Raw genomic sequence first — 119,344 nt, forward strand, 5'->3', positions numbered from 1 at the left:
TTGGCCTCATATTGAAAAAAAGCGAAATTAGAAGCACAGTTGAGACTTGTGTGCAAACTCCCCAACCTGGCCCAAATTGGTTAGGGCTAACTGAAAGTTCGGCCTTGGTTGTTATCACTAGGAAGCTGTCTCAGCCAATCAGAATCATTAAATGAAAGAAAGGAAAGGAGAAAGACTGGTTAGGGAGAGGAAGGAACGAAGGGTAGCTCTTAATCAAGAAGGAGTGGGGGTTGGTAGCTCTCATGTTGATTAATGGAGAACACCCTGGCGTTGGCTTTGTTCCTGAGGCAGTGCCTACAGAGACGGGGACTGGTGGGAAATGGGGGCCCCACTTAGCTACTAAGAGAAGTGCCTGGCTGAGCACTGAATGGCCGTTTGTCTCAGCTCATCCCCATGGAACTTCTCAAGGTAGGCATGTGCCCCCCACCTTACAGCTGAGGAAACTGAGTCTCAGAGGGACCCACAGCCAGTGAGAGGTGGAGCTTGGATGGAAACCCAGCTCTGCCTGACTCCGCCTGGAGCCTGGCTCCGCCTCACCGCACCATCAGATTTCGAACCCAGAAAGAGACAGCTTCTTTCTTCCCCCAGATGCTGTGTTGCTGACAGATCTGCAGGTTCTCCAGGTAGACTTCTTGAGACAGAAGAACACCTATTCTCACCACACATTGGCGTACCAAACGAACAAGGTTGTGCTCCGGCGAGGGCAAATGTTTCACCTGCGGCTGGTGCTGAACCAGCCCTTTCAATCCTCGGATAACCTGGAACTGCAGTTCAGCATGGGTGAAGCCTTGGGGCCTTCTCGTGGGGGGCGGGACCCAGTGGGTTCTGATCCTGGAGTGGCCCTTTCCAATTGGTCTGAGCCAGGAGTGCCTTTGCCTCCCTGACCTCAGTTTCCCTATCTGTGAAGTGGAAACAACAGGGGTCATGATGAGGATGGAATGGGAGGCTCAGGTGGGATCTGGTGTGTTGTGAGCCAAGCAGTGGAGATGGCTGGGGAGGGACCCTGCAGAGAGAGGTGACTCAGTGTGGCAGCTGCTCTGGAGGGGTCTGGAACACTTTCCAGAGATGAATCACAGGGCTGAGGTTTGCTGACACCATAGCTGTGTGGGTTGGAGGCAAGCCAGTAGTGGTAATTAAAAAGATCATACTTTGGATGCAAAGATAATAGGAAATGGCTCATCCACTGGTTATAGTTAGGTAAATATATGTGCATAAGTACCATTAGGGGTATAGAGAAAATGTGTTAGATTTTGTGACAGGTGGTGGGATAATGAGGGGATGTATTTCTTGCTTCTTTAATGTTGTTTTTAAGTTTTAAAAATAGATCACATAGATCAACTTTACAAGAGGATGTATGATGCCACTCCCCAGGAGAGAGCTCCTTTTGTTCCATCTCTGAGTAAAGAACAGGTGTAGGGTCTCCTCCAACCTGCTGGTGGAGATCACAGTCAGAACAGCCTCCATTCCCTTCAACCGAGATGAAATAAGCAGTGATTGCATGCCATGCCATGGGCTACCTGCTCAGCGCGGGGACCAGGACCTCACTTTCCCTTACTTCAGTGACTTTATAGTACCCCTGGGTACATTTGCACTCCCCACCAATGTTTACTGAGCACCTATGATGTGCCAGGTACTGCACTGAGACTACGTGTATGACCTTGTGTCATGCACTCCCTCACTCAGCAAGTATTTGTTTAATACCTACTTTGTGCAAGGAATCATCCCAAGCTCTGGGAATCCAGAGATAAAACAAGTCCCTGCCCTCCTAGACCTGACCCTTCTAGTAGAGAGAGATGGACAGTAAACAAATGAGAGGATAAGATCGTTTCAGACAGGGCCAGATACAATGAAGAAGTTAAAACCAGAGGTCCTCTGGCAGGAGAGCAGGCGATGGGTAGTAGGGGGTGCTGATTCATCTGGAGCTGGAGACGCTGCCCTGGGAGGTAACTCTGCTGAGACCCGCATTCCATGGGAGAGACACCGTGTGAAGAGCTGAGAGCAGGGCATTCCCGGCTGCGGGCACAGCGAGTGCAAAGACCCTGAGAAGACAGAGCACGTGGCCACATGGTGTGGTCATGTGCCAGCTCTCAAGGGACCAGAAACCCAGCAGTAGTGGGAGGAGGAGAGGAGGCTGGGGTGGGCTGGGAAGGCTCACTGAGGGCTGCCTGCGGGCCACGGAAAGGGGTTGGATTTGATTCCACTACTAGTCCCTGGAGCTCATGACATAACCTGACCGACGTTTTAAAAAAGGTCCTCTGACAGCTTGCAGGGGTGGCGGTGGTGTCTGCCTCTTCCAGATGAGAGTAACAGGTTAAGCAGTTGCTCTGGATCACCCAGAGTAAATAGGCGTGTCCATCTGAGGCACAAGCCCAGTGGGGGTCAAATAAACAGTAACACAAAGCAGATGGGGATGTGTGTGACAGAGGCCTGGACCCTGAGGATGATCAGGGAAGGTGTGGAGAGGAGGAGGCAGGGGAAGCTCAGCTGAACTGAGCAGAAAAAGTAAAACTGGACATTCGGGGCAGAGGGGGGCCTTGAGGCCCCAGGAAGGGGAGGAAAAGGCTGCAGATTGAGGGCTGGGCCCAGGGAGTCAGGACAAATGAGTTTGGGAAGGAGGGGTGGGGTCTCACTGAGTGGGGAGCTTCTGTTGGGGGTTGCCCGTGGCTGGGGCTAATATCAAGACTCTGTTCCTTTTGGGTGCCTATAGGACCGAATCCTAACGTCTCCAGACTCATCCTGGCAAAGCTCAATAAGGAGGCATCCTTAAGCAGTGATCACTGGCTGGCGACCCTTCACAGTTATTCTGGTACAGAGGTGAGGGCCCACGGGGTGTGGGCGGGCAGGCTGGCTGGCTTCTGGCTGATTCCTTGCCTAATCCAAGGAACCCCTATCCCCTTCCTTGCCTTCCAGTTGGTGAGGCTGCTTAAAACCATTTATGGCAGGTGATAGCAGAGACCATGTCTCCAAATGTCTCAATTTCCCCCTTGTCCTCCATAAAGCCCACAGTAGCTCTGACGGTGGCCAAACCTCCATTTCACCCCTTCCCTTTTTTTAATTTCAAAAGGAACAGTGCTCAGTGGAGGAAATGAGTAGAGAGAAGTAAATAAAAAATAACCCATTGTTCCACCAGTTAAGTTATCCATCCCTCCTGCCAGGTTTCTTTCTATGTAGTATTTAAATACAAAGATGGGGCAGTCTGTCTCTCACTTCGTTCACTTTACAACACATTGTGAGTGTTCCCTTTTTGTTCAATATTCTCCAGCAAAATAATTTCTTTTCTTTCTTTTTTTTTTTTAAAGATGACCGGTAAGGGGATCTTAACCCTTGACTTGGTGTTGTCAGCACCACGCTCACCCAGTGAGCGAACCGGCCATCCGTATATGGGATCCGAACCCGGGGCCTTGGTGTTATTAGCACCGCACTCTCCCGAGTGAGCCATGGGCCGGCCCAGCAAAATAATTTCTCTTGGTGGCTTCTGCTCATGTGTGTGGGCTTGGTGGCTTATTTGCCATCATTTGGGAGGTCTGGGGTTTTTACAGTAGTACCCAGTCTTCCCAGTGTTGTAATGAACCATCTCTCAGCCAAATCTTTGGACTAGCCTGTGGATATTTCCTTAAGATAAATCCCTAGAAGCTTAATTACTAGGTTAATTCCATGTTCTTAAAATGGCAATTATGCTGGACTTTTTAGAAGCAGAATTTGCAGCTGGGAGTGAGAGGAGCGATCCACCTGGAGCCAGCTCCTCTGGGCTCTTCCTTCCTCTGCCCTCATCCCAGACTCCCGAAACCAATTTTGCAGCATTCAGGTGTTTCTCAGGGTATCATGAAAGTCTCTCTAGGAGGAGGTCTTTGAATTCATTTTCCTCTCACCTGAAAGTCTTGGTTTTTTAAAGAGGTCTAGTGGGAAAGCCAGTTCCAGAGGAAAGAATGCGCTGGGGAGGGAGATGCTTTCTTCACTTAAAAAGCATTATTTTTCATTTTTTATTGATTTTTAATACATAAAGGATGCAAATTTTAAATACACAATGAATTTTTACATATGAATCCACCCGTGAGACCACCACCCAGGCCAAGGTGGATGACTTTTTCTCCACCCTTGAAGGCTGGTTCCCCTGCGCTTGAGCAATGATCAGCGGGCCTGTTCTGCGCTGAGAAAATGACGAGGAAGGGGCTGGTCTGCCCTGCTGGGCCAGGGTTCTGGTGACTGAGTATAGGGGAATGGAATAGTTGTCTCAGTCATCCTGCTGGTGACCAGGACCACCCCCTCATGGAGCACAGACCCTGGCCATGGTGGTCAGCCACCACATGGATTGGGGACAGGGGCACAAGCTCCTTCAATGTCCTGCAAGGGGCACAAGCTTCTTCCTCCTGCTGCAAGAGGAGCGTGGGGAGTTTGAGTGGAGGATTCTGGAATTGTATCACAGAGAGTTCTTTCACAGCTCTATCTCCTGGGCCACCTCTCTGGGCCTCAGTTTCCTCACCAGCAAAATAATGATAGTTAAGCATTTATACACACACACACACATATAAGCTCATCTAATTCTCACATGAAGAGGTGGTTTGGGGGACACTGTTATCATTCCAAGTTTTTCAACAATGAAACTGAGGCACAGGAGCAGTTAGGTAACCAGCAACCAACCAAGGTCATACAGTTAGTAAGAGGTAGAGCTGGGGTTTGACTAGGAGCCTGCTGCCCCTACAAGCTATCTTATAATAACAAGCATTTCATGGGTTTGGGAGGATCCAGGGCCACAAACATAAGTGCTTTGAGACAATGATTAAAATTGTTGTTATCAGGGCCATTGTGGCAGCAGCAACATCTCTCTATCCTAATTATCCATCCAGCCAATGTCTATCCTAAAAGGCTGAACAAAAGCTTGGGGCACCCTTGGCCTGATAGCCCTGTGGGGCTCAGGCTGCTTGTGCTCCAACAACTGAGAAAGGATTTGTTTGCTCCAAGAGACAGCTGGTATTTAACCTGCCCCCTGAAATTCCAGGAGCGAGGCCAGGCACTTATGTGTTGTCTATAGTGGCATCATCTCCAGGCTGCAGGGAAGGGACTAAAGCTCAGAGAGGTGAAAACACCTGCTGAGCTTTGAACCCTAATCTGTCTAGGGCCCTTGGTAGGACCTGCTGAGACCTCTTGCTCTGTGTGGCTGCTTTTCGGTCTCACATATCCTGCCCATGTGGGGACATTCCTAGCTGTCCTGGGCTCTCACCACTCCTGGTCTCTGGACTGGTTCTGGACGGGATGATTCATCAGGACTGATGGATTCTTCTGGGAGGCTTCCATAGGATTCAGGATCTGGCCAGAGGGGGAAGTGTCCATCATTTCTTGTATTTCACTCAGATCATAGTGGCTGTCACCAGCGCCCCCAAAGCCATGGTGGGCAAGTACTTCCTGAGTGTGAAAAGTGGAAACCACCTCTTTAAGCCTGAAGAAAACATCTTGTATCTTCTCTTCAACCCATGGTGTGAAGGTAATGGGAAACTCAGGTCTGCTGGGGAGTGTTGGGTACCCCTGGCAGGACTCATCTGACTAAACGAGAAGTGGCACCTACATATGTGATGCATAGTCTATGAGCTTTTGTTTGCTCTCAACGTGCTTGCAAACTAGGTGAATGGAACATTGGAGCATCCCCTTTGTGGCCAAGCCCCTTGGAAAAGAGGTCCTCGTTCGCCACTTGCATTTCCCTGCTACTGCCTTACCCCACCCCAGCCGACCTCTGCCTCCACCACTGGACAGAGGCTGCCCTTGGTGGGGTGGGGGAGTCGCCAATAACTTCTTCCCTGCCTGTTCCAGAAGCGAGGCCTGAGTTGTAAGTGGTGGTTCTTCCCTTCTGAATACTCTCTGCTCGTTCAAGCTTCTTCCCTTTTTCCCACTCTCTCATCTGCCCAACTCATTCCTTCCTGTGGCTGCACTGGAGCCTTGAAGCTATTTCTGCCACCACCAGCACAGCCTCTCTCTCTCAAGGAGGAGGGAATCTTACTGCAACCTCAGATGCAGCGTGATCTATACCAACGCTTTCCCACACCTGTCCTTCCTCCTGCAGCCTTCTGGATGTTAAAACCCATCAGGTGCCCAAGCTAGAAACCGGGGTGCTCTTTTTTCAATCTTTGTGTTTGGAAGAGATTTCAAGCTCACAGAAAAGTGGCAAAAATGGTATAAAGAACATCCATATACCCTTTATCCAGATTCACTTACTATTAACATTTTGTCCTGTTTGTTTCATCATTTTCCTTTCTCTCTGCTTCTCTCCCTTTACGTGCACGCGTGCACGCACACACACACACACACACACACACACACACACACACACAGACACTTACACTTTATCTTTGAACCATTTGGGAGTAAGTTACATAGAATGTGGCTCTTGACCCCTAAATACTTTAGTGTGTCTGTTCTAACTGCAGGGATATTCTCTTATATAACCACAGTGCAGTTATCAACTTCAGTAAATTAAATGTTGACTTTAATCTATAATCCGTATTCCAGTTTGGCCACTTGTTTAATCATGTTTATAACATTTTTCCCTTCAGTACAGGATCCAGGCCAGAGTCTCCTATTGCATTTAGTGATTATGTCTTTTTACCTTCTTTAATCTGGAACAGTTCCTCAGCCTTTTTAGTCTTTTTTGCCATTTACATTTTTGAGGAATAGATCTCCCCCCTTTTGAAATAGAACACTACTCATTTTGGGTTTTTCTGATGATTCATCATCTTTAGATTCAGGTGATGCAAACTTGGCTGGAATATTATGTAAGTGATGCCTCAGAAAATCACGTCTGGAGGCACATGAATGGGGATGTTAATTTTGATCATTTGGTTGAGGTGCTGTCCAGTTTCTCTGCTATGTAATTACTATTTTTCCTTTGTAACCAATAAGTAGTCTGAAGACACTTTAAGACCATGCAAATACCTGCTCCTCAACAAAATTCTCCAACTCTAGACGTTGTATCCATTGAACGTTTTCACCTGAACCAAAACCTTCACTATGGTGGTTGCACAGTGATTTTGCAACTCCAACTCTCCATTCATATCTACCTGCCGGCCCCTGGCATTCTCCTGTGAGAAGAGCCCTCCCTTCCTTCACCCTCATTCATCCATCCATCTGTCCATCCATCCATCCATCTATCCATCCATCCATCTATCTACTTATCTATTTATCCTCTGTATGGACTCATAGATTCTCTCTTTTTTCCAGTGGTTTACAATTCATACTTGTTCTTAATTATGTTTTTGTTCAAATTGTCCCAGATTTTCCCAGTGGAAGTCCCTTATGGCTGGCTCAGGAAGTTCTTTTTGATGCCTGCCTTGACCCTCTCCTCACCCACTTTGCTTCCCCCAACACTTGCTGTTCCAAATCCCTCATGAGACCTTGGAGATCCCCCAGCCCAGGCAGTCCACCATGGCACACCTGCCTCTGTCCCAGGGGGTGGACAATAACCCATATGTATGTGTGGTCTTGCTTCAGAGGACGTGGTTTTCATGCCTGATGAGAAGGAGCGAGCAGAGTACGTCCTCAATGACACAGGCTATGTTTATATGGGTTTTGCCGGAAATATCAGAGAAAAACCCTGGAACTTTGCTCAGGTAATGGACTTGTCATCTGTGGCTGGACCAGGCCCCTCTCTATAGACCACCTTCGTTTTAAGGTAGTAGCTTAGTCTTTAGTTAGGTAGTAGCTGGTAAAGGTTGTGGAGAAAGGTTTGTGAGTCTCAAGTCAAACCCTGGCCTCATACATGTGAAACTTGCCCAGAGAGCGGGTGACCTCCCCAGGCCGTGCGGCTGGGTGGGGGAATCCAAGCTGGAAACCCCTTCTCCAGAGCCCTGCCCAGGCCCTTCCTATCTTCCTCTGCTCTTTCCCACTCCCGACCTGCAGTGCATTTATCAAAGAACCAACCATTGACAATTATTTACAAGGAAGCAGGTTACTATCAGAATGTTGGCATTGACAAAGAGCCTCTAAGACGTAAGGGAGATTTTTTAGAAGACATTGGTGTGGAGTCCTCTGCTGAGTGGAAGGATGAATGTCTTCGTGCTGCCATGAGGCAGAGCAACCACGTGGAAAGAAGCCCATGATGGTGCTAAAGTTTAGGGTGTGAGGATTCATGGCACTAGAAACTTCCAACTTTCCTTCTCAGCAGATTTTGCAACAAAAAACTTCTGGAAAACGCCAAGCCCTACACAACTGCTTGAAGTTTCCCCTTCTCTCCCTGGGTCTGGACACCTGGGATAGGACAAAAGTGGGGACAAAGGAGGAGGGACTCCCAGTTAGTGAGGCCCACCGTGTGCACCATGCAAAGCGTGTCACGTATGTCCTCTCGTTTCACCTTCATGCCATCCCTGGAAGGACCCACCATTGCCACCTTACAGACAGGAGATGGGGAGAAGGAAGTGGGAGGAAGTGGTTGGCAAGGGAGAGGGGGTGGTCAACAGAGGAAGGAAACAGCCAAAATGGAGACCACAGGAGGGGCGGGGAAGAAGGAATCACCTGGGTTCTAGGTAGTTGCCCCTCTTAGAAAATCAAGGTGTGACTTTAAGGACCCCAAAGAATTATAACCACAAAACTCTCCCAGACTCTTTCTGGAGAATGAAGATTATTATCTATTCCTTTTGTTTTGATTGTTTTTTGCTCGGATTACAAAAGCAACACATATACTTCAACTCTGTAAATATACTCAAACCATTTAATTGTCCAGTTTAAATGGTAGATTTTGTGCAATGTAAATTATATCTGGATAGAGTGGTTTAAAATAAATGAATAAGATTTAAAAAGTCACACACATGCTCATCACAAAAGACTTAGAAGACAGAAAATACAGAAATGTGAAAATAAAATAAAATCATAATCTTCTCCCTCAGTGATAATGGCTTAATATTTTAGTGTATTTCACTATCTTTTTCTATTACTATTACTTACATTGTGAGGTAAAACTATCTATGTACAACCTTGTAGTCTGTTTCATTTATTTAACTTGACTACAAAGGAATTTTCCCCATGGTGTTAAAAAAAACTCTGCTTGTCCTTTTTTTTTTTTTTTTTTTTTGTCGCCTTTTTTTTTTTTCGTGACCGGCACTCAGCCAGTGAGTGCACTGGTCAGTCCTATATAGGATCCGAACCCGCGGCGGGAGTGTCGCCGCGCTGCCAGCGCAGCACTCTACCAAGTGCGCCACGGGCTCGGCCCTTGTCCTTCTTTTTAATGGCTGCACCCTATAGCTCTATGGATTTACTTTTCTGTTGACTATGACTAGACATTTAAATGGTTTCTAATTTTCAGTGCTGCAGCAGGGTTCTTTGTGAGACAGTAGGCAGGTTTCCTTGCCCTGGAGATGGGTTCCCCACAGGGAGGCTGTGAAGTGCCGATGAGATGGTATTAAGTTTCTGACAACAGGGCAAACTCTTGTGAACGGCCTCTTTCTTCATTTCCCAAAATAGTTTGAGAAAAACGTCCTGAACTGCTGCATTACCCTGCTGAGCCAGAGCTTCGTCAAGCCTGAGAACACGTGGGACCCCGTGCTGGTGGGCAGGGCCTTGACTGCTGTGGTAGGTGTGGGAGGCCAGGGCTCAACAGAAAAGATTCTGATAGTACCAAAGTCTGTAGAGAAATCTTGCTTCTGTTTTAAGCTGTCTGGTACTGTTTGCCAATGGCTCAACCGTTTTTAGGTTCTTCCCCCCAGCTGGACTATGAGCTCTTTGAACTACCCCACACCACCATGGCCAATCAACCAACCATTCAAAACTATCAAGAAATATACATTTGCCAAGGTCTGTTCTGTCTGCAGGTTTTCAAGTCAGACCTGAATTCAAAACCCCAGCTTTGCCACTTATGGGCTGACCTTAGACAAATGGCTTTGCCTCTCTGGGCCTCAGTTTCTCCACTTGTTAATACATAAGTTCCTCTTCCTACCTGCAAACTGGGCTCCAGTTAGGGTGAGCAAATTGTTCCAGTTCACTTGGGACTTTCCTTTTTTTTTTTTTTTTGGCATTAAGAATATTGTGTTCCAGGAAACCCCTCAGTCCTGGGTAGAGAGTATGGTTTATCACCCACCCGGCCGCTTAAAAGTCAGTTTTGCCCAGTGCAGCTGCTCTCAAACATTTTGGTCTCAGGACCCCTTTCTGCATTTAAAAATGATCTAGGATTCCAAATAGCTTGTGTTTATGTGGTTTATAATTACAGATATTTACTGTATTAGAAATTAAAACTGAGAAATTTAAACAATATTTATTCTAAAAGAATGATAATAAATCTATTACATGTTGACATAAATAATGCATTTCTGTGAAAAATACTGATACTGTTTGAAGCATAAAATATGCAGTGAGAAGAGTAGCATTGTTTTACATTTTTGCAAATCTCTTAATGTCTGGCTTGATAAAAGTCAGCTGGAATCTCATATCTGCTTCTGCACTTAATCTATTGAAGTACATTGTTTTAGTTGAAATATATGAAGACAATCTGGCCTCACACAGCTACTTGGATGAAAAGGGCAGAGATACTTTCGTAGCCTTTTCAGATAATGGTAGATATTCTTCTTTGATACCACACCTACACTCAACAGTGGTAGTTTCTTAAAGTTGGTTACAATGTGGAATATGAAACTACATCAATTTTTCATCCTCTGTATGAAATATGGGAGAATGAGAGTGAAAAAGGCAATATCTCCTTGGGATTCTTATGCAAATAGTTTTGATCACAGACCTTAGGACTCCCAGGGGTCTCCCAACTCCACTGAGAACCGCTCTCCAAAGGTCCAACAAGGCTTTAGCCAAGTGGCTGCTCTTGTCATCTGTGGGTGGCAGGCAGGCATATGTTCATCTCCAGGCAAGTCTGTGAGCTGAAAGTTCTTAAGTCAGGAGCTTTTGAAATGCCCTCGTTGCAGGGTAGCTGTGAGCATGTGCCAGCACTAGTGGGGTGCTTCATAAATGGCATGGCCTGCGTGGTGGTTCCGAGTTAGTGGCTGGTGGGATTACCATAGAGCCCTCACACTGACCCTCTGGGGCCCAGGCATGGAACCCACTATATCTGCTCTTTCTTCTTTACCCCCATGTTGGCACATTTATTCTCCAGCCCAGGAGTCAGCTGAGTGGATGGGCTGGACCCTCAGAAAAAATGAGTAAAGGAGACTGAGTCATTAGCAGACAGAGCTTATGTTGGAGGCTCTAGTTCTCGGTGGTGCAGGTGGATTTGTACACACCTGGCTGCTTCTCTCCTTTCGAGCTCTGTGATTCTGGTCAAGACTCTGAGCCTCTCTGGGCTTTTGTTATCTATCTCATGTTTGGAGTTATTACGAGGGCTCAATAACACATTAACAAGTACCCAGCCCAATGCCTGGCAGGCTGTGGGCCAATCTGTAGCCTATTCCCAGGTGATTGTTATAAGTGTTGGAGTTTGGGAAGCAGTGAGCTAAGCTGCAACTTGTTTCAGAGATGAGGAGGCCAGCCCAGAGAGAAGGGGCTGTTGGCCCAACACTGCACAGCAAGGTGGTGGCTGAGCCAGCTCTAGACTTCCTGTGCTCCTTTGTAACGCACTCCAAACCACCTCTTGAGGCCATGAGCCAAGCACGAGCACTGCAGAACTTCAAGAGGTTGCAGGAGTCACTTCCAAAATTAGGTTATCAAAGATTAGTTTCCATGTTTGGAAATCTCAGAACCCCAGCCACTTTGATGGCCCTCAGTTTTAGGCCTGATAACCTTCCCCTCGCAGGTCCCCTACTGCATCTTTATCCACAGAATATGTGGCCATGAATGGGCCTGTGTGATCTACTGCAAATTTCTGACCAGCAAGCAGAACTCTGCCAGGGCTGCCTAAAGACGGCTCCCACACCAGGCAAGGAAAAATGATGAGGCAGTTAGTGCATTCATTATCTATTGCTCTGTGACAAGTTAGCCCAAGACATGGTGGCTTCGACAACAAACATTTATTATCTCACATGTCTATGGGTCAGGAATCCAGATGCAGGTAGCTAGGTCCTCTGGCTCACAGTCTCTCACAGACTGCAGGCATCTCAAGGCTCAGCCAGGGAGGATCCACGTCCAGGCTCACTGTCCTGGCTGTGGGCAGCCTCAGGTGCTCACCACGTGGCCTTACCACAGGGCAGCTTACAGCCCGGAGCCAGCTCCCATCAGAGTGATCAAGTGAGACAGGAGCACGAGGGCGGGAGCCACGGCCTCTGGGCCTCCTCTCAGAAGGGACAGCCTGTCACTGGACTGTATTCTGTGGACCACCACTGTACGAGGTCTTGGAGAAGGGATTACCAGGGCCTTCTTAGAGGCTACCCACCACACCTGGGAAGAGGAGTGTGCTTTGTTCTACAGGGGAATAGAGCATGGTCCATGAGGAGTCTTGAGAGTCTGCACATCCTCTGAGTTGAATGTAGCTTCCTTTCTCCTCTCTTCTCCTCCGCCACATTGCTCTACAGGGCTTGGGTCCAGCAGGCACTGACTGGCTGGGGCCACTAGGTGAGGCAAGAGGATACCTGCAGCCCAGAGCAGAGAGGTGACTGGGTAATGGTTAAGATGGGGTGTATGTGTCCCTGCTTCAACCAGGACCCTGTGCCTGTCTCCCTTCCATCTGTCTTTATTCCTTTGATGGCTCTTAGGTGTGGGAGTGGCCTTTGCTCTCTCTGATTGTGATAAGTGAAGAAGCTTGTCCAGCCACTAGGTGGTGCTATGATCATCATTTTATAAGGGAGGAAACTGAGGCACAGAGCAGTGAGCATCTGCCCCAGGCTACAGGGCTAGTATGCTCCTTGACCTCTCTTGGTACCCTGCCTACCCCCTACCCTGGACAAACCTGTGCCCTCCAAGTGTTCTGAGATGCTCCGTGGTATCCACATTGGTGGCTGGGTGGCCAGGCTGGGCTGGCAACACCTTGTGCTGCTGAAGGGTGGACACTGACCCCACCCCTATATGTCTATGTGTGTATCAGATGAGCCCTCAGAATGGACAAGGCCTGCTCATCGGGAATTGGTCGGGGAACTACCAGGGTGGCACACCCCCGCACGTGTGGACGGGCAGTGCCCCCATACTGCAGCAGTACTATGCCACGCAGAAGCCAGTGTCCTTCGGCCAGTGCTGGGTGTTCTCTGGGGTCCTGACCACAGGTATGTGGGAGGCCAGGGACTGACGAGAGAAGTACCAGGGAGGGGCTCCCAGCCCCTGCAGTTGCTGACCACCGCTGCCCGGGATCATTTCAGTGCTGAGAGCATTGGGAATTCCAGCGCGCAGTGTGACCAACTTCAATTCAGCCCATGACACGGAAAAGAACCTCACGGTGGACATCTACCTGAATGAGATGGGCAAGAAAATTGTCAGTATGAGCAAAGACTCTGTCTGGTAGGGTCCCTCCTCTCACCCTGCCCTGCCTCCCCCGCTAGGAATTTTCTAGTCAAAGCCCAGTCTCCAGACCCTCCCAACCTAAAGACTCCACTGTATGGTGGGACCCCCTTAGTCTCTCTCAGAGACTGATTCAAGTTGTAGGCAGGTGCCCACTGCTCCTGAAATTTCGTATTTTTCAAAATTCGGCCTTGGATGTTCGTACCAGAATCACCTGGGATGCTTGTTAATGCAGCTTCCTGGACTGGAGCCTTTGCTCCTAAAGATGAAGGCCAGGAATCTGCATTTAATTTTAGCATTCAGCCCAGGAGATCTGGCTCATACTGCTGTGTGAGAACCTTTGATGTAACTGGTACCCATTGACCGCCATGAAGCAGTATTTCTTTTGTTCTCTGATCTAGAGCACATGAGCCCCTAGAAAGCTAAAAGTGACCACAGGAGGGATAAGGGAGAATGAGAAGTTTCAGAGGGAGTGGAAGAGGAGGGAAGGTCAGGGCATGATTATAAATATCCAAAGCGTTCCAGGTGAAGTTGGGGCCAGACAGGGAGGCCAGTTCTCATAGCTTTTATTCAGATGTTGCTGTGAAGTTCTAGTTCACATACCAAGATGAGAAAAAAAGAAAAAAAAAAAAGCTTCAAAACTATTGGAAAGGAGGCACTAAACTGTATTATTTGCAGATGATATAATTGTCCACCTAGAAAACCAAGAGAATCAACTTAAAAATATCAAGAATTAATATGAGAGTTCAGAGGTTGGCTAGTTACAAATTTACTCATCAACAAAACAGAATCCCAGGGAGTGGCAGTCTTCAACCCAGGAAAGGATTACAGCTGTTATTTCATTTATTCGTGTATTCAGCAAGTGTTTATTAGGTGTCTTTTATGCCTCAAACACTGAAGACATCAAGACAAATAAAATTTGGTCCTGCCTTGAGGAGTGGGAAAAGCTCTAGGCTCTTGAGGAATCATAGGCAGGATCAGAGTCTGATACTCCTCCCCAGTCCCACCCATTTGCCTCCAGCTCTGTGCCCTCTGAGGCTTTCCAGGTGGGGCAGGTGGCACTTAGCGATGACCCCTCCCTTGCCAATGTAGACAAAAATTCCTCAACCCCCAAGAATAACCTTGGTGGGTCCCTGGTAATGGAGAGGTCCCTGACAATTTTGGCATGTTTATCTCTGACTGTGTTTGGGGGTGGGCTGGGGTGTGGCCTGTTCCTAACCTGCTGCAGGAATTTCCATGTGTGGACAGAAGGCTGGATGAAGCGACAGGATCTGCCCAAGGGCTATGATGGCTGGCAGGCGATGGACGGCACGCCGCAGGAGCTTAGCGACGGTGAGCAGGGGGCTGGTGGAAGGTTCTCTGCATCTGTGCTGCTCTCCTGACCTGGCCCAGGGTTCTGTGGGTCTTGGGTGTACAGCCAAGCAGGTGGGGAAGTTTTCAATAAAAATTTCCTGAAACAGAAAGCATGCCCAATCACTCCTGCCATTCCTGCTGAGCAGGGTCTTCAGTTTCAGATTTTTAAAAAAATAAAGATAATGCTAATAATAATACTGATAAAGATAATGCTAATAATAATACTGATAATAGTAATGATATGGTAGCACTTAAGGGGTCCCTACCATGCGCCACATGTAATACCTACATGATCCATGTAACTCACAACTAACCTTTTGAAATAGGTTCTGTCATTATCCTCATTTTATAAGCGAGGAAACTGAGGCTCAGGGAGGTGAAGTGAGTTGCCTGAGATCACACAGCTCCAAGAGGCAGAACCAGGATTGCAGCACAAGTCGGACATAATGGGGATGATTATCTTATTTGGTTAGGGGTTACTGATTCCTGAGTAAGACAGTAAGTAGCCCTTTTAGGTGGAAGGGCCTTGGAGCATGTCTTTGTACAGATGGGGAAAGAGATGTATGGGGCTTGTCTGAGGTCACTTGGAAAATCTATGGAATCAAGTTGTCTTTATTTTAAATTTGAGTCCTAGTATTAAAAACAAAAACGTCTGCCCAATAAAGGGAAAATAGACTATAGTTTTCAAATGTTTTTTAAAAGCAGTCAAATCCTTCAGAAGGAAACTGCTTGTGAGACCTCATTATGTAAAAGCAGAACCGCTTTAGCTGAAGTGTGATGGGGACCAGCCTGCCCTGGCTTCCTGACATCCCTGCAGTCCCTCAGGTACTTCTGCTGCCACGGGACACTGGGCAGATCCCTGAAAGATCCTTCTAGGATTGAGACTCAGTTTCCCTGTGAAGCTCATCCCAGGGATAGCAAATTCACCTGCCCATGGGGCCGGAGAGTAAGCGGGGGTGTGCAACTGGGAAGGTGGAGACCCAGAGACACGAGCATGTAAGTCTCCAAAGGCATTCAAATTAGAGTTTAAAAGTACTCTGGTGGTCCCACACCCCTCAGTGTGGGACCTTTGATTCCTCCAGCTGTAGTGCGAGCCCATGTGGCCCTGAAGGCAAAGAGCTGTTAAAAGTGAAAAAAGCCTTCACGACTCTCCAGAGATCAGACATTGCCCTTATAATGGGAGATGAGGGTGGTGGGAGGGGTCCCCAGTGGTGGGAGGGGCTAGTGACACACCCATGCCCTCCTATACTCAGTGGAAGAGTCTCAGCAGGGCAGATCTCATGGGCTCTTCCCATCCAGAGAGTCCCAGTAGCATTGGGGGCGGGGAGCGGGGGCAGTAGCAATGGCAACCAGGCAGTAAGCAGCCTAGTGCTGCCCTGTTCGCTGGCCAGAAAGGGGCCTTAGAAGCCCACCTAAGCCACTCACTTTATAATAAGGCCAGAGAGGGAGAGTGGAGATGGCCAAAGTTAGTCAACAAGTTAGGGGCAGAACCAGCTTTAGGTTAGGAGTCCAGTTTTCCTGAGTCCTAGTCCTCACTACACTGAATTCAGAGGTCTGGCTGCTTTAAAGAGGCAAGGGAGAGGAGTTTCGTATGTTGAGGATTGAGTAAAATAACAGAAGTGGCAAGCGCAATGCCCAGAATACAAGGGAATGTAAAAACCAAAACTACTACTGAGTAATGGTGAGCCAAGAGACTAATTCCCACTGAGCTGTTAATGACTGATAAAGGGACCACTCTATTCACATTTAGAAGAGAGCTCTTCAAACGGAGATGTTTCTATGAGTCTGGGTCAATAGCAACAGCTTGCATTTGTTCCAGGCAGGATGCTAAGCACGTTACAAGCATTATTTCGTTTAATCCTCACAATAGCCTTATGAGGTGAGCACTGTTTTTTCCCCAGTTTTCTAGGAAGTGGAGGCACAGAGAGCTAAAGTGACTTGCTCAAAGTCACATAGCTCCAAGGTTTGAAGGCAGGAATCAGACCTAGATCATATAAATCTATACTCCACTGGGAGTATGCTAGGATGAGTTTAATAGGTGGTGTGACTTCCTATTAAAGTCAAAGCTGAGGGGCTGGCCCGTGGCTCACTCGGGAGAGTGTGGTGATGATAACACCAAGGCCCTGGGTTCGGATCCCATATAGGGATGGCCGGTTAGCTCACTGGGTGAGCATGGTGCTAACAACACCAAATCAAGGGTTAAGATCCCCTTACCGGTCATCTTTTAAAAAATAAAAATAAAAATAAAAAAAAAGGTCAAAGCTGAGATATGCCTCTCTTTTCAGAATAGTCAAGGATGGCCCAGGAAGTGAGCACCCAGATGCGTTTTGGGCAAAGCCTGCTTGTCGGTCCTGTTTGGGTTTGGGATCAGTTGCTGTCCCTTGACCTGGGCAGGGAGGGCTGGGGAGTCCAACTGAGAGTGCTCCTTCCTGGCTACCCTTCAGGAATCTACCGCTGCGGGCCATCGCCACTGACTGCTATCCGCAGAGGTGACATCTCCATGTGCTATGACACCAGGTTCCTCTTCTCAGAAGTGCATGCTAGCAAGTACGTCTGGATGGTGAAGGTGGTGAACGGGGAGAAGAAGTACACCGTCATCTCAGTGGAGACCACAGAGATTGGGAAACAAATCAGCACCAAGGCGGTGGGCCAGGACAGCCGGAATGACATCACCAATGAGTACAAGTTCCCAGAAGGTGGCCACAGGGCTTCCCTAACTCGGGTCCCCGAGTCACCAAGACCATGATAAGAGTCAGGATCACGGATCAGCAAACCTTTTCTGTAAAGGACCCAATAGTAAATATTCTAGGCTCTGAGGGCCATACAGTTTCTGGTGAAACTACTATACTCTGCTGTGGACAGCTCTAGGGCAGCCACATATAATCCATCAATGAATGGGCATGACTATGTTCCAGTTTAAACTTTATTTACACTTTATTTAAAAATAGGCAGTGGGCTAGGATCGGCTCGAAGGCTGTAGTTTGCTGACTCCCAGCCAAGATGATGATGATGATAAAGGTCAAGAACCACTACACTCATTTTTATAAATAGCTGTCATTTATCACCAACAACAGTAGCTACTATTATTATTAACCATTTATTGTTGTTAATAGTAACTATTATTAATCAATATTTATTGTACCAGCTAATAATGCTTGAGCATTTACGACATGCCAGTCTCAATACTAAGCACGTTATGTTCCTCACCTAACTTAGTCCTCACAGTAGCCTGTCAGGCTTGTACTTTAATTCACATTTTGAGGAGGCAAAATTGCGACTCAGAGAGCTCAAGTCATTTGCCCAAGCTCACACAGCTAATAAGTGGCCGTGCTAGGTTTTGAAGTTAGGCTTCTCTGCATGGTGGGGAAAGATGGGGCATATGTAGCTCCTGGGCAATAGGTATATTCCTTGGCTTTCTGGTTCCAATGGGTCATTTGATACATGGAGGTACCATTCGCTGTACCTGGGCACACAAAGGGGGTGGGGTAGGCAATCCTGAGAGGGAAGATGAGCCAGATTTCAAGGAGAATTCAGGGTGTCTGGGGAACAGCCAGGTAGAGATGTCCAGGGTGGGGTGCATTGAACTCAAGGGAGAGTGGGCAGGAGGCAAAGAGATGTGGCCACAGGTGCTGCCCAGGTGTTTCTGTCATCCTGAGACAGGCAGCTACTCCAGACACTGACCTCGTTCTCCTTTAGAACAGGCTGCTCAGTCCCCCTACTCACCCTGGTTAGGGTGCAGGGCCTGCCTGTGGATGGCCAGGTCCTCTTCCACGTCTGCAGACAGCCATCCTGTCCTCAGGCTTCCTCCCCTCCCGCTTCAGCCCCCAAGTCCTCAGCTGCAAGCATGTGGACCCTTCTCTTCCCATCCTGGCTGCCCTTCAGAGTGTGTTCTTGTTGGTTTTGTGTCAGTCTTTCTTCAAGTAGCGTTTCTAGGACTGGGGAGGGACAGGTACGGCTTGCACCTCTTTTTAAAAAATGTTCTAATTGAGGTCTTTGTTGTTTCACCTTGCTGAGAACTTCCGTGCTCACCAGGGCCTGCTGGATTCAATATTGGTTCCTCAGCCTGGCCTCCTGGGCCCTGCAGAGCAGCCTCCAGTGTCCTGCCTGAGTTTATTTCCCAGCCATGCTGCTCACTGTCCCCCGAAGTGGCTGTCTGGCTTTCCCCCTCCAGACCTCCGTTGATGCTTTCCCCACCTGGAACTTTCTCTTTTGCCATCCCTACTACCTACGGGCTCGGCTGCTCAAACTCTGCCTCCGTTCTTGATGTTCCTCAATCTGATGGGAGCTTGCTAGCTTCTGTGTCCCACTGGCCAGATGCTGAGGAAACAAAGGCAGCTCCATACAGCTTCCCCAGAGGGCTCTGAGTGTAGACAGGCAAACAGGCTATGGAATATGAGTAAGGGAGGGCAGGACATGCTAAGGGCTCGTAGAGAGCAAGTCGCGGTGTGTGGGAGGGGCGTGGCACGCAGGACATTGGGGCTTTCCCTCCCTTCATCACAGTGTGGCTAAGAGCAGGTCAGTTTGGACCCCCGAGATGATTGTGAGCTTGTACAGAACCTTGCACGATGTAGGCCATCAGTAAACGTTTCTTGAAATGAGTCAAGGAACAGCTACCAAGACAGCTCAGGGCCAGAGCTCAGGGTCAGAGTGGAGCTGTCCACTCTGAAGTCTCTTTGTGTTCAGAGTGAAAGTGGGCAGAGAGCTTTGTAATAAGTTTGGAAATCTCTTTCTTATGGATGAAATTGTATCCCCAAGTTTGTCTTCAAAAAATGGGCAAGTGACTAAAAAGGATCAGGCTAGGAGGAATCGAAAAAAAAAAGTCAGGGTGAGGGGAGCAGCAGGGAGGGAGGAAAGGATAGAGAGGAAGACAGACTGGTATCTGTGAACTGGTACATGTGATGGTGTCTCTCAGGTCTCTGAGGCTCTGCTCATTTTTTTCATTCTTTATCCTTTCTGTCTCTCAGACCGGAAAATCTCAGTTGACTTCTCTGCAAGTTTGCTGATTCTTTCTTCTACAAGCTCTCATCTACTATTATTATACTTTTCAACTCCTGAATTTCTATTTGGTTATCTTTTTAAAAAATAATTTAAATCTGTTTATTGATGCAGCAGTCTCCCCTGCCCCAAAGTTTTGCTTTCTACTGTTTCAGTTATTTGTGGTCAACCACAGTCTGAAAAGATTACATGGAAAATTCCAGAAATAAATAATTCATAAGTTTTAAATTGTGCACCGTTCTGAGTAGCATGATGAGGTCTCATTCCATCCTGCTCCCAGCCACCCAGCATGTGAGTCGTCCCTTTGTGTAGCGTGTCCTTGCCATCTACACTGCCCACCCTTAGGCACTTAGTAGTCATCTTGGTTAACAGATCCATGGTTGTGGTATTGCAGTGCTTGTGTTCAAGGAACCCTTATTCCACTTAATAATGACTCAAAAATGCAAGAGTACTGATGCCGGCAGCTTGGATATGCGAAAAAGAAGCTGCAAAGTGCTTCCTTTAAGTGAAGAGGTAAAGGTTCTTTACCTAATAAGGAAAGAAAAAAATGGTATGCTAAGGCTGCTAAGATCTACAATAAGAACGAATCTTCTACCCATGAAATTGGGGAGGAGAAAGGAATTTGTGCTAGTTTTGCTGTTGCACCTCAGACTTTATCATAGGTATGTATGTATAGGAAAAACATAGTATCTGTAGGATTTGTTACTATCCACGGTTTCAGGCATCCACTGGCAGTCTTGGAACGTGTCCCCTATGATAAGGTGGGACTATTATATTCTCTATTTGGCAAGCCACTATTCTCATACTTGTACATTCCTTTAGTTCTTTGAATATATTTAAGATAGCTAATTTAAAGTCTTTGTCTAGTATGTCCAATGTCTGGGTTCCCTCAGGGTCAGTTTCTGTTGACTGCTTTCCCCCTCTGTGTATGTGCCATACTTTCTTGTTTCTTTGCCTGTCTTTTGTTTGTTTGTTTGTTTGTGTTTTTGGTAGTAAGTTGGACATTTTATTTTATTTTATTTTTTCTTTTTTTCTTTTTTTTTTGTATATATTTCCTTTCTTTTTTTTTTCTTTTTGACATTTTAAAGAATATAATATAGTAATCAGAAATCAGATCCTGTCCCTCATCCCAGGTTTTTTGTTGTTTCTGTTTGTTATTGTTGCTATTTGTTTGTTTAGTGACTTCCCTGTTAGATATAATTCTGTGAAGTCTGTAATCTTTGTTGTGCATAAACACTGAAGTCTCTGCTCAGGTTGCTTTGTGATCAGCTAAAGACTGGCCAGAGGTTTCCATAAATGCCTTGGACCAGTAAGGTTCCTAGCATTTGCCAAGGAGCTCTGTGTACAAGTCAGCATACACATTTAATGCTTTGGCAGGCAGTTTATAACTCTGCCTTAGCCTTCACTTCCTGCTTGTGCAAAGCCTCAAGATCAGTTAGAGGTGAGAGTGTGTAGCCTTCTCAGGTCTTTCTCAAACCTTCTAAATTCCCAGGAATCTGTCTGAACTTTTCAAAGCCCTTATATACATGTTGTTCCTTAGCTTTTCCTTTTAAGTTTTTTGGTCAGCTTCTTTTTCCCTCAACTGTTATTGCTACCTTCAGCAATTGCAATGTTAAACAGTTGCTACTGGTTTTTGTTTGTTTTGACAGATGCCCCAAGGAGAAAAGGCTGTTTGTAATGAGTGAGTTCTTAGTTGGGTCAAATGAAGAGAAGTTCTGTGAATGGAGACTTCCAGGGAACTGCCATGTAGGTCAAATAATTACAATTCTCTGGTGGTGGAGCTTTTGGGGAGCTCCAAATTCATTCTTTCCCCTCCAAAGGTGGATAGGCTTCTGGTTTTCACTGTGATTGTGGTGCTGTTTGTTTTCAAGGCTACTGTGGATCTGGGAAGAATGGACAAGGATCAGAATGCCACATAACTTTGTTCTTACTGAAATTAAACTGCTTTTCTTGAATAATTGCTCCTCAGATTGTTGTAAGCCTTTGGTTAATTTTAAGAGTTCTGAAAAAGTTTATTTTGATCATTTTTACCAGTGTGCTCATTGCTACAATGGAGAAGAAGATATTTGGAGGTCTTTATTCTGCCTTTCTCACTGATATCAGAATGTGCTATTACTTAGGAATAGGGATTTGAACACTTCTTTGTGTGAATACACAGCTCTTGGGCTTCTGGCCATGTGGACAGGCTTTCTCTGCTCCTAGGGTTGGTTGGGACATTTGGTCCCTAAGGAAGCTGCTTTTGTGTCTCTTCCAGGATCCTCTGAGGAGAAGGAGGCCACGGAACATGCCTTCACCCTCCTCAATTATGAGAGGAAGTACAACCTCCCTGAAAAAAAGGACTTTCTTGAGATGTCTGTCCAGGCAGATCCTGTGCTGCTGGGAAACTCTGTTAATTTCACCCTGATTCTCAAAAGGACAACTGCTACCCAACAGAAGGTCAAAATTGCAAGCTCCTTTGACCTGCAGATGTACACTGGCAAGATGGTGGCAAACCTGGGTGTCTTCCATAAGACTGCACAGATCCAAGGTCAAGGTATCAGAAGCAGGAAGGGCCTTGGGCCCCAAGAGGGATCAGGGTCCCCACTATATGAGATTCTTCTCTTCTCTGTGGACTACTTCCATATACTAACAAAGTTTTGTGTGCAAGTAAACACAAACAAACATTTATTGAGAACATACCATTTGGTAGTCACAAGAAATCCAGGCATATAGGACTTTTAGTGGTCAATCAAAAAGAAACAAAACAAAAAAGAAATCCAGGCTCAGAGGAAATGTGGGCCAAAGATGGCACTGGAACAGGAGCCTAGGGTCTATCTCAGAGTCATAAATTAGGGGTGCTTCAAGTGTCATTAGAAGTCTCTTATGATGGCAGAGATTTTATCTCAAATGCCCGCTCTAATCAGTGGGTTGTGGTTGCCCAGGGCATAGTGTTGAGAATGCATGGGATGTCCTGATGACAACTGGTAGTGTTTGTCATGGGCTCAGGATGGGAGCCTGGAGAACTCAGCCAATTAATTCCTTCTCAAGCCCAACTTCTTGTTTTCTGAAGAGAGAATGGAACATGCCCAGGGTTACTCAGTTCTGTGCTTGAAGATGAAAACTCATACTGGAAGGCTATTATAAATTACCTCCTCTCCTCTCTGGATCTTTGACAGAATCCAAAGTGACTGTGACCTTGGACTGTCATGCCTACATGGGCAGCCTGGGTATGATTGATGATGAGCCCGTCATTAAAGGTTTCTTTGTTGCGGAAATTGTGGAGTCCAAGGAAATGATGACTTCTGAGACTTTCGTGTATTTCCAGTACCCTGAGTTCTCTATAGAGGTGAGCCGCCTGCAGGCTAGAAAAGGCTTCTGCCTGGAGCTTGGCCTTGGAGTGGTGTGGTGTCCTTAAGACTCCTGGGGATCCCTGGTTGGCATATTCTTCAAGCTAATTACATTCCTAAGAAAAATGGCCAGTACATTTGTATTCCTAAAATTACATTCCTAAGAAAAATACCTTTTCCAAACATGTATTTCAGGAGAAGCAATGGGTTAAGCATTTTCTTTTTTAGTTTTTGATCAACTGAATTTAAAAATTTTTATTTGTTTATTTTGTTGATTTGGTTTTTGTTGGCAGCTGGCAGGTATGGGGATACTGAACCCTTGACCTTGGTGTTATAACACCACACTCTAACCAACTGATTTAACTGGCCAGCCCAAATCTTAAAATTGTTAATTTTAATTTTTTGAATGAGTAATACTTGCACACAGTATGAAATTCTAAAGATGCAAAAGGTAAAATGGTGGGTGTCTGAAAAAGAGAATGCAACCAGGACCAGGGGGTGGAAGTAGGTACAATTGTCTTGAGTGCTCTGGCTCTGGACATGGTTAAGTGCGCACTTAGGGAGGAGGAACAGAGCCTGGCTGGGAAGACATCTTGGTATTTTGGGTCTTGTGAGGTAGCACTCATGTCCAGGGGTATGGAAGGGAGCCCTGGTACAGTGGGACAGGAGCCTGTGCTTGGCTCATGCGGAGCACATGCAAGTATTTAATCCTGGAGCCTGGGAAGGGCCTCCAGGGAGATCCTCCCTCACAAGCATCCCTTGCTTCAAGGCCCCATCTGGGAGGCCTCCTTGCACCCATCCTTCCTGCGGGTGGGTCTCAGAAACGCATGCTGCTGCTGGGGCTGCGCAGTGCGGGAAGGCCTCTTGTTTGGTCAAGGAGGATCCTGATTAGGGCCGAACGAAGCCAGGATGTGGGTCAAGCTAGGATCTCTGGCTGGCATAGTACTATATGTCTTAAATTCCTTTTAAAAAAAAGTCTGACAAATCACAAGATGCCAGGTTGTACAGACATATACATGATTACTGGCAACATCAGAAGCTAAAAGAAAGGCATGGAACATATTCTCCCCTAGAGCCCTCACAGGACAGCACGGGCCTGCTGACATCTTGATTGTGTGTGTGTGTGTGTGTGTGTGTGTGTGTGTGTGTGTGTGTGTGTGTGTGTGTGTGTGTGTGTGTGTGTGTGTGTGTGTGTTTTGAAATAACTCATCATTGTGGTTCTACTTCTCTGCTTTAGCCTATCCTGGAAACATGCACATAGCTCATGCGTACCTTCTCTCCCTCTCTCTCATCCCCACTTTACTACAGTTGCCTAACTCGGGCAAAGTTGGCCAGCCACTTACCTGCAGTTGTGTCTTCAAGAATACCCTGGCCATCCCTTTGACTAACATCTTAATCTTTATGGAAAGCCTGGGCATCTCCTCGCGGCAGACCTTTGACCAAGGGTGAGTCTGCCTGAGCTGTTCTTACAAACAGAAATAAACTCTCAGGACATATGTCTTGCACATGTGTATAAATAGTTTTGAGATGTGAATTCCCAGTACGGGGTTATAGGGTCAAAATGTAGGGTCAAAAGATTGCATTTTACTAGTGCCTAATTGCTTCCGGGAAAGATTGCACTGATTTATGCTCCAACAACGGATCTTTTTGATTCTTGCCAATCTAATGGTTAAGTAACCTTGTTTTAATTTCTATCTCTGATTATTTGTGAGACTACTTTTATGTTAACTGACTATTTATCTCCTGTTAATTGCCCATTCATATTCTTTCTCCATTTTTGTACTCTTATTTTTTCATATTAATTTGTGTGTAGTCTTTACATAGTAGAGTGTTATGCATTGCAAATCATTTATCAGTCTGTTTTTTAAACACTAAGATGTCTTTTACCATTAGAACTTTTAAATTTTGATGTAGTCAAACTTGTCAATCTTTTCCTTTATGGGTACTGAGTTTCATGTCACCCTAAGAATATAGAAATATTCTCCTATGCTTTTTCTAGAATTTCTAGCTTTATTGACACAATTAGGTTTATCTAGAGTTTAATTTTTGGGGTGTGAATGATGTAGAGCTACTACTTTGTTAAATGAGCTATCATTTTCCTAGTACTTTAAAGCACTACATTTATTACATTGTTAATTCCCATGTATATCTGGGAATCTGGACTCTAATTTGCTATTGCACTTTTCTTCTAATGCAGTATCATGTCATTTAAATTATTGTAGTTCTACAGTACTTATGGATACGAAGTAGGCAAATGTCCCTCTTCTCCTCTTTTTTCTTGTCCATAGAACTTTTAGAGTCATCTTGTCATATCATTTAAAAACTGTTGGGATTGGTATTGCACTGAATTTATCAATCTATTTGGGGGAGAATTTGTACCAAGTGACAATATAGAGTCTTACCATCTAGGAATGTGGGATATTTTACCATTTACTCAGGTCTTCTTTATGACCTTTAGAAAAGTTTTATTGTTTTCTTCATATATATCTTGTACATTCCTAGTTGGATTAATTCCAAGGTGTATAATAACTTTTGTTGCTTTCGTGAGGGGATGTTTTTCATTATATTTTCTAATTGTTTGCTGGACTGTATGGAAATGATTGACTTTGGTATGCAGGTATATTCAGCAAAGGACTTTACTGAACTCTAATGGTTGCTCCAGAGAGAAGGTTTCCTATGGTCTATGTCTTGCAGGTTGTCTGATTCTTCTAAGTAAAAACAAGTACACGCCTCCTTCCCTTAGATCAGGGTTTCTCAAACCTTAACATGCACACAAATTACCCGGGGAATATTATTAAAATGCAGATTTTGATTCAGCAATTCTGGGGTGGAGCCTTAGATTCTGTATTTCTAACAAGCTCCCAGATGATGCCAGTATTGCTGGTCCTGGACCAGCAATGAATTCCTTTCATGTGGATTCATCATAAAACAAATGTTCCTCTTGGATTTCATATAAGAGACAACTGTTGCTAATACCCATGAAACAGGAACATCTATAAACCCAAGCAGGTCTCCCAGGATGGTTTGTGAAATGTCAGAGCTGGAAGAGCCCCCGGAAACCAGCTAGTTAGATGATCTTGCTTTACACCTGAGAAAACTGACAGCATCCAGGGTGGAGGTCCACTGTGCTGTGCCCTGGAATGGCCAGGACTTCTCAGTGAGGCTGAGCTAAGACTGGGCCTCCTGGTTCATCGCCCAGCTCATCTCCCTCTCCCCATGGTAATCTCAGCTGATTGCATGTCGCTGTGTCTTTGAAATTTCCAGGACGGTGCATCCTGGTGAGATCATCCAGTTCTACATAAATTGTACTCCAGAGAAAACTGGACCCAGGAAATTTATCATCAAGTTCACTTCCGATCAAGTGAAAGAGATTTACGCTGAGAAGCTTGTTCTCATCACCAACTAGCCTCTGCCGGATGTTAGGGAAACACCGGCAGCAGCCCAGTGAGGCTTTACTGAGCATTTCAGCATTTCCTACTTTGCACTTAGCTTTCAGATCATGAATGATTAGTTTGATTACTCATATGATGGCAGATTCAAGAGCCAGCCAGGTAAAAGATAAGGAACTCAAAGGCCAAAACAAACCACAGGTAGCCGCACCCACGGGGCTGTCACAGGTCCAGTGAAATCACAGGGGGGTCACATCTTTTACAGCTAGAAACACCTAGCCTGGGCCACAGAACTCCCCATCCCCTTCTTGAGTCATGGCTTCAAAGAGCAGGGCCACCGTTTTCTAGATTCAGAACCACAGACATCCAAAGCCACAGATTCTCCCCCTAGAGCAACAGGCTATGGGAAGCCAAGAGCTGCCACCCACCGGGCCATGTGTGAAGATGCCATGTCTTCAGGCCAAGGGTTTGCCAGCCCTGGAGGCACCTGCCAACTGGAGTGCTCTCTCAGCATTGGGTTGAGCCTGCTAGAAATGCATCTCCCCCTCTCTGTCACCTGTCAGAAATCCAAGGATTCCGTTTCCTGGTGCTCCATGTCCACCCTCCTTAACTCCCTGATAGGAGTCCTAGTCTGAGGAACCACAGGTGCACTGGTGGCTTTCCCTCTAACATCTGCACACACCAAGCCCACAGCTGGGCCTGCCCACTGAGCCAGATGCAGGATTAGAGCCATCTGACATTGGGTTGTCTTCCACCTTCCACAGCTTCAGGTAGCTTGAAACTGCGGCACCTCAGGCCCAACTCCATGGCGCCTCTGCTTGCCCAGGGCTGGGTGAGGCTTCGAGGCACATGCAGTTGAGTAGGAATTTAGAGTCTTCCAGTTTGAGAACCCCTAGCCCCTGGGTGGTGATGGGTGGCACAGTGGCCTCTCTGATCTGTGAGCGATGGTGTGGATGAGTTAAAATCATGAACCTATGAACATTCAAGAAGGCCCATGTGGGAAGGAAAGGGGTGGGGCGATGAGGAGTGTGGACGTCCCCCTGCTCAGTACCCGGCCCAGGCCTGCTCCCTCCCGACTGCCCTCCGACCTTCTTCAAGGAAGTGCTGCAGACCCCTCCACCTTGGTCCCAGCTGGGCATTTCATGCTTACCTTCCAACACCTGAAACCTCCCAGCACCTGCGGGCAGCATTCAGAGGATATCCTCCCATCCACCCCCACCAGACTCGCAGGAAGGGCTCCACTAGGGAACCACCTTGATATGGCCTTCAGGCATTTGCTGAGCCTGTGGTTTCAATCCCTCCCCTCCTCAATTTCAGCCCTCTCTTGGCCAAGGAAGTAGAGTTTGCCCTAGCACCCCCTGTTTCCAACCAATCCACCAGCTCCCGGGAATGAAGCTGCCTCCAGCTGCCTGTGGGCCTCTGACTCAGGTGCGGAGGGGTCGGGCCAGCCAGCGAGGATCCTCACTTTGGCTAGTCTGAGGAGAAGGGTTTACACAAGGGAGCCTTTGGCGTAAAGAAGACAACCCCAAGGGGCACCCCACTGGAAGCCCCCGGCTTTGCCCACCACCTCATTTCCTGAGTGCTGGTGGACCTCGTCAGGCGCAAGGGGGAGCCTAGAGGCAGAGCCGGCAGGCGCTGCAGGAAACCACCCCGGAGATGGCCCCAGGCCGGGTGACAACCTCTCCCTCTCCCGAGGCTCTGCTCTCTCAGCTGGGGCAGGGTGCCCTTTCTCAGAAGCCATGGGCAGACCAGGAGGCAGCCCCAGGCGGGCTGTGGGGCCGTCCTGCTTCTCTGGGTGGGCCCAGGGTGCGGGGAGAGCCCACTGCCTGCATCGCTGCCCCTTGAGGGAGGCTGTTGTGGGGGTACGTCATCTCCAGGTATGGAGGAGGAGGCGCCCCCTTGTGCCAACCGAAAGCCTTTCTCTGTTGACTGAAGCCTGCTCCTTCTTGCTCTGCCCTCCAGAGATTTGCTCAGATGATCAATATGCTTTTAATTAAACTTTGACTATTTCAAGATGATTATGTGGTCCCCGGAATCACTTTCTTTATGCCAACAAGCTTCTTCAAGTATCCTGTGCTGGGGTCACTTGGGGAGCTGTCACATCCTTTGAAGCTCCCAGGTCAAGGGGTCAGCCTCTTTATTCTGGGCCCTGTTCAGGGCATCCAGCCCCTCTCTCAAAGGCTGTCACCCCAGCTGGACACATATGCTGGCAGAGGCATGCATGTAGGTTGAATGAGGGTTATTTTGTGTGTAATTCACAGGACATTCAGGGGTAGAATACTTATCTTCCTCCTTTCAGACCCTCCCAGTCAAAATCCTCAATCCCCCCCGCCACTCTTGCCCCAAATGCCCACCTCCCTGGCATGCAGTAGATGTTGAATAAATGCTTGTTGAATGAAAGGTGGTTTTTTTCCCTCTGTCGAAAATACTACATGAGTGATGACCCAGAGAGAAGGGCTTGGTTAGTAACTCCCCGGCACAGTGTTCCAGTCCTGACAGCTGATAGAGTCCAGCAGGGCCGTTGTACGGTGCTGTGTGACAATCACTTGTCTCCCACATGGGAAATGAAAGAAAAGTGGCTTTCCTAGAGGTGCCCTCGAGGTGCCCTGAGAGGAAGGCTGCTGTCCAGGCGCTTGGGCTGGGATCTACAGCTGAAAACAGAAGACACCAGCCACCGAGGCTGAGCAAAGAGCTTTTTATTCAAAGAGGCAAAGGTTTTCACCCAGCCATCATTCCTGTAACCTTGTCCTGTTTTGACATCAGTTGCAATGCTTTCAGTTTGAGGCTAAGCAGAACATTATGCTGTCAACAGCCACCACGGAGAGAAGGTTGCTGTGTCACTGGTGTGGGGGCATGAGGCTCAGGGTGGGACAGATTAGTACCCACATAATCCCAGCTGTGGCCCAGCCCAGCACCTCAGGGAACGGGTATTGATGCGACTGAGGTCTGGCATGGAGATGCGGTCAGCAATGAGGGACGGGCAGGGTCTGACTCTGTGCAGGTAAAATGCCTCCCACCCCAACCTTCCTTTCCAGTGCAGCCAGTCTGAAAGCAGAATGGGCTCTGGGGCTAGTGGCTACCTCTGCTTTCAGGCCAAGCGGGCTCTGACGAAGAACCTCAATGTGCAAGGACGTGTCTCAAGGGCCATGCGGCTCTGCAGATGCCTCTGATCTCAGGCCTGAGCTCAGCAGAGACTGACGTCAGCAAACAGTGACCAGCGAACCCTCCTCTCTATTTTTTTTGGCGGCTGGCCGGTCTGGTGCTCTGAGCCCTTGACCTTCATGCTACAGCACCGTGCTCTAAACACCTGCGCCAACTGGCCAGCCCCTTCCCTCATTCTGACTGCTGCCTCGGGAGACTCCAGCGGGCTGGCACTGCTTTCGTCCCTGGCATGGAGTTTCTTTGGTATACAGTCCACCACACTGGCAGCCCAGGGCTGCTTCTGGGTTAGGACAACAGATAGGGGCCCGTACAGTCAGAGAATGGCTCTCTCCCACAGCAGTGAGTGTCAACTCTCTGCCCAGATTATGAGTTAACTGGCTTCAGAGCCAACTTGGACTCTTTACATCATCATTAATAAATATTAAAGCTGATACAGACCCAGAAAATAGGCCTGCGGCCTGAGTGTGGATGGCTCCATGCCTTTCTGGTGGCTCTGTTAACACTAGAGTCCTGCCATCACCCCTCTTGGGGGACATAATCGGAGAGCTCTGAGCCAGGTTAGGACAGAGGTGGCTTTGTGAACGTTGTCCCCTCTGAGCAATTAACCCCAGACCTTGGTGGATCATCAGTTGTAGACAGAGGGTCTGTCTCTGACAGAATCATTGCTCTTCATGGAATGCCCTAGAATGTTATCCAGGAACTAGGCCACTGCCTGGCTCTCCTTTCTTTCTCACGGTCACCATGGCTTTCATTTCTCTGCATCCCACGGCAGTACCTCCAAGCACTGGGGCCACAGGCCCCTCTGGGCCAGGACGGAAGCCCTTTTGCCTGGAGTTGGGAGAGGGGCCCTACACAGAGACCCTGCATGGGCAGGCTCTGCTAGTGCCTGTGCCCTCTGCCAGTGCTGGTGCCAGCCAAAACTGGGAACATGGGCCACAGAGAAGAACAATGGCCTAAGCCAGGATTGAGGGTGGGAAATGCATTTCTTATACCAAATTGGGATGTGAACCCTTCTGCTGGACTTTGTGCACGAGATGCTGCATCAGCAACCATGGGAATGGCTTAGGAGCACCAGCACTGTTCCCTGTTCAGACCTTTAGTGATGGTCACCCAGGCTTCCAATGGGGTGACTAGGGTCTGGGCTCACCCTGGTAGAAGTGTGTGTGTCTGTCTGTCTTCCTGGCTTATCAATCTGCAGGCCCTGACCATCACCCATCCTTTCAAAGAGACAAGATGGGCACCATCTTGGCTGAACTGGCCTAAAACACACAGGCAGGATTTCTGGTCAATTCTGCCCATATGTCCAGGAGGGAAAGTTAAATTAAGTTCTCAATGGTGAGGTTAGAGAGTCCCCAGTAGCTCTAAATAGGTCCTGTTCCTACTGATGAATGAATAAGTTTGTAGCCACAAGGCAGGACAGCTCCAAGCTGTCTGACTCAGTGAAGATTCTAGTGTCTACGGAAGTGTAATAGAAGCTAATTTTGGGGGCTACTGTCATAATTTAGGCTCATGTCCCTCCTAGGCATGTCGCATACATGTGTATAGCCTAGGGTCGAGATTCTCTCTCAAACCAAGCCTGACCCCTTGAAGGTAGATGTGGCAGCCATGCCCTTCTCTTAATTTAGGCAGACAGCAGGGGAAAGCCCTCTCTAGGGAATGGCTGGGATCTTTGCAGCCTTTCTAAGTTGGTCTCCCCTCATGTCAGTGTCCCACCAAGGTCCCCAAGGCCAGCCCTGCCCTGTCCTTTCATCACGAAATCATGGCCTTACTTCTCACAATCGAAGGAGCCAGGGCCTTAACCTCCCCAAAAGAAGCGAAAGGCAGGCTCTTTTCTGTCCCTGGGCTGCCTTGTTCAGAGCTGCTCTGCTGGGCAGAGGCTGTGAAAGCCTCCCAGTCTTGGAGGATGGTTCCTGAGATCACTCTCAGGGCAGACTCTACTTAGGTGAACTCAGAGAAAGTCCCCCAATCCTCCTCTGCTGTCGCCAGTCCACCCCCCTACCCTCAAACCTGGCCCAAAATGAAGAGAGGGAGGAGGTGGGGCTTACAGGGGTTGGCAGTGCCAAGTGAGTGGCCTGAGGGAAGCGTCAGCAGGTGCTGGGAAGAGTATCACGCCCATGAGCCCCTTTAGCCAAAACCCCAGTACAAAGGTTGGTAGCCACTTTTTAGTATTGGTTCTTACCCCCCAGCACCATCTATTCATCTGTCACCTCCACAGAGTCCCCGTCCTTTGTGTCCTCTGATTGCTCCTCCATTGTTTCAGTTGCGTTGATGTCCGACAGCGATTCCACATGCCGCACCAAGTCCTTTTCAATGGGGATCTGTGGTTGACACGGCCTGGAGAAGGGGTTGAACCAGTTCAGGGAAAAGCCCCCACCTAAGGTGTCTTCCACCGAGTGCCAGCTGCACGTGTGCTGCCTGGGCTGATTCTTTCGCTGGAGGCGTTCAATACCCTGGAGGGAGAGTGGGATAGAGGGTCAGCATGGTATGGGCTGCGCACCTCAAGCACACACCCCAGCCCTGGCACAGCAGGGTGGCGAGGCCCAGGGCATGGGTAGGATGGGGTCTGAGAGGGCACAGCCTGTTTGGCCCAAGTCAGCCCTGGGAGGTCTCTTAGAGGGCTGCTGGGGCATGGGTGGGAGTGGGGCGGAGGCACACAGCAAGCAGGACCTGCATGGGGAACTGGCTGTTTCCCACCTCGCAACCCTCCCCTCCTTTCCTCCCACAGGCACAAGCCCAGCTGCTGGGCAGGGGCCGGGCTGCCGAAGGGCAGAAGGCCAAGGAGTGACATCCTAGGCCCCTCTAGGCATGAGCTGGGCCACCCATATGCTGAGACCACTAAAAAAGGTCACCCCGCCTCCTTAATTATTCTGGGCCACTTCCCCCATGGTAGGAGCAGCAAACTTTGCATGAAGGATGCTGGGGTTGAGAGGAGGATGTAGGATACAAACAACATGCAAGGTGAAGAAGCAGATGCAGGACAGCTAGTGCCAACATGCAGCAGGCAGCTGGAGGGCGCACAGGGTCACTGTGGGGAGGCGAGGGCTGGCATTGGGCCTGCTCATGCAGTAGACAGTCCCTGTGGCCTCTCCCATGCTGCCCACTCACCTGCCTCTGTGTGTCGGCTGCAACTTAGCCGCCAGGCCATAGAAAGAGGGTGCTGGGGTTGGGGAGAAGCCCCCAAAAGTTAAAGCCACAGCCAGGCCAGCTCTCCAGGCCCACAACACCCTTCACAGAGGCTTTTAACCCCCCAGTGGGGCCTCTGCTTTCTCCATCTCTTCTGGAAGCCAAGGGGATTTGCTGTGGGTTTGCTGGGCATGGGTGCTGCTCATTCACGTGACTCAAGACCATCTTGGAAAGATTTCTTGTCCCTAGTTCTAGGTATTCTCTTCCACACAAGATCCTTATATAATGAGTATAATCCTTTGTTATGCAGAAAGAGAAACTGAGGCACACACAGTCTGAGATCTGACCGTCCCCTAGGCCAATTCTTCTCTAGCACTCTTTCTTCCCGCACCATCTCAGAGATTTAAGTTTCTTGACTTTTGAAAACACTGTAAGTTAAAGCATCTGATATTTCCTCATTAGATACTTACGACACTTATGAGGGGAAAAACAGTAACTGTACAGTAGGAAAACTTTACACCACCTTCACCATGTGATGAAAGTTAGCATCACCAATAATGAAACATATGAACATGATATGCTCCTAATATGATGCACCAAGAAGGACACAATGTCTCTTTAGGGGCACTCCTGCCACAAACGCGTAACCTCAGTCTAATTGTAACTGCAACCTGATTGTGTGAAGGAGAGTCTACAGAATACCTGGCCTGTAATCCTCAAAAAAAGGGTCAAAGTCTGATGAAAATGTTTTGGAACCAAATAGAAGTGGTGGTCACACAACATTGTGCACACACTAAATGCCACAGCATTGTACAATTTAAAATGGTTAATTTTACATTATATAAGTTTTCCCTCAATTTTAAAAATAGGGTCAAGGTCATGAAAGACAAAGACTGAGGCACTGTGACAAACTGGAGGAGACTAAGGAGACATGACAAATGATGCTATATGGGATCCTGGGACAGAAAAGGACATTAATGGGACAACTGGAGAAGTCTGAATAAGGTATATAGATTAGTTAATGGTATTGTATCGATAAGTTTCCAGCTTTTTATATTTGCATTACGGTTGTATAAAATGTTTACCTTTGGTGAGACTGACTGAAGGGTATATGGGAACTCTTTGTACTATTTTTGCCACTTTTTTGTTAGTCTGAAATTATTTCACAACAAAAGTTTACAAATTTAAAAAAACAACAATCTGAGACAGCAAGACTTATACAATACAAACTTGAACACTGAATTATCATTTTGAAAAGTTGGAAACAACTGAAATGTCCAATAATGAAAGCTAAGTCAATAATTCTATAAAACAGAACACTATGCGGCTATAAGAAATGGTGTCAATACGTTTACAAGACATCGGAACAACGGTCTGCAAAGGGAAGAAAGCAAAGTTGCACATGACATCATCATGGAACCTGTGGTTACCTTTGGGGATGGGATTTTAGATGATTCGTATTCATTTCTGTAGACTTCCCACATGTTCCGAGTTTTCACCAATGAGCAGGTTTTACTTTTATAGTCAGAACAAAAAGGGCTGTTTGAGAAAACAGACCTTGTTGACACATCTTGAGGGACCCTCATGTGGCTCACGGGCACAGGATGCCATGCTGCTCTCTGACTGGCCCCTTACCAGGCCTCACTTCCTAGCAGAAGCAGCAACGACCATCTGAGTTAACTTGCTTTGAGGATCCTGCATTTCCTTCCTGGGTGATTGTCTGCAGCCCATCAAGAAAGATGCTTTAGCTTGATTGCAGGAGAGCTGAGACATCACCATGTGGCAGGCCAGGCTACAGAGAGGAAACCCAGATGTGACAGATTGGCTGGACTCTTCAAAGCCATGACCATAGGTCCTTACAGCCACCCTGTGAGGAGGTGGGCGTCAGTGCTGACACGTGGCAGATGGAGAAACAGAGGTTGAGAGAGGCCTTGGCAGTGGCCAAATCTCATCTGGCTGGCTCCACATCAGAACTGGGCCTAGATCTGGGATCTTCTTTCTGCCTAGTGTGTTTCCAATTCGACTGCGAATCCTCACTCTGCCCATGCTGATCTCAAAGTCAGACAGAGAAAAGCCACAGAGGGGAATGAAGCAAGAGCCCACAGGATTACTATTTTTCCATTCAGGTGGCATGCTCCCAGATGAGCACTCTTGGATTATTCAACCTCCTCAACAAGCTCATCACAGTATTCCAGACAGAACCTGGCCTGTCCACCAAAGTTCCTGGAGTGTTGACTTTGAGTCTAAAAAGAAGAAAATGTTCCAAACAAATCTGATGTATAACAAGGGTCTGAAGGCTTCTTTTTCCTGGTAGGACTCAATTTTCAGTTTGTGCGGATTTAAAGGTGTCCCAAAGGCAAAATTTTTAAATTTGAGGTTTGTAGAGAACAGTAATATCTACTTTGGGCTCAAGAGAAATGGTTGGCTTCTGGTAAGGGGGCAATGGTCTACAGCAGTACCTCTTGCAGGAGGTGTGTGATATGGACCTTTTGGCCCGAGTCTGCCTGGGTGACATAAGAGCTGTGATCTGTGAACAAACTCACCAAGACCCCAAAATGAATGTATCAGAACTAAGGCTCCCAAGCACATGCTCTGCACAGGCTCAGCCAAGACCCTCAGAGCAAGAGCAGCACGTCTCTCTGCTTCCTACATCATCAGATCGAGAAAGGCAAAGCCTCATGCAGCAGCCTGTGCAAATGCACTTCTTCCTAGCTGGCCAGATAATACTATCTCTCTTCATTGGTAATATTTTTCTATTGCAACTGAGAACATACACACATCCCCCTCACAAGGTTTCATGAAACAATACTTATCCTACTATGTGTAATGCATTTAAAATTTTTCTTTTAAAAAATTCTGGCTGCAAACCGTTAAATTGATATCGCAAATCATGAACAGTTGTGACCCATTGTTTAAAAAGCACAGTTGTAACACAGCTGATGTCTACCACAGCTGCACCATGTGCCAGACACTATTCATGTACGTTCGTTACTCACATTTAGTCCCCACATCAACTCTGCGATTTAGTTTATCATCCGCACTTTACAGACCAGGAAACCGAGGCTGAAGGCAGTTGCTGCCTAAGGTCACACCTTGATAGTAAGTTGTGGCAGTTAAGTAGCCAGCAGGGATTTGTACCAAAGACGGAGGCCAGGGCCCAAATGCTCGGTCACCAGACTTCATCGCCTCAGTTGCAGAAATCCAGGGCGTCCTTTTTGTCCGTTAGAGCAAGAGCCTTTCCCCAGAGGTTTTTGGCAAACGCTCCCAGCACTGCTTCTCGTTATTCCTTGGATCCGTTTCACCAGCTCCTCCCACGTGCGCCTGTGCGGGATGGAGCGGGAACCCTGAGGGCCGTTCTCTGCTTTGCTACAGCAAACACGCTGCTCAAGTCATCGATGACTTTTTCTTGAGGAAGGGGGTGAGGAAATGAAAGCTTCAGTTTGGGAGAGTAGACTCGTTAGTGGCTTGTTTCTGTTTCTCTGAATTCTTTATCTTCTATGAGGTGATTCTCAGGTTGGATATATATTTAAAAGATACAAGAAAAAGCATGTGGGTGTTGAGGCCACAGGTGGGAAGCAAAGGCCAGGAAATGTACATGTGTCTGGGCTGACAAAACGCCCCTGAGTCTAGATTATGCACCGGCTGCCACTCCCACCTGGAGATCCCCTGGCTCCACAATTTTCTCTCTCCCTTCTGGGCTGCTTCTTTGCCCAAAGGGGCCCTTGCTCCAGAGAGGGGTTTGAGTTTGACCACACTAATAGTTTGGTCTGCTTCAGATTTTCCTTGTTTTCTTGGCATTCATTGGCTGAGGAGTTCACAGATTATGAGGGGAGAAGGGCTCAGTGGCTTCTCAGTGTCAGGAGCACTTACTGGCCTCAGTCAACACACCCCACTCCACACCACACTGGGCCCACATCAGCAGACGTCAGGGACCACCTGAAAGGTGACCTCTGCAAATCACAAATGGACTCTCATATTTGAGTGTGTCAGGATCACCTGGAGGGTTATTAATAGAGACCACTGGACCCCACTCTCAGGGTTTCTGTAGGTCTGGGGTGGGGCCCAAGAGTGTGTGTTTCCAACAAGTTCCTAGGTGATGCTGACGCTGCTGGTCCAGGGACCACAAGAAGATCCTTGAGAGAGATTCTAGCAAAATCTCTTCTCACATTTCTTTGATATTTAAGGGCCCCTTCTGGGTTGGGACCCCTTGCCTCTAACTGGCTGGCTCACCCTTTCAGCTGATGTACTCCAAGTTTTGAAGTGAGAGAAACTTAAAATCCACTAGCCTGGCTGGGAGAACCCAACCCAGCCTCTCGGACAGAGGTTTCTGTGTGATGCCAACCTTGCACAGGTGTTTAATAAATGTTGGTTAAATTATTTCATTTGAAAGCTTTCTGCATCAGGATGGTGGATTTTAACTACCTAAGTGGCCTAGTCAGAATGAGCAAAAGTTGATAATACATCGGGCTCTCCCAAAGTAGAGACTTAGCACATGCACTTCTACCTAATGTACTTGGTGCACACGATGCCATGGCAAATATGCATCGATTTGTTTGGACCTAAGCCTTTTGCATATTCATTCTTGTTGCTATGAATACAAACCTGAAGGTGACATAAAGGAACCTGGGGATCACCTAAATCCAAAACACTATGTCTCTATCTTTCATACCCACTCCCCACAGTTCATGTTCTGAAAGACTATGGTTACTGCTGGTTCATTTTCCCATGAATACACCATTCAGTGCTATCAGAACTCCTGGGCCCAAGCGAAAGGCCAGGGCTGACTTTGTGTAGAGAGATGTCCTCTTTCACTATGCCTGGAAATACTGAGGAAAGCTCAGGGATGCCTTTTCTCCCTGTGTGGACACCAGGCTTGGAACTGTTACTTTGCTGCAAATGACAGCCACATTCCTTAGTTGTTGAACTCCCAGCAAAATGTTATCAGTCTCAACAAAAATGAAGTAGGAAAACTACCGAGAACCTTGGGGTACTATCTTAATCAGAGTGCAGCATTTCACTCCGGCTTGAAAGCTGGGGAACAGTCATTCCTTCCAGCCAAAGGGCTTGTAAAAAAAACCCAGAGGTGTCTGAGAGAACCTTTCTCTCTGGGAAAGACTGACACAGTATGCTCAGGTTTAAATGAAGAATTTCTATTTTTAGGACTTGAAAAAAAATTCAGTGCATCTTCAGCACTATCTACTGCATTCCTTAGTGGTTCCACAGGGAAAAGAACCCGGGCCACTTAAAAAATGCCCTGGAAGATGGAGTATTACCAAGACTTGAAAGATATTTCCAGAGTCCCAGTCTCCCTCCTCCTAGAAGGAGGACCAGAACTGCAGCACTGTCTCCCAAGGGATTTATCCTGAGGGCCTGATCCTTCCAAATTGCTCTAGTCATTTAACACAGTCACATTTCTTTCACACTGTAAATGAGAAAAAAAAAAAAAAAAAAAAAAAAGCCTGTGGTAAACTAGATCTAGAAACAGCATTTTTTTTTTTTTTTAAATTTCGGATTTCAGCCTTGCCTCCACAGCACAAATAGCAGAGTAGAGGCAAGTCAAAGTCGACTGACTTAGAAAAGGCCACAGTTCTCCGGTTAAGCATCTGAGGGATGACCTTTCTCAGCTCTCATCACTGAACGCCAGAGGTGAGAGCTCCTCGTGGCAATGCACCAGCACCGTGTGTGGAGGTTTTTGGCAATTTCCTCTGGCTTGACTACTGTGCTTTCTGCTGGGTGGGCACAGGAAAATGGGTCTGCCCCAAACTCCTGACTCCAGAAGCAAACTCCAAAGAGTTAATGACTTTTTCTGTGGCAACGGAGAGCCCATCAACACAAAGGAAGTGATTCAGGCTGCAGAAAGCCAAAGGAGAGAGGCCTGGTGGGGCAAGCGTGTTCTAGACAGAGGCCATAAATGTCCTTTAAAAACAACAAAATAAAAAACAACAACACTTCATTCAAGAGTAGCGGGAGCAATGAAACAAACACTCAACCAGAGAAAACTCAAGTAGATTGTAGACAATCTGTGCTCCCCTGAGGCTAACATCGTGAGAGAGGAGAACTGGATCAGAACAGGTTTTGGAAAAATTTTATTGCATTTTGTTTCCATGTGGAAGCACTGACAGAATTGAAAAGAGGCAGCATGTTCCACTTACTTTTCTGAAAAATCACATGGTAGATTCACTTTCTCCCTTCCCAGCACTGGATTTGATAAACCTCATCCCCACCCCTCACCCCAAGCAAAAGCTAAAAAAAAGGAGGTTTGTGGCAATCGCTGAAGAAAACAAACAAACCCAAGTGTAAGAAGTCACAGATGGTCAATATTCAGATGGCGGTGTTTGCGTCTGACGGGCACTCCCTACCTCCTCACCTCTCCCCACTCCCTTCAGCCCTCCCTCAAATGAGACAACACTGCGGTGCCTCCCAAGTGGAGAAGCTATTTGGCCTTAGTGCTGCAGGCTCAGAGATTCCAGTGAATGGGATGGCCATCTGTCAGCTTTAAAAAGGTTGGGGGCTGTAATGTCACCCCAGCATCATGGTCAGCCCCGTGCCCGGAAAACAGCCTCCCAGGTAAAAATACAGATAAGACACGGTATGTGCACATTTATGGGTCAATATCAGAACGTGAACCCACTTTAGAGATTTACAAAGTGAGAAGGAGGGGTTGATCGTGGGGCACTGGTGCCTGTTTCACTCAGAATTAACACTGCTTAAGTGACATCTTGCTAGGGAAGAGACGGACGTAGGGTGGTGAGAGAGGAAGTGGATGTAACAGAGAAAAATGTAGCTTGCCTGAAACTGTAATTTTTGATTGTATAAGGCATTTTGAACTGAAAAACATCTTTCCTTCACACTCTTCCAAATAATCACAGGGAACATAATTGCGGATTCAGAATACAAATAAGATCCCTTTCATCTTTCTCCCCAGCCCCCCAAAAGTCATTCTACATCCCCAGGCTCCTAAAATACAAGGCAGGCAATTGATTTTGTGAATTAGGAGGCGAACCGTGTCCACTTGGGGGATGAGGCTGTTGTGCCAAGGGCCCTTCCGAAGGTTCTGGCCCTGATCCTGCCCCTCCCAGGCCTCAAGGGGTAAGCATCCGACTCCAGTGAGGTTTTAAGTCCCATGGGGCACCTGCCACTGCCTCCTGGGCAGTGGGATGTCAGGGCCCTCCTGGCTTTCCTACGCATCCCCAACCAGGTGTCCGGACTGGTCCATCCACGCACAGCGTCCCGTCTCACTCAGTTAGTAGAGGTGGGCACGGCCTGGAGACAGCACCCTCCACATTAGTCATGCCAGACAGACAGCAGAGAGGAAACCAGAGGCCAGAGAAGTGATTTTAAAAGGAAAAAATGAGCAGCTTTGGTCACCAAAAAACCGAAAGGATGATTTTAAAAAAATAAAACATGAGGGCTTTTTTTTTTCTCTGCAATGCTCAGCCATTTCATTTGAGACATAAAAAAAGTTTTAGGAGGAGTAGTTTGCTTTTTCGGTTTCAACATTCATGAGAACGGACCGGACGGTCGTGCTGTGATGTGGTTTGTGTCTGAGCGGCAATGCTGGTCAGGGGTCCTCAGACCACGTACTGGTACGGGTCTGCCTTCCCCTGGTCTGGCGTGGCAAAGGGGCTGGCCCAGCCTAGAGAGAAGGGGTGGCCAAAAACGGCTTTCATGTTCATCCATTTTGTTTTTTTAGCCCATCTTCTCTCTTCCTTTTTCAATTGTTCTATTCCCTGAAAATAAGAACAATCACACTTTCAGTCAAGCACTTTACTGCTGTGGTTTTGCGGTGACTGGAGTAAATGCTTCCTTTGCAAAGCAGTAAAGCTATCTATATAACACAGTTTTCTTCTCTTTCTTTCATAAAAGTTTTGCTAAGAAAGAATCTTACTTTTTTGGTGGGCACACATTTACAGCTCCCTCCGAGAAGGGAGGGACAAGCGAGTAAAGTCGGCGGTGCCTGAGCCACCGTCCCCGACCACGCGAGCCCCCGAGCTCCGTTAGGGAAGGGGCTTGTCGGCGCGGGCCGGGCGCTCCGAGCAGCCTCGTGGCGGGCGGCAGGCGGGCGGGCGGGCTGTGAGGAGCTCGCGACCGTGATAACCAACAATGGCTGTTCGCTTGGAATAGGTTCATGGGAAGTTTGAAGCTACTATGACCACTTTGCAGACAAAAAAAAAGGAACGAATCAAACGACTGCTCTGGCGCTGTGTGTGTCACCAGCCTGCGGGGTCAAGAAGCACCTGCTCAGCAGGGCTGGCGGGACACAACCCACGAAGGTGGGACGAGAGTGAGAGCCCATGGGTGAGAGGAGAAGCCACCACAGAGGAGGAAGAAGGGATTAGTACAGGTTAGAGCGGCAGCAGGGTGAGGCCAGTCAGCCTCCATCATGGCGAAGGTCTTCCTAGAGCTGCTGTGGGGAGAAGTGTGGTGGGGGCCAGTGCAGCCGTTGTCACAGAGCCTGCGCCTCTTCCCCAGCCAAGTCTCACAGGAAAAAAGGGGGCTGGGGAGATGCTGTGTCCTCTGTTCCCCTTCTCCAGGTAGGGCAGGCCAGCTGCCGGAGGAGCCGCTGAAAGGGCCGGGGCTGAGACTGGGGCCTGAGCCCAGAGGGACAGGAGAGAACAGCCGGGCAGGAGCTGGGCAAAGGGTCTGTCTGCTGTGGTCACTGGTGAGATGGGGGCCAGGGGACAGCCCAGTCTGTCTTTCTGCACAGCCTAGAGACCTGGGAAGGATCTAGGTTAAGGGAAAGACACCCTTCCCCACGGGCTGCAGGGCCCCTCTTTCCTTTCCAACACAATTCCCTTCAGGAATGGCCTTGACAGGAAGAACGGCTAGGACAAGGGCTGTGAGAGTTTTCCTTCTGGCTCCCCCGGACCATGGCCTGTGTGGCCGGGCAGCATCCCAACAGTGGGCGGGGCCTGACAGAGTCACGTTTGGGTTCCCTGCAGGTCTTACACAGAGAAGTTGGTCACGTTTACTGCTTGGATACATGGCTGGATCTACACCATTGATTACTATTTCTACAGAATCTTTTTCAATGACATTTCTTGTAAGAGAAAAAACGCTGCTGGAAAGCCCCCGACCTCTAAACCGTCGTGAGCCCGCACGATGCAGATGACAGTGCTGCGGCAGCAGGTGGCGTGGGCCTCCTCTCCTCTGCACGCTGCTCTTCTACGCCCACAGCACAGGGAGCCCGGCTGAGGACGCCGTCTTTCTGTGAGCTTCTGCCTGATGCTGACTACCCAACAGGGCCAAAGCTCCCATCCAGAGCCCTAGACTACTGTTGAGAGCTGCCACGAGGGGCCAGGAGTAGTACAAGGACAATGTCATGATCTCATGACTCTGCTCCTCACACCCAGAGCTAAATGCGACCCCTTCTTCCTGGAGCCCTTATCTGGACCCCAAAGCCAAAAAAGGAAGAAATGTCCACATCAGAGCTATGGACTGACCACCTTGAGGCTTTTGGACACCTTAGGAAGGTCAGGAGGTAGCAGCAGTGGCACCAGGGGAGTGGGCTCCAATCTGGCCAGCAATTTCAAAGCTCCCAGAGAAGGAGCTGTGGGTAGGACAGGAGGTAGTGGTGGGAATGGGGTGAAGGCAATGGATGAGGACCAGAGCTGGGCCAAGCAGAGATGACCTAGATCCCAGGCAAGAGCTTGTTGCCCTGTGGGGCTAAAGGCACATCTGTCTCCTGACTCTGCCCTCAAGACCCAGTCATGGCGTCACCTCCTCTGGAAAGCTGACCCTGCCAGTCCTAGCTGGCTTAGGGTACCCTTTGTCAACCAAGCCTGTGACATCCAGATGGGAAGGGTGTCCTAGTGCACGGCAGAGTGCCCAACACAGCACAGTGTATAAGAAAGAACCATCACGGGGGTGAAGGAATGGTGGTGAATGCAACCTTTGAGCTAAGGCTGCTGTGCCTGCCACAAGGCTGGAGGACTTGTGTGTGCATAAAGAAGACGCACATGTCACTGCAAATGAAGGACCTGGGCCCTGCACACCAGAGGCCTGGCCACTGGGATCTCAGGTTGGGCCAGTGAGCAGCCCTCCCAGCAACACCTGCCCTGGCTGCTCCCCCAACCCCAGATGCAGAGGTGGAGGTCGGGGCCTCCTGCTTACCGTCTCATCTGTGCAGATGGAGTGCACTTGGGTCCCAAACATCACGGATGTGAAAATGAGGAAGAGCAGCCCCTCGAAGCACAGCAGGATGAGAAGGATCACCGTGGTGGGTGGAGAGAAGGAGCTACACTCTGAAAGAGAAGGAACGTGTAGGGCCTGGGGCTGCCATCCACTACCTGCTGCCAAGGCTCACTGTCCCACCCGGGCTCCTATTGTGCCTCAGCTCACAGGACTTAGTTCCTCCTGGGTGCCACATGTCTCTGGCCTACAGGCCTCGGCAGGGACCACCCTGCCCCACACCTGGCTACCTCTTACTCCCTCAGGGAAGCCCTCCTCAACAGGCCTGGCCCAGCTTCCCTAACAAGAATCATTCCTTGCTCACAGTCCTCAGGGCCAAGCACAGTGCCTGGCACATGGAAGGACCTGACAAGGACTCTGAACTGAGGCATGAAGCCCTGATGACAGCACAGGACACCCTACTCTCCTCAGAGAGCACAATGCCGGTGCACAGGTGGAGAGGCCTGTCCAGTCCTGACTTGGCCAAGAATTTTCTGGGCATACCTGTACAAACTGTCACCCCTCCCTGTGCCTCCACCAGCTCTCAGCTGGGACAAAAGGGCAGGTCTGCAGAATCACTAGGTGGCTTTGGGATGTGAAGCTTGGCAGAAGGCAGTTTAACTGCCAGGGCTCAGCCCCGATCACAGTACAATGTAAAGTCCCCTCAGGGACATCTGCATCACTGAGACCATCAGTCCTGAAGGCTGGGAGTCAACCAAGGAGACACTGGCCCAGAGTAGGTGCTTTCACTGTCCTGCCACCCCCCAGGAGCCTACCCAGACCTAGGGTGTGACCTGAGGCAGGTCCCTGCCCTCTCCAGGCCTCCACCCCCTCCATTGTACAGCACTGAGGTTTGACTAGAGGTATGGTGTGTTTTAGCAGCAGAATCCTTTGTCTGAACAAAGTCTAAATCAGGAACCCAGTGCACTGAACGGAAAAGCACTGGTGGTGTGGAGCTGGTGGGGATGAGTAGGGAGGGAGCCCTGGGGAGATGTGGAGCTCCCCTGGGAAGAACGCGGCCCAGCCAACAGCACTGGCAGTGCAGTCCAGGCCCCTCGGTTGGCCTCATTACCCAGGGACTGGCCCATGAGTGCAGCTGCCTTGCCGCTCAAGCCTGGATTGTGGTTTGTTTCTCATTGCTCCAGTGCTCAGGCCTGTTTCCCTGGCTGGACAGGTCGGACCTTGGAGGGCAAGGTCCGTCAAGCCTTCACTGGCTTTGGGAATTCAGGGAGTGAGTGCCCCTCTGAGCTGCCCTGTTGGGTCCCTCATAGGAATGTCAAGAAGGGCAAGGGTGTCAAATGTGGGAATGAGTTTGGATAGATACCAAGCACTGTATGGGTGGTAGGGTAAGGACACCTCATCTAAAATGCCGTTATCCCCTCAGGTTTCCCTGGGAACTTAATGCCTCAGGATGATTTCTCTTCTTTGTTCCTTGCTGGGCAGGGCAGGGCTCGGCTGGGGTGGCCCACCTGCCTGATGGGTTGGTCCCAGGTGGCCACAAGTATGGCAGCTGCCTACCTGGCCTTGGGCTGGGCTGAGCAGTATGTTGGGAAGAACTAGGTTTCTGGAATCTGGCACCAACTCCTGATCATGAGTTCTAACTACGATGCCCTCACTAATATTCTGTTCTGGCCCGTGTCTTTCCTATTCCATGCACTGGGTAATTAGCTATTTCTTTCCATACGTGCTTGATATCTGCCTCTCCCACTATACTTCAAGCTCCAGGAGGACAAGGTCTTTGTTTTGCTCACTGCTGTACAACCTGCCTTGGAAGAATGCCTGACAACAAAAGAATCTGGACAGGAGGTCTGGGCTTTCTGAGACTTTGTTTTCCCTTCTGTCCAGGGGAATGATCAAGAATTTATGATAGAACAACTCCACAGCTCGCTTCGGCCTGGCACCTGCACGTGGGCATGCTTACTGGAGGGACGCACCTTGTCCCTCCCTACCCACCTCAGCTGCCCTGGAGCTAGATGCAGAGCCTGGCACTTGCAGGCATACTTACCCTGCTGGGCCGGGCCCAGGAATTACAAATGGAGTTTGGAGAGGCAGGACCCAGATTCAGATAAAGGGGAATTAGCTCCCTAACCTCCTTTAAACATCAACTCAAAGCACCCTCATCCTAGAGGACAGCTCTGTCCCCACTTACACAAGCTCGTATGGCCCAACAGCTCTACCAGGGCTGAGCAGTGATGGCATTAACTGTCACATACAGTTAGTCAGCTCTCGGGCCTACACTTTGGGGACTGTCCTGGGCTTTCCCAGCCTACCTGCCACAGGAAATGGGTGCCTCAAGCCCACCCCATCAGGAATCTTGACCAAAGACAATCAAGAGCTTGGCTGGGAGGACCCTGGGGATTGAAGTCAGCCAGACAGGGCTGGAAAACCTTGTTCCAGACCTAGGCTTGAACTGCAGGCCCTCTTAGCTGAGTGATCCTGGACACTTAACCTCTGTGAGCCTCAGCTTTTGTCTTCTACAAAGTGCTGAGCATCTCTATTACCCTGTAGGATTGTTACAAGGTTGAAACAAGGCACTGCTCAAAAAGCCATGCCTGGCTGCCAGGAGGCATTAATAAGATGGTCCCAGCTGGAACCATTCCAAAGACAGACATTTTGCCTCACTGCCAGTCTGTAATCACTCCTGTCACTGCTCGAGTCTGTCAACCTGATGACAGATGGGAGGTATTTGTGATGATAAAATGTCCATGTTGGACTTCCCTAGCTAGTTGCTAGGGCCACATCTGGAGTTGCTCTGGGTCTGCAGGGCCTAGCAGAGTGCATGTACTTTCAGAATGTTCACCAACTGATCAGAAACTTGCTGGCGACCCACCCAGCTGTGCAGAATGGTGAGATCTGCAGACACCCGCTCACCCCTACCCTTCTCTCCTCTCCCTACTATAACTAGCTTGACCCCCCTCTCTCTGGCTTATGCTTAAGTCCAGAAAATGCGTAAGTAAGCATGTGCAGGAAGAGCCAAAGTTCTAAAGATGGTGAAAGGAAAAGGGGGACCCATCAAGGGAAAAACCAAAGAAATATGATATTCATTGCTCAAAGATGTCTGTCTCATGGATCAGGAGTGTGAAAGATCTAGCCCAGCAGGTGGCCTCTTATTTCTTTTCCTCCAGCATCTGTTGTTTTCCTTTAGAATTTGTGCAATCTTTTGGTTGGAGTTCCTTCCTCAATATTTGCATATGTAAATGAGATACTTCTAAAGCAGGAAGAATTTGTCTATAATCTCAATGCAAATTGGTGGATCATCAATACAAGCAGTTAAAAAACCACCATCACAAAAAACAAAGTAACAAACAAAATTCTGTGTCTTAGCTAGAAAGTTCAAAATGGATCTCTACAAGATGGGAAATAAAATGACCTTTGACTAAAGTGCCTTGTTTAAAGACACAGAAACCACAGTTCTCTCCCAGCTCGGCTCCCACTCGCTGGAACTTGCCTCTGTGCTTGCTTGGGGCCTGCATGCTCCCTGGTCATGCTCAGTCCAGCGGGTCTGTCCAACTCACTACTTTACCTGTTGAACTTACTTACTTTAAGGGGCTGCTGTTTTTCATGGAGAGAGATTCGGGCCTCTGCCGTTCTTTCCCTGTTCAGTACATAGGCTTGCAAGAGATCTAACAAAATGAGGTTGGCCCCTAGCACCATGAGGAAACAAGGAGCCCAGCCTGTTCTCCCCACCCACTCAGGTCACGTGCACACCCTGGAGCAGGGAGGGAAGCCCTGGCGCATACTCACTTGTCCAGTCTTCTTCAAAGCAATGCAGGAAGTGGAATCCCACCATGATGAGGGCGTGCAAGGAAATGAGAGCTATGTACATCTGAAACAGGAAAGCAGTGCAGATGCCATTGCTGTGAGAATCTTCTGACTGTGCAGGCTCCCAGGACAGGGGCACTCAGAACCTGCCACTTGGAAACACTATGCTAGGCTGAGCCCTGACCAGGAGGGGCCAGAGAAGCATTTGGTGATTCCCCCACAGGCCCCCCTGTCCACAGCCTGGGGTCTGAGGGGAGTAGCCGCTGTCTGGGAGTGTGTGGAACCAGAACAGTAATAACGCCCGTCACCAGGCTTGACTTGGGCTCTAGGCCTGCTGCTTCTCCTCACGTGAAAAGTCAGGGTGCTGACTGCTGACAGCCCTCCAGTCCTCACACTAAATATGCTCCACCTACCTGTAGCTCAGGTTTTGAAGTCATCACCCAAACTGCCTTCTTTAGCTACTTAGGTCCAACACTTGGGATGGGAGCCTGGAAGACAGATCTTGCTTACAGCTAATCAACTTGAATCAATTTCTAAATGCTCAAGTGAAGGGTTTAGGAACAGGCACTTGTTGAGTCAGAGATCTTTGGCAGGAAGGCAGAGGTCTATGTGGCCAGGCTGTATTCTGAACAGCAGCAAAGAACACTGTGAGTGCTGAGAATTTTCAAAGGAACAAAGTGCTCCATTGCTTCATGGAGGGTGGGGCAGAATTCAGAAGGTAACTTACTGTAAACAGGACGAAGTACTTCTGGTTGTTTTCGCCAACACAGTTGTTGACCCAGGGACAGTGGTGGTCCATCTTGCGAATGCACCGCTTACAAACACTGAAACAGCCCACAAGTCAGACCTTCACGGGTGTCCTCCAGATACTGGCAGGGCCCCCCGAGGGGAACACAGAACCCATGGCTCCAGCTCCACTCCCATGAAATGGCTTCCTTGGGCACTGCAGGAGTTTTGTTGGGTGCGTGTTGTGAGGGGCTTGGAAGACAGAGTCAGGAACCCCAGGGTCAGAGTCATTCCAAACAGCAGGAAGAGTCATTCATGTCCAAGGCCTGTTACCTTGTTTAACATATGAACAGGTTGGAGCTCACAGCTGACGTGGCTGAGAAAGAGGCTGCTCTCCTGAACTAACAGGAAGCTTAGGATTTGGTGTACTGAGAGGGCAGAATGAAGAAGTAGTTTGGAAACTTGACAGAGTAGGATGGGATACAGAGAACAGCTATTCCTTATTTTCCCAAAAGACCAAAAAACCAGGTGCCGTAGGAAGTTCCAGAAGCAGTACCATGTGCTACCAAGGGAGGGCATGGTGCCTCCACCCCGGAGGGACAAAGGATGCAAGAGAGGGTATTTCAAGGGCAGGGTCAAGGACAGCAGGGAGCCCAGCTCTGAGATCCTTTCAGCTCTAAGATAACACCCACTAACTAAAAGGCAGAAAAGTCATGTGCGCTTAACTATTGACCAGATCCTCTAATTAATTTGCATATTTCTAACTTGTTATTGGGGTAATTTTTGGGCTGAGACTGTTTCAAACTTATTTGATAGCAAACACCATCCCCTCTCCTGCTTTGGACAATACAAAGTGATAATACAAGAGTGCGAGACCTTCCCAAAGCTCAAGTTTAGAAAGACTCACTTGCCACTAGATGGGCTCATCAAAAATTGTTCTTTTTTTCTTTTTTTTTTTTTTTTGTTGTTTTTTTTTTTTTTTTCGTGACCGGCACTCAGCCAGTGAGTGCACCGGTCAGTCCTATATAGGATCCGAACCCGCGGCGGGAGCGTCGCCGCGCTGCCAGCGCAGCACTCTACCAAGTGCACCACGGGCTCGGCCCAAAATTGTTCTTTTTTTTCAACTCATTAAAATAGGCTCCCTAACATTTATCTTGGGGGTATTACTTGTTCAAAACAGCTTGAAATCCTGTAAATACAAGCTTAGAAATAATACAATTAGATTTCCTTTTTTAAAGTTCCTCAATTCACACCAGCCTTCCTCTCCATCAGTTTCCCTAACTAACTCTACCTCGGGTTCCTGTTAAAGCACATAGCAGGCAATGCAGCTAGAGCCTGGGGGAAGGTGGGAAAGCTCCGGAGAAGCTGTCCTGGGCATGGAGGTGAGCTGTTTCCTGGCCTCCGGGGCCCCAAGCACAGACCTCTCCATGGAGGGACTCCCTCACACCCCAAGGAGGAGGTGTGTGCTTTTCTAAGCTGGAAAGGGTCTTGGTGATAAGGCAGACCTGGATTTGCTGAGCTACTTGGTCAAACTGGCTAAACTCTGAGCCTCAGGTTTCCCATCTGTATGAAATAAGTGTTGGCACAAGGAACACATGAGAACAGATACTGGGCCTGGTCAGACCAGTGGCCTCATACCGCCCTTGCTCTTCTCCACAACCTCAGGGGCCTCGCTAACACAGGCAGCTTGGGAATGGGCACATCTCAGAGATGCTGGCCTGGCTCTAGAATCTCCCTTGGGGCCAAGGTAACAAAAGGAGGCATGAAAGGGACACACCAGGTAACAAAGAGAAAGCCAGGTGCCAGCAGCTCCACCACCCAGCCTCTCTGTTTTTCTCTCTCTCTGTTACCAATTTTAAGAATACCTAAGAATATTTATGTGAATATATATATAATATATATGTTTTAATTGGTAACACTTGTTCTTAGTACACAATGTTAAAAAGTACCAACAAGTGGACGGTGAAGAGTGAGCTGCCCCTGTACCCTAGGCCTTGCCATCAGGCGGCCCACCCCTCCATGCAGTCACCCACTGAAGCTCGTTTCCTTCCAAGACAGTCAGCTCTGGAGTCTCTTAATCTCCTTCCCATTTAAGGGACAAACTCCTGAGGGTAACCGCCTCTCTGTTCCAGGCTCCTGAGCAGTTTCTCTTCATCCACACTTATTTTTGAAAGGGTGTTCAAGTGGGTGCTCTTGAGGTGGCATTGGCTCAATGGCAGAGAGGTGCCAAGTGGCCGGACATCCTCTGAAACTGCCAGGAGTTTAAACAAGCTCTCACAGCAAAGCCGTCCTTCGCTCTCCTCCCAGCCTCTTGGAAGAGATAAGGCACGAACCACACAGCCCATTGGGAAACCCAGCTTCCTAAGTCTTGCTGGGTAGCAGAATCATACAAATACACATCCTCCAGAGAGCAGGAAAGGTGAGTACAGTTTGTGAGGGCTGCAAAAGTTGGTTCAAAACGCTGGCCCCTGAATTTCCTGTTTTCAAAACTATGAAGTGCTAAGACAGCCCTTCTCCGCTCCCCAGGCCCGGTGGCTGGAGACACTGCTGAAGGCCGCCAGTGCACAGAAGGCTCTGCCTGCACGGCACTGGGGCTGGGCCTGCAGCCACCATGCGCAAGGCCTGGAGGTGAGTCCTGCAGCGGGGCAGTGAAGGCCGTGCCACACCCCTCCAGAGTTTCACCTCAGGCACCATCCATCATGGGGAGAAAGACAAAATGTGGGCCTCCTGCCACGACCCCTACCACCCCTCAGGGATGAATCACCTCAGAGCCAGCCCTCTTCCCAGCCCTTGCCACACCCATGGTGGGCAGGGAGCTCAGTGGTGTCCCCTTCCTGACACAGCAGGGCGGCTCACAGTCTGCACTGATGGGAGCCTGCCCTGCCTTGGCTGTGGGTGGCCCCAATGCCCAAAGGCCCTTTCTCCATCCTTTCCACTGGGTGAAAGCCACTCTATCCTCCAAGGCTTCCTCCTTGCTTGCTCTTTCCCTAACGTGCCCCACAGCACTCTCCTCGCAGTCCTTTCTAACACTGATTCCAGTGTCCAGTGTGAGCTGCTGAGCTCCTGGGGCATGGGGACCGAGTGCAAGCAACATAGTCACTGAACAGGCCAAAGTCACTGAACAGGCCAAATGCCTTAAAAGGGGGTATGTTTTGTGTTTACCAGGCCACTTCTATGTTTCTAAATTACCATTTCTGAAGAAGGCAGATGCTTCTACTCCCCTCCTCCTCTAGGTTCCCTGTCATTTTTCAGTCCCCAAAGCCTGGAAGAACTCAACAAGCTCACTGGCTCAGATGCACTCACTATCTCTTGGGCTTATGAGTTCCCTCTCCAGGAAGCTATGAGGACCCTTCCTTGGTAATCAGCCTAAAGGAGGTGGCTGAGGCTCTCTTGCCCATTCTGGGTGATGGTCCAGCATGGAAACATAGCCTTGTCCTATTCCCAAACTGTATCATGGTGGACAAGTGTGCCTGCCCTGCCTGGATGGGAGGCCCCTGGGGTTAGGGCCATGTCTAATCCACCACTATAAGCCCAGAGCCAAGCTACTCTTAGTATGAGTCTGCTGAACGAAGGCTCTGACACTATAGATAGGGAAAGAGCAAGCCTGGGAAACGAGCTCAACCCTGGCAGACAGGGATGCCCAGTAGAAAAAATAAAAGGAAGTCAGCAAGAAGGTACTAAGTGGGCCATGGCCTCACCTATAGGTTTTCATTTCATCAGCTATGACTAAAATTATAAGCAGAAAAGACATCTACATTACATCCTAGCTCCAACTCAGAAACGATTCTGGGAAAGACAGTGCAGTGTGGTGAAAAGAGCAGGAAAGCTGAAGGCAGATCCTCACTTTGGGCTCTGGGCAGAGAAACTTAGGTTCTCCAAATCAGCCTCAGCAGAATTACACTGATCTCTCAGGGCGACTGTGAGTAACAGATAATGTATGTACAGTGCTTTAAAAATAATACTAGTGCTATATAAATTTTATCAGTACCCATAACCATGAGAAAGACAAAACAAAAAGAATCTGGCAGGGGTGCTAAGCAGCCCATGACTGCCTCTGCCACAGTGTGTTTGCGGAGTGGGGAGGGGGGTGCATGTGAGGCCTTGCCAAAGTCAGAGGTCTCTACCTCCTCACACAAAAAGAACCTGAAGCACAGGCCTAATGCCTTGGCTGCCACATTTGCATAAGCGACTCCTCCCACAGGATTTCCACTGCTTCCATGGTCCTCATGAACAGGTGATTTGACTCCAGGATGAAAATAGCCTGGATTCCAGAGTACCTCTTCTAGGAGAGAAAGACCCACCCACACACCACAGGGCTGGAAGGAATGAATAGCTACAGGTCCAACATTTGGGTGTATCTGTAGTACCCACCAGAGCTCAGGAAACAGAGAGGGTCTTGAATGCTATGGGCTCTGTTGGGAAGAGAAACCACATGTGTGTGCACAGGCACCTTCACCTGAGTGGGCAAGACTGACATCAACTTCTTCTAACCAAGCAGCAGCCTGGGAGCTCGACCAACCACAAACACACCCAGTCTGTCTCGTGTGTCAGGGATTCTACTTATCCAAAATCGTGGGTCTCCAGACGGCCTGGGCCACCACGTGCCATCACAAAGGAGCAGTTGTCACACATATCCTGAGGTGGAAACAGGCAGCTAACAGGCATTCTCACTTGAGTTCATCTGAATCAGCAGCTCTTGCTTTGCGCAAGCTGATTTGTTTACTAGCACTCAAGAATACCTCCCCTGGATCCTCCTGGGGAGGCAAGGAGGAGGCGGTGAGGAAAATGCCAGGCAGTGGAGGCAGCCGAGCACTCAGGGAGGGAAGAGAAAAGAACCACTGTTGTTGCCCGAAAGTTCTTTCTACAAAGTTAACACCTCCCTGTTTCTGGTCCAGCCTTTATAAACCCAGCACATACCCATCTCCTTACACATTCTTTTATTAATAAACAGCTTCCACTTGTTGAGCTAAGTGACTTGTGGTTGTTCATATTTCATCCTTACAACAAGCGAGGGAGGGACAACTCTTTTTTACAGAGGAGAAAGCTGAGGCTCAGAGAGATGCAGCACTTGGCCTAAGGGCCCAGAGTGTGGCAGAGACAGCACTGAACTTCCAACACCGACCTCTTCAACTTCAAGGCCAGAGCCTGCTCCACACACTGGGCCACCCCGAGGAAGCACATAAGCAAGCTGAGCCTTTTCATCTGGGCGATGCTTAGAAAACAGCTGGCTCCTGAGCCCGGGGGCGGGAGCCGGAAAAGGCTAGACTGATACCTCCAACGCAGGTACAAGAAGCAAGCCTTGAATTAGATCTCAGAAGCAAGTTGCCCCAGAGACAGACACCCCATGGGAGATAACAATCACCGCAGGCCCCTGCCCCAGCTCTTCGGCTCTCACCCTCAAGCAGGCAACAACTAGTTGGAGAGGTCTGCAGATCTCTCTCTTTTAGAGACAGAAAAATACATACAAATAATTACATAAAATTGCATGAGTCATCCCCAAATGGGAGAGTCCAATCTGGACCTGGAGCCAGAACCACCAGGACCCAATCTTGTCTCTAGTACTCATAAGCTGTGTGACCGTGGAGCAGTCCCTTAACCTCTTTGAGCCTTAATTTCCTCAAGGGAGAGTCATCCCTAGGCAACACCTATCTCCAGAGGTGACCAGGAAGATGAAAATATGGTGACTGATGATGAGACAGGGCGGGCTGAAGTGCCTGGGACATGGCAGGTACTGAGGAGCTGCCTGTGGAATCTGAGTTGGGGAGGCTGACTGCTCTCCCAGAGGTGGGCAGTGAGGCCCACACAGAAATGCTGCCTTTCAGCCGCTCAGATCTCTCACACAAGTGTCTCCACAGCCTCAGACTTATGAGATGACCTCCCAGCACCAGGAGCACTTTCATTCCTCCACAAACCCCACACCCCAAAAACATATATACACCAGTCTGACAAGGGGACCCAGTGACATTTTTGTGTCCCTGTAATCTGGCATTTAAAGTTCCCTTGTAATAATAAAGGGCAATTTCAAGCTAGATGTCTTCTCATTAAGAAGATTCAAAACAGCAAAGAAACCTGAAAACAAAAAGGGAAAACTCACCACAGATAAGATGGGGAAATAGCTTTTTTTGTTGAATTCTATAATTTTCATAACCTCTGGAAGTTTTTTTAAAAGGAAAGCCTTCATTCAGGCGACCCTTCCATTTCAAGTACTAGACATTCACAGAAGTTTTGTCTCATGGTACCCTTGTAATAAAGACATGAAGTAGGAAAATCCAGAATCCTTCAGTTTTACATATATTTAAACAAAGGTGGAGACAGTCAGGGGCCTGCCCACGTCCTAGGTCAGGTGTGGCAGAGCCAAGTCCTGCAACAGGTGTCCTGAGCCCAAACCAAATGCCCTTTCCAATCTTGTAAGTTCACAGAGACCAGGAGGGAGACTTACACTGGTCACTCTGTGCCCAGAGCAGGGGACATTCCGAAGTCCTGTTGCTGACTTGGTACCCATGGGGGAAATGTGTGCTACTCCAGAGTATGTGTGTGAGGTGGGGGAGGGAGGCAGGGGGAGGGAGGAGAGAGGAGGTGAGCCCCAGCAAGTGTACCTGCAGTGGTGGGCTCGGTCGGGCTTGATGCTGCAGCATTTGGGACACTTGTAAACCACCTGCCCAGGCTTCAACTGTAAACTCTCGATGAATTCTTTAGTGGCATTTCCTTTGGGCACAGCCCCCTGTAAGAAAGAGGAAAGGCATCAGGGTTGGGCTGGGGGTTCTAACAGTTGTAACATTCTACAGTAGAGATAGTCATTTGAAAGCAGCAACCACATACATGTATGGACAGGACATTTTGATACCAACAACATGTGGACTCTGTGTTGAGAATTATGCCAACACCAAGGAATATTTATTGACAAGGAATTTTCCTGAGGAAATGCCATTAAGCTACATTAGTTCCTTGATTAATTTTCTACATTGAACAGTTACACTGTTCCTGATTATTTTCTATTTTCATTTTGCTAAAATTATTTTCATTGAATCCATTCTTTCCTATGTAAATATTACGGCAAGGATTTGACTCACTGGTCTACATTAAATTTTCTGGTAACAGTTCCAGCCTTTGCAAGTTTTCATTGGTGAGCATCATATCTAACAGTCCAGTTTTCCTAGGTCAAAAATGTGCAGCTCTACATTTTAGTGGGTTCTATTTAAACTGGGATCAAGTTTTATTTTACTTTTTTACCAGTACTATTGTTATGAAGGACTGGTAATCTGTATTTAGTTCTTTTTTTTTTTGTCGTTTTTTTTTTTTCGTGACCGGCACTCAGCCAGTGAGTGCACTGGTCAGTCCTATATAGGATCCGAACCCGCGGCGGGAGCGTTGCCGCGCTCCCAGCGCAGCACTCTACCAAGTGCGCCACGGGCTCGGCCCTTGTATTTAGTTCTTAATGAATCCACAAGCAACTGGGAGCTGCTGCCCTCAGGTATTTGACTCGCTGTCTATCCTCTGATCTGCTATTCCATCTATGAGTATGCTTGTGAATACTTTGTGTGCTTGTTCTGGCTGTCCACACTTTGGGTGGAGCCAACAGCAGAGCCAAAATGCCATCAGAATCCACGCTGGCTGTGCACCCATGCAAACAGAAGGAAAACGGCAGTGCATAGCCCTAAGCAGGGTCTCCATAACCAACCAACCTTCACCAAGTGCTACGTGGTGCAGAGCCCTGTGCTCCCATGCTCTTTGCTAGGGCTCAGGAATCAAATGAGGTCTCTGCTTCCAGGAGGCTCATCGTCTTTTGGAGGCTGACAAACAATTCTAGTAAAAGGGGTTATATGCTTACATTACAAATGTAGAAGACATTGGTGTTGATGAGGGGGTGCAAAGGAGGCATTAGCTAACTAAACAGGGGAATCAGAGAAGTTTTAAGGAGTGATGTTTAAGAGTTGTCCTGAGGAATGTGCAGAGGTGGCCAGGTAAACCTGTAGGGATTCCAGCAGAGGGGTAAGGGTAAAGGCAAAGAGGTGAGAGGGAGCATGACATATTTGGGAGATAGTGAGAAAACCAGTGTGCTGAGCCCAGGGTATGCAGTGTCAGCAGGGGACCCGGACCGATGGGCAGGGCCAGCCCATGTAGTGTTGAGTGTCAGGCCTAAAAGTTGGGATGGGATTTTTCTTCATAGGCAGCCCAGAGCCATTAGGTAACATCAGTGCTTCAGGAAGAGAACTCAGTTGCCTATGCTAGGTGGAATAGCTGAGAAGAGGGAGAGATTAAAATCCCAGAAACCAATTAGGAGGTTACTGTCTATGGCCCAGTAAGAAAGGACTGAACTGTGAAGATGGAGAAGCAGAGAGAAAATTCAGAGAGCTAGATCTGCAAAAGTTGTAGGGAACCAATTTGATACCGTGGTGGTACAGGGCGTGACAAAAAGGGAGGAGATAAGCTCCAGGAAAAGTTTCCATTTTTAGCAGCTGGTAAATGGTAGTACTCTTAAGCTATTGAGAGAGAGAGCATAGGAGAAGCCAGTTCTGGGTAAGAGCTGACCAGTTCAGTTAGGGTATGCTGAGTCTGAAGAGCCTGAAGGACTCCCAGAAGGAGGTGTCCAGAAAAGTGGCTGGAAGATGGGTCCAAGAAGCAGGAGAGAAGAGTGGTTAGTGGCACAGCACAAGGGCTAAGAGGTTGGCTTGACCCCATGGTCAAGGGTTCGGTACCAGCCAGCTGGCAGAAAAAAAAAGAGAAAGGCTGGCTTGGCAGTCCACTGGCCCTGCTTTACATTTGTATTTTACATTTGTGAGTGGTGTGCCTGTTGACAGGTGAGCCTCTCTGTGCCTTTGTTTCCTAATTAGTGAGCCAGGACTCACCTAATTACCAGCGTTACTGTGAAGATTAAACTAGACATAGACGGGCTGGCCAGTTAGCTCAGTTGGTTTAGAGCATGGTGTTGATAACACCAAGGTCCAGGGTTTGATCCATGTACTGGCAAGATGCCAAAAACAAACAACAACAACAACAAAAAACTAGACATAGACAACTTACAGAAAGGGCTTAGATGATGTTTATTACAGACAAAATGCTCAGTATATGGTAGTCTGTTTTCTGGGTCCAGCATTGGCAGCAACGCTGCAGCTTTAAAAAAATACAGTTGCCTAGACTCTACACAGCATTACTATATAAAAACTTTGGGGGGCAGGGCCCAGACACCCACACTTTTAAAAAGCTCCAGCAAAGTCTGCTACTCTGTAGTTAGGGCTAAGAACTACTGTGCTGGACCAGAAGCTCTATGCTTGGGTCTTCCTTGCTCAGCACCAGAGCCCCTGGCCTGGCAAACAGCATGAACACACAGCCAAAGGTAAGAGATATAGCAGCTTCCAGCAAAGTGGTGAAAAGAGTAGTGACGGCCAACAGAATAAAAAGATAGGAGCCAAGGATGCCACCCTGGGAACTTTGCCTGCTTGGCCTGGCCCTCAAACAAGAACCACGGCTGATATCAGGTCAAGTCGCAGCTATGGGATGGGACTGGGGCCCTCACCCCCCCACCCTAGGGCCCCTTTATCACGTCTACGTGACACAAGGCTCCACTGCTCAGCGGGCATCCACAAGATCCCACAATCAGGGAAGTCAATGCAGCATCAGGACAACAGAACCTGGGACTGCCCCCAAGTCCTGAATGGGCCCAGAAGGAGTGAGAATGTGGTTTATTAGGGTTGGCAGGTGGAGGTTTCAGACAGAGCATCCCTGGCCTTCCCAGAGTAGGGCCAATGGACCTATAACAGGCCAAGTGCTGGGTTCCCAAGACAGAAAGGATAAAGATTGGGTGTCAGAAGCTTTCCTACAAATGAAGAATTCTAGGGAGAGAAGAACCACTGAAGAAAAATCTTTAAATGCTGAGAATGAAAGGAAGCTGTCATTTTGTTTTTTGTTAAAAAAATGACTCACAGGGGATACAGATTCCAGTTAAGGAAACTGCAGAGACAAATTAACTGACAACCCTCTCCTAAAAGTCTACACTGTGCCGAGCACTGCGGGAAGTACAAAGAAGTGATGGGGACCAAGCCTCAAAGAGCTGGTGCACTGGACAGGTAGAGAGACACACGGACACAGCGAGGCACCTGAGGCTGAGCGCCCAGTGAAAGGCATGGCCACCAGTGCACCAGGAGGCCTGAGGGTGGGGATTCCAGGAAGGCCAGGAGGATCTGGTGGATGCTAAGCAGGAGAGGGGCACCTGGGAGGGGAAACAGTTCAAACCCAGAGGTGGGCCACAGACCTCCTGGCCCCTCTGTCTGCATGTGGCTCTTTGCTGGGCCCCAGCTTCTCCCCTGCTGAGCCTCTCCTTCTGCCTCAGTGAGGACATGTTCACTCCTGAGTGCAGCACTTGGCTGACTTGTCATTCAGAGCAATGACGTGCTTCCCCACTGGTCTGTCCTGAGGATGAGGAACCAAAGGCTCACAAGGGGCAGGAGACAAGGAGAAAATCAAAGGGTTGCTTGTCCACGTACGTGCTCATCTCACTAGCGAGGCTCAGGACCAACAGAGGGGTGGAGAGGAGGTCCTCTGTACCCATTCAACTCTCTGAATTACATTAAAAACTTTTTTTAAAGTTCAAAAAGAAGTAAAAAAAAAAAAATTTGGTCTGCGGCTCAGGACCAACAGTGGGGTGGAGAGGAGGTCCTCTGTACCCATTCAACTCTCTGAATTACATTAAAAACTTTTTTTAAAGTTCAAAAAGAAGTAAAAAAAAAAAAATTTGGTCTGCAAAATGCAGTCAGATGTCAGAAAAGCCTACGAGGCAAGGACATGGTATGTACAACGTCATTTGGAATTTTCTTTTTTAAACTTACTTTTTGGTCCCAATGAAGGAATATGGTTTTTGACATTAAATATGCCATAAAAATACATAGCTATTGACATGGAAACATCTATGCTAGTTCATATTTATATATACATACACGCACACATATATAAATAGAAAAAAGATACATGCAGAAAGTATTAGTGGCTATCTCATGAAGTAGGACCACATGTAATTTTATTTTCTTGACTATATTTCTTAAATGTTCCATTAGCTTTGCAACATGTGGCTTTTGCAATAAGGAAAAAACTCATTACAAACATGAGCAAAAAAATAAACCTCAAGTAGGAGCCACCCATAGTAGGAATATGACTGACTTGCCTGAAATTTATAACCAAAATACCATTACTGTCTCATCTTGAGACATCCAAGGGCCCCCCCAGTGAGGCACTGGTGAAGGGCCAGGGTCTGGAAGTCTTCATGAAGGTAAGGAGAGCCCAGATCACATAGCATGCAATGGATATCCAAGGGAGCCTGGTAAGGGCACTAGTTCGGGCAGAGGAGAGGGTCTCACAAAAGCCCAGAGAACCTTATTTTTCATTCTTTTTAATGTAAAAAGTAACTGAGTTTGGGCAACCACGTGACTTTCTGTGGCTCTTGAAACCACAAAACCGTACTGGAAGTAACTATTGTCACAAGTATAAGAGAAAAAATGCAAAGGGACATCATTTCCCCAAGGAGAATGGGTAATGGGGCTGAGTTTTAAAGAAGGTCAGAGCCAACAGAATTTGCTGTGAACCCCAGGAGACACCCACATAAAGGGCTGCAAGAGGAAACCCCTGAACCGTAAAGGGCTATGAGAGCTTTCATTTGGTTTTCTCATTATCACCTGTTATTCCAGACCATGATCAGAGACATCATTTAGCAGCTCGGCCTTTCTAAAAGTGTGACCTTCCATGTGACTCCCTTTGCATAAGTCTTCCAGAAGGCTGATCCCATCCAGGCAAGACTGTCACCTGAGTCCACCTTTCAACCACAGAGCAGCTGGGCCAGCCCCTGAGACTAAGGAGTCTGTGACACTGGAAAGTCATGCACTCTCCACTCTGCCTCACGTGACTTTCTCTCTTTCTTTTTTAAAAGAACATGCTCTTCGGCGCTCCTCTGCACAGATCTCAGAACTCTCTGTTATTAGTTCACTGGAAGGAATTTTGCTCTCTACAATCCTGGACAGCCGGCAGGGAGTCAGAAGGCCTGCTGAGACATTTTTGCCACTGTTGTCACAGGTGCATTCCTGAGAAACACCTACTGTCTCCCCTCCCCCATTCTTATACACCTCACAGGGTTGTCTTGAAGCTTCCACATTACTGCAGCCTGGCAGATCAAAATGTACTGATTTCTGCTCTCTGCTCCCTTGCCCCGCCACCTTCCCAATTCAAAGTAATGCTTGCTCATGACTTTAAGGAAATACAGATGAGAAAATAAAAAAGGAAAAATCCACCCTCTGATTTGATTACCCAAGATAAGTACTACTAACATTTTGAAGCATATTCTTTCAGTCTTTTCTCTTTGTACACAGTAAGCTAAAACACTTTTTAAAATCTATAGATCCATAAAAATGGATTATATAAGGATACTTCAAAAAGTTCACGGAAACATTTGTATATGTTTTGTATATCTTTTAATTCTATTTTTCTACAAACTTTTTGAATTAATCTCATAAAGCTTCTAAAATATAGCTCATATGCTTCCAAGATATATATTGGGCCCTGTAGTGGAATCAATTTAAGTCTGATTTAAAAGAAGTGTGCAGAGAGTGTTAAAGCCTTTCTGGTCTGGTCAGGGCAGAACTCTCTGTCCTCTGGGCACAGAGCTCTGAGTTCTCAGTAGGGAAGGGATGTGATGTGTATGTGTGTGTACGTGTGTGTACGTGTGTGTGTGTGTGTGGTGTGTGTGTGTGTGTGTGTGTGTGTGTGTGTGTGTGTGTGTGTGTGTGTGTGTGTGTGTGTGTGTGTGTGTGTGTGTGTGTGTGTGTGTTGGGGGAGGGCATGTGTTCCCATCGAACATTCCCCTTACTGGCTAGCCCAAACTTTCAGAACCTTTTTCCATCCTACCTACTTCCTTTTCTATTTCAAAGAACACCGAGACTGCTGGGGTTACACCCCTCTTACACTCCTCATCTCCTGCCCCCCTGCCCCTGGACCCAGCAGTGCCCACTGCCTTGCAGGACTCGGGCCTCAGCTAATCCTGGCCCCATGCTATTGCCTCTGAGCTTTTCCCTGGTGCTCTCCCTCCCCTTCACGACTAAGCTTCTTGACGCCCTGTGAACTTGCTGTCTCTGATCACTTCTCACTTACTCTTTAGTCCGCTGCTCTCTGGCAACTGTCCCTTCCGCACCAGGGAACTGCTCTCACCAGGTCACTGAACAACTCCCTGTGGCCAAATCCAAAGTTTGCTTCTTAGCCCTCATATTCCTTGGGGTCTCCTCACTGACCACCAGCCCATCCTCCCTGCCTGTGGGGCTGTGCCTCTCCCCCGCTCTTGCAATCCTGCCCATCTTGGACACTGGTGGGCCTTGGGATTCCAGCCCCAACCTTCTCTGCTCATTCTGTACTCTCCTCTGGACAATCCTGCCTACAGCCTCTACTTCCCCTATCACCACTCAGCGATGATGCTCAAATCACTAGCTCCAACTCAGACCTCTTTTGGATCTGCAGCTATTTCTACCTGGTTGTCCAAAAGGCATTAAAACAAAATAAAATTAAACCCCTCAAATTCAACATGCGCTGCTAAAACTGAACCCACTACTTCCTCCAACTGTCCCCCTGATTCTCCCTTCTCTGCCCCATGGCACATCCATCTACCCTGTCATCCAGGGCGGAAATCTAGTAGTCATCCCCAATTCTTCTAAAACTCTACCCCACACCCCATCCACTCCATCAGGTTAATTCCACCCCAGACTGTGCCTTGAATCCCATGCTCTCCCCTCCAGCCATAGTCATGGCCTTAGTTCAGCATCTTTGTCACCTGCCTCAGACTATTAGAGAATGTCCTAGTTCTGCAGCCCAGCCTCTATCCTTTCTGCCCACTATTTTCTAGAGTAAACTTGCTAAAATATGAATCTGATCACATTATTCCCCTGGTCCAGAGGACTTCACTGGCTCTCTAGAGACCATGGACCAGAGTCTGAGCTCCTGAGGCCATCACAATCTAGCCCTGGACCATCAATACAGTGTTGTCTCCCTCCCTCTACAGACCCTGTGGACTAGCTGGAGGTTCCCAAGGGCACCATGCTCTCCAAGTTTTCCTCCACTGTCTTCTGGGCCCTGAATTAGCACCACCCCAAGCCTCTTTCCCCTCCAGCCTGCCAGGTTCCTCCTTGCCTCTTGCACCCAAACCAAAACCCACCCAGGGATCACCTCCTCTCTTTCTTCCTAATGGCCCCAGCCACACCAAAGGCAGAATCCATCACTCAGCCTTTGTGCTACCACAGCTTGTATTTGTATTACAACACCTATCATTTAATTACACACCATCTCTCTTATGTGACTATAAACCTGGAGGACAGACACGATGTCTTTCAACGTGTAGCCCAGCAAACTTCCCCAAGCCTGGCATGGAGAATGTATTCAATAAAACAAAGTGGAATAATGATACAACAGACATTTATTGAGTGCTTATATGCCAGGCACAGTTCCAAATGCTTTAAGACAAACTGTATTTTGTCAGTTAAATCTGACAATAAACCTATGAGGTAGAGACTATGATATTCCTCATTTTATAGATGAGGTAACTAAAGCAGAGAAGTCAAGCAGCTTGCCAGGATAGCATGGTTAATAAGAGGCAGAACCATTTCAGACCCACGCAATCCAAGTCTAGGATCTAAGCCACTATCAGAAGACAAACGTATATTTATCAAGTATTTCTACGGAATGGCTTGGAAAGGTCTTTTCTTTAATTGCCTTGATGCCATAGTATCATTCTACCGCCAACAACTGTATCGCCACACCAATACGAAGACTGAAACAGGCTTAGGATAATAAGAATCTGGGATAATAGGACAAATTAAAAAGGATACAATGGAAAGCAGAGTACACAGGTTCTAAAGAAAGGCCAATCATTTCAAGGACTCAATATTCTAGTCCACTTCAAGCAACAAGAATGAAAACTTGCTTAAATTGTTTCAGGGGCCATGGGATCAAGGCATGTGCACAGCTGCTGGTCTGGGCAGAAACTCTCACTCTAATGCTCTCCCAGGAACATGGTGACCAGCCCCAGGCCTGCATCACAAGGCCACCTATCTCCTCCACAGAAAGGTAGGATGGTAGGTGATCCCCAAATTGGTCACTCTGCTCTCTCAGGAGCCAGAAAGATTTTTCCCCTGGCGTTTATTAGTTGCTCAGTGGTAGGCATGAGAAGTTGCCTGGCTTGAGGGAGAATGTAGCACCCTACTCTTGTGGACCTTGAGGCAAGTCCCCTGACCTGACCCAGGGAATGCGCCTATGTCTGTGGGCAAGCTGGGCGAGGCCCCTCTTTGGCTGCACCCAGCACCTGACCTGTTGTGGGAGGACCCACGCGCTGTTCCTCTTCTGTGCTCCTAGAGGCCCGCATCATGCTGCCACGCCACCCTTCCAAGGAAATACTTGCCAACTGGTTCTGTATACTGCACGTGTTCAGTAAGGCTGCTGAAAGGACTCCAGTGAAGGGAATACCAAGTGCAGATTGGAAGTGAGCCCCACTGTTTCCCCTTATGACTGAAACTAAAATCTGTGGCCGGAGGACTGTCTATAGCAAGATGTTCACAGGGTGGGATTCAAAAGGGGTTGGGGGATGGGTAGTGGAAGGCAGATAGATGAATTTTCTTTTCCTTAACTATGTGGTTAAATTGAATGAGTTTCTATTCCTCCTTTTCTCAAATTTCAAATTTGAAATAATTTATGAGGTAATAAACAATTAGGTACAAGAAAAGGAAGGGCAAAAATATGCTGATCATAAGGGTTTATACAATTGCTGTGATTGTGTAACGCTTGGCTTTAAGCTTCTTGGCAGCCAGGACAAAAAGAAACAAGCTATGCCTGTCAGCTTTAAGCATCTTCTGGGAGATAGGCATTGCCCCAGATCTAAATTTTAAAGGGAACCCTTCAGGAATCCTGAGGGAGTTCTCAGGATGAGGAATTAAAATGTATTTGTAACTGGAAAGGACAAGGTGGTGAAACTAGGAAGTGGGCCTTCAAGTCCAGGTTGTGTTCAAGAGGTTGCCTCCTCAGGGCAAGTGCAGCCATCTACACCTCTAAATGCCTGGAGGGTTTCAGGAACACAGGAATTTCCTCTGATATTATGAAACCTCAGAGTGGCCAAGGAGAGGACATCATGAGACCAAACACCAGTCTGGCTTGTGCTCCGGCCCATGCCCACTCCACCTCCAGGCCAGGCCACCAGCCGAGGGAGGCGCCTGCCTGCTCCTCTGTCTATTTGTCCTTTTCCCTCTGTTTGAGGGCCTATCCCTTTACCCTATTTCTCAAATGGCAGTATCACCTCCGAGGGGACTGCTTACACACTGGTGAGCCATTTGCCTCTTTCCTTTCCTGCTGCAGCTCAGGGTGGACCCATTTACTGCTGCGTTGGAGTAAATGACTGCTAAATGGTCCAGAAAGCTGTGGTGGTTGCAATTGTTCTGATGTTACATTTGGGATAAGAATTTCACAGCTGGAAGTGGTACAGTAACTGTTTGCGGAAGACTACAGCGCTTTTTTTTTTTTTTTTTTTTTGCTAGTAATGCTAACAACCCAAAATGATACACAATGCATACATTGATTATAGCTTTTGGATGTAAGTTGTTCTAAAAAATTATGTGCAACATGAATTCTGGAGATACAAAGAATCATAATCCCATTAAGGAACTCCTTAGAACCCTGCAGAGACTCCTTTCTAAGAAAAGACTCCTCCTGCAGTATTAATAAGGAACACTTAATTGATCCACTTTTAATTTGAGATCTGGGATCCTAACTCTGCTCCTTGGAAGCCCAAGGTGCCCCAGTTGTGCCTGTGAGCTTCTACTAGGCAGCTCCACTTCTCTCTGTTTTACATACTGGGTTTTTCATAAGATGTCATGTGCTGGAAACAGGGAGAGACAGGTGGTGGCATAAAGATGCTGAGAAGGGGCACATCTATAGGACGTGCTTTGAATTGCTTCCCTTTACTAATAAAGATACTAGACAGATTCTACATTTCTTGGCCCATTTTCTTTGGGGCTACCAGCAAAACACACCTATGAGAAGCTGACTGGTGTCTGGGACATAGTGTGTGGCTCTCATCCACTTGGGACTGGAAGCTGAGCAATATACCACAGTGAGAATCATGCTCTCCTGCATCCAACTGCAAGAGCCAGCCCGAGGAGGTTGCTGCAGAGGCTGCATGTTTCAATGTGGTGTGTAAAAAAATACACATGTGAGGGCAGCAGGAATGCCAGGGCAGAAGCCTCCTCTCCCATTGCCCAACATCCAGCTCCCTGGTTCCATATGTCTTCTATAAGCCAATGATCTTCACGCTCCACTCTCTGATCCTGACCCTCCACCAGCTCCAGACTAGCTATCTACTGCCCACCTAGCATCTCAGCTTGCACATAACAAAGGGGTAGTTTGGCTAGAACAGAAGCCTTGAAAATCCATTCCTCCCCAGACTTTTCCATTTGATAAAAGGCACCAGCAATCCCCCAGCTGCCCCAGCCAAGACTCTGGAAGGCACACTCTCTGATCTCTCCATTCTTTCAGCTCTTCTGAACAGCAGTGCTCAGGCCTGGCTGAAAAAGAGGGTCACATGGGAACTTTAAAGCATCCTGATACCCAGGCCCCTGTCCCCAAACCATTCAGAGCAGAATCTCTGGAGATGGGGCTGAGGCATCAGTACTTTTTATAAGCTCTCCAAGGGATTCTACGGTAAAGCCAGGCTTGAGAACTAATGGCTTAAAATATATTCCATGTCCAACAGCTTCTCTCCAGCTTCAGCACTCCTCCCACCTTGATCCAAGCCATGCCATGTCTTGTCTGGACCACTGCAATACCTCTAGTCCCCTGCTTCTACTCATACCACCTCGAACCTCCTTTGCAAGCACAATGCAAATCACATCAAATTCTACCTCTCTGATGGCTCCCCACTGCACTTAGCCCAGCACAATTTGGCCTCTATGGCCCTCTCCACCTCTTATAGCCCTTCTTGTCACCACTCCCTATGCTTCGGTCACCCTGCTCTTAGAACTGTTTCTTGAACATGCTTAGCACATTCCTGCCCCTGGGCCTTTGTACCTATGCTCTCCTCTGCCTGGAAGGCTCTGCTCTCAGATTTTTATTTGCCTGGCTTATAGCTTTATGTCATTCAGGTCAGCTCAGATGGCACCACCTGAGAGAGACCTTCTCTGACCACCTTGATCTAAAGTAGTCCCTCTATGCCCCAGAAAAGTCATCACGCTGTCACCCTGGTCATATTGTTTTATTGTCTTTAAAGCACTTATCACTTTCCGGAACACCTTGCTCAATAATCATGCCTTTACTGCCTGGCCTGCCACTAGCACGTGAGCTTCCAGAGCGCTTCTTTTTTGCGTGTCTTGCTCACAGCAGCTTCCATTGCTCAGAAATGAAGCTCTCACAGAGTAGGCCTTAATACACATGGTCATTCGTTTTATTCTCCTATCAGTGCCACTGCCCCTACTTACTCCCACAGCGAACTTAGCAAAATGACCGTTTGATCCCACCACTCTTTTGTTTCAAGTCCTCAGGGGCTCTAGACTTCATCCAACTCCCCCCACACCACCAACCCAAACCACTTTCTTCCTACGTTCCCACTATTCCAAACCACTGCTGGCTGCCAGAGGAGGCACTCCTGCATTCCTGCCTCTGTGTGCATGCTGCTTCTTCTGCCCGTCTTCCTGCCCTCAACACTGTCCACCGCTCTGACAACTGCCTTGGGCATCGCCTCCTGCAAGCAGTCACCCCTGCCTAGATTGCTTAACGTCCCCTCCCTTGTTCTCTCACAGCAAACCATGTTTCCTTCTGCCACAGCCTTCATCACACAGGGCTATCCTGACCTCTCTTCTCTAGACAGAGGGCACTTTGAGGGTAGGAACAGTGCCTGGGGCTTAGCAGACACTAAACTATAAACTGAGCAAAATTATGTCTTTTACTACTGAAATAGAGCTACCCACACCCTCATAATGCACGCTATCTGCTTCTGTAGAGTTGCTTGCTTAATCTAAATAACTCCATTTTGACCCGTCTGACCTGCAGACTACCCTCCCTTCTGCATGAGAAACCGCTGACCTTCTCATAGAAAAAAAAAACAATTGCATAGAAACAGGAGACATACACGGTGAATTATTACACGGGAATAGGAACCATACACAATGAAAACTTGTATGCTTCATTGCTCGAATGTCTCATTCTTGGCCTTTGTGACCTAGCTCCCTAGCTTGCTTTGTGCACCTGGACAAACCCGTGTGCCAATGGGATGTAGTTTTTGCCTTTAAAAACCCTACAAGACCAAAGCCCAAGGCCGCTCTTCCTTGGTTGCTCCTTTGGAGACGGACGCTGGCCAGCTGGAGTGAATAAACTGCCCTTTTCTGCATGAGTGGCGTGTAAATGCATTTCTTGTGGCAGGGTGCCTCACAACATTTTAGAGGCCCCAGCAAGATTCTTTCTCTCGTGAGTATATCCCTCCCTGCACTTATCTCCTAGGAGAAGATAGAGAAGCTGTTCCTCTTCTTCTCCCTGGAGGCAGATGGGGCACTTTATTCTCACCCCAGGTAGGTGAGATCTCAGTAAGGGACAGTGCACCAATTGGTGGACTTAGTGGGAGGCTGGACGCAGCATTAACTCCCCTAGTCCATGGGCTCCTGAGACGCCGCTGGGCCTAGTGGTAATTTGGATTTGGATTTGGGACTTGCAAGTCAATTTGGGTTTGGGACTTGCAAGTCAATAGGAATTGTGTTTAATTTGGATTTGGGTTTGGGACTTGCAAATCAACATGAATTGTGTTTCCGTGTTTCTTGTTCATCTTTATCATTGTGATTGTTGTGTCTGTGGATATCTTAGAGTAATTTTGGATGTGGCCACCTTTCTGTCTTTTGTGTGTTGCCAGTTATGTGTTTTTATGTGTCATTAACTGTGGTCTTATATAACAAATGGGACAAAATTCCTCCAAACAGGTCTATGGGACAACCCCCTTACATACAGGTTTGGATTGATATAATCTCTGACAAGCCATCATAACTAAAAAGGTGCCATTAAAAAAAAATGTCCCAAGGTGAATGGAAATAGAACACCATCTGTGCTTTTTAACTAAGCCTTCTCTTCCAGCTTCTCCGAAGAAGAGCGCCTCCCCCACGGTGTCTCCCGTACTCTCTGATGCCTCTGAAGACCCAAGGTGGCTTTAAAAATTGAAAATAAGCTAAGAGTATTTCCTATAATAATTTCTTTTCCCTCTACTGGAGAAGATTTAAAAATTTGGGGAAGGTTGATGATAAGTTAAACAGCAGTAGTTCATAACAGCAATGATTTAATCTCTGAATATACTGTAACCAAAGAAAATATTTGAAAAACTATTGTAGGACTGCTAGATTAGTCCCAGAATGTCAACCTCATTTTCGATTTATTGGCTTTTGTTACTTTATGTCATGCTGACCTTATTGTTAAACACAGGTTTGTTTGCATTCTTTCCACTCATGGAGAAATGGGGAAAACATTACTTTTAAGTTGGTTGAAAGCATTAACTGACAAAACACCTCAGAAAAATGTAAATTAGGCAGCTAAGAAAGCATACTCTGTTCATTACTTTAAAAAATATACAGCCTTATTAACTCCACAGTATAACAGTAGTCAGAGTCAACATTTAGGCAGATATAAATAAAATATTTAAATGGTAGTGTTAATAGTTTTCAGGGCATATACATAGCCTTTTCCTAAAGAATTGCTCTGGCAACTTTGTTAAAAACCAATTGACCAGAACTACGGGTATATTTCTGGACTTTCTTTGCCTGTTTCCCATACTCGGAGTGGTACTGCCTCTCCCTGCCGTTCCTCCAAACCCTCCTCTTGCTCCAACAGGCTCCCTTGCCTCCTGGAACTCCTCAAGGCCAGGCTCCCTTCATGGTTTACAACTGGAAAAATCAAAATCCTTCTTTCTCAGAAAAACCTCAGGGCATCATCCCCCTCCTGGAGACTGTTTTCTTTACCCACCAGCCTACATGGGATGAGTGTCAGCAGCTTCTGCAGACTCTCTTCACATCAGAAGAACGCAAGTGGATCTGGAGGGAGGCCCTGAAAATTGTTACCAGTCATGATGGCTGACCCTCTGATGACCCTTTTAGCCTTGAATGCGTGTTCCCCTCTAACAGACATGGGTGGGACCCAAACATGGACCAAGGTAAGGGGGCTCTCCTGTATCGCCAGACTCTCCTTAGGGGACTCCACACAGCAGCCCAGAAGCCCACTAACCTATCAAAAGTAAGTGAAACTGTTCAGGGACCAAACGAAACCCTGCTGCTTTCCTGGAGCGCCTTATGTAGGCTTACAGGACCTAAACTCCTGTGGACCCTGAGACCCCAGAAAACCGGCAGGCAATAAATATTGCCTTTGTTACCCAGTCAGTCCCAGACATTAGGAGAAAGCTTCAAAGACAGGAAGGATTTAAAGGAAAATTGTTATCTGAGCTGGTTGAAATTGCCCAGAGGGTCTTTAACGACAGATATAGTCCAGAAGAGAAACAAACCAAAAAGCTAGATCTTAAAGATGCCTTCTTCAGCCTCCCGCTGGCCGAAGTAAGCCAACCTCTCTTTGCCTTTGAATGGACTGACCCTGGGGGAGGATACTTTGGACAATTACCTTGAACTCACCTCCCCCAAGGATTTAAAAATTCCCAACCTTATTTGATGAAGCCCTTTACCCTGTTTGTTGCCAAGATGTGAGGCATTGCCAGGGGCGTGCTCACCCAAGCCCTGAGACCATGAAAGAGGCCTATCACCTACCTCTCCAAGAGGCTGAACAGTGTAGCCGCAGCATGGCCAACCTGTCTCCGAGCCATAACGGCAACTGCTTTACTGGTAAAAGAGGCCAACAAGACATATGTTTAGTGGCCCCCCACTCTGTACAGACTCTCTTCACCTGAACATTGGCTCACCAACTCCCACTTCATCCAGTATCAGGCTTTACTTCTAGATCAGCCCCTAAAAACCATGGTTCTAAATCCGGCTACCCTCCTCCTGGATGAAAACCCAACCGAGACTGTCCATGACAGCCTCAAACCAATCGAGACTCTCCAAGGCCTCTGGCCGGACCTGACTTTGTGCCCTGGACAGAGCCTAATGAAATGCTGTTCACTGATGGAAGCAGTTTCATCTCCAATGGAATCAGGTATGCCAGGACAGCCACGGCAACTTTAGATTGGGTCATTTGGGCTCAAGCCTTAAACCAAAGAACATCTGCTCAAAAGGCTGAACTCATAGCCCTAACACAGGCTTTAGAGCATGGAAAAGATAAAACTGTTAACATATATACTGACAACAGATATGCTTTTGCCACTGCCCATGTTCACAGGGCCTTATACAAACAAAAAAGACTATTAACATCAGAAAATAAATAAATAAATAATAAAACAAAAATACTAGCCCTCCTTAAGGCCACGTGGTACCCAAAAAAGAGTGGCCATCATACATTGTCCGGGGCACCAGAAAGATAACTCGTTTGAGACCCAAGGCAACACTGCTACAGATTTGACTGCCAAAGAGGCCACATTAAAACCAATGGGGCCATTTGACTCTTTAATAGTTGTTCCGGCACCTCAATTGCTGCCGACTCCCCATTATACTAAAGAAGAAGTAAAGCATGCTAAGATCTTAAAAGCCTCCAACAATGCCATGAATTAGAAAATTCTACCAGACCACAGATTTATTTGCCACAGGCTCTAGGCAGATTGCTGATTAAATAAATACATCAAGGAACACACCTTGGATCCACAAAATTGACTGAACTTTTAAAAATATTATTACATCCAAGATCTTGATAAAATAACAAAAGACATTGTTACCAGATATGAAATTTGTTCACAAGTAAATCCAGGGCCAAAATCAAGGTTGCCCATTGGAACCAGAACACAAGGAAACAACCCTGGCAAACACTGAGAAACTGTCTTCACCGAGGTAAAACCTTGACAATATGGGGCTCACTACCTTTTGGTGTTCATAGACACTTTTTCTGGATGGGTGGAAGCCTTTCCTACCAAAACTGAAACTGCTCAGATAACACTAAAAAATTGTTACAAGAAATTGTCCCCAGATTCGGCCTACCTGTAACGTTGGGGTCTGACAATGGCCCGGCTTTCACAACCCCAATTTCCCAATTATTAGCTAAAACATTAAAAATAAATTTGAATTTACATTATATTTATAGGCCACAAAGTTCAGGACGGGTAGAACGAATGAACAGGACTTTAAAAGAAACACCAAATTAAAACTAGAGACTGGAGAGAACTGGGTGAGCCTCCTTCCCTTTGCTCTCGTAAGGTCTAAATGCACCCCCTACATACATACTCTGGGGTGTTGTCCCACCTCAGAGATGATAAACTGGCTGAAATCACTAACCATAACCTTCTTCAGTCTATGCCAGATTCACCCCTTGGTCAGAGAGGCCTACCCACCAACAAAAGCAATTTGTCAATTCTGCAAAAAGGCCTCCTAAAATTTGAGAGGGGTTACATTAAATCTATCGATCAATTTGGGAAGAATTAACATCTTAACAATATTGTTTTCTAGTCCATGAACATGAAATGTCTCTGCATTTATTTAAATTGTCTTTAATTTCTAATAGCAGTATTTTGTAGTTTTCAACAGACAAATCTTGTATGCTTTTGTTAAATTTGTTCCTAAACATTTTATTCTCTTCAATGCTATTGTAAATGAAATTGTTAAGTTCATTTTCAGACTGTTCATTGCTAGTATACAGAAGTACAATTGCTTTTTTCATTTTAATCTCAGTTCCTCAAACTTGCCAAACATGTTTAGTTCTAATAGCTTTTTGTATGGATTCCTCAGTATTTTCTACACACAGGACCATACCATCTATGGATAAAGACAGTTTTACTTGTTCCTTTCCAATCCAGACCTCCTTCTTTGTCATGAGCAGACTGGTTAGCATACAATGCTGGCCCCATACAATGCTGTATAAAATTGGCAAGAATGGGCATGCTTGCCTTATTCCTCAGTTTATGGGAAAAGCACCCAGTTTTTCACCATTAAGTATGATGTTAGCTGTGGGCTTTTTGTAGATGCACTTTATTAGATTAAGGAAGGTGCTTTCTATTCCTAGTTTATTAAAAGTTTTTCCAAATAAATAACAAGTTTGAAATGTAAAGTGCTTTGATAAAAAATTTATACCAAGTGGTCAATCTGACAATGCTGTAAAAAGTTAATTTTTTCCTCTTTGCTGTGGTCATTGTGTCCTACACAGAGGCTGGGCCTATCTGAATGCATGGCAGCAGCTGCACCCATATATAATCCACACAATCAGACTAATAAGGTGGATTATATATGGCTCTAGGGAAACCTGTTGTTTCTATACCAACCATTTGGGTATTATTAGAAACAGCCTTGCATTAGTCAGAAAACACATTAAAAAAAAAAAAAAGAAAAAAGTCATATAATAATAATAAAAATTGGTGTGAAAATCTTTTTCCTGGTCACCTTGGATAATGAACAATCAGTCAAACTCCTTGTTTTACATTCTAAGTACAACAAATTAAGTACTTGATGAATTAATGATTTGATTCCTCCCTAAAGAGGAGTTGGGAATGAAATAGAGCTCCCTACACCCTGATAACGTACCCTATCTGCTTCTGTAGAATTGCTTGCTTAACCTAAGTAACTCCATTTTGCCCCGTCTGACCTGCAGACTACCCCCCCCTTCTGCATGAAAAACTGCTGACCTTTTCATAGAAACAAAAAACAATTGCACAGAAACAAGAGCCATACACAGTGAATTATTACACGGGAACAGGAACCACACACAACGAAAATTTGTATGCTTCATTGCTCGAATGGCTCATTCTCGACCTTTGTCACCTAGCTCCCTAGCTTGCTTTGTGCACCTGGACAAACCCGTGTGCCAACAGGATGTAGTTTTTGCCTTTAAAAACCCTATAAGACCAAAGCCCGAGGCCGCTCTTCCTTGGTTGCTCCTTGGGAGACGGATGCTGGACAGCCGGAGTGAATAAACTGCCCTTTTCTGCACAAGTGGTGTGTAAGTGCATTTCTTGTGGGAGGGTGCCTCACAACACTACTGTATCCCCAAGCAAGGGCATCATACAAATTTCTGAATATATCCTTAACTTGTTTTCAGTAAGATCAAGTTGATGCTGCTGGGAAAACTCTCTTATATCCTTGTGTTTTGGGGCACTTATGATTATGCCCATGTACTTCCTTTTCTTCAGGTGATAGCTATTCAACGATCCTGTAAGCCACACTAACACTGGGCCAACTGGCCCCGGTCTGCCAGTGTGTGCAGTCTCCCTGAGGCACATGCATGAGAAGAGATGCTGTCTAGACCAGTTGCTGACATGTAATTGAGCTGGGAAAGTTGTCTTCCTTTAGGAGGGATTAACAATCCATTTGAACCAGCAGAAAATAGAGCCTTTTGAGAAGGGAACTAGCTCAGGACCCCATCACCTTTATTGAACTTTCCCTGGGGCTCACAGAAATGAAATCTGTGTGGCCAGTGCCACTGCCATGAGCAGTGCTTTCTCTTTCTTAATTTAAACACACATGTCCCATGCACTGAAACAATTAAGCCACATGAGGTCTTTATCAAATAAGGTACTCTCTCACTTTCCCCATACAAGATCATGAACAGGAATGAAGGGTTTAATACCAGGGTGTACAAACATTGGACAGCCACTTGCACAGCTTGGTATATTTAGCTAAGTCATGGAACAGAACACTACTGCTTTACCCACAGATATTCACCAAGAGGCACTTGCTGCAGCCTGAAACTGGCTTGTTCCGCTTTTCAGGAAAAGATGAATCTCGCCCAAGCAAAGGGAAGACCATTTCCGTGCAGGTTCCTGGAATTGGATGTGGCTTTAATTTCAAATCCACCCAGTTCCAGTCCGATCTTCACTAGGAGGTCCCTCCTGACCCAATCCCCCAGCACACTTCCTGCTCTGATTATCTGGTCCTATCTCTAAGGTTATCTGACTGCACCTTTCTAACCAGAGGCCAGGTCTCCCCTAAGCCAAACACCTCCCACAGCAGGCTCAATATATACATCAATGTACATATAGTATCATTCAACCAAGACAGATAGGCTGTAGTATGGATATTGTCCCCTCTCCTCTAGTCCGAGTTTCACAGAGCTCTGAACAAGGGGGAAGGGCCCCCTTTCCCACCCAGCCCTGGCCCTCCTGTTCTCCACATTCCTGAGGTCCAAGGGGAGCATGCAGGCTGCAGCCATGCCAGGGCCAGAGAAGGAGAGTGTGGGCTGGTCAAATCAAGCCCAGACATACTCACGGGGTCCGTCAGCATGGCCCGGCAGTGGGAAGCCAGGGCCAAGAAGGCCAGCAGGTTGAACATAATTCCATTTATGATGCTGTACACGTAGTCCCGGGATGGAATCAGCATGACAAAGAGAACCACAAACTCTGCATAGAGGACCAGAAACCAGGTGACGATGGCACAGGCGATGCCACAGCCGTCGCGGATAAACCACATTGTTCCCATAGGCCCAGGGTAGGGAGGTGGGATGCACTTCTCCGGCTGGAGGTATTCTGGTTTTCGTTCAATGTTTCGGAAGTGGTGGGTGGGGATAAGCATCATAAGCTATTCTGTCCATACTGGCATCTGAAAGAGAGAGCAAAGAATCCAGAAACTTGGTGTTGTCTTGTCCTCAAGGAGATTTGACAAAATCACCTTTCCAAAGTGAGCCATGAGTACCATGTGCAAACCCTCTGCAGAAAAGCTGTCTTAACACCTTATTCACTTAAAATGTGAGTTCTCTTCCCTAATCCTGAGATTTAACTTGTCCTTTTGAAATGGGACCAGCTTGCTCCGAACGTCACATGACAGGTAACGAAAAGGGAGCCTCTACATAGGGTAAATGACTTGCCCGAGTCAGCTAGAGCAGAAACAGCAAACCCAACATGCCCACTTAGAGGCGGGATGAGAGAGAGAAGAGAGAAGCATGGGATGCTCTGGGAAAACTCTTCGGCAGTAACACCACTGCCTCTACAACATGGATAAACCCAGAGACTGATGTTGAGGCTGTTTGGGGTTAACAGGAATGAGTAGGAAGAAAAATAATGATTACCTAGGACTAACGTAAAGCTGCAACCACTAAGACATTTTAACTACTGCTCTGCATTAACTAATAATAAAGGCAAAACAGTAACTAGGATGGGGAAAATTCTCGAAACAAGCTTGATTTTTTTAGCCTGATTGGCCAAAATGGTTTATTTTATAGGGATAAGAGACTCTCTGAGTTCTGCTCTCCTTGTAGGTGATGGGGCAAAGTGTAGAGAATGTTGGACAATGAGTTTAAAGATCTTTTCTCACCACCTGGCTGTGGGACTTCATGAGCCTTTGTTTCTCCACCTGTAAAATTACCTACATTCTGGCCTTGGCCACCTCCTCCCAATAACAGGGTTGTTGGTATGAGGGTCGAGGGAGTTGGTGGAGGAGCTTGTGATGAATGATGGAGATTGTAACACCCTGTACACCTCACAAACTGAGCACACGTATTCTCTCTAGGAAAGACATCCACTCCTTCCAAAAGAAACAAGTACTGAGCAAAGCACCTTTCTTCCTCATAGCTGCAACTCGAGTCTCTGAAGACAGCAATGCAGTAACTATGAATCAATGACTAAAGTCTACCTGTCCACAGCATGTGCTGCAGGACACTAAAAGCACTTCTACTTCTTTATCTTAACCTCTGGCCTGCTACGTCGCCATCCAGGTTTCTTAGTTAGAAACCGTGATGCTCAAGTTCACCAAAAGATGTAGGTGCCATGGAAAAGCCACCTCTAGCCACCCATATAACACAGGCAAGTGACACCTCGGTTGTTTGAGAACTCAAGTCACTACACTGTAGAGGAAATCATTAAAAGCAGTACTGGCTACATGTGCTTTCCTGAAGACTGTGGCTCTCAGGGTTACCCCTTTTTTCCAATTTTCCTTCTCCTCCACTGCTCTCACTCCCAACAGAGAAAGTTCATCTGGACTGAATACAGTACAATCATGAAAAGTAAGGATGTGCTATGTTAGAATGTGTCCTCTACAGGTGGTTTCTGGAATGCCGGCAAAGATTTTTTTTTTTAATCTGAGTGGTAGTTTCATGGTTGTTTCTATTTGCCATATTAGTCATTAAAATGCACATATAGTCTTTATGCAAAAAAAAAAAAAAAATGTGTCCTCTAAAAGTTCATATATTGGTTTTTTTTTTTTTTTTTTTGTCGTTTTTTCATGACCGGCACTCAGCCAGTGAGTGCACCGACGGTCAGTCCTATATAGGATCCGAACCCGCGGCGGGCGCGTCGCCGCGCTCCCAGCGCAGCACTCTACCAAGTGCGCCACGGGCTCGGCCCTAAAAGTTCATATATTGGAAACAATCCCCACTGCAACAGTGCTTTAAGGGTCAGAAATCCAACTATGGTATTAGAAAGGTGGGGTCTTTGGGAGGTGATTGGAGTCCTCACAAATGGATTAATCCACTCATGGATTAATGGGTTAATGGTTTAATGAGTTATCGGGGTGGGAGGTAGACTGGGTGCTTTGTAGGGAGAGCAAATGAGCATGTTAAAATGCTCTTGCTCAGCCCTCGCCATGTGATATTCTGTGTCGCCATGGGACTCTGTAGAGTCCCCAAGAAGGCCCTCGCAAGGTGCACCCCCGGACCCTGGACTTCCTAGCCTCTACAACTGTAAGATATAAATTCCATTCCTTTATAAATCACCCAGTTTCAGGCATTGTGTAATAAGCAACATAAAAGGACTAATACAGGATGTGTCCAGAAAGCTTGGTGGGCAGAGCAGTACCTACTACTCAAAAAAAACCAGAAAGACACAGTCAAAAGTTGCATGCACAGACAAATAATGAAGAATAAGGCCAGCCCCCAGCCCCCCCCCCCCCAAGTGGCAGAGAATTAATGGCTGAAAGGCAGTTAAGTGTGTACCACATGCTTGTCCAAAGGAACATCAACTCAACAGTACTCACAGAGTGATTATCACATGCTGGGTACACTGTGCTGGGAAACAAGAAGTCATGACATATACAGAATAACCATTTCACGTCACGTAGAGCAAAAGCAGTGGTTCCCAATGGTCCATCAACTAGAATTTCTAAAAAGCAACCTTGTGTTCTCTAAAGGACAGTGGCAGTTTAGTGCTGCCAGGGACAACTTAAAGGACTTAAAAGATGTAGGCCTACCTTCTGAAGCACCAACAGAAGGACAGTAGGAGGCTGCAGACCAGGAGTGTCTGGGACCTGACTTTACCTGGAAAATTCTAAAATCCTAAACTCTGTTCAATCCAAACCAAACAAAAAGTTGATATCTCACAATGATTCAAAAACTGATTGAAGCTCAGTTTTTCACAATCTCTAGATGCAGGCATTCTTTTGTCTTTTCCTGCTGCCATACAGATTTGTATGTATTACCACCTATGTTCCCACAATTATAATTTAAGCTCAAAACCAATAAAGTTTTATTGGACCACAGCCACACCATTTGGTTCTGTATTATCTCTGGCTGCTTTTGCACTACAATGGCACCATGACTCCTGCTTCCCTGCAGAACAGATAAACTCACACCGCCCCATCCCACCCATATGCGTGGTAGCATAACCTCCCACCTTCTGCAGCTGGAGGGCCATCTCCCCATAACCTACATACTCTCTCAAACTGTTCTTTGATGATCATAAATGGTATGGTTTTAATGAATGGATGATCACAGAAAACAAATTTTAGAGTAATTCTCCTGTTTAGATACATCCAATGATTAAATTATACCCAGTCTATTCAGAATAGTTGACTACATTCTGTCCTTTGACAGTTGCTCACTCTTGATTGCATATATGGCAATGACTTGACTAAACTAGACTTATGCTTCATGTGCATGATTTTCCTGAGGAATAAGCCCTTCTGCATAAATAAATTTCCTGGGTAACTGAGGCTAGTTCCTAAGCAGAAACACATTTTAACAACTTGGATGGTAAAACAGAAATTTCAAAACTTAAAAATAAACCCAAATTAAAAGAAAGAAAGAGAGAAAGAAAGAATAGATAATATAGCTGTTCCTGCGTTAAGTACAATATCCATTTCTTCTGGAATAATTTTCAGTCATTACTAGGAACATCAATTACTGCAGTGTGTTAGGTAATGATGTTCTCAGGAGCTACTGAAGTTCACTGGGTCCCTGCCTCACACCAACTGGCCTGTTCAGACTGTTATAACTGTAATTATGCATCTCCTTTGTATGTTCTTTGTCTTCCTCCTCCATTCCTGGCTATAGCCATTTCTCTGTCCACAGTCACCAATCCACCCAACATACCCTCTATTTACTACTGCTAATTAGCTGTGGGCTGGAAAAACAAATAAAACTAAGTCTTGTTAGATTCATTTGTAAACGAAGGGTACTCATTTTAGGTATTAGGCCTTTAGGGAATGCCTGTTATACTCTCCTACCATACAGTCCTTGAGGGCTGGAAGCCCTGCCTTATCATTAGCCCAGTGCCTGGCACATAGCAGCCACTTCACACACGTGTTCATTCAATGAATGCATCAGCTTTGTGATCCCAGGCCCACCTGTTGGAGGCCTTGTCTGCTTACTTTTGGGGATACAGCCATATTCTGGATGGTGGAGGGTATGCCAAATAAGACCGTTAAGTAGGTGGACTGACTCTTACTCAAGTAACCAGAGTGTTCCATCCTCAAACAATGTGGGACCAAAGAGTGTACAGAGGAGCTCTGTTTTCCCGTCACCCTCACAGGTGAGCAAGAGCCTCCAATTTGGGAAAGAATCCAGCCACAGGTGCACCTGGCAGCTCCAGACACTAAGTGTTAAACTAAAGGGCATGTTCCAACCTACACTTTTGATTTTCCAAATGTCCCAATTGAAACCAAGCAAGACATACTGCTATAAAAAGACTGCTTGCCCCCAGGTCTCCCAAAGTGACAAAAGTAGTTTTCCGATGAGGATTTGTTCCTAAAATTAGCCAATTGAAAATCAGAGAAATATGGGGAATAATCCACCATGAAATAAATTGTACACATTCTGTTCACCCTGCCCCTGAAGAACAGCAGCAGCAAATATAGACCCCCTTTCCTTTTCTATTTTGAACTCCAGTGCGTGGGGTTGAGCAGCAGCTCTTTGCCAGGGACCCTCCTCCCTACATGAGTTCTCGCTTCTAAGGAGCTGGGAAGAATTGGTTGCTGAAGCCTCTGGGGCAGGCCCAGGAGGAGGCTGCTGGGTCCCATTCCTAGTCAGCCAGCTCGTGCCCTCAGAGCAGCAGCCTCCTCCTTCCCCCCCTCCCTGCCTCCTTCATCCCATCCCCTTGCCTGCTTGCTCTCTAAAGTCTCCTGTCTTCATTCAAGTCAAAGAAACATTCACAGAGAGCCACTAAATGCAAGGAACTGTGTAGAGGGCTCACACAAGAGGGATGATGAGGACAATAATGTGTGTGTGTGTGCTGCCCTGTTCAGGCCCTGCTATTCCTCTCCCCCAGTTCCCAACCTGGTAAGATGAGACTTATCTGCTTTTTTTCTATGAAACTGCAAGTCCCATTTTGTTTAGCACCATAGTCTGTATCTGGCATGAGTATGTGCTCAAATCAGTAGTTCCTAGGTGAATGAATACATAAGTCATACAGACATACCCACGCTAATGCTAACACATAGGTGACTAATGAATAGCACAACAAAGGGGCAAATAGTACCAAAATAAAACAAAATACCAAAACAGAAAACAAAACCCAACAACAAAACAACCACCCAGAAGTGAGATAAATAGACTTTTTCATGGCAAAGATTTCTGAAGGTAGTGGGATCTGAGCTGCTTAGACAAATGCAAGGGGGACAGGTGGGCCTGGCAGGAAAGGGGTGGTACTGGTTGGAGGACTGAATGTCCAGGGCTGCATGCATGTCTGTGCACACATGCAGACTTTGGTGGGAAGGGGGTGGTGGTGGTGATTGGAAATGAAGCTTTAAAGATAGAAGGTTATATTTTAGAAAACCTTTGAGTTTCATAATGAGTTGGGATTTCACCCTGGAGGTACTGGTAAGCTACTAAAGTTTCTGAGGAAAGTTGTGAGGGGATCACATCCATGCTATAGCAATGCCACTTTCACAGTGACAGGCAAGACAGAGGAAAGGGCTGAGTCCAGAGCCTGATGGACGAGCCCAGGGAGGCCCACAAGCAACAGGCCTGAGTCCCATTTTGGTGATACTGGGTTTTCTGTTCCTCTAAGTGACTAACAGTTTTCCAAGTAAAGATAGAAATAATCATTTTGTAATTTTAATTATAGGAATCTACATTGTACTTTTTGGGTAAGGGTTGTATAGCATTAGAGAGTTAGCTCCTCCATATGTTAGTAATCCATGTCAAAGTAATTATTCTTCCCATCTGACAGAAGAGTGCACTGAGGCCCAGAAAGGCAAAGGAACTAAGCCTTGGGGGTAAGCAGGTCATACAAGAAACAATTCACAAACTCAGAGCAGTCCCGGAGCTCCGTAGAGCTAGCAATCCTGATGATAAGATGTAGTATCAGAAAGGGTCAGAATGATGACCTGAGCTCTGTGCGGGGGAAGTGTGTGGTAAGTCTAAGGAGATCAGCTAGTCTTCCTTCCTAGAGTTTCAGAAGTCAAAACTAAGACTGAAATTAGTGCTTATAGAAAAAATAAAAAAACTGCTCTGGTCCAGAAAATCGTCCCCAGATCCCTGTACAACACATGTGCTTGATTATACCTGACCACAAGTGTGCCCTTCCACTAACCCAGACAGACAGACACAAATACAGTCAGTGAAGGAGAGTCTGGGGCCCCATGAACCCTGGAACTGGGTCAGCCTTGAGGTATACCAGCTATGACTCAATTCCCATGGTGCCTATCCATGGCTGGGTAGCCCCCGGGGTTTGAAGATGGTGGTGCTAAGGCCAGACTCGTAGGCCCCTTCCCACTGTGGGCCATCAGTGAGTTGGCCAGATGAATTCCTGGCCTGGCTAAACATTGACCATTAGTGATGGGCAGAATACAGCTACAGTGCCTATAGTTAATCATTTGTTAAATGAGGAGCAAATCCCTATTAATCTATCAGTGAGCCTAAAAAAACTGATCCATAGCCCATGCTCTATGGACAGGGGTCAAAGGCATGACTCTCACATAAAACACAGAAGCTCTGTTTTGAATGTATCAGAGCCCCCAAACTCCACTGTTCTCAATCCAGTGAGTGTGCCAAGGATCCCTCATCCTCTCAGACTGCCAACAAGTCCTCCTTCATCTGCTTTCATGAGTCAAGATTCTACACTGACATTAGAGAGTAGTTCAGCCAGATCTAAAACCAAATCCTTAGAAGCACTTCATTCTCACATCCACATGTGCATTCATGAACAGCACACAAGCAGATCTTTGGACTGGAGAGCTTAAAGCAGCATTAACAAAAGGCAACGAACCCAGCCCTTAAGGCCCGTATGAAATATCCGTATACAGACTAGTTTAACAGACTCAAAATCAGGTGCAATTATTTTCTCTTGGCTTGGCAATAAGGATCATCCAAATACTTAAAAAACAAAACAAAGCAAAAATTGAAAGATTAAACTTTCTGAGTCCCTACAAGTAGGAACTATATAGTTGAAGTTCAATTTCATCACCTCCTTAGCAGATGTCATGAACATCAGCAAGGTAGTAGAAACTCTTAAACAGGAGGCTTTTTGGCTTAAGTCAAAATTTGTTCCAAGCGAATATGTAAAATTTTAATAAATCTAGTATTATGCTGAACTGTTGTTGGGAGGGATGGTCTGGTATCCTCTTGAACTTGCCCTAAATATTGAATTCCCACCTACTTTATGATAGTTAAATAACTCAGTTTACTCTTAAAAAATTACTTAAATTGTCCACTGAGAGTAACATCTTTTCTCATACTTCTATCATAACTCTCAACTGAAATTCACCCTAATGAGTATAACATTAACCTTCTATGATTTAAATCATACTGTCTTAAGAATATGGTATTGGCCTCTTTCAGGTCTTCTCACATTTCAAAGTGATAGACTTAAAATATAAAAGTATTCATATGCTAGTCCTACAACTTCAAAGATGAATAAATGGTCCATGCCCTAGAAGCTTTAGAAATAAATATGGTCAAGAAGAAAATGAATTTATCTGAGCTATAATTAAATTTGTGTAAGGATCTAAAAGGATTGTAAAAAAAAAAAATTTTTTTTTTTTTGTGGCTGGCCAGTGCAGGAATCCAAACCTTGGTGTTGTGAAGCTGGGCTCTAACCACCTCAGCTAACTGGCCAGCCAGGATTGTAAATATTATGCCCACTTTTAGGTGAGTCTCAGAACAACAAAGAATGAACTAAAAATCACTATGTTTGAAATTATTCATAAAAAAAATAAAATGAGTCACTAAACTTTTCAAAAGGTAAGGGTGTGGTACAAAGTCTAACAGAGGAAAGGTGCCTTATCTTCTGCATTACACCCTGCCAGCCCAGGAAGATGTCCAGACAGGCAGAGTGAGCTGGCCTGTTTTATAAGATATTTATGAACAAGTCTACATTACTCCGCCCTCTACAAGAGGGTCTATCTTCCTCTGCGTGCATATTGTCTGTAATACTCGACCTTCAACATAAAACTTTTAGGAAAAAAAGAAAAGTAAAATATTTTGTACCTCCAAACCAAACCTTATATGTATTAAAGTTCACTGAGGAAACCAGGAAGCGGTAAGCTAAATTTTCCTACTTGCCTCATAACCTGCCACCTTGTTACAAAACCCATTCATGCACAAACTCAAACTCCTACTAATGATCTTCATTTCAGAAAAAAGTTTGGGATTTGGACAGCTTATGGAGACTAATAGTTTCTCCACTTGCTATAACTATTTTGTTATAAATGGCTATTTTGCCACCTTTTGGCTTTACAGATCTATTTTAAAAGATGTACACCTACAAATAGTGTGACATAATACATGTCACAAATGTTGACGATCAATAGAAACTACCACTTGTTTAGTAACATGTTCTGCTTTTGTCTTTTATGGGTGTGGTTTATTATATGTTGCAACAATGAGAAAAATTGGGACAACTTTAAAACAAGACCACGCATAAGATTAACTGGTAAAAGAAAAATCACTATCTGAATCAGAGTTTTAGAGGTGGAAGGAACATTAAAGACTACCTAACAGATTTTATCAAATTCTCCTGTTTTACAGATGCAGAAATTGAGGTCCATTTGACATTTTACCTAACACTTACGTTTTAGACAAAATATGCAGTACTGTCTACAGGAATGAGATGGGCACCAACACTGACTGAATGCCTATTAAGCTTGAGGACTTACAAAGCAGCTCATTTTCATTTTTACAACAACCCAGCACAGCAGCTTTTATTATTCTCCACTGCAGAGATGGAAACAGTAAGGCTCAGAGGTTTTGGGTAATATTCCTAAGGTCACATAGTCACATGGAGCGAGGCAGTACTGCAGCTGGGATTAGAAACCAGCTCTGTTTGCCATCATAGACCACACTTTTGAGCACTGCACGTGGCTTCTTTTTTTTTACCCAAGAAGGGGAGGGGAGGAATGACCAAACAGGAAACATGAGTTCTATTTCCTACTTCCTCACATGCACTTGAGGGGCCTGACAAGTTGCTTCAATTTAGCTTTACAATAAAGTGAGAGAGGTGGACCAGATCTCTAATCTCTGTGACTTTAAAATTAAGAAATGGATTCTAATCAGACTTCCTTCCACTAGCTCCTAGGAGCCTATAATACCCATTCTTTAAAAACAAACATGCAAAAAGAAACAAAAACAACAATAAAACTATCCGTTTTACTTCTGCCACCTGTCTCTGTAATGAAGCATGAGACCCAATGGTTATCTCACACACTTGGGCCCTCAAAAACACAGCCTTTCAGAGAGAGACTGTGAGGACTAGCTGGTCTCTTCCAAACTCTGATCTAACCTATTTTACAGTTGAGGAAAGAAATTAAGTTCAAGGAGTCAGTGGGTCTTCCACAAAATGTTGAGAGAGGTAGCTAACTTGCTTTCTAGGTCTAATGGATGGTTCCTACTGCCATCTGTTTAATAGTTGCTATGCTACTATCTCCCTGCATTAACTCCTCCTTGCAGGAAGTATGTAATCCAGCAGAAAAATCTTCATAAAGGCAGCAATAAGTTTACTGATCCCAGCTATCTAATGAATACTTATCAATGAGTATGACACTCCCATAGTTTTTGAAACCTCTTGTAATCATGTGCATGAATCCATTTGACACTGAAGTCCCTTCTGGCCTCTGTCAGGGTAGGTTCCAAGATGGACATCTTGCTTGACTGTTGCCACAGGGAGGGGCACATTGAATGTTGGGTGGGGCTCTGACATTGACTTTTTACTGACCATTACTGAATGTCTATTTTCCGTCAGGCACTGGGCTGCAAGCTAGACATGCCTCATCCTGTTTGGTCCTCACATTTACTCTATCTTGTAGGTATAAACCTCCACTTTCTCACCCCCCTTTTAGAGATGAAGAAACTGAAGCATGGAGAGATTTGCCTAAGTTCACACTTCCAGGAAGCAGTAGAGATGGGATACCTCCCCCAAACTGCTCTCCCTGGAAAGCCTGCTTTTAACTACTCACTACAACCATTAATTTTTGTCTAATAACTAGAAAACAAAAGGGGAAGGGATGTTGATGTTTCCACCAGTGATCTTGGGTTACTTACAGTTTGGCTATCTTGTCCACACATGGTTATGCAGAGATGGTGCTATCAAGTGGGCTGCATGCAGCGGCATTCACAGGCCACAGACCTGAGAATAAGCATCTGGATTCCAAGGTGGGACCCTGGCTGCATGCCAGCCAACATTTAGAAGACTGATCCTGCCCTAACCTAGGAGGCAGAAGCCTCAGCCAGGAGAGTCACCTTAAGATTGAATTCCTAAAATCTGCTTCTGCTGGGAAACACTTCCTGTGGGGTCAAGCACCAGGATGCCGCTTTTTCTGAGACAAAGCCCACCCATGCTAGGCAGAGATCAACAAGGAAAGGTTCCCACCTGAGGGTATTGAGAATGGCACCTGGCCCCATATTGTACCATGTGTAGACATGCAGCCACTGTGACATCACCGAGGCAAGAGATTGGCTTTTTTACGGACTAAAAGCAAAAGTGCCTGGAGGGATCTGAAAGAATAGCTAGGGAAGAGAAAGAGAAAACTAGTTATTACAACTGTATTGAGCTTCAAGAAGGGGAGCCATTTGGCTTTCAGGTCTCTGCTGATCCCACTTATCCCAGACATTGTAAGTGGCAATGCAAAAGCAGAGCTTTGGGAGGAAGATGGGACTATGGAAACCAGGCTGTAGTGTGCTCTACAAGAACACAGCCCCACCTATGGGGTGAGGGGCTCTCTGTCATCCACTCGAGGGCTTTGGAGATAGACGGGAGGCTCGTGCTAAACGGAATTAAGACTGGGCTTGGAGTTAAGAGGCCAGAGCGGTATTCCCAGGCCTGCTGCTCCCTAACCTCATATTCTCAGGCAAGGCAATTACCTTCCCTGGGCTTGTCTGCTCATTCTATAAAACAAGGGGGAATATCAAGCTGATTGCTAAGGTCCCCTGCAGGGCTGAGATTCTTTGTTAATTTCTTGGATTTTATATTTTTACCAATATCTTCCCTTAACTTCCTTTCTATATTCTTAGCTAATATTAAAAACCCCACTAGTAACTGTCTCTCTTAGCAATTTTCTTCAGCATGTACAGTTCTTTCAATGAAGGATGGCATGTAATTACCACTCCCTTTTGCTCATGCATTTAATTTTTTTCAGAGTGGAAAGAGCACTATCAAAATACATCAAATATTATAAAATGGTAAATGAGACAAGTCTTAAAAACTCAAAGTTAGATATGGCCATTTTTCAATCTTTAAGTATTTGCATATCCAGGATCTATTCTGAGTTTTACAACCTGGTAAGATACTAGTTTGAAAATGAGTCTTAGACAGGTTAACTGACTTGCTCAAAGTCACAAAGCAAGTTAGTGGCAAAGCCCAAATCTATATAGAGATGCCCAGTAGTCCTTCCACTAGGATCATTATCTTCCTGACCAACCTGTCTTTCTAGAAGCTCTGCTACTATTTCTTGCTTTAGAAACACACACTTTACATACCATAGTGAAGACTTACTGCAACAGGACTGTGGCCAGAACTGAACTTACCCCACTAGGCTCACCTTGCTACAGTAAGAAATCAATCTCACCCAAAGGCATTCCATCCCCCATTGAACCTGAATAGAAGATATTCAGGTCTCAGGTGGCACAGAAAATCCAGAGTTTAAGCACCAAGTCTCTACACACCAGATAGGCTATGTTTTGGAGAAGACTATGAAAAGAAAAAGTTTTCCTGGCATTTCAGTTTTATTGCGACGAATTATTGAATTAGGTGGGACATAAAACCATAGCCTTCTCACCTTCACAGTTGACAGCCAGGAATAATCTGGCCATTTGTCCCTGGAAATCTGCTTCCAAAGAGGAAAGCAAATGACTTTAAAAAATGCAAGAACGGAACTAGAGGTGGCATTGTATTAGCCTCCTCCCCCCCCAAAAAAGTTCAATTCTTAGATGTCATCCCTCCATTTCTACTTCAGATTGCTACTTTCTATGCTATCAGGGTGTGTGTTTAAGTATTTCTATATTTGGTAATCTGGATATGTGACCCCCTTTTCTCACATACTCCCTAACGAAAGACAATACCTGACACCCTCTCAAAATGAAACCCATGTGAAGACTTTTCCTCTAATTAGAAATAAACTTTACCCACATATTGCTATCAAATTTTCTATCACTGTAATCCCAAATGATAAACAAAGCAGACACAAACCTGCTGGCAGGTTATTTATAAGACAAGGTACAGGTAGGACAAATGCAAAGTATTTAAAGGAAACAGATCTATAGGGAAAACAGTAGCTTATTTGGTGCTTTCCTAGGGTGCTGGGTTAATGGTAAACATGCAAAGAAAAAGGCCTAAAACTTGGCCATGTCTCTTTAAGACTGGGAATAAAATGTTCCCTACTGAACTTTTTTTTTTTTTTTTTTTGGCAGCTGGCTGGTACAGGGATCTGAACCCTTGACGTTGGTATTATCAGCACTACTTCTACCAAGTAAGGTAACTGGTCAGCCCACTGCTGGCCTTTTAAGAGCTCCCTGCAACTTCAACACCTCAGACTCGGCACTGTCCAGAAATTCTTCTGTAACTGACTTTTATTGCTTTAATTAACCAAGGCTAGGTAGGACACATTTATTCCTTCTCTGTAACGTTACTGTTGCCCGCTAGCAGCAGCTCTTTACCTCTTATATTTGATTCCTGGTGTCCACAATTAGCACCTTATTATATGCTGCCCTCTCTTCTAATTACCACATGCCTCAATTGAGCACTTTATTGTCTTGTTCATGCACTAGTTCAAGGTCCTAGGCTACCCAACTATAATAAATCCTAAACTCGTTTCAGGTAGGTGCTGTGTTTGGGGTTTCTTATCTCTTTAGACCCTTGAGAACACTAGGGACTCACAGGCATGCAAACACTTACTGACTGTTTGGAAATCTTCTAGAAGTCTATTCTGGGACGACAGCACATGATTGGAATCTGGGTTTCCATGCATGCCTAATCAACCATGCGTGCCAGATCCATAGGTCTTCTTTGCTTTTGAGGGCTCCCTTCTTAGCTACTTGGAGTTAAGCTCTACTCTACCTGTATATAACCTTTTCCCTTATCTAAAAGGGTGAGCTGAAACACAGATGGGAACTTCCCATCAGCACTACATTCCATGTTCCTTTAAAAAAGGGATTCAAGGGATGTAAGTTTATGCTTGAACAGACTCCTTGCTTTTGGAATTAAAACTAGCAATAGTTTATAGGGCAGTTACCAATTCCTTAACACGGGCCTCCTTCACCAAATGCTCTGGTGGATGAAATGGAGCCTATGGGGAGACTGTAAAACAAGACAATTAGGAGTGCAAGCATAAGAGCTAGGATGCCTAGTCTCAAATCCTGCATCTGTCACTTATTAGTTATGTGACCTGTGACCAAGGTCAAAGCACTTAACCTCTCTGTGGTTCAATTTCCCAATCTGTAAAATAGGGACAATAATACCTGTCTCAAAGGGCTCTTGGGAAGACTGAATCAGTTAATCTTTATAAAGTGCTTAGAACAATGCTTGGCATATAATAAACACTATGTAAGTTAGTCTTAAAGAAAATTAATAGAGTACAGGGTTTTAGAATAGACAGACCTTACAAAATAGTATGCTTCCAAAAGAATCTGACAGTGATGGAAAAACAAGCTAGTTTAATACAATAATGTGCCATCCTTGGTTTCTTGATTTTTCTGGCTTTGATATGTTCTTTTAATTGCTTCAATAAACTAAAAAAGAACTCTGAATTTATGGATTTTAAAGACGTCAAATGCACTATCACAACAAAAGTGATAAAAATGTTCTGGCAGCATTTAATTAGAATGACTAGTGAAGGTGTCATTGTTTTAGTAGAGAATTTATTTTTATTGTTATGTTTTGGTGGCTGGCCAGTATGGGGATTTGAATCCATGACCTTGTTATTATCAGCACCACACTCCCCCAAGTGAGCTAACCGGCCCGCCCTAGTAGAGAATTTAAAACAAACTTTCTACTGTTTACACCTCTCATACTTATTTAGCTTAGTGTATCAGTCACCATTCACAGCATTATTTAATAAATAACTGCTGACCCTTCTCCAGTGAGGAACATTTTGTCAGTTGTCAGGGGAACAGTTCATATGTTCTATATTTTTAAAGACATTGAAAGATCTTTAAATAAAGATGACTCCGTGGTATCCAAATTCAGACTTTTCTTCCTGTGTCTTTCCTGACCTGTCAGTTTGCTAACACATTTTAAATCCTCAGTTCCTTTAGATATCCTGGCTACTAAATTGCACTTCTGGGATCTCACTTTTCTGAGCAATCTCTAGTACAAAATACCATTTCTAACATCAGCAATCCCTTGTAAATCATCACACAGAGTTCCTACTTGTAGAATCCAGCCACTCAAACGTAAACAAAGGTGTCTATGCCACAACGGGGCACCTGTGCCCTCATTTAGGAGGAAACACTTCAGGCTTCACCTCTCCCAGTTTCCCTGGAGGGCAAAGTCCAACCCTGAATGATGTCTTCCCTTTATGTGCACCTGTAGAGAACTATGTAGAGACATAAGAAACAACTAATGTCCAGTCTACTAAGAAGTGATCATCTATTTTGGGGCTCTGCAGTTTAGTGCTTAAGAATATGGGCAAGCACTTCCTCTCTGTATCCTTCTCAGACTCACCTTCCAATCCTACTGTACCCTTGATGCCACCATCATAGCTCTAACCACCACGTTTTGTGGTTATGTTGGCCCTGGAGGCTTCACCTCTGCCTGAGCAGCTTCTCTGGGCAGAATTTGTGTTTCACTTGTCTTCGTGCTCCAAAGCTAGCACAAAGCCCATCCATAGTAGTCTCCCAATAATTATCTGTGAAACTGTATTTGAAGCCATTATCTGAGAAACACCAACCATTTCTCCGATGATCAGGCAGTCAAGGGTTACTTTCACTTTTGAGAACGGGGAGGTTCACCAAAAATGGGATATCGGGAAAGGGATCAGACGCCCTCCTTGCTTCAACCAGTTTGGGTTAACTCTCCCCCATTTATCTGCTAGGTTCCTTTAAACTTGCACCATACTCTGTCTGCCCCGCCTTAACAATGGGCTCCCCTTCGATGACCCCAGCTTCACCTTGCAGGTATCCTCTCTGGATATCCAAGTACCATACTTTTACTCGGCCACCGCGCGGGGTTGGCTCTTTTTCGGAAAGCTGTCCATAGCTCCAAGCAATCACTCCATCAAGTCGGGGCTTTCAGGCTCCGCTGGGAAGCGCTGGGGACGCCCAGGTAGTGCGCACCTCGCCAGTGCAAAATGTTGCAGCGACCACCCGACACAAGGAGACCCTGAAAGGCTGCTGGGTCAGCGTTCGGTCAGGGGGAGGAGGAGGGAGCGGGAGACAGCCCCCTGGGCCAATCACAACGTCTGCCTCCCCTCACTCGGGATGTCTCTCTCTCTCTCTCTTTCTCTCTCTCTCTCTCTCTCTCTCTCTCTCTCACACTCACACTTACACACACACACACACACACACACATACAATCTGCTACTTATACTCCAGTTCTGAGCAAACTGCGCCGCGCGCCTCTCCCAGTGCGAGTCCCCCAACCCCGGCCGGTGCCCCTCACCTCATCCCACCTTCTTCATCCCAACCCGTTTCGCCTCCCAACTGACCGTGAAGCTGGAGGGAGTTCCCCAGTCCCAGGCCCCCAATTGGGCTCCCGCCACTGCCGCCGTCGCCTCCTCCTGCAGTCCCCAACCCGGGACCGGGCCTCGGGCTGCGGCGATGGCTCCTCGGCACCAGGAGCCACTGCTCCCTGGACACGGCCAGACACTGGGCTGCGGGAAGGAGAAGCCCATCGAGCTCGCGGCGGTGGCGGCGGCTCCGGCTGCAGGTGCGGCCGCCGCGCAGGCTGATGACGCGCAGACGCGGGGGGGAGGTGCGTTCGGCGCGGGGCCGACGCCGACGGATGACGTGAAGCGCGCGGGGCGGCTCGGCAGCATGGCGTCCGTGACGCTGAGCGAGGCGGAGAAGGTGTACATCGTGCACGGCGTGCAGGTAGCGACAGCAGTGTCCTTGGCCGCGGGTTCCCCTGGCCCTCGGCTCGCCGGGGAGGGAGCGGCCGGGGCGCCGCGTGGCCGACTTTACTTTGGGATTAAACGGCTCTGCGGACGGCATTTGCAGCCCAAAGTCGGCAGCGCGGGCGTTGTTAGGACCGGGCGGCGAGTGTCCTTTTAGGACTGTGTGCCTACTTGCAGCTTTCTGGGTGGATAAGATTCCGAACCCGGGCAGAGAGCGGTGGGCAGTCCCTGAGGCTTTATTTTAGTGAGGGAGCATCGCCCCCAGGGCCATCCGTTCAGCCTTCGCGCACGTCACTGGGCCGAGCCTTAGTTTTGTCTTCCAGGAAATGGGGGTTTGGGGGTGGGCTTCTGGCATTCTTTTCCTCACCGCGTGGTTGGAAGGTGCAGAGAATGCACCCGAGGTGGAAGCGCCTTGAAAATATAAATCACCTCCCAAATAAAGAGTGAAAAGTGTTAAAGAAAGGCTTGGCAGCCGGACTAGACGTGATCCTTTTCCTAAAGGGGTTGCTTCCTACTAGGGGAGGCATTTTGGTCTCAGTTCTCCTCTGGGAAGCGCTAAGGTATTGGGAAAGTCCAAGCAAGGTAAGGAGGGATTAACATGACCTCAGAGAACACTTCAAGTCTGAAATACACTCAGGTGTGTTGGATTAATAGAGCCGACTTGTAACTTCTATTAAAGAGTAATAGGACTGGGTTACCTGTCTGTTAGGAAAAGCAGCTGTGGGCTGAGTTGAAACTTGGTGCCTCAGTTTCCTCATCTGTAACCTCCCTCCAGTGTTGCTTTAGAGAATCAGTGAGCTAATAAATGACCCCAGAAGCTGAGAAAGGGAACTGCTTTGGGGGGGGGGAACGCCTGTGTGTTACATTGTGCAGAGGATGCTCCTTAAATGATTTATGATGTGTGAATTTTCCTAACTAGGCTCAAAGCTGTTGAGGAACTTGCTCAAGGTCACAGAGCTGGTATGTGACACTTGCTCAAGGTCACAGAGATTTAGGTATGAGTTGGAAGGTGATTCTTTCCACCACACCACACCACACCACACCACACCACACCACACCACACCCCACCACACCCCACCACACCCCACCACACCCAACCGTTAGGGTTGTTGTGATCACATGGGTAACAACTGCACGTCACCAAGTGCTATCCCAGCATCTAGAAGCCCTTGATCCAAGATGGACAGGGCTCCACTCCATGCTGTTGCTCATCAACTGTTGACATTCCTATTGATTTTTAAAATGGAGCTTTTACTTCAGGGAAACTCCTGTTTAAGTGTTTACACATGGATTAATTCCTTTGCTCCTGAATATTGCAGATAAATAAAAATTGTGGCAGGGCACCAGGCTCTGAGCCAGGCCAGGCAAGTTCGGGTATTTTCCTAAGCCTTTTGTAAGGAAAACTGGATCTTTTTAAAAAAGTTACCCTGAGTGCAGTGATTCATGGAAGAATTAGGTTTTTTTTTTTTTTTTTTTCTCCTATTGGGTGCTTTTTTTCTATGAAAAAAAATTATTCCCTATGCATCCTCTGAAAGGAAAATTAGTAGCTTTTCATTTGTCTTTTATTTGTCACCCGAGCCTTCCCCAGGAGGCAGAATGTGAATTAAAGGATGGAAAGGCAAGATCTGATGAGGCCCAGTTTTCTGACACCCTGCCAGCCCCATCTTGGTACAACTGGGTTGTCACTAAAAAGAGGTGTGACTGAATCTTACTAGATTGAATGGTATTTTAAAAGCAGTAGTTGGAAGCCCTGTGACCTTCTGGCCTACCTGCTTTCAGAATCAGTATCATTGTCAGGACCACCTGGAATAGACAGCCAGTTTGTCCTTTGTAGGAGGCCTGTGCTGACTCCTTTTGTAAGGTGAAGAGACCTTTTAGAATGCACCAGGCTGTGTGGAATAGTGGTTAAGAGCTCTGGCTTGGAGCTCAAATACTACTTACTGGTGGTGTAACCTTGAACCAATTTTTTTTTTTTCATTTTTCAACCTTAGTTTCCCCATTTGTAAGGTGGAATGAATAATAATACTATCTTACAGGGTTATTGTGAGGACCAAATGCATTAATTTTGTGTTGTGCCTAGCACATCTGGTATACAGTGAATGCACAATAAATGGCTGCTATTATTTACTGCAAATATTTGCAGCCATTTTAATGTACAGATCTGTAGAATTAGAGAATCACCTTTGAGACTATCTAATTCAATCTCCATCTTTTACAAATGAGGGAACTAGTCCAGAGGGGGAAAGGACTTATCATGATTAAGTGACTAGTTAATGGCAGGACCAGGCCTGGAACACATGACGAATGCTCCTACAGATTGCTCATACTTGTGCTATACTTGCAGCCCATTAAAGATTCTTTGTAAATGATGTTTCTGGGCTGGGCTTTCACTTTCCCAGCTGGGCATGCCTAGGGGATGGGGCAAATGAGGGTAGGGAGGGGATGGAGTGGCAGAGTTTGACCTAGAAAGCCTTCAGATACTGTGGGTGGTGTTGCGAAGAGACACAGCTAATAGTTATGGGATCCTCCAGTGAAGAAGGATCATCTTATGGAGATCTACCCCAAAGGCTCCTAGACTTGAAATTCTGTTGCTTTTCAACTACATGACTCAAGATAGGGATTGCTTCTGGGGAGGGGATGGGCTGCAAAAGGGACTTCCACCTGATTTATGATGTTTATTTTCTCCCAACTAAAAGGAGTTGAGGGCTGGCTGGTTAGCTCATTTGGGTAGAGCTTGGTTTTACAACACCAAGTTCAAGGGTTGGGATCCCCGTACTGGCTAGCTGCAAAAAACAAACAAACAAATAAATAAAAGGAGTCGAGAGGGTGAAAGAGCTGAAGCAGATACGACAGTTGGCAGTAGTACTGTGTGGGGGAGCATGCAGCAGTGTTTTGCTTTTCTCTTTAATTTCTCAAAATAAAAAAGTCCGTTATATACACAGCTAGCCAGGCAGTTTAAAGTTTCTGATGGTCATGTACTTCAGAGGAGTAATTTGTTTTTAAAAAATATATTTTGGGAGAGAACCCCTTTGAGAATCTGATGACGCTAATGATTCTTTTTCTGAAGAAAACTGATTTCAAAAAAATGTTTACAAAGAATGAGGAAGATCTTTGTGAGCTGATGTGGAGTGATTTCCTGCATACTTATTGTTAAGTGTTTTTTTAAAAAGCCAAGTGAAGAGTATAGTATGCCATTCTACATATAATAAGGAAGGGATATAAAAAATATTTATGTATCTGTTCATTTGTTCAGAAGAAATGCAAGAAAGACAAACCAGATACTAAAGATATTGGTTACCTACCAGGGGTGGGTGGGAAAGGGTAGTACGAAGGGGGACACGGAAATAGCATAGTACAGGTAAGGGGAGAGTGGTATTTCCCCGAGCATACTTTTTCTGACAGCTTTGACTCTTAGAACCCTACTGAAATTCCATGTATCCAAAAAGTAAATAAGTAATTAAAAGTAACCAGGAGGTGGAGAAACCCAAACTGGAATAGAAACAGGTACAAATGGGCCTGTGTTACAAATTAATAATATAACCACACTGAAGGGTGTGGGAAAGAAAAGAACTAGCTTAAGTCACTGGAAAACAGTATTTTGAGTGGGTACTGTACGTCTAAAGACAAAAAGAACTTTACACCAATACTATACTCTGTTATAAATTTGTTTCTCACTGGGGTATGGCTTAGCACTTCTGAAACTATGTTCATACTAAGATTTAACAAATACGTAGATACATTGTAGGTAATGAGAGCCAGCTTTTTCCCTGCCTGAGAAACAAGTTACAGACGAAAAAGAAGGTTGGAATGAATCTTTTGGTATTAGATTGGAATTGAGCTATTGGTATGAACTCACGGCTTTTTAATAGATGTGCAGATAGATATAGAATTAATACAGTGTGTGTATATGGGTGGGTTAGGATACATAAATAAATTTTCTAGCTATGTTTGCTGAGAAGATCTAGAAGTAATAATACCCAGTAGCGATGAACTTAGCACCCAGATCCTGGTTTTAAAGTACCATTCTCTAGTAAAAGGAACCAGGACTCCTTACTGACTCCCAGGGCTGGGGCAGGGAAAATACAAGAGGCTGGAACATCTTGTGTTGTGAGAAAGTAAAGAAATGCTCAAAAAAAGTTGGAGGCATGTAGAAATAACACAAGAACCAACCCAAAGGAACTCCCAGTTGTCAAATCTGGAACACCTTGAGCAGCAAAATAAATAATGATAGTACTAGATTATAACCATAGCATAAAATAGGTATCTATGAGTTGTACTGATTAAAATAAGTAATTGAAGAAGTAAATAAATGGGCAGAAGAGACAGGCAGTGTGTAGACCACTCTGAAAACCATCTTCTTCTGCAGAAGATAGGTGTCTTTAGCTGTTTGCCTAGTAGATTGTGTTGAGTTTTGAGGGTAGGTGGGCTATAGTTGAGGCAGTTGCACCCTGTAGCTCTGACAACGCATATTTCTTGGTGCAATTTTAGAATTGCACATTTGGAGAGAGGTGGCTTATTTTGTCTGTTGTTCAGATTTTGTTTTTGTGTGCATATTCTGTATAGTGGTATGTAGTATGGACTTTGTAGTCAGACACTCTTGGTATGGAAACCTCGCTTTGTCCTCACTAGCTGTGGGACCTTGGACAAGTTGCTTAGCTTCTCTGCGTCTCCATTTCCTCATATGTAATATAGTAATATTGTTATTAGCTATAAGGACAGAGTTTGGGGTGACCCACTAGGAGAAAAAGAGGTTATACTGTTGTGAGGCACCCTCCCACAAGAAATGCGCTTACACGCCACTCGTGCAGAAAAAAAAAGGCAGTTTACTCACTCCGGCTGGCCAGCATCCATCTCCCAAGGAGCAACCAAGGAAGAGCGGCCTCGGGCCTTGGTCTTGTGGGGTTTTTAAAGGCAAAAACTACATCCTATTGGCACACGGGTTTGCCCAGGTGCACAAAGCAAGCTAGGGAGCTAGGTCACAGAGGCCAAGAATGAGCCGTTTGAGCAATGAAGCATACAAGTTTTCATTGTGTATGGTTCCTATTCCCATGTAATAATTCACTGTGTATGTCTCCTGTTTCTATGTAATTGTTTTTTGTTTCTATGAGAAGGTCAGCGGTTTCTCATGCAGAAGGGAGGGTAGTCTGCAGGTCAGACGGGGCAAAATGGAGTTACTTAGGTTAAGCAAGCAATTCTACAGAAGCAGATAGAATACGTTATAAGGGTGGAAGGGGCTCTGTTTCAATACTGCATATTTCTCTAGGCGGAAAAAAGGAGTGAATCGGTTTAGGAGTCTGTTACTGGTTTGAGATCACAGCTTTAGGATTGTGGTTTTTGCACTTAGGAAGACCTCCGCGTGGATGGCCGTGGCTGTGAGGACTACCGGAGTGTTGAAGTGGAAACAGATGTGGTGTCCAACACCAGTGGGTCTGCTAGAGTCAAGCTGGTGAGTACTGTGGCTGCGGTTCATGTTCAGGTGGAAAAATGGCTAGGCTCTGGGGAACCATCTGCAGGTCTCTCCTGGCTTTTGGAGTACATATTGCTCTTGGGGAAATCTAAGACCCAAGCCAGTCTCAGGGAGGAGGTCTAGCCAGATCTGAAAGACCCCTCACCTCCTTAAAAGGCCACTTTCCAAGTTGCAGCACTGCTCCGAAGAGAGTCCCTATGGGCGTATGTCCAAAAGAGGAGGGAGGCGGTTGGGTGTCTGGCTGCCTTCCCTGAGTGAGAGCCTTTCTTGTATGTGTCTGCAGGGTCACACGGACATCTTGGTGGGAGTGAAAGCTGAAATGGGAACACCAAAGCTGGAGAAACCAAATGAAGGCTACTTAGAGTTCTTTGTGGACTGGTCAGTACTCTGCAGGTGTTTTGAAAGAAAAATGATTTAAAAAATGGAGATTCAGAAAATGAACCTCTAATTTCCTATTGAGCCCACTCTTATTTTGTATTTATTTAATCATCATTCAGCTATCCAGCAGGTATTTAGTGACTTCTCTCTATGTGCCAGGTGCTAGGAGATGTTTGGCTCAAGTCCTGCCCTTGCCTTAATCACCTGGCCCTTGTTGGGCCTTGTTTTACCTGTCTGAAAAAGGAGGATGTCTGCCAGAGAGCCCAGTGCATGGTTGTTCTGAGAGTCAAATGAAATGATGTGTGTTATGGTGCTTTGAAAAATATCAAACACACATGGTAAGGATCACTTATTCTAAAATGCGCTGTTTCTCTTCCTGCTATAGATCTGCAGAAAACAGTTCATGATGTATTTGGCTGACAAGGAAGAGTGAGGGCTCTGCAGTGTCTGCAGCCAACCTTGAGCCAGAATTTCACTTACTTCTCTGGCCTACTGTGTGCCCTAAGGCTAGTTACCCAGTCTCTCTGTGCTTAAATTTCATCCAAAAAATGCTAATATAATACTGTGGTGATGATGAGGAAATGAAAATAGAGTGAGCACCTAGCACCACTGGCTCCCAGTGGGCTTTTAATAAATGTTATTTCTCTCCCCCTTCTAAGGGTTGGGGTTTTTCACTGGGTTGTTGGCCTAATCCCATCTTCTACTATATAACCTTGCCTCTTGAAGCTAGGTGGTGACAGAAGGCCTTCTTGAAGTGGGTAAGGATTTCCATTGGTCATGTTAAGTGTAGGTGTAAAATATTGATATTGTATTGGAGGGTCCTCAAGACCACTGCTACATTTGGAGATTTGCTAGAAGGGCTCACAGGACTTAGCATATAGTTGTACTCACAGCTAGGGTTTATTTCAGTAATGAAAATGCAGCAACTATCTGTGACATTTTTGCCCAGGAGAGCCTATTAGAGACTCAGCACCCAAGATTTTTACTGGGGGCTGTTTACATAGGCATCTTTTGCTTAACACATACCAGAATTCTAGACTCCTAGTTGGAAAGCAAGTGTTCAGCATAAACCATATTATTTGCACAGTTTAGGCACAGTGGACCTAAATTGTGCAAAGATTTTTTACCTATCAGTTTGTTGTTGATTGAGAACGCTTTGAGAGTCAAGTTCTCAAATGCCAGCCAAGGGCCAACCTTGCAAGCAGGCCCTTCTAAAAATAGCAGCCTCAGGCCACTATGGTAGCCTTTTTCTTCACAGATGCTAACCCTCATTTGTAGAGTGAGTCACAGTCTTCCAGTGTTCACTTCCAAGCACAGAAGTTGATCCTCTCAATGCTCCTGTGAGAGATGACAAATGGAGTTCAGAGAGGGCAAGTGACTTTCCCAGGGTCACATAGCTAAGTATGCCAGCTCAAGTCTATCCGACTCTGAATCTTTGCCTTTCTACATGCAGCCTACAGAGGTGAGCTTTAGAGGGACATTGTGCTTGGAGGTCCAAGACCTATCCATGTTTACCTTTCTGGATAGTTTTCCTTCCAGTGTATTCCTGTCTCCTACCCTGGCTTCTCAAGCAGTCTCCTCTCCTGGTTCTACCCAGCTGCTCTTACTAGTCTGAGTTGTCCAGCGGAATTGGCCCATCCTTTAAGTTACTGTGGATCATGGTGACTTTGTTCAGGTCCCCAGCTTGACCCTTCCTTTTCTCTTGGAGGAAGCAAAATGCCCATCCTGGCCTCAAACTGCTTAATTCAATGCAGTAAATAGTCACTGAGGAGCAGACACCATGTGTGAGAAAGTGTAATTTGCTTTCCTTTTCTTCCCCTTCATTATTTTCTACTTCATTCATCTTAGGCAGACCAAAGACAACCAGCTCTACCACACCAAAGAGAGGGTGTTGCACTCGGAAGCTTGATACAGGGAGTACATTTTACTGTGGCTCTGTGTCTGAACATGACTCGATATTAGCCTGTTGCTCTCGTCTTTTCTTGTCCCAGCTATAAAGGGAGGGTGACTCCAGTGTGAGGAGACTTTGAGCTGCCTCTTCCCAAGATCTGGCCTCTAGAAGTAGCCTCTCTTTCCTGCCTGTGAGTGGCTGCCTGCTGGTCTCTTTTCCTCTTTTGTAAGTCTCAGAAGGACCCTAACAGGCCCACGAGCTGCAGTTTCCAGGTAGTTTCTTCTGAATCTATTTCTCATTGTGGATAGTCTTAAGGTGGCACACTTTAGCTTTTTTAAGTGGCTCAGCTAAAGTGAACAGCCCAGCAGGTAGATTCAGTCACCGTGAGAGATTCACAAAACTCCATTTTCCTAGAGATGGGAGAGGTTACCACGCACTGCTGTCTGCCACCTGTATCAGAACCTCACTAAAATCTTCAAGGAGCAGCTCTTAATTGCATAAACACACTAATCTTTTTTATTCCTATCCAGTGAATAGGAATGGCTTCTGGGCACCTCTGGATGGGCCCAGCAGAAAGAGTGCCACGCCCCCACCCAACTCCCCCTGCCCCGGCCCCAGTTCTGCCGGAGACGTCAAGGTATTCACTTATGTACAGGCTGAAACACAGTTGCTCTCCAGTGGGAGGAAAGTAATTGGGGGCTAGGGGAGATCCCTCCTGCCACTCTGACCTTAGCTCAATTTAACTCCTTATCAGCAACTTCCAAGGTTTAATTATTTAAATTCCCAGTGATAGGTCTCAGAAAACTAATTGCTTTTCTGCTAACTCATTTCACTTCAGTTTTGTCTACTTGGAATGATAATACATGGAGGTGAGATAGACACTGCTTCCCACCTCCATAATTTACCCTGTTTCTTGGGAATGATGAGAAATCTTGGTATCAGTCTCATGGCCCTTTGGAAAGGGTGCCTGGCTGCACTGACCCTGAGCCCTGCTCCAGAGGTGCCTGGCAGCACTTCCACTAAACCGGGAGCAAAATTGGACCTTCTAACTCCTATCTCATGTCTTTGATTCACTGGTTGTAGCCTGAGACTAGCAAAAGATGGTTTCCACATAAATCCCAGAGGAAGGCAAGTATTTAGTGAGCTGGCATGTCAGTCTGAGCTTCCACTAGATGGTGGGCCATCAAGTCACTTCTCAGGTGTCTGGCCATTGTGTTGATGAGTTTAGGACTATGGTTTAGCCTCTCAGAGGCTTGGGTTTTTAAGGGGGGAGTTTTGGAGGACGTATTTCATTCATGCATGTTTCAGAATGCCCAGCACTTACCACTTCCCTGTGGGACCTTAACTACTTTTCAATGTGATCACTTGTATTTTTCACTAATATTGAACTTGAATCTTCGAGTCCTGCTTTGGTAGGTGGAGTGACTACATCTCTGTTCCTTGCATGCTTAGTGCTGCTTGAAGGGGCACTGTTCTTAGCTAACAGGCTGGGGGTGGGGCAAAGCAGAGAGGCAACCTGCAGATGCCATTTGAGGCTATTTGTATCAAAGTCTCCAGAGCTGATGAGATAAGTCTCCCAGAAATTTCAAAGCTTAGAATGTTCTGCTGTTCCTGCAGGGAAGCTTCTGTAGCCTCAGAAATGAGCATGTGTACACACAGAGGAATCATCCTTGGGAACTGCCTCAGTGCTAGATGACTACTGCAGGGGTTAAGACTCTGAGTTAGCTATCCTTGCTGTAGGTACTGGCTAAACTGCTTTTTTCTGCTGTGGGCCTGACCTGGCTGTAAGACTCCATAGACTTGTAAGCTAGATTGATTGCAAGGGAAGCAACAATGGGCCTAGTGTCTAGATTCCCGTTCCAGATAGACATGTTCTTGATCTCAGCTTACCCCAGTCAGACCACAGATGCACCAAACAGGAGGAGCAGGGTGGAGGTGATGAGTCAGGAGGGGTGGAGAACTGGAAGGAACAGTGTTCCCAGGATCTTTTCTAGTTTATATATCTCAGTAAGCAGTTTCTTACAGCTCTGGAAGAGGGACTGGTCATGCCTTATGAAGGGTCTGAATTGGTTTTGGTAACTGTAAAGGCAGAAAGCATTTGGTTTCATGCCAAAAACAAACAAATATAAACAAAAAAATGAGCATATACTTCCCTACTGAAAAAGACTATACTGTGATGCATATGAACAGGGGTTTAGAATTACTAGCCTGTGTCTCCCTCTCTCTCTCAACTTTGTATTTATTTATTTATTTATTTATTTATTTATTATTATTTTTTTTTCCTTTTCGTGACCGGCACTCAGCCAGTGAGTGCACCGGCCAGTCCTATATAGGATCCGAACCCGCGGCGGGAGCGTCGCAGCGCTCCCAGCGCCGCACTCTACCAAGTGCGCCACGGGCTCGGCCCTCAACTTTGTATTTAACAGAGAAGCTTTTTATTTAGGGCTCTCTTGGTCTGCATTCTTTGACTCTGGCATTTCTGATGCAATAATAAGTCCCAAGACCAGAGCACTTATTCATTACCTTGAGGCAAAAGATAAGCCCAAGGAAAGCTAATCTGACTGATGTTAGCCTACAAGCCAAGTGTGCAGAATTACCTGTTCAGGGAGAGCACAGGAAAGCGTAGCAGATGTGGGCCAGCTGCCTGGGCTAAAAGCTTAGCTCCCCAGACACTAGTCTTGTGACCTTGGGCAAGTTATATAATTTCTCTGGACTCATTTTCCTTATCTCTAAAATGGGGTGGCTGTGAAAATTAAATGAGTTAATGCATCTGAAGTGCAAAGAGTGTTGTCTAGCACATAGTAAACATTCAAAAAAGTTGTTAAAGTTTCCCTTCTTGTGAAATGAGAGTTGAACCATCTGGGCTGTCACTGTCATCCTGCAGGTAAAATCCCATCTGTGAGTTTTTTGTTTCACTTAGGGAGGCTTTTTTTTAAAAGATGAATTTAAATGCCTTTAGACGAGGCTGGAAAGTTTGCCACAGTCTCCATCATTCCCTATTAATTACATGTAGCCCTTTGTTCAGATATGTGTAGTTACCTGGCTGGCCTCTGCAGGTATTTGTTTTTTTATCCTCTGGAGATGGTCTCAGAGGCCCTCTCCAGGTCTACATTTCTGTCCAACTCTGTTGGAAAGAGTTCTTGTGCTGTGAACGCCAGAGTGATGAGATGGGAACCCTCATTTCTCCATCTAGCCTCTTCATCCTTTGGCAGAATACGGGGTTTCTAGCTTTGCTCATGTTACTCAAATCATTGAATCCCATTCCCTACCCTGAATAATTGCCTTCCATTTTCTTCCCTTCTTCTCAGAGTCACCCCACTGCCAGGGCACCAACCAGACACAGGAGCATTCCATGGTCTCATGAGTCTCTAAACCTTCCTCTCTGCCTGACTGCTAGCTGTGCTGAAAAAATAATGTGTTTTTAAAAAAGCGACCAAAAAGCTGTTTTAAAATGGGTAAAGTTTCCACTTTAACTTATCCCATTGTCAAAAAAAACAATGGGACATAGTTTTGTAGGTAGATTAATTTAGATCATTGGATCTAGGAAGTTCTGTGAACCATCCCGTAGGGCTGTAGAAGAGTTAATGCATTAGTCCCCCAGTAAATAGTCACACCCAGGAGGATATGCCCACTACATTCAGGAAAAGATAAACATTTTGAGCATAAGCATCTCTGACTGGATTTGTCTACACAGAGATCTACATAGATGTATTTTTAAGCACTTAAAAAATGATACTTAATATTGATTGCTTAGTGTGTAAATTAGAAACTGATTGTATTTTGTTGGCTGTGCAAAATAAAAACTTTGTCACTGGTGACTTGATTATTTCACCGTAAATGAGCTGCTTTTCATGGCTCGATGAGGGAACACTGAGGTTGCTATGGCAGTAATTAAGTTTCTCTTGGGGATTTTAAATTATGGTTCTGGTGGCTGGTAGTGGTAAGGGAAGACTATATAATCAGAGAAGCAATGTTATTATACAGTGATGTAATCTAATTGTTTTAGGATTCATTTTTTCACCTATATTATTGAGTGAGATTTCTTCTAGTGTTACATGGGGTGGGCATAGCCTTGGGCCTTTGCACAGGTTTTGCTTTACCTGGAATCCTGCCTCTCCATGGCCTGACCAACTCCTTCTTATCATTAGGTTTGAGGTTTCCTCTAACCTCAGTGCTAACTGACACCCTTGCCCCCCACCTCACTGTGTGCCCCCCATCATGAAACTCTCCCTATTTCATGGTCACTGCTGACTTTGGGTCTGCATCTACCTTGCTCATTCTGTAGGTCTCTGGTGGCCAGCACAGGGCCGGGTGCCCTCTCGGTGGATGAAGAGTCTACAGTCTTGTAGAGTCTGTGCTGAAACAGCTGTTTCTTACCTTTCTGGACCTGTATTGTTACAGTAAAATGATTACTGTAATGTTTACTTATCTCACAGACATATTAAAGGTTTTATTATGTTAAGCCGAAACTCTCAGAAATTTCCTGTTAAACACTTTTGAGTAGTACTTAGGGTGGCATATGTTGAATCTTGCTAGTTCTTTGTTGAGGTAATTGGGCAAAACTATCAAGGGGCCCAAAAAAGAAAAGTTTTTCTCTTGAAAAATATCAAATAAAGTAAATTTTTTGATATTTTTAATATTATTTTAAATATTTAATCAGCCAACAGTCTTTCTCTTACTTTCATTCATTTTCCTTCTTTTCAGTACAGCGATAATAACTCTGACATAAAGTGATACAGCTCTTCTAAATCATTCCAGAAAAGTTATTATATGAATATTTATGTTGTGATTTTTGAATTGAAAGGATCCTAGTGCATTCTAAGGCTGTGAAAACTAGGGATGGCATATATAATGTAACCCCTCTGAAAGCCAGACTGTTTGATTCTTTAGGCCTCCCAGCTTCCTGGGCCTGCCAGGAAAGAGTATTTACTGTACTCTAAAGATAAGAGTTAATTATCACTGGCCAAGGTTCATATTACCATCCCTCTCTTGTTTCTCTTTGGCTAAAGAAGGCTTCTGTTAGAAGTCATTGGGAAGTTCCATTGCACACTGACTGATAAATCCAGAGCATACTGCATGTGTCTGGAAGCTGCCATCCTTTCCTCATTTCAGTGGCTTTCCTTAGAGCAGCTGGCTTTTCCAACATTCCACAGGGAAACTAGAATAAAGCCTTGCCCCTTTGCTCTTTGCATTTGGAAAGACTCACCCAGCTTTTCTGTTGCTTTTCTGTGTAGTTCAGCCAATGCTACCCCTGAATTTGAAGGTCGAGGAGGTGATGACCTTGGCACAGAGATCGCTAACACCCTCTACCGGATTTTTAACAATAAGAGCAGTGTCGACTTGAAGTCTCTCTGCATTAATCCTAGGGAGCACTGCTGGGTTCTCTATGTGGATGTGCTGGTGAGTATCAATGTTGCTGTCCCAGCCACACTTTACCTTTGTTGGAGAGCAGTTGGCCTACTTTCCTCCTTGTGTTTTTTCCCTCTTCAGGTGGATGCTTTCAACTGCCAGGGTGAGATTAGTTAGGAAAGGTGGGAATTAGAGATTTGCAGTGAGCATGAACGAAGTCTGTGATGAGACATTCTGGGTATAATTATTGACTCTGATTTAGTTGAGTTTGGAAGGCCCAGGGTAGGGTCTGCCCATCTTCTTCAAGCAATCACCAGCCTCTTTCTTCACTGCAGCCTTCTGTTGGGCTCTGAGAATAAAAGGATGAACAAAACCACAGAACCCCATCCTTTAGAAGTTCACAGTTCTGATGAAGAGGAGACAGACCCTAAACAAAAACACACAGAAAAATGTGACTTTTCTTTCTAATGTGTGACTTCTCTTCTTTCTTACTTGAGGCAGCCCAGTTGGCTTTATTCCATAACCTCAGGCCAAGGCTTCTCTAAAGTGAGGACAAAAGGATGTGCCGCCTTCCACTTAATAATGTGCTCTAGCCTTCCCTGCTACATGAGCACACACAAGTGCAGTCAGCACTTTGCTCATGGGCAAAAGCTTGTAAGAAAGACCTTAGTTTTTATTATAATTAATGTAAAATATGTAGTGTTACATGTTTGAGCATCAGGTGTACATTGATAATTGTGTATAAGAGGTAACTCCACTAGTAAATGTGAACCTAGTAGCAGCTGCAGCAGCATCGGTGGCCACCGTTTTCTGCTTGTTTGGAGGCTAGTATATGTTGGCAAAGACTGGAGTAACACTTGTGGTGCGATCGGGAGCTATTTGGGGCAAAATAAAGGTAAGTCCCTCCTTCAGTTCATCGTCCACTGGCTTGCGTGCCTGTGATAGGAGCTCCTCAGTAGTCTGAGGCCTCTGAGTGACCTTGCCTATGTGGCCCATGCAAGCACAGGCATGACAAGGCAGCACTTGTAACCAGAGTGAACATGCTGTGGCAGTGAGCTGTGGTCACTACATGGCTAGCCAGGAGAGCAGCCACTTGTTCTTATCTTTATTTTATAAACACATATTCAATCAGCATTTTTAGGAATCAGTGTCCTTTAACTGGGGTAGTACTTAAAGTAGTAAATAATGGTTTCTTTTTCTTCCCTCCTTGTCTCCCTTAGCTGCTGGAATGTGGTGGAAATTTGTTTGATGCCATTTCCATTGCTGTAAAGGCTGCTCTCTTCAATACAAGGTAAGTCTTCCTAGAAACAGCCCCATCGGCCTACAGAGAACCAGAGCAGACACTTGAAGTAAAACGCTAAGGAAATATCTACTGTGCCTCATAGGTGAAGATAACAAGGTTTTTTAGCACTGAAAAATGGTGGTATCTAATGTTAAGATTCAGAAAAGAGACATCTCACAAGTTAAAAATAAATATATACAAGGGTACTTCAAAAAGTTCATGGAAAGATTCGTATTATCTTTGAGTTCTATTTTTCCACAAATTGTTTGACTCATATATATATTTCTGTTTGACTTTTGTATTGTTTTTACAAGTAAACATGTACTATGTAGAAAAATATTAGAAAACTACAGAGAAGCAAAAAAGAGTAAACACCCAACTACAGGCCAACTTTTTTACTGGGTAAACTCTACTGGGTTTGTACCCTGCTATATCCCCAGCACCATGAACAGTGCTTGGTATAAAGTAGGTGCTCACAAATTCCTTGATTGTAGACATGAATGTTCTAAAAGCATTGTAGCAGGCTTTTCATTGGTTTAAGTTAAGAACAGAAAATGGTTATGCCACTGTGATTCAGCTTCCTAGACAGACTGTGTAGAAGGGACAAGGTGCTAAGCTTTTTAGGAGTTGACATTTCTTCTGGCTGTTTGACTTTATAGCTTTTCCCCCTTCTATGCACCAAGTACTTTGAAGAAAGTTTGTAGCATTTATAAGTAAATATAGGTGGTAGTGGTGGGGGGGGTGTTCATTCCCCTTGCATGTAACAGAGAGCTTACATTAAAATAATAGGGTATCCTGAGGTACTAAAAAATGAGGATTAGAAATTTCTAGAGATATGGCCTAAGGAAATAATTGAATAAGTGATTAAAGATGTTTATTCTGAGATGTTTATCACAGCTTCTTTGTAATGGTGAGAAATTGGAAAAACTGAGTTTTTCTGTGACAAATTTGAACTACTTGTGTAAATTAAGACAAACAAAAACAAAAGTTAAATAAATTTGGGTAAGAAATTGAAGGATGGAATACTTGCTGAGAATGAAAACTGTAGAGTCCCCCACTGTTAGCTATGCCACTAGACTCCTTACTGAGACATTCTGAGATGCGGGCCTGGCACTCGTGGTCACTGTGAGAGCTTGCATGCCAGATCTCATCAGCAGCAGCCTGTGCTTGGACCCTGTCGGAGAAGGAAAGGAAGTTGCCATCTGGTGTATCTCGAGCCTCCAAAATGACTCCCAATTTGCCAGCTGGTTTCCATGGGCACCAGGGCAAAAAGAGAGATTAGGAACCAGACGAGGCTGTTTAGCTGTGGGGGAGGTGTTGGTCAGACTGTACATCAGGATGTAAAACCCAGCTGCTCAGGTTGGGGACCACACCTGTCATGGGCACAGCCATAATCTCATCCCCAGAGGTAGAATAGCCCTACAGGCAGCAAGGAATGGAGGCTCTGAGGCATTGGGTCCCCCTGCTGTGTGGAGAGACTTTTTGCATAGTCGGTCTTCTTCAGAAGGATAGAGGCCACCTGAGGGTACTCTAACCCTACTGCTCAGCCATACTGTGGCCAGAGGGTTGGGAAATTAGGAGATATAGAGTGTGTGTGTGTGCATGCATGTATATGTGTGTACATGCTTATTTTTTAACATTCCAACCAGAATTCAAACTGGTTACCTGACTTGTTCAGGTAAGATCTTACTTAGTACTTACACCCTGGGGGTCCCTGATGTGGATGCTCCAACCAGGGCAGATCCTCATAGGATTCTTTGGCCCTTGTGGACACTGTCTGGTTGAAGCTTATCTGCTCTGGATGATGCCTTGTGTAGGGATGGCCAGCTGATGGGCTGAATCATAGGGGGCTTTTGTTAGAGGAACCAGGAGAAGCACCAACACTGTTCCCATTATGGTAGCTGGATGGACCACCTCTTCCTTCCTGGCTTCTTCACCTCAGACTGCAGTGAATTGACTTTGTGGGTTAAATGTATTTTCCAGCACCTAGCTCAAGAAACAGAATGTTGCCAGCACCACCTTCCTCCCTCCACTGCCCCCTCTAGCCCTCATATCCTCATGCAGTCTTTACTCCCACTGATGATAACCACTGTCCTAAAACAGTGGATTAGTTTTGTATGTGTTATAAATGGAATCACACAGTGTATTTATCCTTTTTTGTGTCTGCCTCATTCACTGAGCATTATGTTTTGAGATATCTATATTGTTGCCTGTAGTCATAGCTTGCTTTTTGCTCTCTGGTGTTCTACTGTGTGATTATACCACAGATTATCCTTTTGACTATTGATGGACATCTGGGTAGTTTCCAGGTTTTGGCTATTACAATACTTGTAGTAGTGTTGGACATGAACATTTTTGTACATGTCTTTTGGTGCACATATTTATACATATCTGTTGGGAAGGAGTGAAAGTTCTGGGTTATTGGGTATGCTATGTTTAATTGTAGTAAATATTACAAAACAGTTTTCCAAAGTGCTTTTACAAGTTAATACTTCCACCAGCAGTATATGAGAGTTCTGGGTTGCTCCACATCTTTACCAACCCTTGGATTTTTGTCTTTTTAGTATTAGCTGTTTTGGTGAGTGTGTCTTGGTATCAGATGTAGTTTCAGTTTGCATTTTTTGATGAATATTTATGTTGAGCACCTTTTCAAGTGTTCTTTTGGCTACTTGGGTAGCTTCTTTTTGTTGTTGGTTTTCTTTTGTGGCTGGCTATATGAGGATCCGAACCCTTGACCTTGGTGTTATAACACTGTGCTCTAACCAACTGAGCTAACCAGCCAGCTCCAGGAAAGCCTCTTTTATGAAGTCCTTGTTCAAGTCCATTTTTCTATTTGGGTTATCTGTCTTTTTCTTATGTTTGGTAGGAATTCTTTATGTAATCTGTCAGATAAATATTTGCAAACATTTTCTCCACTCTGGAGTGTCTTTTTAGTTTTAAATGATGTCTTTTGACAAACAGAAGCCTTTATAATGTTAGCGTAATTGAATCTATAATTTTTTCTCTTTATGTAACACTTTCTGTATCCTGTTCAAGAAATACTTGTGTACTACAAGGTCATGCAAATGTTCTGTTTTTTTTTTTTTTTAAAGCCTTATTATCTTTTACCTTTATATCTGCAGTCTAGTTGGTATGGATTTTCATGTGTGGTATGAGGTAGGGATTGAGATTTACTTTTTTTCCATGTGGATATCTGATTGACCCAGCATTGTTTTCTAAAAGAACTTCCCTTGCTGCACTGCAGTGTCGCCTGTGTGCGTTGGACAGGGATGACGGAGATGAAGCTGATAAAGCACAGGCATAGTGAGACACAGGGATTCCGACTGCTATTCTCAATCTCAGAAAAAGAAGATATTTTTCTTCCTCTCAGTAAGTGGGAATTTTAATTGTGCCTCTGCCTCCAGGATACCAAGGGTTCGTGTTCTGGAGGATGAAGAGGGGTCGAAGGACATTGAACTGTCCGATGACCCTTATGACTGCATCCGACTAAGTGTGGAGAATGTCCCCTGCATTGTCACTCTGTGCAAGGTGTGAGCTTGTATCTTATGGTTTTTGTCTTCCCTGTGGATGTGGGTCTCCTCCAACCCTAGCCTGTTGATGTTACTTAATAGGTTCAGAAGTTATAGTTTAACAAACCATATAGAAGTAGCTTTAATCCAAATGCAATAATTTGATTATGTTAGAAACTACTACCTTGAGTAGCTTTTTCTTTTCCTTTTAATCGGAAGATATGACATAGTCCTAGGAACACACAAGTAGGTTCATAGTAGCCAGAGTTTGTTAAGCTCCTTCTGCATACCGTGCAGTTCACTGAAGCACCCTGTATGCATGTTTCCTTTAATTTTCTCAACTCTGTGGGGTCTACGGTGGTTGAGTAGTGGTAGAGTGGAGAACACTGTCCCCTCTCTGGGCCCCAATGTCCACATCTATGAGATGAGGATTTGGAGCAAGCCCTGGGTATCTAAATTGTCAGGTGTGGTTTTTACATAGCATAGAGGCCTGTGAAGCCTAACATCTGGCTGATGCTGAGGGGTAACTAGCACTGCCTCAGGCTGTGCAAAGAGGTCTGTGTTGGCTGGGATTATGGCTAGTTCCACACAGGATTCATTATACAAAAATAAGTCTGGATCCCTGTACCAGCCAGCCACCAGAAAAATAAATAAATAAATGAGGCTGAATGGGTCAGGTTTAATTCCACTAAAATTGCTTCATGAACCTGGGTGTGGTGAAGTGTTCAGACAGAATGATGTTGGCACTTGACTCATTCTTGAGCATTTCCTTTAGCATGGACCCTCTTGGTTCACTTTTGCCATCAGTGCAACATCCATGTGGCATCACGTGTGAATTTCTCCCTGTGCCCCTCTGTTGGAAACCCTTGGTGGCCTCTGACTTGGATGGTCTCTGAATTATAGTTCTAACCCCCTTCACTCCATTTTTCCATCTCATATTTTTATTACACACAGTGGCCTGCAATAAATTGTTGAACAGTCCTTCTTCCTTGTGAGAAGAGTCTAAAATAAGATCTTGAATGGGCAGTGCAAGTCCTTGGCCTGGTGTAGGTGTTCTTACCATAAGGCCATCAATGGTGGGGTTCTGGGCTGTGTGTCACCCACGTGTGCTGTGCTGCCCCGACTTTTCAGATTGGCTATCGGCATGTGGTGGATGCTACTCTTCAGGAGGAGGCCTGCTCCTTGGCCAGCTTGCTGGTGTCGGTGACCAGCAAGGGAGTCGTGACGTGCATGAGGAAAGTGGGGAAGGGCAGCCTGGACCCTGAGAGCATCTTCGAGATGATGGAGGTAAGGCTCTGGTTCGGAGGCAGGAGCTGGGACCTGGCTGGGAGCACTTGCTACTTCCTTCCCCCTTGGTCAAACAAGGGGAATTCTCTCCATTCACACCCTTGACCCTAGACTTGGAGCTTGGAGAACAGCTGGTGTGAGCTGGGGTCTGCTGACCTAGCCAGGGGAGTGGAGGTGGGGGCTGTGGACTGGGAGGTAAGGAACCTGCCAGTAACCATTGCTTATCCTCAGCAAGTCCGTCCCCATCTCTTATCCCAAGTTTCTACATTCTAAATAAGAGTATTGGACTTTGATAGTGTAAAGAGTCACTTGTAACTCCAAAATTGTAAGCTTTTGTGATTTGATGAGGGAATTGAACTCCTGGCTGACTGCTTACTGTCCCTTGAAAGGAGTAAGTGGAACAGTGGAACCAGGGCCTGAAGGGCAGCCATCTCTCGGATTCTTCACAGGTCTAGAAGTATTTAAATGCAAAATAAACTGCCTGGGAGTGGGGTCGATTGCTCCCCTGGAGTCCCTCAGCCATGGCAGCCCATCAGGGCACTTGTCCACCTACTCTGTACTGTTTGCACCAGTGTCCATCTTCCTCACTGGCCTGGCAGCCCCTCTGGGGCAGGGACCTGGTCCTGCTCACCTGGTCTTCCCAGACCTTCCTCTCCCAACAAGACTTCACCTTTCTTTCTGACCAATTGACTGACTAAACTGCCAGGAACAGAGTTAGCTGGATCTGATTATTTTTTTCTCTGTTAACCACTATATCACCACCCATGCCCAGAGATCACCACATAATAGCAAGAAGCACTCTTCCTTCGTTCTCGGAAATGATGACTTTTCACTGAAGAATCCAGGCACTCGATGTCTGTTTTCTCTTATTTAAAGAACAAAGTAGGCAATGTATATAGTGTGGAGGACCCAAGCATGTGCCATGAAGACATACTGGCCAGGCTGCAAAGCCTGGCTCCAGGCCACAGTTCCCTCATCTGCAAAGTGGGAATGACAGTAGTGTCTGCCGCTGAGGTTGTTATGAGGATTGTGTGGGGGTGCAGAGGTGAAGCATGTGTCAGAGTGTCTGATACATCATCAGTTCTCGGTAAATGTTAGCTCTTGTTCTCTATGCTCCATTAAGTACCCTGAGTTCACGTTTCTCCAGAAGCGCTTACAATGCTTTATAAGCTCTACCAAAGACCTCTGTAGACGAGTGACTCTCAAACTTCGCTTTAGACGGAACTCCTTCCCCCTGCCCAAGAAAATTTTATGAGAATTCCAGTATCTAAACAAGAAAAAAAACACAGTAAACAAATAGTTAAAATTTATTGTGTGCTCACTATGTGCTTTAAATATATTATGTTGTTTAATCTTCAACAGTCCCGTGAGGTAACTATTGTTATCCTCATTTTTACAGATGAGGAACGCGAAGCACATAGAGGATAAGTAACTTGCCTACAGGTCTCATAGCTCATAAATGCTGGGGCTAGGATTCCAACTCAGACTGTGTGTCTGCAGAGCCCCCACTCTCAGCCACTCTACTATTTTAACCTGATTGACCAGGTTTGTTTGGCTGTTGTGGATGGCAGAGTCGGAGCTCTGTCCAGTGAGCTGAGCTTCATCCTCCCCTGGGGCTCAGGGACTGAGATCCGCAAACTCTGCTCAAGGGACCGTAGCCCTGTGACCCTGCCTTACTGTCTGTCTCACAGGGATGTGGCAGTCACAAATGACTCTAATGGTAAAGCTGAGAGCCTCAGGGGTTTTTGTGCAGGCTGTCGCCTGCAATCTCTGCAGTTTGTTTCCTGCAAGTCCAGATTCAGAGGTGTTAAAGCCCTCACAAGTCCTAGTGTCCTGTCTTTCTAATCTCCTCTTGTCCGCTCTCCCCACCTTCATTTATGTGAATAATCAGTACCCCTATTTGATGGGCTTTGACATTTTTTATTTCTCTTACATTATGATAAAAATAGTTCCAAAGGCATTTTTTACCTTAATCCTGACTTTATATTTCATAGAGTTGATCACTTCCCAGCCTTTTAGACTGATATACTCTTATAAGAGTTAGAAATTATATTTGGAATTTCATCCCATGTTACAGTGAAGTACCAGGGGAGAATGCACACAGGTTGTTACTCTGGAGAGGATACACCTGTAACTAGGAGGATTGGGGCAGGGGTCTATGCCTGGGTGTCCTGCTCCTGACATTGTTGAGAATGGAACCGGTGGCAGAGGTGAATTCAAACTGCTGTGAGAACATGGAAGATTTGATGGGGTGGACACTTGTGGTTGGTTCATTGCATTCTTAAAATAATTCAGAGGCAGGTAGAATAACAGTTTCATAAAGCAAGATTTTTGTATGCTGTTTTTTTGTTTGTTTGTTTGTTTGTTTTTGGCAGCTGGCTGGTATTGGGATCTGAACGCATAACCTTGGTGTTATAAGGCTGCACAATAACCAACTAAGCTAACCAGCCAGCCCCTGTACACTGGGTGTTTTTTTTTTTTGTCTGTTGTGTAGGGGCTGAATAGTAAATTTGTGGGTTGTCTGACCTCTTGATGTATCTCGATTCCAATATTCCACTGTCTTCAGCATCTCTCTGCATGGCAGTAACACCAAAGACCCCTATCCAGGAATTGACTTTGGTCACATCTGAGCAGTTTTGCTTAGAGTCTTGGTAGGAGGTGAATTAGAAACTGCTTATTAAAACATCCTCAGCACTATCTGTTCCTTCTGCAGACAAACTTGATTCTCTGTGGTCTCCCTATTGTTTTCTCACTACAGTACAGTTGCTACTGGTTTTAACAGCAGCAGGGATACTAAGCGTGAGCTAGCTAATGGCCAAGGCAGGCTTTGCTGATTCCTTCTTGCTGTGTAGGGGTTGGAATTTCTTTTTTTTTTTTTTTCTTTTTATTTGGTACAGAGGTTTTCCCAGAATGTAACTCTTAAACTTTGTTGCGATTTGTGGTTTTTGTTTTAGTTTGTTTTAATTAAATAAAAGTTCTCTAAGGCAGATGGAATGTGCACAGCATTGGAATGGCTAGCTGGCAGAAGGGGAAGATTTCCTGGTCAGAGTGTGTGTGCGCCTCACAAGTGGGCGTGTGTTCTCCCTCTTCTGTTCCTTCTCTGTCCTGTAGACTGGCAAGCGAGTGGGCAAGGTGCTGCACAACTCCTTGCAGAGCATTCTACACAAGGAAGAAAGCCTGGGACCCAAGAGACAAAAAGTCGGATTCTTGGGATGATTTGCACATTATCTCCTCAACTGTGGATTATTTGTTTTTTATTTTTCCTTTCAAACGCAAGTTTGTATATATTTTGATGAAGTGATATGCATTTAAGGCAACATTTGTACATGTAAAATTAAAGTCTATTTTCTGATCTGGTGTGGTATGTCTAGAGTTCTGCTGTGATCCAAGATGCCACTTGGTGACCCCTTAGAGGGTCTGATCCTTACTTAGTGAATGGCTGCCAAATCCAGAGATCTGCCACCACGGGAGAGGGCACTGGTCATGGGCTTTCCCAGGGAGACTCCTGCAGGAGTTCAAAACAGCGACAACAAACACTGGAATAAAGACCTGGAGAAAATGATTTAAAGGAAGTGCGTATGATATATGGAAACTTTTTTCTCTGTAGAGTTTCCAGAATAAGAATCACAATGAAAAGTTCATCACCTTATGTATTTGGGTGCTTCTGGGGAAGAAGAAAAGAGGAGGCCCCCTGCCCCAGCTATACACCCAGAGCTTCTGCCTGGCTGGTGAGCCTTCCTGAGCCCTCAGGAGCCCAGCTCTGATTTCCCACCCTCTAGGAGATCCAGGTGAAACTCCCTAGGGTCAGGGGCTCAGCGGCCACATTGGCCTTTAGCCAATCTTTCTTATCCTCTTGTTTTGAAATTGCTTTATGTTTTATAGCCACTCCCTAATATTTATCAGCATTAAGAAGGCTGCTTTGGAGACAGTGTCTTTGATTACTCAGCCACCTTCATATGCTGTGAATAGAAGTGGAGGCCACTCTTGATAAGCCAGAAGGCTCCTCCTAAAAGTCTGTATCCTATTCACAGTGCAGTGTGTTGGAAGTAAGTCTCTTCATGAGTAGAGCAGTTGTTGTTTTCTTCTAGGGAAACCGAAACTCCTAAATCAATCTTAAGGAGGCCCGGGGAAGGAACTGATTTGTGAAGGAGAGCAATTAAGCTGTGGCATTTGCTCTCTGCGTTTCAGCTAGACAAACAGGATAAGGCATTAAGGAATTTATCACCTAACGGAAAGAACATAATGTGAGCTGAAGCCCTTGTGGACTGCTTCCAGAGGTCCTGGCATGGTCGCCTCATCCCAGCATGGCCAGGTCCATCCCTGTGGAGAGAAACAGCTGCCTGGACTTGAGCTTAATGGGGAAGCCGCTGCTTAATGGGGAATAGCCTGGGTTTTCATCTTTTATGTTTTTCTAGTGACTGTCCCTACAGGTGCCATGACAGTTTTCCCAACAAGGCAGAAATCAGCCTTGTCCCTCCTCTCCTGCTCCTGGTCGACTGCCTAGGACAAAATACTGGCAGTGGTGGTACAGAGATACAACTCGAGTTTGAATAAAGTTTAGAAGCCTTCAGTTTTGATGACTGATTTCAGTGGATTGTTTCGAGGTGCATAAATTGGAGTGGGTGTTATATATGTGAAACTCTGCTCAGCTGTGTTTCCCTTCAGACAGAAAGTTATACAGCAAACAGCTACCCAGTTGGGCTGGCTAGCTAAGCAGTTACAGTGAAAATGAAGGAGAGAAATGGATGTTAGGATCTGTCTCCAGCCACCCAAGACCTTTCCTTGAAGGCCACCCCTACATGTAAGATGTGCACATCACAAATGAAACAACACTAGATTAGCAGGATCTCTCCAGGAGAGGCATTTATTCGAAAGATCTGATTATTACACTTCTCAGAGAGATTAAGAGAAGAGAAAACTGAAGGCAGAGACTGGCAAATACTTGAAAAAATATTGCCCTGGAGAGACCTCCTGTTTCATTCAGCAGAACCAAAGCTGTCTTTAGTGGCCTTTAAATAAACATATCAGGGAGAACATTGAAGGGCAGGCATGTAAGGAATGCAATGTTATTTAATATTCAAGTAGGTTTATTATTTCTGTGATTCTGTGATCTCTCAAATCACATAAATTCAAGCCTGCAAAACATACGAATTTAGAATATTAACAGTAGGTTGTGTTTTGCTCAATGTATTTAGTTTTCTGTTGCTTATAACAATACCTGAAACTGAGTAATTTGTAAGAAAACAAAGTTTATTTCTTACAGTTTCGGAGGTTGGGAAGTCCAAGGTCCAGGGGAAGGGGTACATCTGATGAGGGCCTTCTTGATGGAGATTACAGAGTCCTGTGGTGACGTGGTATCACACGGCGAGGAAAAGAGTGCATGCTAACATGGTTCTTTCCTTATAAAGCCCCCAGTCTACTCTCTGATAACCCATTGAACCGTTAGTGCATTAATCCACGAATGGTTTAATCCATTCATGAGGGCATAGTCCTTATGATCCAATCACCTCTTAAAGGCCCCCACCCTTCAAATACCATATTGGGGATTAAGTTCCAATTTGAGCTTTGGAGGAGACAAGCATTGAACCCATATCACTCAAAGGCAGTGGTCTCAAATACAAATTGCCAGTAAAGCATAAATCCACGCTATTCCAAACTTTTTGAAAGCAATCTGTTAGTGTGTATTAAAAGTCTTAAAAATATTCATGCCCTTTGACCTAATAATTTCAGTTATGGGAATGTAACCAAAGTAAATAATTCAAGATACAAGGGGAGTAAAAACATTAAATATAGAGAAGCTCATCCAGTATTATTGTTACCTCCCAAATAGTGTCCATAAAGTAAACGCCAGTCAGTGGAGACACAGTTCCATAATGTTGCATCTAACAAGATGCTTCTTTTTTTTTTTTTGTCCTTTTTTGTGACCGCACTCAGCCAGTGAGCGAACCGGCCATCCCTATATAGGATCCGAACCCGCGGCGTGAGAGTTGCTGCGCTCCCAGCACCGCACTCTCCCGAGTGAGCCACGGGGTCGGCCTAACAAGATGCTTCTGATGGACTGCTCCCACCCCCTCAGCCTCGCTGCAGAGCAGCCACAGCTGTAGGCCTCAATTCACTGCATGCCAGCAGTCTTGTTCCCAGTGCTTCCCATGGACCTTTTGCTTTCTGCTCTTAGGCTTCTCTGACACCATGTCCTAGAACCCTTGCAGGAGCCCCCTCAGCCTCTGAGTATGCGCAGCCCAGAAGTTCTGGGGACTCAGTGCCTCCTGAGGCAGCCCACAGTCACTGGGAATAGGAGCCAGTGGAGAAGTGCGGCTCTGCTTGATCCTTGGTGAACAATTCTGAGAGGTACACTCGTCAAACTGAGCTGGGAGGATCATGCCTCAGGTGCTCATGACTGGAATCACCTCTGTTTCCTTCCCTGTTTTATTCTTTCCAGTCCTTTCCTCCTGTGCCCTGTGGGACCACCTCCCAAATGAACTACCAGGACATGAGTCCTTGTCTCAGGCTCAGCTGGAGACACCTAGAAAGAGACCTAGATAAGCAGTTGGTACCAGTAGTCATCCTAGAAAGCAGACCCTCCAAATGAGATTTGGGAACTGGATCAGTCACTGGCGATGGCAGCCAAGGCCTGTGGGGGTTAGTAATTGGGTTGGTGATAACCCAGGGCCTCCTATAGCGTCGTCATTACCAAGACTGGCTAGTGGTGGATTGAGATGAGGTACAGGAGGAGAAGGGAGCGTTGGGTTATATGGAAGCTCTACCATATGAGAGTGTGGCATCAATGGTGGTGATAAGATCTTCAGTGGCTGCTTATTGGATCTGGTGCATAGAAAGTAGCAAGCAGTTGGAAGTCCTAGTAAAACACGTGTGCAAGAGGGCAGGAAATAAACCCCCATGAAGATTCAGGAGACCACCACCTTGATAATGTTTTTAGGTCCAATGGTGTGGGGCATTCTGAGACATTCCTCTCAGGTAGAAGGACATTGTGAACCTTGCACCTACCCCAACTCCACCACCCCCACTATGAACGAAGCACAGCTTTAGTTGGGCTCTGGGTTTTGGAGGCAAAAATGTTACACTTGAGAATATTGCCTCAATGTAACTATTGAGTAACTCACAAAGCTATGAGTTGTCAGTGGGAGCCCAGAACAAGATAGGACTCTGAAGCCCATCCAAACTGCATTACAATCATCCCTCCTACTCCATATGACCCAGAAATTCCAGTGAAGCTAGGGATATCTGGAGTGGACAAGGGTGCTGTGGAGGGCTTCTGGCAAGCCCAAGAAGAAAGTTGCGGCGCAGACCGTAGGAATCTGGAGCTGGGCCATGCGGTGGAAAACTTCACCTACGAGTGAGTGAGTGTGGAAAGCGGATCTTGGCTTGCCACTGGGCCCAATTAGAGACTGAATACCTGACTCTGGGACCTCAAGTGACCTGAGCTGCCCATCGTGAGCTGGTTATTGTGAGACGCACCAGGGCATAGGTTGGGTGGGTGCAGCAACAATCCATGCAAGATGGAATATACGTTCAGGATGGAGCCTGAGCAGCAGTTCAATGGGCACAAGCAAGGAACATAACAGCCCAGATTCCTCTGTCACCTGCTCCTGTTCACCAATGCCTCTCATCCACACTTGTGACTTCATGGGGGAGGGGATTCCTGCAGCCAGCTGCTGGAAGAGTAAAATCCTGGATGAGTTTGTTCTATGTATTGTGACCCAAAAAGGCACTGCTGCTGCATTATAGCCCCACCCGGAGGTGGCCCTACAGGACAGCAGTGAAGGAGCTAAGAGCAGCGGCAGATCTGATAGTTCAGTTTGCATGAAGGGAAAAGGATACATGTGGATTCCTGGCTAGAAGGGAGTTGCTTGGCTAGTTGGACAGAGGCCTGAAAGGAGTAAGATGGGATGATCAGAGAGAAAGTATGTGCGCAGGCCTGTGGGAATCGGCCCAAAGTGTGCAGATCTTTAGGAATCATGTTAATGTTGATGCCCATCAGAGAACATCCTCCAGAGGAAGCACTCAACAGCAAGGTGTGGCTTCTGGTTCTGAGTAGGATATGTAGGGCATGGCAGACCACCATTCATGCTGCCACAACTAAAAGCACTGCATGCATTTCAAAAAACATATCTTTCAAGATTTTAGAGAGCTCTAGAGGCAAAGAGGATTGCATGACCTAAAATTTCAGAGAAAGGAGAGACTGAAGTGAGCAATCTGTCACCAACCATTTTCTTCCCTAGTGGTATTTGCAGATTCTGGGCATAAGATGAGGATCAGGTTTGGTGCACATAGAAGGACTCTGGAGGGGAAAGAAACCAGCAGAACTTCTGGCAAGGCTGTGCAGGGCTAGTGTGATCATTTGGAAACTTCGGGATCTCTAAACACACAACTGGGTTTACGTTTCCAAGGCTAGATGGGAGGCCACGGAATGTCAATTAAGGTAGATTGAAATCTCCTGTAACATCCCATGGGGCTAATCAGGGTTTCTGTTTCTTCTTGTGTGAGCTATTATAGCCAAAGGCATCAGGTAAGTGCAAAACTGGGATGAGCACACCCAGTTTATTCTTCCCTAAATTCTATATTAGGTGATTCACTCTCTCTCCTCTGGAGTGGAAGGAATAAAGGGGTGGAAAGAGGCCATCGAGGTCCCTGACACACTGGGGCAGTGTGGCTGCTCAGATCAGTCCTCCTCCTTACAGCTCAGCAGCTTGCCCAGCTGTCTCCCACACAAGACCTCAGTGTGCTCTTTGAAAGAATCCCATATGTGGGCAGGGTAAAGATTATTACTGCATTTTACAGAAGAGGAGTGGGGATTTGAATAACTTGCTCCGGATGACGCCAGTGCTAGGTGTCTCAGTCAGTCTTAGATCTTGGGACTCCCAGTTCTCTTTCCACTGCCACACTGCTGAGCTGTAAGGACAAAACAGCAAGAAATGTGAGCCCCCTGAGAGCCAAGAGCTGGCTGAGTGGTGTATTGCTGTCCTCCAAGGCCTACCTGACAAAAGGTGTGTTTCACAGGGGCAGAGCCAATACTTGAATGAATGACGGAGTACCAGGCCAACAACATTTGAAAGGAACAGAAGACTTTCCTAGTGAGGGTCATGGAGGTCAAGGGGACAGGTCATTTGTCTCTGGTCTTGACTAGGGCTAAACTGCCCTTGCAATATTCTTGGAGATTTGCACCCTGGTTGCTCTTACTTTTGAAGGGGATGTGGAATGTTCTCTGCCTCCATAGGCCGAGCCACATTTTTGTTGACAAGAGGCCAGTGGAGCTAAAAGGAAACATCTGTGCAGTGTGAGGGTGGGGAGTGGGGCCTGGCTCCATGCTGAGCCAGAGGTTTTCATGTTGTTTGGGCTGAGGTGGGTGGAGTGGCCAGAGCTTATTTTGTGTAACTCAGGCTTCCAGCAGCCTTGGAGGGGAAAAGAAAACAAAACACTTGAAAACTGAAATGTGCCTCTGCCTCTGGCTTTATCATCAAGATCATTCTTTGCACAGGGAAATTAGTTTGAAAAGACTGGTCCTTAAGGGTGGTGTGTTAGTGAACAGACTTTTCCTTGAGGGTGGGTCCCTCATGAACATTAATCCATCACTCTCCTGGCTGAAACCACCCCCACTGGCTGCCCCATGAGCTGGCCAAGATCTCGTGGAGTGTGCCAGCAGGAGACCTTTAATGCAAGGAGGATGAAATCCACAGGACTCCACCAAGGCTATGATGAATCTACTGCAGTTGGCCACAATGGTGGTCCACACCTGGCTGGGGAGAGTTGGAGGTGGACCAGAGGATCTTCATATTTAATAGCCATAAGCTCAACATTAGCAGCAAATGAGGCATGCTTGCTACAAACAGCCCATGAACTTGTGGCTTTCTGAATAGAGGGTCTAATCTGACCATAGGAGGCACAGTTCCCTGCCCACAGGCAGGCCATTGGGAACATGTTTTGTTCTGGGACCTACACTACAATGAGGACAGTAAAAAGCAGAATTCTATCCAAAGGTGATTTTCCAGAAGGTTAAAAAAAGTCCAGCAACCACATCATAGAGAAATAGTTGGGAGAAAAAGGGAGAAGGAATAGCCAAAGAAGGACATGCCAGCCAGTTA

The 119,344-nt window shown here is 46.2% G+C and overlaps 3 protein-coding genes across 5 annotated transcripts; 2 read left to right on the forward strand and 1 right to left on the reverse strand.

The window, feature by feature from the left end:
• Window positions 1–393: 393 nt before the first annotated feature.
• Window positions 394–26,421, forward strand: TGM4 (transglutaminase 4). Its single transcript, XM_063113385.1, has 14 exons — window positions 394–408; window positions 549–780; window positions 2,708–2,814; window positions 5,350–5,479; window positions 7,477–7,595; window positions 9,442–9,549; window positions 12,935–13,109; window positions 13,203–13,341; window positions 14,570–14,673; window positions 17,139–17,390; window positions 21,944–22,222; window positions 22,845–23,014; window positions 24,324–24,460; window positions 26,280–26,421. Exons 1-14 carry the CDS (start codon window positions 394–396, stop codon window positions 26,419–26,421), a joined length of 2,109 nt encoding a protein of 702 aa, XP_062969455.1.
• Window positions 26,422–29,085: 2,664 nt separating this feature from the next.
• ZDHHC3 (zinc finger DHHC-type palmitoyltransferase 3) lies at window positions 29,086–89,894 on the reverse strand. Of its 3 annotated transcripts, XM_063114750.1 has the most exons (8): window positions 89,674–89,894; window positions 84,405–84,541; window positions 73,663–73,992; window positions 53,944–54,068; window positions 47,349–47,445; window positions 46,604–46,685; window positions 42,803–42,933; window positions 29,086–32,016 (listed from the first exon to the last, which is right to left on the reverse strand). In XM_063114750.1, exons 3-8 carry the CDS (start codon window positions 73,966–73,968, stop codon window positions 31,759–31,761), a joined length of 999 nt encoding a protein of 332 aa, XP_062970820.1. In that variant the 5' UTR covers window positions 73,969–73,992; window positions 84,405–84,541; window positions 89,674–89,894; the 3' UTR covers window positions 29,086–31,758. The 3 variants fall into 3 exon arrangements, with proteins under 3 accessions (XP_062970820.1, XP_062970819.1, XP_062970821.1); XM_063114749.1 differs by lacking the exon at window positions 84,405–84,541; XM_063114751.1 differs by lacking the exons at window positions 29,086–32,016; window positions 84,405–84,541 and adding an exon at window positions 38,763–40,419.
• A 72-nt stretch (window positions 89,895–89,966) lies between these two features.
• EXOSC7 (exosome component 7) lies at window positions 89,967–112,806 on the forward strand. The gene is made up of 8 exons (XM_063114833.1): window positions 89,967–90,058; window positions 95,426–95,527; window positions 95,832–95,926; window positions 103,052–103,217; window positions 104,387–104,457; window positions 107,853–107,976; window positions 109,089–109,244; window positions 112,356–112,806. Exons 1-8 carry the CDS (start codon window positions 90,002–90,004, stop codon window positions 112,458–112,460), a joined length of 876 nt encoding a protein of 291 aa, XP_062970903.1. The 5' UTR covers window positions 89,967–90,001; the 3' UTR covers window positions 112,461–112,806.
• Window positions 112,807–119,344: the final 6,538 nt, after the last annotated feature.

This window comes from Cynocephalus volans, chromosome 11 (assembly GCF_027409185.1).
Source record: "Cynocephalus volans isolate mCynVol1 chromosome 11, mCynVol1.pri, whole genome shotgun sequence".
In the NCBI taxonomy this organism is placed as follows: domain Eukaryota; kingdom Metazoa; phylum Chordata; class Mammalia; order Dermoptera; family Cynocephalidae; genus Cynocephalus; species Cynocephalus volans.

Bases quoted from the DNA above. Each gene is read 5' to 3' on its own strand.
- TGM4 (XM_063113385.1), top strand. The intron at 7,596-9,441 runs GTAATGGACTTG...TTCCCAAAATAG, and splicing joins AACCCTGGAACTTTGCTCAG to TTTGAGAAAAACGTCCTGAA. The intron at 13,342-14,569 runs GTAGGGTCCCTC...AACCTGCTGCAG, and splicing joins ATGAGCAAAGACTCTGTCTG to GAATTTCCATGTGTGGACAG.
- ZDHHC3 (XM_063114749.1), bottom strand. From the start codon at position 73,968: ATGATGCTTATCCCCACCCACCACTTCCGAAACATTGAACGAAAACCA. The intron at 54,069-73,662 runs GTGAGTATGTCT...TCTTTCTTACAG, and splicing joins GGGCCATGCTGACGGACCCC to GGGGCTGTGCCCAAAGGAAA. The intron at 47,446-53,943 runs GTACACTTGCTG...GGGCTGTTTCAG, and splicing joins GACCGAGCCCACCACTGCAG to TGTTTGTAAGCGGTGCATTC.
- EXOSC7 (XM_063114833.1), top strand. From the start codon at position 90,002: ATGGCGTCCGTGACGCTGAGCGAGGCGGAGAAGGTGTACATCGTGCAC. The intron at 104,458-107,852 runs GTAAGTCTTCCT...CTCTGCCTCCAG, and splicing joins GCTGCTCTCTTCAATACAAG to GATACCAAGGGTTCGTGTTC. The intron at 107,977-109,088 runs GTGTGAGCTTGT...CCGACTTTTCAG, and splicing joins GCATTGTCACTCTGTGCAAG to ATTGGCTATCGGCATGTGGT.